We start from the raw sequence: 128,277 nt of genomic DNA, 5'->3' as shown, positions 1-128,277 counted from the left end.
GACGCGCGCTCCCGGGCCCGCCCTCCGACGACGCGCGCTCCCGGGCCCGCCCTCCGACGACGCCCATTGGCCGCTGGGGCCCCGGACGTTCCAGAATCTATCAGAGTGAAATGGAACGGGAGGCGGGGCCTGAATCGGGGGGCGGGGCCACAAGCAGGGGGCGTGGTTTAAAGCAGAGGGCGGGCTCGACCCGAAAAAACGGCGGGAGTGTGAGGAGCAAAACGAGGAAAGGAGAGGAAATGCGGGGGAGTGAGCGGCATCATGGGACTGTGAGGGGCAACGTGGGGGAGCGAGGGGCATCATGGGAGTCTGAGGAGCAACGTGGGGGAGCGAGGGGCATCATGGGAGTCTGAGGGGCAACGTGGGGGAGGAAGGGGCATCATGGGAGTGTGAGGGGCAATATGGCGGAGTGAGGGGCATCATGAGGAAAGGAGGGGAAATGTGGGAGCGAGGGACAACATGGGAGTGTGAGGGGCAATGGGGGGAGCAAGAGGAAACAGAATGAGGGTCATTGTGAGGGAATGAGGGGCAACGTGAGGAGGAATGGGAAGTGAGGGGCAACATGAGGGTAGGGGGGAAATGGATTGAGGGGCAATGTGGGAGTGTGACCAGTAATGGAGGAATGAAGGGCAATGTGAGGGGAGTGAGGGGCATCATGAGGCAAGGAGGGGAAATGTGGGAGTGTGAGGGACAACATGGGAGTGTGAGGGGCAACATGGCGGAGTGAGGGACATCATGAGGAAAGGAGAGGAAATGCAGGGGAGTGAGGGGCAATGGTGGGAGCAAGGGGCATCGGGAGTGTGAGGGGCAATGTGGGGGAGCAAGGGGCATCATCGGAGTGTGAGGGGCAATGTGGGGGAGTGAGAGGCATCATGAGGAAAGGAGGGGAAATGTGGGAGTTTGAGCGGCAATGTGGCGGAGTGAGGGGCAACATGAGGCAAGGAGGGGAAATGTGGGAGTGTGATGGGTAATGGGGGGAGTGAGGGGAAACAGAATGAGAGGCATTGTGAGGGAATGAGGGGCAACCTGAGGAGCAATGGGAAGTGAGGGGCAACATGAGGGAAGGGTGGAAACGGAATGAGGGGCAATGTGGGAGTGTGACCAGTAATGGGGGAGTGAAGGGCAATGTGAGGGGAGTGAGGGGCATCATGAGGAAAGGAGGAGAAATGTGGGAGTGTGAGGGGCAACATGGTGGAGTGAGGGACATCATGAGGAAAGTAGGGCAAATGTGGGAGTGTGAGGGGCAATGGGGGAGTGAGGGACAACATGGGAGTGTGAGGGTCAACATGGTGGAGTGAGGGGCATCATGAGGAAAGGAGGGGAAATGTGAGAGTGGGCCAACATGAGGAAAGGAGAGGAAATGCGGAGGAGTGAGGGGCATCATGGGAGTGTGAGGGGCAATGTGGGGGAGTGAGGGGCATCATGGGAGTTTGAGGGGCAACGTGGGAGTGTGAGGATCAACATGAGGAAAGGAGAGGAAATGCGTGGGTGTGAGGGGCAACGGGGGGAGCAAGGGGCATCATGAGAATGTGAGGGGCAACCTGTGGGAGCAAGGGGCATCATGGAAGTGTGAGGGGCAATGTGGGGGAGCAAGGGGCAATGTGGGGAGCAAGGGGAATCATGGGAGTGTGGGGAAACGTGGGGGAGTGAGGAATCATGGGAATTTGAGGGGCAATGTGGGGGAGTGAGGGGCATCATGAGGCAAGGAGGGGAAATGTGGGAGTGTGAGGGGCAACGTGGGGGTGTGAGGGGCATCATGAGGCAAGGAGGGGAAATGTGGGAGTGTGAGGGGTAATGGGGGAGCGAGGGGAAACAGAATGATGGGCATTGTGTGGGAATGAGGGGCAATGTGAGGAGCAATGGGAAGTGAGGGGCAACATGACAGAAGGGGGGAAACAGAACGAGGGGCAAAGTGGGAGTGTGACCAGTAATGGGGGAGTGAAGGGCAATGTAAGGGGAGGGGCATCATGAGGAAAGGAGGAGAAATGTGGGAGTGTGAGTGGCATCGGGGGGAGCGAGGGACAACATGGGAGTGAGGGGCATCATGAGGAAAGGAGGGGAAATGTGGGAGTGTGAGGGCCAACATGGGGGAGCGAGGGACATCATGGGAGTTTGAGGGGCAATGTGGGGGAGTGAGGGGCATCATGGGGATATGTGGGAATGTGAGGGGAAATGTGGGAGTGTGAGGGACAACATGGGAGTGTGAGGGGCAACATGGCGGAGTGAGGGACATCATGAGGAAAGAAGAGGAAATGCGGGGGAGTGAGGGGCATCATGGGAGTGTGAGGAGCAACATGAGGAAAGGAGAGGAAATGCAGGGGAGTGAGGGGCAATGGTGGGAGCAAGGGGCATCGGGAGTGTGAGGGGCAATGTGGGGGAGCAAGGGGCATCATCGGAGTGTGAGGGGCAATGTGGGGGAGTGAGAGGCATCATGAGGAAAGGAGGGGAAATGTGGGAGTTTGAGCGGCAATGTGGCGGAGTGAGGGGCAACATGAGGCAAGGAGGGGAAATGTGGGAGTGTGATGGGTAATGGGGGGAGTGAGGGGAAACAGAATGAGAGGCATTGTGAGGGAATGAGGGGCAACCTGAGGAGCAATGGGAAGTGAGGGGCAACATGAGGGAAGGGTGGAAACGGAATGAGGGGCAATGTGGGAGTGTGACCAGTAATGGGGGAGTGAAGGGCAATGTGAGGGGAGTGAGGGGCATCATGAGGAAAGGAGGAGAAATGTGGGAGTGTGAGGGGCAACATGGTGGAGTGAGGGACATCATGAGGAAAGTAGGGCAAATGTGGGAGTGTGAGGGGCAATGGGGGAGTGAGGGACAACATGGGAGTGTGAGGGTCAACATGGTGGAGTGAGGGGCATCATGAGGAAAGGAGGGGAAATGTGAGAGTGGGCCAACATGAGGAAAGGAGAGGAAATGCGGAGGAGTGAGGGGCATCATGGGAGTGTGAGGGGCAATGTGGGGGAGTGAGGGGCATCATGGGAGTTTGAGGGGCAACGTGGGAGTGTGAGGATCAACATGAGGAAAGGAGAGGAAATGCGTGGGTGTGAGGGGCAATGGGGGAGTGTGAGGGACAACATGGGAGTTTGAGGGGCAATGTGGAGGAGTGAGGGGCATGAGGCAAGGAAGAAAAATGTGGGAGTGTGGGGAAACATGGGATAATGGAGAGTTGGGGACAAAACAGTGAAACTGCAGTAATACGGGAGGATGAGACAAAATAGGGGAAAATTGAGGTGGAATGAAGGACTTGAGGGGAGAGAGAGCAAGAGCAGAGGTAGAATCGGGTAGGGGAGAGTGAGGGGCAATATTGAGGAGAGAATGGAGAGAGGGATAATACTGATGGACAACCATCTCTTTTTTTAAATATTCATATACAGGTTGTTGGCTATGTATCAGTCCATTCGTGACTGCACCTCTGTACACTGACTTGTCATTCTTACTAATCTGGCCCACCACGGTCGCGTCGTCAGCAAACTTGATGATTGGCTCGAGCTGTATTTAGCTGCTCGGTCATGCTGCTCAATAAATCTGAGGCCTCCTACAAACCTGAACAAGGTGAGTGTGTGTATCTTCTCCATTCCATGCAGCAATGCTCATGCAGAACATGCTTTTTTGCAATGATGACCTCCGCTTGGAGAAAACATCTGCAAGTGGTCTCGATCAAAGCAGAGCCCCAAATATGTTACAGCTTCTCAGAAGGATGCCCAGCCGTTGTACAAAAAAAAACTCCTGGCCAACAGAAAACTCCTGGAGATGGCAAGGGCAGAAATTCAAAAAAATAAGCATCCATACCCATGGTAGGCCTAAGCAGGCTACTTTGTTTAGTTTGTGCAGCAAGTTTCTTGGCTCTTCCTGTATTGCACAGTCAGTTTGTTTACATTTGTTATCTCTTTGTAGTTTTTTTAATTTGTTTGCAGGTTTACGCTGCGTAGAGTTTAATTTTTGCACTCCCAATAAGTGGTGTGGTAGTTCTGCCATAACTGCAGGAAAAAGGAATCACAGGGTTGTATGTGAATGTACTCTGACAATAAATGTGAAAGATCTGAACTTAATGTTCAGTGATGCCCCCTCATGTCTCCTTCTCCCAGACTTTTATGCTACTCTGCCCAAGCACAGAGAAAACACAGTTGACTGCTGGATAAGGCTGAACAAGGCAGCATTCCTGGCTCTTGAAGGCTTATGCAGACAAGGAAAACAGATGGAAAACATGAATAATGATGTGGCACTCACGTTTCTCAAGCACTGCCCGGATCCAGAGCTATCCTGCACATTAAAGTGTAAGCCAGTTGATCTAATGTCCAGCTGAGGATTGATGATTACCAGAGAGTGTTGAGGGCTAGCGGCAGAACCACTGGTGTCGCTCAGATAAAAAGCCATGTCACAACTGTCACCTCTGAGCAGTCCAATCTATCGTCATCAAGCCTGGCAGTGTCTGAGCAGTGCCACACTTTGTGTCCCTCACCTTCCTCTCTCCAAGGCCATCGTCTTACATGTCATCCTCCTTGCCCTTCTCATACGTCTATCCCAGTTCAAGGTGAAGCCCATCATGCTCCAAGCTATGCCCATGCATGAGCTGTGGCTCAAAATCTCCACAACAGTCAGAGGAGAGGCTTCTCAGTCACATAGTTGACATGTTTCAGGAGATGAAGAAGAAAATACAACAGAGCGATTCTTCTCATCCGATGTGAGGTGAGAGGTTCCAGCGTGCCTCTTGTGACGGGTGACCCAGAGAAGCCGTTTAAGGTCTTCAAAGACCCAAGCCACACCACCAGGTCTGAGGGATTGTATTTTGCCTGCCTTGGCCCCGATGGCCTTGCCAGCAGCCTCCTGACAGCCTCACCAGTTTCCGGCTGACAGCTCACTCGCTGGCTGCCTGGCCTCTGGCACCTCAGTGGACTGTTTCAGCCTCCAGCACCTCATCAGGCTGCCATTGTAACATTTCTGAACTGGCTTTGGAAGTAAAACTCCAGAAGGATCAGTGTGTAGAGCTGAGGCATTAACAGTAAATGGAAGTTGTCATAACGTTTACCATGCACTGTTAATGATGCAATACAATATCCGCAAATCTCGGCACATTGGTCCTTTGCGACCATTGATACCGTGACGTTTGTTGGTTTGACAGGGAGAGAGAGTTTATGAGCAGTGTCTGGGTGGATGAAGCTTTCAGTGCTTCCACTGTCGACCAGGCAGTTAGTTTGTTTCCCATTTATCTCAATCTCTATCATCGAGTGGGTGATTGGATGAGGGCTGCCCTAATCCAAGCCTACCCCATGTCCCATTCCCTAAATAAACTTCTGACAGGCTCCCATCACCAGAATGTGGGCTCCCAGTGATCAAGAGGAGGGAAAGAGTAAAGACAGATTGGTGTCTCACAACCTGTATCCACAACCTGTGTATGAGGTGATGGTGAGGGGCGCTTAAAATGGAAACTATGTCAGGTTGCAGTGGCACGGTTACTGTGTGGAGGTTTTATGTGCATTTTTAACGGGGGCTACCAATGTCAGTGGCAGCCCTAGGGTGCCACTTGACCAAGATACACCACTGATGAGGAGGACAGGAAGTACTCCACCTTTACCACTCCTGTGGACCTGTATGAGTACAGCTTTTGGCCGCAGGGCCTCTGCAACAGCCCTGGGAGTTTTATGCACATGAAGACCTACATTTTTGGGGACCAAAACTATTTGAGTCTGCTATGTTATTTGGAAGATTTGTTGGTGTTTACCCCTGACGAAGTGACAGCCTTGCTGCATCTGGAGACGGTGCTTGACAGGCTGTGGTGCCATAACTTGAAGTTGGCTTCTTCCTCAGGAGGTCTGCAAAGTTTCTCAATCACATAATAGATGAGAATAGTGTTTCAACTGACCCCAGTAAAGTGGAAAATATCACTAACGTGACAAGCACTGACCCCATGGAGCCTGATAGTGTGACCCCCATCCCAGAGACGGATAAGATCCTTTTTGGGGATGATAAATTACTATCAACCCTTCATCCCCAGATACTCTGCCATCGCCAAGCTTCTCATTGATCTATTGTAAGGAGTGAAAAGGAAAGGCAAACATCTTAAAAACTAAACTTTAAGGCCTCCGATTGGACACCAGAGCAGGTACAGGCCTTTGAAAACCTGGTCTTTATTGGTTTGCAGCATCGTCCTGGCTCATCCTGACTTCACCCAACCCTTCATGATTTCAACTGATGCATCCTTGGATGGCATAGGAACTGCCTTGTCTCAAATTCCAGAGGGTGACGAACGAGCCAGACCTATTGTTTTTGCCAGCAAGTCGTTATCTCTGTCACAAAGGAACTACGGGTTCACTGGTTTCAGTTTCTGGCTTTGAAATGGCCAGTCTGTGACAAGTTCAATCACTGGCTGAAAGACCACGAATTCACTGTCTGAACGGACAATAATCTTTTGACACCCATTCTAATGAAGCTAAAGCTAGACTGTTGTGTGCAACAGTAGGTAGCCAAGTTGGCGAGTTACAATTTTGAGGTAAAGTGTGTCCCAGGTCAACAGAACACTGCAGCTGATGCCATGAGCTGTATACCATTTGTCAAGGAGAATGCTGGCCATAGGCTGCTTGCTGAACCATAAGCAAGTCTTCTCACTGAAATCAAAGATATGTTGAGTACTTCAGTCCAAAATGTCTTTTGATCATCTAATGGTCACAAGGACCCTCTCCAGTGAGTAGTAATGGCCAATCTGCATGCAATTCACTTTACATTCATGCTCAGTTCGTTGCAGTAGAGAATGCGTCTGCAGTACTATTGTCACACATTGAGTGGGATGCTGATCCGAGGGCTCATGCTGTTGAGGTATTACAGTACCTACTTCAATTGATTCCATCTGACACATTACCTTACTTGCCTTTATCAAAAAGGACATCCTTGATTAGCAGTTGGAAGATAGAACTCTCACTTGTTACGAACCCAAAGGACCCCAAAACCCAGCAGCAATAGATATTCACCAGGACAAATGGCTAATAAACAAAAGTTGCTTTTAATTATCTTTAAACATGAAAATAGGATCAAACTTTAACTTATCACTGTTGACTTCACTAACCTAACTTAACCCCCTTCCAATTCTAAGCGCATGTGTATGTAATGTGAGTGTAAGTTCAGAAAAGTTCTTTGGTTCACAGTCCAATCTCACTTCTCATTCCTCCAAGTTCACTGGTTGCAGGCAATTCTTAGACTGTGCACAGTGAGGACAGTGAGGAAGATTACTGTAGATTAAAAGGTGATTTAGGAAGGCTGGAGGTGTGGGCTGAGAAATGGCTGACGGAATTTAATACAGATAAGTGTGAGGTGTTACATTTTGGAAAGGCAAATCTAAATAGGTCATATGCATTAAATGGTCGGCTATTGAGATGTGCAGAGCAACAAAGGGATTTAGGAGTGATGGTAAATAGTACCCTCAAGGCTGATACTCAGGTAGATGGTGTGGTGAAGAAGGCATTTGGAATGTTGGCCTTCATAAATCGGAGTATTAAATTCAAGAGTAGGAAGGATATGATGAAATTGTACAAGGCATTGGTGAGGCCAAATTTGGAGTTCTGTGTACAGTTTTGGTCACCAAATTATAGGAAAGATATAAACAAAATAGAGAGAGTGCAGAGAAGGTTCACGAGAATGTTGACAGGATTTCAAGGTTTGAGTTACAGGGAAAGGTTGTGCAGACTAGGGCTTTTTTCTCTGGAGCGTAGAAGATTGAGAGGGGACTTGATAGAGGTGTTTAAGATTTTAAAAGGGACAGACAGAGTAAATGTGGATAGGGTTTTTCAATTAAGAGTGGGGGAGATTCAAACTAGAGGACATGGTTTAAGATTGAAGAGGGAAAATTATAAAGGGAACATGAGGGGAAATTTCTTTACGCAAAGGGTGGTAGGGATGTGGAATGAGCTTCCAACAGACGTGGTTGCGGCGGGATCATTGGTTACATTTAAGGAAAGACTGGATAGTTACATGGAGAGGAGAGGACCGGAGGGGTATGGACCGGATGCTGGTCAGTGGGACTAGGAGGGTGGGGATTTGTTATGGCATGGACTAGTAGGGCCGAACTGGCCTGTTGACTAGATGGCTAAGCATGTGGCAAGGGTTCTCTGGGATCAGAATTTCTGTGGTTTCAGTTTCCCAGAAAGCATTCATAGTGACCAAGGAGCTAACTTTGAGAGTCAGCTCATAGGTGAGCCCCTGAGGGTCTCAGGTGTCAGGAAATCACACACAACCCCTTTCCATGCAATGGGAAATGGGAGTGTTGAATGATTCAATTGGACCTTGGCTGCATGGTCTGTGCAATGCCCCCTGAACAGAAAGCTGACTGGCTGGGACACTTTCAGACTCTGACATTCATGTATAACTGTTCCACCCATGAGACAATGGGCTATCCCCCTTTTTACCTCAAGTTTGGCTGGGTTCCCCACCTACCTGTTGATGTCCTCTTTCGGACTGTCCTTCATGACTCTGATGTGACAAGTTATGATATGTATGTGGCATGTCTCACTAATGATCTAAAAGAAGCAATGGTGATTGTCCAGGATAATACTGCAAAAGAGCAGAGCAGACATGCTCAGCTGTATAACAAGAAAGTTAAGGGATCCCAAATTGGAATTAGTGATGAAGTGATCTTGGCCAACAGTAAGGAAAGAGGTAAGAAGAAACTTGCTGATCGATGGTGCACATAAATACAGAGGCACCCGCATACAGGATCTGTGACCCAATATTTGGACAGGAGAGGGTAACACACAGGAACCTACTGATGCTGGCCAATTTCCTCCCTATGGGGGACACGTGAAATGTCTGACCTTACCTCATCGATGCTTGTTACAGAACCCTCAGCCTCAGGAACTGTTGACGTGGGAGAGACAGAAGAGATCTTGTTTGAGAGGGAGAGCGTGACTTCTTGAGTTACTAGTGAAAGCCTTGTTGCTGTATGTGGTGGTCCACCACCGGCCTACTGCAGGGGTCAACCTCTGTACCTGCAGGAGTGTACCACCACCGGCCTACTGCAGGGGTCAACCTCTGTACCTGCAGGAGTGTACCACCACCGGCCTACTGCAGGGGGCAACCTCTGTACCTGCAGGAGAGTAAAGGGGACAACACCTGGCCAGCTGTCAATCAGTCGGCCTGAAGGGATCAAGCCCCACCCGGTCGGGTGTCAATCACCCTCCGGGATATAAGCCTGCGCCTGCCTCCTGAGGCCTCACTCAGAGTTGCTGCAGCCACAGTTAGCCTGGCTCTGTGGAAGTCTTTGTGGATTCAAGCCTGTTGTACAGTCTTTACTTTGTGTGTGTCTGATTCTAACAGCGCACCCCACTGTAAGTGACGAAAACTCATCCGTGACAGTGGGAGGGGGACAGGGTCCCCCAACTAATATGGAGCCCAGAGGAGAACTATAGATTGGATTATTCAGGGGCAGATATTGCTGACATATCAAGTATGACCCTCTGACCCCCAAAACGCCTCAGTCTCACCTGGGAGTCAGATTTCAGATCAGTCTGTAACCTGTGATTTTAGTTCTGTGATGGCAGTGAATGTTCCAGCACATCGGAGACAGCCAAATCCACCGGTCAGGTCAAGACTTGGTCACCCCATCAAACCTGTGGACAGGCTCATACAAACCACGTTCAGGCAGGATGTTGTTCAGGACAAGCCCAATGTTGAGGCTGGTTGCAAATCTGGTTCAGCTTCTTGCTGTCTCAAACGTTAATCAGATAGCCTATGGGTTAAGAGTTTTGTGTTGGTAAAATGTGCCACTGCTTCAAGTTCTTCTCAGTCATAGGCCTACACTAGGCATGTGTTGGGGTCGTGTGGGTGTACAAGGCACCTCATTACCAGTTGCTGGGTTGAGGGATAAACACTGCCTTTGTACTACTTCATCCTTATGGGATACCTTTGGTGTTAGTTTTCTTGATACCTTTTGCAAATTGTCAGTTGTAGTTTTTTCTTTGTGCTTTCTGTGTATTGGAAGCTCTTATTTGAAAACGATTCAGTGGGTGTGGGTGTCACTGAGTTAAAAATGGGTTCAAATAACTTTTAATCTCAATTCTGTATTTGTGAATTTTATCTCAATGAAGTGTTTGCATTTAGTGTCACAAATAATGTTTCCAGTGGGAATAAGTTTTGCAGTGCACAACTCTTCTGCAGCTCCTAAGCTCCTCCCTTTATGTTCCTCACACTCCATGTTACTTGCTAACGGGAGCAAATAAATGCTGGAAAACAATTCTCTGAGTCATCGCTTTATTCTACACCCTATGCAAGCCATTACACGGGCACATGGATGGAAGAAAAATAGAGGGTTACAGGGTAGGGAGGGTTTCGTACTTTTTTTTAATAAAGGTAGAAAACACATTAAAGTATTAAGACGTTTACAGTAAAAGATCATGGTTTACTAATGTTCTGGGAATTCAAGAGTCTGATGGTTTAGGGGAAACAACTGTTGCTCAATCTGAATGTAAGGGCCTGAGTGCTGCAGTATCTCCTACCAGATGGCAGAAGGGAGAACAGTTTGCATGAGGGGTGTTGTAGATGTCCTTCATAGTAGGAAGAGAGCCCCCAGTGATAATTTCTGCTGACTTCACTATCCTCTGCAGGGTCTTGAAGTCCAAGGAGGCGCAGCTTCTGAACCAGGTGGTGATGCACTTGTACAGGAGGCTCTCAATGCATCCTCTGTAGAATGTAGTGAGGATGGAGGGTGGGGGAGGAACTTTCCTCAGGCTTCATGGGAAATAGAGGCTTTGCTGGGCTTTCTTGACTATGGAGCTGGTGTTAAGGGACCAGGTGTGATTCTCTGCCAAGTGCACTCCAAGGAACTTTATACTCTTGATTACCTCAACAGTGGAGCCGACAATGGTCAGCAGAGCATAGTTCCCCACCCCAGGCCCTCTGGAAGTCGACAATCATCTCTTTTGATTTTTTACCGTTCGGATACTGGTTGTTGCCTCTGCACCAGTCCATTAGCGGCTGCACCTCATCTCTGTACACTGACTCGTCATTCTTACTAATCAGGCCCACCACGGTCTTGTTGTCAGCAAACTTGATGATGTGGTTCAAGCTGGGTTTCACTGCACCATTGTGGGTCAACAGAGTGAACAGAAGTGGATGAAGCACCCAGCCCTGGGGGTGGTGGGGTGGGGGGGGAGGGTGCTGTGCTTATTGTGATGGTCATGGAGGTGCCTTTACTGGTCTGGACTGCCTGAGGTCTCCTCGACAGGAAGTCGAGTATCCAATTGCAGAGGGACGTGTTTAGACCCAGCAGGGTCAACATCCTTATCAGGTACCGTGGTATGATTGATTTGAATGCCGAACTGAAGTTAATAAACAGCATTTGAATATACGAGTCCTTGTTGGAGCATGTCCTGGATTCCATACTAACTAATCACTCCCTAAAATTCTGTACATCAGTATTCCCTCCCACCTAGACTAAGTTTTAGATGTCTACAAACCTGCTTGCAAAAGATGAGTTTATTGTCGTACATATTGGACAATGTAATACTCTTTGCCTGAAATTCTTAGAAGCTGCAGCCAAACAGGTATTTCTGAAGGAAAAAAAGAGTAAACAAATTAATTAAAAGAGCCAATAAGTGCATAAGATAGATAATAAATGTTCACAGTAATTCTTGTGCAAAATGAGATTTGCAGACATCAAGTGATTAACAAGGGGAGATTCAAGAGCTTGATGGCCATTGGGGAAAAAAACCTACTCCTGAACCCAGAGGTGCTGGTCTTCAGGCTTCTTCTGAGAGTAGCAGTGAGAAGAGGTTGCCACCAGGGTGATGGGGGTCATTTTTGATGTTGCCTGGCTTTTTGACACAGCGCTTCACATAGATGGCAGCAATGGATGGAAGGTTGGAGCCTTTGATGGACCTGGTTATGTGTGCTGCCTTGTACATTCCTGGATATTTGCATTGCTAAGCTAGGATGTGATGCCACCAGTCAGTATACTTCCCACAGTGCACCTGTACCAATTTGAAAGCATATCTGACGACATGCCAAATATTCTCAGACTCCGTGGAAAGTAGAGGTACTGGTGTACCTTCTTCACAGTTGACTCGATGTGCTGGCTCCAGGAGAGGTCTTCTGAAGGATAGACTCACAGGAACTTGGTTCTTATTTTAAAAAGGCTTTTACCGGGGACAGGGCCTAGCAGTCGGGAGAGGAGAGGACAGAAGACAGAAAAGAAAAGAGTTGGGGGCAGGTAGGAAAACTTTTTTTAAAAAGTCTCTTACCAGGGCCTGAGGGGAGGAGTCAGCGTTGGAGGCGGCCATTGGTCGGGAGGCCGTGCAGGTGAGCGTGTCGGGGTTAATTGGGTAAAAGGCAGATAAATAAGAGTTCCAGTGCGTGAGTGGCCCAGCGCGTGAGTGGCCCAGCGAAGGAGTGGGACTTCCAGGCTTTGGCTCATCAGGCTTCGGCGAAAGCAGGCGTAGAGAAAGACTTTCCTAGGTAAAGTGCATTGTGAGTACCCTACCATTAAAAGGCTGAGCCATGTCCATGAGGTTGGTGCTATGCTCAAGTTGCCAGATGTGGGAGCCATGGGTGACCTCCACCCTCCCAAAAGACCATATCTGTGCCAGGTGCAAGGAGGTGGAGTTCCTTAGGGGCCGAGTTGAGGTACTGGAGCTCCAACTAGATGACCTTAGGCTCACCAGAGAGTGTGAGGAGGTTGGTGACAAGACCATAAACATTTCCACAGGACATACCTGCAGGGGATGTAATGAGACACAAGCATTTAGGAAAAAAATTAAAGAAATGGAGATGGAGCTAGATGATCTGAGGCTAATCAGAGAGAGCGAGGAATTTATTGATTCAACACTCAGGGAAGTGCTTACCCCTGGATTGGGGGGGTCAGGAAAGTGGACTACTGTCAGGAGTGGGGCAAAAGTTGCTAGCTCTGTGGAGAGCACCCCAGTGGCTATAGATCTTAGCAATGAATATACAGTATTGGATGAAGTAGGGGAAGATAACCTGCCAGAGGTAGCGCCAAAGGAGACAGTGGTACGGAAGGAGAAGAAGGGGAACAAGGTGGTCATTGGGGACTCCATCGTTAGGGGAACGGACAGAAGATTCTGCGAACCTGACAAGTGTTCCCTATGGTGTGTTGCCTCCCAGGAGCCAGGGTACGTGACGTCTCGGATAGGGTTCAGAGTATCCTGGGGGGGGAAGGAGACCGACCAGAGGTCCTGATACTCGTGGGCACAAATGACGTAGATAGATTGAAGGAGGAGATCCTGAAGAGAGACTACCGTGAGCTCGGAAGGAGGGTGAGAAGCAGGACCTCCAGGATTGTACTCTCGGGGCTGCTTCCTGTACTGTGCGAGGGTGGGGGCAAGAATAATAAAATCAAGAGGTTAAACGTGTGGCTGAGGGAATGGTGCAGAGTGCAGGGATTCAGGTTCATTGACCATTGGGATCTCTTCTGGGGAAGACGGGACCTATACAGGAGGGATGGTTTACACCTGAATGCGAAGGGGGCCAATATACTGGCAGTTAGGTTTAATAAAGCTGTCGGAGCTGATTTAAACTAATTTGGCAAGGGGAAGGGAACAGGACTGATAGGGAAGTAGATAGGAGAGAGAATATAGGGGTGGTTCCGATAGACGGTGAAACAGTAAGGAATAAAGGAGCTAAAAGTGATAGGAGAATAAGAACGAATGCACCAAGAACCAAGGTGGAGGGAGAAAGGAGGTATGGCATCAAGGTATTGTGTATGAATGCAAGGAGTGTAAGGAATAAAATGGATGAGCTTGAGGCACAAATGGCGATGGGAGGTTATGACATTGTCGGAATAACGGAGACATGGCTGCGGGAAGGGCAGGATTGGGAAATAAATGTTCCAGGGTACACGTCCTTTAGAAAGGACAGAAAGTTAAGAAGAGGAGGTGGGGTAGCTCTGTTGGTAAGAAATGAGATTCAGGCGTTTGAAAGGAAGGACATTGAAACAGGTGAGGTAGAGTCTGTTTGGATTGAATTAAGAAATTGCAAGGGCAAGAGGAATATAATGGGGGTCATTTACAGGCCTCCGAAAAGTAGCTCAGATATCGGTAGTAGTATAAATCAGGAATTAAGAGTGGCATGTCAAAGTGGTAGCAATACGGTAGTTATGGGGGACTTCAACATGAAGGTGGACTGGGATAATCAGACGGGGGCAGGAACACAAGAGAGCGAGTTTATAGAATGTCTATGAGATACTTTCTTGGAACAGCTAGTGGAGGAACCTACCAGGGGGAAGTCGATTCTGGACTGGGTGCTGTGCAGCGACGCAGACTTAATAAGTGACCTTGATGTAGGGGAGCCATGAGGGAATAGTGACCATGGTATGGTTACTTTTAAGCTGCAATTAGAAAGGGAAATGGAAAGGAAGTCGGAAGCATCTGTACTTCAGTTAAATAAAGGGAATTTTGCAGCTATGAGGGAGGAGCTATCCAAAATAAAATGGGAAGATACACTAGCTGGGAGGACAACTGGGGAAAAATGGCAGGTTTTTATGGACATTTTTCACAGGATTCAGGACAAATTTATTCCAAAGTGGAGGAAAGGCTCTAGGAGATGCAAATGGCAGCCCTGGCTAACTAAGGAAATCAAGTGCATTATCAAGTCCAAAGGAAGTAATTATAAGATAGCGAAGCGGAGTGGGAAATTAGAGGATTGGGAAACCTTCAAAGAACATCAGAGGGTAACTAAGAAAGCCATAAGAGACGGGAAAATGAAGTACGAGAGGAAATTAGCAGATAATATTGCGGAGGATAGCAAAGGCTTTTTTAAGTATGTGAAGAGGAAGAAATTGGTTCGGTCTAAAATTGGCCCTTTGAAAATGGGCAAGGGTGAAATTATTACCGGAAACAAGGAGATGGCAGAGGAATTTAACAAATACTTTGCAACTGTCTTCACCAAGGAGGATATAGGTTATAGTCAGTTAGGGGGTAGTGGTCATGCGGTACCAAGAGACTTGGGGAACTTTACTGGGGAGGTAGGGGATCTAATGGATATCCGGATCCAGAAGCAGGAGGTTATGAGTAAATTGTTGGGACTGAGGGCTGATAAATCCCCAGGGCCTGATGGGCTGCATCCTAGGGTGCTTAAAGAGGTGGCTATGGAAATTGTGGAGGCACTGGTCGACATTTTCCAAAGTTCCATAGATTCCGGGGAGGTCCCTGAGGATTGGAGAGTGGCTGATGTGGTGCCGCTTTTTAAGAAAGGAAGGAGGGAGAAAATTGGAAATTATAGACCGGTTAGCCTGACATCAGTGGTGGGGAAGATATTGGAGTCCATCATAAAAGGAGAAATAGCAGAACACTTAGTCAGTAATAATAGTATAAGGGCTAGTCAGCATGGATTCCTTAAGGGTAAGTCATGCTTGACTAACCTTCTGGAATTTTTTGAGGATGTGACAAAGAGGGTGGACTCGGGAGAGCCAGTGGATGTGGTGTATTTGGACTTCCAGAAGGCCTTTGATAAGGTACCGCACGGGAGTCTAGTGGGCAAGATCAGGGAGCATGGTATTGGAGGTAAGGTGCTGACATGGATAGGAAATTGGTTAAGAGATAGGAAACAAAGGGTTGGAATAAATGGGTCTTTTTCAGAATGGCAGGATGTGACGAGTGGAGTGCCTCAGGGATCGGTGTTGGGTCCTCAGTTGTTTGTAATTTATGTTAATGATTTGGATGAGGGGATTATAAATAACATGAGCAAATTTGCAGATGACACTAAACTGGGTGGCGGTGTGGGGTGTGAGGAGGATGTAAGGAAAATGCAGAGGGACTTGGACAGGCTGGAGGAGTGGGCGGCTAAATGGAAGATGAATTTCAATGTGAACAAATGTGAGGTTATTCATTTTGGGGGAAGTAATAGGAAAGCTGAGTATTATTTAAATGGAGACAAGCTAGGGAGTGGGGAAGTGCAAATGGATCTGGGTGTACTTGTTCACCGGTCACTGAAGGCTAGCATGCAGGTTCAGAAAGCTGTGAAGAAGGCAAATGGAATGTTGGCTTTTATAAAGAGGGGATTGGAGTCTAGGAACAGAGACGCCCTTCTGCAGTTATACAGGGCCCTGGTGAGACCCCACCTGGAGTATTGCGTCCAGTTCTGGTCTCCAAACTTGAGGAAGGACATACTAGCTATAGAGGGTGTGCAGCACAGATTTACAAGGTTAGTTCCAGGGATTGCAGGGTTGTCATATGCAGCAAGGCTAGAAAAACTGGACTTGTATCCATTGGAGTTTAGAAGGATCAGGGGGGACATGATTGAGGTATACAAAATCATCAGGGGGATAGACAAGGTGAAGTCAGATTACTTGTTCCCAATGATGGGGGAGACAAGGACTAGAGGGCATAGTTTAAGAATACAGGGTAGGCCCTTTAGGACGGAGATGAGAAAGCATTTTTTTACCCAGAGAAGTGTGAATCTGTGGAATGCTCTGCCACAGAGGGTGGTAGAGGCGGATTCGCTGACTATGTTCAAAAGAGAGTTAGATAAGACTATTGTGGGTAACGGAGTTAAGGGTTATGGGGATAAGGCTGGAAAGGGGTACTGATGGTAATGATCAGCCATGATCTAAAATGGCGGTGCTGGCCCGACGGGCCAAATGGCCTACTCCAGCTCCTATTGTCTATTGTCACCTCCATCCCATCCATGCAGACAGGTGCGTCGTGCCTTGACTTCTCCTTTCTAAAACCAACAGCTCCTTGGTCTTGGGGATGTTGTGAGCAAGATTAAAAACACAAAGCAGGAGAAACTCAGCAGGTCAAACAGTGTCCTTTATATTGCAAAGATTAAAAAAATACATAACCAATGTTTCAGGCTTGAGCCCTTAATTAAGGTATGGAAAATGTCAGCAGGTGTCTGAACAAAAGAGTAAAGAGGTGAGACGTGATCACAAAGGCAGGAGGTAATATTGGAGAAGGGAGCAGGGGACAGCAGTGATCAAGTGGATGAGAGATGGCTAAGTGAATAGAGAGACAAGGGGGTAGAGAGCTGAGGGAAAGAAGACAGGGGGAAGGGAGAGCAAAATAGCAGAAACTGGAAAAGTGAATGTTAGTGCCATCCGGCTGGTGGGTGCCAGATGGAAAGTCAGGTGTTGTTCTCCAATTTATGGGTAATCTTGGTGGGATAGTACATGAGGCCAGGACAGATTTGTGAGTGTGACACAGAACTGAAACGGTTGGGCACCGGTAGGTCCCTGTCATTGGTGCGGAAGGAGCAAAGGTGCTGAATGAAGCAATCTCCCAGTCTGATCCCAATCAATTTGATGTAGAAAAGGCCACAAAAGGAACACCATATGCAGTAAATCACTTGTGTTGCTTCACTTGAAAGGCCTGTTTGGGGCCCTGGACCATGGTTTGGGAAGGGGTGTGGGTGCAAGTATAGCACTTTCTGTGGCTACAGGGGAAGCTGCCGGGTTGGTGGGGAGGGATGGGTGCACGAGGGAGTCACGGAGGGAGCAGACCCTACGAAAGGTAAAGAGGGGAGGATACATCTAGTAGTGGGATCCTGTGGTAAGTGTCATAAATTGTGGAGGATAATATTGTGGATATGGAGGCTGGTGGGGTGGTAGGTGAGGACAAGTGGAATCCTGTGTTTGTTGTATCTGGGGGCAGAGGGGGCCAGGGCAGATGAGCAGGAAATAGAGGAGATGCAGATGAGAGCTGAATTAATGGTGGTCAAGGGGAAGCCATGTTTGTGGAAGAATGCCGACATTTTAGAGGCTCTGGATTGAAAGACCTCATCTTGGGAACAGATGTGGCAGAGACAGAGAAATTGAGAGAAGGGAATTGAATCCTTGGAGAGAACAGGGTGTGTGGAGGTGTAGTCTAGATAGTTGTGGGAGTTAGTGGGTTTGTAATATATGTCAGGGGAAACCCTGTCTCCTGAGATGGAGACAGAGAGATGCAGGACAGGGAAAGTGTTGTTGGAGATGGACCAGGTGAGTTCGAGATCGGGGTAGAAGTTTGCTGCATTGTGAATGAAGTTGACAAGCTCATCGAGGATGCATGAGGCAGCCCTGATAGAATTGATATACCGGAGGAAGAATTTAGGGGTCTTGCTTGTGTTGTCTTGAAGCATGGATTGCTCTACAAATCCCACAAACAGGCAGGCATAGCTGGGACTCATACAGGTACCCATAGCTTCTCCTTTGTTTCTTAGATGAGCCTCTTTTACTATCCGAGCTAACCAATTAAAACCCGTGTCGGCACCTGACCTTGGAGTTTTCTTTGTTCTCGATTGCCTGGCTTGTGCAGGCGTGTGTGGACGCCTGAGTGTGGCCTCTGGTGAGGTCACCAGTGGTGACGGGCTTCACCCAAAATGCATAGGCATGAGGCTGCGACAAGTTCACCTCTCTGATTACTTTTAATTATACAGTTGAGCAGCCACCCCTCGCCCTGCGGTAGAGTTGAACCACGCAGAAATAGCCCTTCAGCCCATCACATCTATGCCCACCTTTTGCTATCTACATATCCCATTTGCCCGCAAAGGAACATGTTTTTCTCTGACTTGCCCATGTGTGTGTGTGTGTGTGTGTGTGAGTGTGAGTGTGTGTGTCTGAATGTGTGTGTATAGAGATATATACACACGCACTCACATGTTTGTCTGTGTGTGTATGTATGTGACCATACGTGCGCATGTGTATGTGAAATGAATAATGAGGGATTGTCAGACACTTAAGTACAATGCACAGATGCACCAAAGGACTTACTTATTGCAGCCAAGCATGTACAAACAATGCACCAACTACAATAGTCTGTGTAAATGCCTCATTTATGTTAGAACTGTACTTGATTCCACTACTTCTCTGGCAGTGTGTTCAAGATAGCAATCACTCTCTGTGTAAAAAAAATTTTTTTCCTCAAATTCCCATTAAGTCAAGTCAAGTTTATTATCATCTGATTGTACAAGTACAACACAACGAAACAGCGTACCATGCTCCTTGGTGCAAACCACGCAGACACGCAACCAGACATAACACACATACAGACAAACAATACAGATGCAGGACAAGTATTTTATCCATATAAACAAATATTGTTTTGAACAAATGAGAGTCTCACATAGTTAGTGTGAGCAGTTTCTTTGGTTGTTCAGCATCCTCACTGCCTGTGCGAAGAAGCTGTTTTTCAGCCTGGCTCTGATACTCCTGCGTCTCTTCCCAATGGGACCAACTAGAAGATTCTGTGTGCAGAATGGAAGGGGTCCGCAACGATTTTGCTCACCCTCTTCAGACAACAATCCGGTAGATCACATTGATGGAGGAGAGGACTTGAGAGGGTGTGAATAAATAACCTAACTTGAGGAGTTGACTGAAGTCGCATTTGGACCTTGATCAAGGTTCAAGGTTCCTTTATTGTCAAGTAATAATACAAAATATCATGTATTTAATATTTGTCCTGGGAAGAGGAAATTCAGTTTGATCTTCCAGAGGAATTATGGAAGAAGATCTTTGGATTGGTTAATGCCTCTTCAATATGTGCTCGTTATTCTTTGATTCAGTTTAAAGTGGTTCATTTGTCATAAGACAAATTGGCCTGTATATTTTCTAACATTAGTCCTATTTGTGATAGATGTAAATCAGAAGTGGTTTCTCTAATTCATATGTCTTGGTCATGCCCTATGTTGGAGATATATTTTTAAGACTTTATCAGCTATACTGGACATAAATTTGCAACCTAACCCATTGACTGAAAAATAACACACAAATGCTGGAGAAACTGAGCAGGTCAAACAGTTTCTCCAGCATTTGTGTGTGTTTTTCACTTAACCACGGTGTCAACAGAATCCTGTGTTTTACCCCTCACACATTGACTTTTTTTTTGGAATTATAGTTCCAGAAGTGGGACGAGTTCCCACTTCTACACATCGGGTTGTAGCCTTTTCTACATTGTTGGCTTGAAGAGCTATTTTATTTAAATGGAAAGATTCCAATCCACCCACTTTGACTCAATAGCTTTCTCAAATTATATCATGTTTAAGTTTAGAGAAAGTTATGAGTTGTATATTTATTACTTCTGTTAAATTTTATAAATTATTACCACATGATTTAGTAGAAATATTTTCCCTTCCGGACTATGTTTAATTTTATTTCTTTTCTCTTTGTTGGTGAAGATTAGACAATTAAATTTTATTAATAAATTCTCAGAATAGGCTGCCCAGTCTTTTTTCTTTTCTTATATTAGGTGAGGTTTTATATAATTTAAAAAATTCTTTAATTTTTGAAGATTTTGGTTTGAGGAGATGAGAACATATTTGTTAATTATGGTGTAGTGCAGTATTATATGATGTCAAAAAGTAATATTTTTCCCCTTTTAGATTCTGTTCTGCTATTCTCTTCATGTATTATTTACCTATAATATAATTAATAGAAAGATTGAAAAAGAAAGATATATGTCAACCTTTGCCTGCTCTAGAGATAAACCAAGATTTGTCAAGAGCATTGCTTGGGACTCTCAAAAATAAGAGAATATTAATTATGTTGATGCGAAGGGGAGAGTGGTGGGAGAGACCCCACTGATCCTCTCTGCCACTCTTATAGTCGTGTGGATCGACCTCCGATCCATTTCTCTGCAGCAACCATGCCACACTATGATGGAGCCTGCCAGGACACTCTCGACAGCACTCCGACAGAAGGTTAATATAATGGTGACCGGTAGCTTTGCCCAGTTCAGTCTTGGCAGGAAGTGCAGTCTCTGTTGCACTTTCGTGACAAGTGAGATGTTGAGAGTCTACAATAGGTCACTAGTTAAGTGAACTCCAAGGAACTTGATGCTCTCCACTCTCTCTACTACAGGGCGATAGTCATTGTGGCCTGTGATCGTCGCCCTCTTGGATACCAGGATGATGGTGGCTGTCTTGAACGATGGACTACTGCAATTAGGTCTTGAAGATGTCCATGAAGACCTTCATCAAATAGTTTGGTTAAAACACCTTCCTCTCACCTTCAACTTCCACCCTTTTTAAAAAAGATTTGGACTATCTAACCTCTCTATGCCTCTCTTAATATAGTATCCAGAATTCAAGCAACCGGCAGCTTCAAGCAACCAGCAAAAAAAAAAGGATGAAAATAAATTTTAAATAAATAGGAATAAAATAATAGGTAAAAAAAATGTTCAACATTGTAAAAATAAACATTCTCTGAAGTAACACATAAACATTTGGTGAAGATGGGAGCAAATATTCAGCCAGCTGAGTGCCCTGGTCATGTTTTGCTCGTAGCAGCCGTTTAAATAAAGTTGTGTGAAACAGCAATGGCGTCGCCGTTCACCACTGGGGTGACTCTTAAAGTGTCTTCTTATCCCTGCTTAGTAAGAATCATCCCAGTCATAGACTTAATCTGTCTACTTGGGGTGGCGTTACCTGCATATATGTGTGTGATAGTCGATACTGTATAAAAGTCACCCCTCCCCCCCATTTTTGGCCCCAACCACCTTCCTATATGAACTCCCGACACCCCAGCCGCCCACCCATCTGAGCTTCAGATGCCACGTCCGACCGCCCATTCAACTTCCAGATGCCTGGCCACCTGTCCACCCGAGCTCTCGACACCTCAGCCACCCTCCCATATGAGCTCCTGACACCCCAACTGCCCTCCTGACTCCCCGGCCACCTGCCCATCTGATCTCCCGACACCCCAGCCACCCTCTCAATGCCCCGGCCTCCCATACAAGCTCCCGACGCCCCACCCAACCAAGCTCCTGATGTCTTAAATATGGACTTACCACTCTGTTCCGGGCAAAATCCCAGTGTCTCCTCTGCCCTCTCTCCAGTATAGCCACCTCTGTCCTACCCTTGTTTCTTTCAAGGTATCTTCCCAATTGGCAGATTCCCTGTTGTATCATATAACCCGCTGACAGATTTACCTGGTGACTTATTTAATATCTAGCTTTAGACATCCAGGAGTAGGACCACAACTTGCTATCTGCCCCTTCCACCATGTTGTAAATAAAATTTAATTTTTTTTAAAAATATTGGACTCAAACTCAAGAACCTGACACCTGCATCCCAGCTTCCGCTCCTTCCAATGAAGTGGTAGTAGCTTACAACACGGTGACAAATAATGTCAAATGTTATCTGAACCACTGTGAGAATTTTCTCAATGAAATTGGTTAAGCCTTTGAATAGAATGCAGAGTGATGGGGAAACGGACAGTGTGAATAATGAGGTGAAAACACAGAAATATAGCCGGAACTCAGCAGGTCTCGCCGCGTCCCTAGGAGGTAAAGGCTGTTTGTTTCGGGCCTGAGCACTCCCTCAAAGTATGAGTGAAAAGCAGGCTGGTAGCTGAATTAAAAGGCTGGGGAAGAAAGAAAGGATGGAGGGAGGAGCACAGTCCAACAAGTAAAAGGTGTTCATTGAACATGGATAGGAGGCCAGGAGAGGAAAGGTGAGAACTGATCAGGGGAGGTCGTGACTTTGTGGAGAAAAGGAGACAAAGGAAAGGCGAGAGAGAGATAAGAGGACAGATGGGGGTGGGGGTGGGGGGTGGTGTGTCTAATGGAAACTGGAAAAGTTGATGTTAATGCCATTCAGTTGGAGAGTGCCCAGATGGAAGCCAGATGAGGTGTTGTTCCTCCAATTTGCGGGTAGTCTGAGTCTGGCAGTGCATGAAATTGAAAGTAGAAGAAGGTGTTCAACTTTTCCTAAATTGTTGGCAGCTGAAAGTCTCAGAGTTCCCAATGGTAAAGAAAAAGACATCCTTGGGGACCAAAACAGCAACAAAAATAGTGGCAGTATTGCCAAAAAACACAATATCTGCAAAATGAACATGTCTTTGGGATTGCTCATTGCAGGAGGCACTCTCTGGGACACAGTTTTAATATATCACCTGATAGTGTCAAGCTCCCTGGAAATGATAGAATCTCTCATCTCTCTCAGTTTTACAGTCATACCGTCTGTTCCAAAAAAATAAGCTCAAATAAAAACAAAATGTGTGAGTGTGTTCAAGATTATTTGTAATCCAAATGAGATGAGGAGGAATTTCTTGACCCAGAGGGTGGTGAATCTGTGGAATTCATTGCCACAGAGGGCAGTAGAGGCAGGTTCATTAAATCTATTTAAGAGGGAATTAGATCTATTTCTTCAGTATAAGGGTATTAAAGGTTACAGAGAGAAGGCGGGGACGGGTTACTGAACTTTAAGATCAGCAATGATCTCGTTGAATGGCAGAGCAGGCTCCAAGGGTCGAATGACCTACTCCTGCTCCTATCTTCTATGTTTCTATGTTTACCAGTGCAAACCAATGAAACAGTATTCTCCGGTCCACGGTGCAGAAAAGTGCAAACACACACACAGACAAACGATACATATAATGCCGGCCATTACATCCGATAAGGCACACACACAGGCACAGATACATGCGCACATGCACACACACACACACACACACACACACACACACACACACACACACACATTCTAATGACTGATCCATAAAAGCCGCTTAGAGGCTAGGCGGAGCTCTTTACTGTGACGCATTTTGATATTATCCACTACCAAATCAGGATAAGTTTTTTTAACGGTTTATTGATGAACACAAAGACTTGTAAAGATTTATTATAACATTGTCCAAATATTCCAGGTAGTAATGTTTATGTGGAAGCTACATGATGAACGATCTATAACAACGAATGTTTAATCCGTGGTAACGGTCAACAGAAAATATGCAAGCCTTACTCACCCTCCTTGTCTCTATACCGCTATATTGTTCAATGCGGGCTAATGAATTCCCCAAACCCACGCAACCACCCCCCCCCCCCATGCATGTGCCACCATCCCAAGACAATAGAGCATGTGTGGAAGCAACCTGGCACTGAAAGGGCAGCGGCAATGGCAATGGCTGCAGAAATGATGGCAGCAACTGGATATAGCAGCCTCCATACCGCGGGACATCGCCAATGCCCTCAGCCAACCCAACAACGGTAAGTAGTACACTTTTGGCTCCTACAATATTGGCCTATAATTATTATAATAAGGCATAATGTCTCAAATAATGATTACACAATTATAAATTACAATCATTCCAATATTATGTAGCTATTCTTTCTTCATTCTTCATAAGGCCAGAGGATACCAGCATATCGCCTTGAAAAAGGGTGATCTTTACCACCACTCTGGACCGGTAAAGTCTGTAGTCTGTGGGCAAGGGGCAAGGTTCAAAAAACAAAATAAAGACAGTTTGGACTTGTCAGAGTTCCTCCATCTCCGGTTTGATTTTGTTGCGTCTAAAGTCTTTCTGACAGTGTCTTTAACCACAAATGGTCTGTTTCTTCGATGAATACCAGTTTGCAGTTCTCAATACAACATAGCTGATCAGGGGTACACCACTCTAAAATTTCAAATAGCACTCCTCCGACTTTGTGAAAAGAGTCCACATTATTTGGAAGAACTTGAATAACAACAGCATCTATGGAAGATAAATAGTCTTAGAACCCTATTTTGAAGGGGGTTTATCTGATCCTCTTGATTTTAATGGACGAGTCTCTTTAACCTTCCCAGCAACAGGTTTGCTCATCTTTTTCCTTCTTTTCTGCATTTCGTCATAAATAAGGTAAGATTCAAAAGACATTGATTCTTTAAACTCGTCAAAAGCTGCGGCATTTGTAGAATCCTTATGCATAGAAGCAGGCTGACTCCACTTATGGCCCCTACAGATCCTTTGAACTGGAACTGCAGCCTTTTCAGCCACTCTGGCTTCTATTGCCCTTTCCTGCAGTTCCAGATACAGTTTTGTAACTTCCTAATCAGTCTCATTTTCCGACAGTTTATTTTGAAGCATTTTATTAGATTCTCTCTCTGCGTTCAATTCTTTCAATAGGAAAGTAATACTCTCATTAGCTTCTGTAAAGTTAGAAACCTGACCTGGAGCCTTGCTGCAGTAAACTCTGAATTTCTTCATCTTATTTCTTGCATTGCTGAAATGCAATATCTCTTTCTGTATCATCATTAGCTGGGCCTTCAAGGTACATTCTTGATTGTTTTCTGCATTCGGCTGTCGTGTGTTATCAACCAATGACTTGTTCTCTTTCAAAAGATGATTCTCTGCCTCCAACTGTATGCACCTTGATCAGGATGAATCCCTTTCCTCAATAACTGCATTCATTTTATTTAGCAATTATTCTTTTCTTCTGCTTTCTGACTTTGTGAATTCTATCGACAATTAAATTTCTGTTCTTGTCAACTGCTCTTTGGCTTTTTCTCTTGGACACTTTCATTAGATTAATTCCCCTTTTTCTGAAAATCATTTTCGATTCCAAGTAAAAAAGTTAAATTCTGTCTGGTCACTATTTTCATGATTATCCAACATTTCCAAGTCCCTTTTCAACATTTTGTTCTCTGAAGGCCGTTGCACTAGCTTTGCATACTCCTTTATTCCATTAGTGCAATTTTCTGTGTTCACCAGTTTTGCAGCATTATTTTCATTTATTTTCACATTGATCTGTTTTCTTTTCTTCAGAAGTGGCTTTTTATTTGCAGTCTTTTGCTGCAGTGTTGACTTTTCCTTAACACACACTCTGAACAGAGGCTCCCCAGAAGAATCTGAATGAATCTCAACATAAACAGGAAGAACATCTATTTTCAGCCTTTTATTTCCTTTTGTTCTCTCTGTTTCAGGTATGCATATTTTGTTCTGACAATAGCCACACCAGCAGTGCGAGTATAAGACAGCTTTAATAAGACAGCTATAAGACAGCAGGGTGTGAGGAAGTGTAGTCCAGGTAGGTATGGAAGTTATTGGGTTTGCAATATGTCAGTGGATGAAGTTGACAAGCTCATCATGGGTGCATGAGACAGCCCCTATGTAGTCATTGATATACCAGAAGAAGAGTTGAGGGGTCTTGCCTGTGTAGGCTTGGAGCATGGATTACTCCACAAAGCCCACAAACAGGCAGGCATAGCTGGGATCATACAGGTACCCATGGCTTCTCCTTTGATTTGGTGGAAGTGGGACGAGTTGAAGGAGAAGTTGTTTAAAGTGAGGACAAGTTCTGCCCAGGCAGAGGAGGGTGGTGGCATAGGGTGACTGGTCAGGTCCCTGGTCCAGAAAGAACTGATGTGCTTTAATACCTTCTGTATGGAGGATGGAAATATAAAGGATTAGACATCCATCATGAAGATGAGGTAGTCTAGTTTGGGGAATCTGAAGTCATTGAAGAGATGGAGGGTATGCGAGGTATCGTGGATGTAAGTGGGGAGGGATTAGACTGGGGAGAAAGGATAGAGTCAAGATAAGGTGAAACTAGTTCAGTGGGACAAGAGAAAGCAGAAACAATGGGTCTACACAATTGATTGGGTTTGTTTATCTTGGGTAGATGATAGAAATGAGCAGTGTGGGGATGGGAGACAATGAAGTTGGCAGCTGAGAGGTGGAGGTGACCAGAGGTGATGAGGTTGGCAATTGTGTTGCAGACAGTGGCTTGATGTGCCGTGGAGAGGTCAGTGCACCAAACCCTTATCTTTGAGTTTGATGGTGAGGTTGGGTTTGTTGCGGAGAGAGGGGAGGGCAGAGCATTTGGAGGAAGTAAGATTAGAATATGAGAGGAGAGTGGTGAAGTTGAGACTGTTGATGTCTTGGTGGCAGATGGAAATGAAAAGGTCCCGAGCAGGCAGCTGACCAGGACCAGGTGTCCAGGAGGAAGAAGAAGGCTTAAAGCAGCAGAAAGGGTCTTAGGTTGGAGGGTGGAGAGTCGCAGTCATGGAAGTGAGCCTGGAGGTGGAGGTGATGGAAGAAGAGTTCAGCATCATGGCATGTGTGGAACTCATTAAGGTGTGAACAGAGGGGGACAAAGGTAAGCCCTCTGGTGAGAACTGAGTGCTCTGTCTCGGAGGGGGGAGATGGGAGTGGATAGTAAGACCAAGAAGGGGTTAGCGTGCGAATCAGTGTTTTTTTTGTTCTTTTTAAAACTTTATTTATTTGAAGAATCATTAATAGTGAAACAAAATACATTCCATAAAGAAATTTTTATATATTTTTTAATTAAATAAATTGATAAATCAAGGACCACCCACTCGTAAGGAGAGCTAAAAATATATAAACAGAAACTAATAATATATAATAAATCAAAATATATCTAAATGCATATATTCCAAATATGGTAAACATTTATAACCATATAACCATATAACCACTTACAGCACAGAACAGGCCAGTTCGGCCCTACTAGTCCATGCCGTAGCAAATCCCCACCCTCCTAATCCCACTGACCAGCACCCGGTCCATACCCCTCTAGTCCCCTCCTATCCATGTAATGATCCAGTCTTTCCTTAAATGTAACCAATGATCCCGCCTCGACCACGTCTGCCGGAAGCTCATTCCACATCCCCACCACCCTCTGCATTAACACAAAAAGAATAATTGTCTTGTAGATTATATGTAAATATTTTCTTTCCATGTACTTGCTACACATTTTCAAGCTACAGACAATGCTAAGCGTACAAATGCAATTTGAAATTTATCCAACCCTAATCCTTTTAAAGGAATCACATAACCCATTTAAAAAAATAGATGGATCTAATGGTAACAAAATTATATAATTTTTCCAAAATTAACTTAATTTCATCCCAGAATGGTTGTACATGCACAAAAGACCAAACAGGATGTAAAAAAGTTCCAGTACATAAACCACATCTATAACAAGAATCCAAATTACTAAAACCATATTTTTTCAATTTCTCTGAGGTTAAATACAACTGATGTAGAAAGTTATAATTAACCATTCCAAACCGCACATTCGTCAATTTAGTAACACTACCATGACACGTATCTGCCCAATAATCTTCAGGAAAAACAAAAGCTAAATCATTTTCCCATTTAAGCTTAGACTTCTCCCATTCTGACATCCATATTGTCTTGTAATATTTGATGCATAACAGAGATATAACCCCTTTTTGGTATAGAAGAAATCAAAGAATCGAATTCCATCAATACAGGTAAAATCATCTCTCTACCGTACATATTTTTCATCAAAGATCGAAGTTGATAATAAACAAATAAAGAATTTTCAGCAAGATCAAAACATTCTTTCAATTAATTGAAAGAAAGAAACTGTCCTTCTACAAAACAATCCTGTAATGTTTTTATACCCTTAGAATCCCAACTCTTTAAATGACTATTAAACATTGAAAAAGAAATAAGCTGATTATTATATAATGGAGTTAAAATTGACAATTTACCTTTTGATCCTAAAATCTTATTTTTTTTAATCCATAGTTTTAATAGATGTTTTAATATCGGCATATTATATTCCCTCAACAAATTTACATTCCATCGAAATATAAATTGATGCACCTCGACTTTAGAAATACAAGCCATCTCAACTTTAGCCCAACTCATGGGCTGGTCCAAATCCATCAATCTACTAATACATTTCAACTGGGCTGCTTCATAATAATTTTGAAAATGAGGTAATTGAAGCCCACCTTACCTTTCCATAAAAATTCTCTCATAACTTTATTTAAATCCTGAAAGAAACTCTTTGAAAGAGAACATGGTATTGATTGAAATAAATATTGAATACGAGGAAAAATATTCATCTTAATACAATTAAGTCGACCAATTAAAGTAAATGGAAGATTTTTCCACTTAATTAAATCTGCTTTAATCTTTTTTAATAATGGAACATAATTTAACTTATATAAAGATTGATACTCAGTATTACAATTATTCCTAAATATTTAATTTTATCAAACCATTTCAGTTTTATAATACTTTTATACTCTGAATAATCTCCTTCTCCGACTGGTAAAATTTTACTCTTGTCCCAGTTAAGTTTGTATCCAGATAATGTTCCATATTGTAATAAACATTCCTGTAAATGTGGCAATGATTGATCTGGGTATGTTAAATATATCTAAACATCATCTGCAAACAAATTAATCTTACACTCTTCATCCATAACTCTCATCCCTCTTATCTGTTCATTCTGCCTTATTGTTTGAGCTAACAGTTCAATAGCTAATGCAAACAGAGCTGGTGACAATGGACAACCTTGTCGAGTTGAACGCGTTAATTTAAACGATGATGAAACTTGACCATTTGTCACCACCCTAGCAGTCAGGTTCATATATAAAGCTTTAACCTAACCAATAAAAAAAATGGCCAAATTTAAACTTCTCCAATACTTTAAATAAAAAAATCCCCTTCGACCCTATCATAGGCTTTTTTTGCATCAAGTGGTTGGGCTGCTGTCGATATGCATTGACCAAATTAATCAATTGAAGAATATTATCTGAAGCATTTCTATTTTTAATAAAACCTGTTTGATCAACATGTATCAATTTAGGTAAATATTTAGCAAGTCAGTTTGCTAACACTTTTGCTATTATTTTATAATCAACATTCAATAAAGAAATAGGTCTATACGAAGACAATTTCAACGGGTCTCTTATCTTTTTTCAGGATTACAGTAATTAAAGCACTTGAGCAACATTCTGGTATCTCATAATGTTCAGTCACTTGTTGTAATAGCTCCCCGAACACCAAAGATAAATCTTCATAAAAAGTTTTATAAAATTCCACGGAAAACCCATCATCGCCTGGTGACTTCCCATTGGGCATTTCCAACATAGCCGCCTTAATCTCTAATTCTGTAAACGGAGCTTCCAGATCAATAACATCCTCCTCTTTGGTAACGTTAACTTAGATAAATAAGAATCAATAGAACCACTATCCTGTTTCCCTTCAGAAGTATATAATTTTTTAATAAAATTAATAAAACTAGTCATTAATTTCCTGAGGTTTATAGGTAACTTTTGAATTATTTTTTACAGCCTTAATAATCCGTGAAACCTGTTCCTTCTTTAACTGCCATGCAAGTACCTTATGTGCCCTCTCACCCAACTCACAATAACGCTGCTTAGATCGATTAATTAAACATTCAAATTGATAAATCTGCAACATATTATAACGCAATTTCAATTTAGTCAAAGCCACTTTTTTTTATCTTTTGACATTTCCATCTGAAATTCCTTCTCCAATTCATCAATTTGATTTTCTAATTCAAAGATTTCTGCCATATACTGCTTCTTATCTTTAGTGGTATAACTAATAATCTGTCCTCTTAAATAAGCTTTTAACACATCCCATAACACAAAATGACTTTTTACTAAATTAACATTTTCAGACAAAAAAAGTAATCTGTTCTTTAACAAAAATAACAAATGTTTTTTTTCAACAACATTGTGTTAAATCTCCATCTATAAGATGAACGTACCACTTCTGAACTTACATAACAAAAAATAGTAAAGAATGATCTGATATAACCCTGCTTTTATATTCCTTGTAAATGTGCCGATACTAAAAAAATATATATTCGAGAAAATGAATCATGTCAAGACGAATAAAAAGAAAAACCCTTCTCTGTAGGATTAACCTTTCTCCAAATATCCACCAAATTTAAATCCTTCATCAAGGCCCCAATTTGTGTCGGCATCTTTGATTTCTTTATACTTTTTGGGGATCTGTCCAACAAAGGATCCAAGGCACAATTAAATCTCCCACAACTAAAACATTTTCATTAGCTTGATTTAATAACAAAAAAACATAAGAAATAAAACACTCATCATCCACGTTAGGTGCATACACATTTAGCAAAGTCCAAGATTCAGTAAAAATTTTGCATTTCACCTTTAAAATCCTTCCAGCATTCCCTTCCATAGTTTGCAACTCAAAAGGCAAATTCTTATGAATTAGAATTGTTACACCCCTTGCCTTAGAATTAAATGAAGGAAAAAAACACGTGTCCAACTCAATCTCTCTTCAACTTCAAATGTTCTTTTCCAGACAAATGTGTTTCTTGTAAAAAGGCAATATCAATGTTCATTTTCTTGATATAAGCCAAAACACGCTTTCGCTTAATTGGATTATTCAACCCCTGAACATTAAAAGTTGCAAATTTCAAATTAGACATCCTTATAAACTAACAATATAATCACTTACTACAAAATATCACGCCCCTTGTAATAAATGAAAACCACTCTCCCTCCCCTAAATATATTTTAAAAAAGAAAATATATTTAGAAACAATTTTAATTATCCCCCCTCCCCAAATAAAAACTCTACCCAAAGGTAGTAAGGTGTGGTAAGCCCCACTAGTGGCAGATGATTATCAAAGATATCAGTGCTATCCACGCCCCTCAGCCAGAAATACATCATTTACATTAATACAATTCAATACTGTAAATATATTCAACCCAATTACTCCATTCCCAATGATTGTTCCGGAGAGTGCGAATCAGTGTTGTGGAGGGTGTTGGGTGAGGTGGAAGGTTGGGGAGGTCAGAGGGTGGAGATGGAAGATGGGGAAGGATGGAGGGAGGAGGTGTAGGGTTGACAGAGGAAGGGAGTGGGAAGGTTGGGTAGGTCAGAGGGGGGAAGTGGGGGGGTGGGAGAGGTTAGAGGGGGCCTCAGATGAGTAGCTGTAGGTGGTGGTGCGGCCTGGCATCTGCTGCCTTTGTCCTACTCGGCACAAGTTTGGAAGGTGTTGGTTTAACTTCAGCAAGAAAATTGCAGGGATGTTGTAGATGAAGCCCTCACTGCACTGAATGTGTAGGGTGGCGGATGGAGAGCGATTTAAGCAGGCTGCCTTGCCAAATATCCTGTACTTAATTTCCAATTTGTTCACTGATCTCTCTTTCCCTAGCTCATTATCTTTCAAATCATCTCAGGTGGTGACCGTCTGAGGAAAAAGATTCTGGATAAATGAAGATGCTGCAGTGATAAACTTCAATTATTTGCAATGTCTGAAGGGTCAGATCAGAGAAAAATGACTTCAAGGAATTCACAAGGAAATTTCAATCATGCAGTTTTTTGATTGTGTGTATGTGACCAAACTATAATGCAGGATAAAATTGCTCTTGCATTGACAAAACAAGCTCATGCAAATATTCATGATTCTGTTTATTGCCTTGTATGCAATACTCAAACATCTTTCCTTTAAAAGGCACACAAGATGCTATTAACCCTGGTTCATGGTCAAGAAAGAGAAGCAAAAGAACATCCCTTCAGAGACATGAAGGGACAATAGACTCAGATGCCCCCTAGTCCTGCACCGCCCATAACCTCCGTAGCCGCAAGTCCTCCTGTCCATTCCAGAGGTGACCCCAAGCATCTCCTTGACATCTGGTTCCAACTCCCCAAAGGTTTTGGCCTTTTAGAGGAGCCGACAGTGTTTTTAAAATAAAATCCTGCAATCACATACCTGCTGGCTGCTGAAGTCTGGCTCATGGGATTTGAGAGGGTGCCGAGGGCAAGAAGGGGTCTGGAAGGGCCTCGGGCGCTGAAGGCTTCCTGATCGAATCAGGGATTTGGGCCTGAAGCTCAGGTGGCCGATGGATCGAACAAGAGACTGTACAGCTTCAGAGGCTGCAGGAGCGCTGGAGGCGAATCCACGGATACTTGACAACTCTGAAGGGCTCTTTCAGGAGCCATGCTCGCCATTGGCACCCTCACGAGGTAGTGACCAGGATGACGGAGATCCTCTCTGGTGTTTAGGGAGGCTTTCACGTGGATGGAATGTCTATGCTTGCAATGGACGTGGTTAGAATTTCCACTTTCTGTAGCCTTCCGCCACAACCTTCAGAAAGCGCGGCATTTACTCTTGATTCTTTCAGGATATCTTCCTAGTGTTGTTCCCATAGCTTTTTCCATCCTGGACTAGGGCCACAACATTTAAAACTTTGAAAAATATTGGATTTGAACTTGAGGAGCCGACACCTGGCTCCCATGTGCCAATCCTACCAACGAAGAGGTACCAGCTTACAACCCAGTCACAAATAATGTCCATGTAGTCTAGACCACTCTACCTGAGAATTTTGAACATTACTTGCCCACTCTTACTGCTGTTCAACTGTGGAAGTGTTGAAACAGCAGTATCAGGCCATCTAGCTGTTGAGTCCACGTTGACTCCCTGCATAAGCTATTAGTTTCCCTGATCCTTTCATGTTGCTCAAGTTTTGATTAATTCTGGAGACACAAAACACTGCAGAAGCAGGAATCTAGACTAAAGAACAATCTGCAGCAGGAACTCAGCAGGTCGAGTAGCGAGGGAGAGGCCTTCACCCACAATGTCAACCCTCCCTTTGCCTCCACACGTGCTGTTTGACCCGCTGAATCCTTCCAGTAGTTGGTTTTTGTTCCTGATTTATTCTGCTTCCACAAGCCTTCTGGATTGAAGTTCTGGGCCGCAGCAAGAGATGGATCAAGTGCTGTTAGATGAGACATAGATTTGAGCATAGTCTCCTCTTCATTGGAGTAACTGGACGGCTTTGTGGTGCATCTGCATTCAATCCACAGGTATGGCCAACAGCTTCCCACTGCCTCCCACTATAATTCCCCATCCCACTCCCACTCTGTACTCTCACAGTGGGGACCCAAACCAAACTTGTGGAACAGCATCTTGTCTTTCACATGCACACAAGTGGATAATAGTTCTACGGACCCACAATACCTATTTATTACTCTGGAAGGTTTAACGGCACCTACACTTCCTCAGGAGGTTGAGGATGGTCCCCATCTTGACAAGCTCAATTGAGAGTGTCCTGTCTCATTGTGTAGTATTGAAACTGTAAAGCATCAGACCAGAAGTCATTCCAGAGGATCATCAAAATGTCCGAGAAGATCATCGGAGTCTTTCTTTCCTTGACTGCCATAATTTACTGTTGGGATTGTTGCTTAAATAGGGCTCAAAGAATTATTGAAGACATTTTTTCTATCCAACAGATGGTATCTTTGACCATTTATGATTAGGAAGGAGGTACAAGAACATCAAAATCAGGACTGCCAGACTGGGAAATACCATCTTCCCTTTATATATATTTATTGTGTGTGACATCCCTTATGTATATCTGTGATAATCATAGAACCACAGAACATAAACAAGTCCCTTCATCCCTTCTAGTCTTGTCAAACCATTTTTTTGCATCAACCCACTGATCTGCACTATGGCCATAGCCCTTCATACCTCTCCCATCTACATACCTGTCCAAATGCTTTTTAAATGTCAAAATTAAGCCTGGCAGCCAATCTCACCTACCCTCAAGGGGAAGGGCCTATTCACATCTACTCTATCTATTCCCCTCATAATTTTATTTCTTTTCTTTGGCTTGGCTTCGCAGACGAAGATTTATGGAGGGGTAATGTCCACGTCAGCTGCAGGCTCGTTTGTGGCTGACAAGTCCGATGCGGGACAGGCAGACACGGTTGCAGCGGTTGCAGGGGAAAATTGGTGGGTTGGGGTTGGGTGTTGGGTTTTTCCTCCTTTGTCTTTTGTCAGTGAGGTGGGCTCTGCGGTCTTCTTCAAAGGAGGTTGCTGCCCACCGAACTGTGAGGCGCCAAGATGCACGGTTTGAGGCGAGATCAGCCCACTGGCGGTGGTCAATGTGGCAGGCACCAAGAGATTTCTTTAGGCAGTCCTTGTACCTCTTCTTTGGTGTTCCTCTGTCTTGGTGGCCAGTGGAGAGCTCGCCATATACCACGATCTTGGGAAGGTGATGGTCCTCCATTCTGGAGACGTGACCTACCCAGTGCAGTTGGATCTTCAGCAGCGTGGATTCGATGCTGTCAGCCTCTGCCATCTTGAGTACTTAATACCTCTATCAAATCCCCCCTCAACCTTCTACGCTCAAATGAGATTGGACACCTTCCAATATTTTACCTACTACTGACGTCAGGCTCACTGGCCTATAATTTCCAGGGTTACTTTTGGAACCCCTTTTAAATAATGGAACAATATGAGCTACCCCCCACCCCAATCTTCTGGCACCACACCTGGTGCCAAGGACATTTCAAATATTTCTGCCAGAGCTCCTTCAATTTCTACACTCACCTCCCTCAAGGTCTAAGGGAATATCTTATCAGGCTCATGGATTTATCCACCCTTATTTACTTTAAGACAGCAAGCACTTCCTCTTCCTTAATCTGTATAGGTTCCATGACCCCACTCCTTGTTTCCCTTACTGCCCATGACTCTGTGCCAATTTCCTAAGTGAATACTGATGGGCAAAAAAAACATTTAAGATCTCTCCTATCTCTTTTGGCTCCTATTTGATCTTCATGGGGACCAACTTTGTCCCTTATTATAATTTTCCTCTCAATATACCTGGAAAAGCCCTTAGGATTTTCCTTCACATTGTCTGCCAAAGCCACCTTGTGTCTTTTTTTTAACCTTTCTGATTTATTTCTTGAGGTTCTTCTTGCAGTTTTTGTACACCTCAAGTTCTTCATTTGCTCCATGTTGCCAATACCTGCTCTCTTTTTCTGAACCGAATCCCCAATATCCCTTGAAAACCAAGGTTCCCCATGCCTGCTAATCTTGCCTTTAATCTGTGTGTGTGTGTGTGTGTGTGTGTGTGTGTGTGTGTGTGTGTGTGTGTGTGTGTGTGTTAGAGAGAGAGAGAGAGAGAGAGAGAGAGAGAGCGCATGTGCACTGTGGTCCAGAGAAACACTCTTACATCTGGTTTGATGCATACGATCAGATGATAATAATCTTGACCTTGAACGGCTTCAAGTAATTTGAGTTCTATGTGTGATCAAAACACACAGGAGCTGAGCTGGTCTCCCAGAATCCATAGGAAGACAAGGTAGAGTTTTTGAGCCTAAGCCCTTCCACACAAGCATCTCAATGAATGGTTTGGGAAAGAAAGGGGGGAAATGGGAAGGGGAGGAGACCAGATCAACAAAAAAAAGGTGTTAATTGGATATGATGAGGAAAGTTGAGAATTGATATTGGTTCTGGGAAAGGGGACAGAGGGAAGAAAGAGAGAGGAAGACAGCTGGAGGAAATAAGAAAGAGGGAAGAGGAAGAAGATGGGGAATTGGAGAAGTCAGTGTTAATGCCATCCAGAAGGAGGGTGCCCAGACAGAGGCATTGTTCCTCCAATTTGTTGGCGTTCTCAGCCTGGCCATGCAGGAGATCATGGGCAAACATGTCAGCAAGGGAGTGGCGCTGCGAGACCGGCTGTGGTGCTCCAGCACTTCTGTGTTTTAACTACAATCAGAGCACCTGCAGACCTTTATGTTTCAGTCCAATGTGTAATGTTGATGTGGCTGGGTGGGTTCCATCCAAAACCTTTTCCTTCTCAGGGAAATTCCTGAATTTCTCACCCAGGCATTGCCCAGCTGGGCCTGCCAAGCAGCTCTTTCTCCTCCGCATTTCACTACCTTCACCCTCTTTCATCGATGTTCTTTTGTCTATATTCTCTCCATGTGACTGGTCCCATTCACTCATTGACCAGATTACCTCATTTACAGCTTATTCCCAAGGTCTTCATGAAACATTAATTCTGTTTCTCTTCTTTTTTTAAATTTAAATTCATTTATTTTTAATTTTAGACATACAGCTCGGTAACAAGCCCTTTCAGCCCACAAGCCCGTGCCGCCCAAATACACCCAATTGACCTCCAACCCTGGTACGTTTTGAAGGTTAGTAGGAAACCGGAGCACTCAGAAGAAACCCACACAGACACGAGGAGGACGTACACACTCCTTACAGAGAGTGTCAGATTCGATTCCGGGTCACCTGCTCTGAAACAGCATTATGCTAACTGCTACACCAACTGTGTTGCCCTTGCTAGGTTTTGACCTGCTGAGTTTTTCCAGCATTATTTTTTTCCTCATCTTAGGTTTCTAGCACTGAATTTTGATTCCCTCTGATGATGGATGCTGAAGATAAGATGGGCTGAAGGGCCTGTTTCTGTCCTGTTCAATTTCGCGATCCGGGTTTTTCCTCAGATCTTCCCTATGTCTTTTGCTCATCGCTTGTGAATCCTTTAGTCCTCGAACTATCAACCAATGGGTGAACTCTTCCTCTCTTTACCCAACCTGAACCAGACTTGATTCTGTATCTTTCTCTGATTCTTCTTCTATACCTCTCATAATTTTGGAAACCTCTATCAAATCTCTCCACATTCTCCAATGCTAAAGTCCTAAGCTCTTCAAGGCCCGGCCACATATTTGTAAATCATCTCTGTGCTCTTTCAATCTTATTGATATCACCAGCGGCTATATTTCGTGAGGTGTCTGAGGAGGTTTGGTATGTCACCAAAGACTCTCATAAACTCCTACATGTGCATCATGGAGGGCATTCTGGCTGGTTGCATCACTGCCTGGTACAGAGGTGCCAACTCTCAGGACAAGAATAAACTCCAGAGGATTGTTAACTGGGCCTGCAACATCACAGGCACCAGATTTCACTCCAGCGAGGACATCTACATGAGGCGGTGTCTTAAAAAAACAGCCTCTATCCTTAAAGACACCCACCCCCACCCAGGCCGTGCCCTCTTCACTCTGCTACCATCAGGGAAAATGGTACCAGAGCCTAAAAACGAGCCCTCAGCATCAGAAGGACATCAGATTCCTCAATCATCAATGAACCAAAGACACGGCCTTACTTTTCGTCCACCCTTATTGTTATTATTATTTTATTTTTATAGTAATGTCATAACTTTTTCTTATTAAAATAAATGTTTAATAATAGTTTTGGTTAAACTCTTTCCATAAGAAACATTAACAAATAAGAAATAAAATATTCAATAAATAATATTTCTCTCTAGCCTTTAAGCTCCTTTTAAATGTATTGTTTTTCACAACCCAACAAGTCAAAAAAATAACAACTTGCTTCAATGAAAATCCAATCTTTCAACTATGAACAGTCCAAAGTTAACCAAAGAAAATATGAATCCAAGCTTAGCTTGCACCACTGTGATTTACTCTGATGCACCTGGGTCTAAACCAGATACTTGGCATCTCTTCTTAGATGCAAGTTCATCAAACTCTGGTGTCAGACTCTGAGCTGAGGAAATCCTCAGGACTGAATGAAGGTGCTCGTCAATAAGACGACTCCTGTGTGGTGTTTTGTTTATCTTCATCAAAGAGAAGAGTTGTTCGCAGAGATACGTGCTGCCGAACATTGACAACATTTGAGCAGCTTGTGCACAGAGTTGGGGCAGTGTGTCGGGAAGGAACTGTGGGAACTGCACAGCACCGACAGAGTCATACTTTGACTTGAGTGTGTCATTACACTGGAGCTCAATCAGCTCCATTTCGAGGTTGGTTGGAGCGCTTGTCACGTCAACCGCAAACGGATTGCTGAGTAGTTCAAATCTGCATTTCTGGGCTTCAAAGTCAGCAAATCGTCAGAAAAACTCCGCACGAAGTACGCTTAGTTTTTCAGCAAACTGCACTGGGCAACACGGCAGGTGAGATCTGTTCTTTCATAATTTGGCAGCACAGAAAATGAGCCATGTTTCCCTGCAGCATCTGAGTCTCCCACAAGCACAACTTGATTCTAAAAGCCCTCACTGCACTGTACATGTCTGTAATGATGAGCCCTCGTCCCTGAAGCTGCAGGTTTAGCGCATCGAGATGGCTCACGATGTCACACAGGAATGCCAGCTCACATTGAAACTTTTTATCCCTGAGCTCTGTTGTATCTTTGCTCTCCATAAACAGACATATTTCTTCACGCAGCTCAAAGCATCTCTTCAGTACTTTTCCTCGGCTAAGCCATCGCACCTCTGTGTGATAGGGCACGTCTCTGTATTCTGACCCTAACTCCTCCAGAAAGGACTTGAACTGGCAGTGATTTAAACCTTTGGCTCTTATGAAGTTAACTACTCGAGTTACAGTGTTCATAATATGCTCCGTTTTCAAGGCTTTGCCACACAAGGCTTCCTCGTGGATTACGCAGTGGTAAATTGTATGCTCACCTGCATGATTCTCCCGCATCTTCTCCCGAATCCTGCCCACCAGTCCATTTTTCTGACCACGCATCGCGGGCACACCATCTGTCGTTAGTCCCACAAGTTTATCCCAAGGCAGCATCATTTCATTGAGACATTTGGACACCTCCTCGAAGATTTCTTTTCCTGTGATTGTGCCATGCATGGATTTTAATCCTAAAAGTTCCTCTGTAACGGAAAGTTTCGTGTCCACTCCACGGATGAATATTAATAGCTGGGCAGTATCTGATGTGTCGCTGCTCTCGTCTACAGCAAGTGAGTATGTTATAAAATCTTTCCCCTTCTCCTTTAGTTGATCTTGTAGATTAGTAGCAAGCTCACAAGCACGCACAGCCACGGTGTTTCTGCTCAGGCTCACATTTAAAAACGTTTGCTTTTTATCTGGGCAAATGACATCGCAAACTTTGAGCAGGCATTTTTTAACAAACTCTCCCTCCGTAAAGGGCCTGGCTGATTTGGCGATCTCTGCAGCCACAATAAAACTAGCCTTTACAGCAGGCTCACTTTGGGATTCTGCTTTGGTGAACATAGTTTGCTGTAAAACCAGACTTTTTTTCATCTCCTCCACCTGGAGCTTTTGCTTCTCGTTCAGATCCTTATACCTGTCCTGGTGTTTTGATTCATAGTGTCGTTTTATGTTATATTCTTTAACCGCAGACACACTGGCTCCACACACAAGACAAACAGGTTTGTCTTTTAAAATGATGAACATATAGTCAGCCTCCCACCTGTCTTGAAAGGTCCTGTTTTCTATCTTTCGTATGGCCATTTTTTGTAAGGGGTTTATTAGATGTGAGTTAGGCAACAGGATCTCGCAGATGTTAATGAAAATAAACAGAGGAGGTGGGGGGCACCAACGCATTTGCAAAGCATTCTGGGATTCAATTCAAATTCAATTCAAATAGCTTTATTGTCATTGTACAAAGTATACAACGAGATTCAAAGACAGCAGTTCAAGGTTACCAATGCAGCAACTCAACCACAGACAGCACCACGGAAGTTAAATAAACAAAAAAAAAACGCCGCAGTTGGGAATACCGTGAGAGCGGTGGAACTCGTCCGCGACCTCCACCCCAGCGGAAAGTTCGATGCCCAGCAGCACCCGCCCACAGATGAAGCTCAAGGAGACGCGGAGGTGACCCACCACGTCCAGCCACATGGAGCTAGGCGGCGGGTCCATTGGAGCTAGGCGGCGGGTCCGTTGGAGCTCGGCGGCGGGTCCTTTGGAGCTAGGCGGCTGGTCCGTTGGAGCTAGCCGGCGGGTCCGTTGGAGCTAGGCGGTGGGTCCGTTGGAGCTAGCCGGCGGGTCCGTTGGAGCTAGGCAGCGGGTCCATTGGAGCTAGCCGGCGGGTCAGTTGGAGCTAGGCGGTGGGTCCGTTGTATCGGCGCCGCTGTGAATATTTAATTAACTTTCCCGTTAACTATATCAGTGTACTGCTGTGCCTGCTGTGGAAGTGCTAAAAACTACTATGGTGGTGTTTGCTGCTGTGCATGCGCTATACTGGCGCGGCGGCCAGCGGGCCAACTCTAATATATATTTAATATGATCTTGCGGACCAAATATAATTATATCGTGGGCCAAATTTGGCCCGCGGGCCAGAGTTTGACATGTGTGCTCTATGAGGCTGCCACAAAACACTGAATTTCATGGCTTGTTCATGACAATAAATCCTGATTCTGATTCTGATCTTTCCTGTAGGTCGGTGACCAAAACAGCACTCAATGTTCCAAATTTGGCCTCACTGACGTTTGGACAACTTCACCATCACATCCCAACTCCTGTAGTCAATACTTTAATTTATGGCCAACGTGCCAAAGCTCTCTTTACGACAGTCCGGAACTAAATCCAACCTGTGAAACATACATATCTGAAAACTTCTGATAGGTAACAAAGTCCAACATCATTCAAAGTTGTTCTATTGTTCTGAGAATCCCTGAACTTCAGAGACATTTAAAACCTTCCAAAAGAATAAAATCACCTGAAAATATAAAGTTTCAATATTTGCAATCATCACAGGAAATATGTGTCATACTTTAAAAATGGAGCAAAGAAATACTCTGCAGGAAGAACTCACTGGGTTGACTAGCATCTGTGGAGGCTCCCCAGATTTAATTGAGGGATACAGCATGGTAACAGGCCCTTCTGGCAAACGAGCCCACGATGCCCAAATACATCCATGTGACTAATTAACCTACAACCCCTGTACGTCTTTGGAACGTGGAGGAAACCAGAACAACCAGAGGAAACCCATGCAGTCACAGGGAGAACTCCTTGCAGGCTGGATTTGAACCTGGATCGCTAACCGCTGCCCTAACCTGTTGAATGATGAAGTAAGTTTTTCCAGAAGTTTAGCTTTTTTCACTCCCTTTCACAGCACCTGATTCTCTTGTGTCTCCAGTTTATAATATGTAATTTGCCCATGCACTGCGTTGTGCTGCTGACCAGCTCCGCCCCCATCTGCTCACATATAACCCTGGTTTCCTGCCTAAACCCAGAACCCTTCTGAAGATTACTGTGAGACCCTACCCATAGTTATAAGTTAATAAAAGCATTTGTTCTCCCTCCAGTCGTGAGAGCTTTTATTCACTGCTACAATTTTATTAGTTTATTCCCTCAACGATGGAAGTGCTACTCAAGCCAGGTATGCTATAAATAGACCCTCTGTCCCCCGACGAGGCTGAGGAGGTCACAAACTGCCAAGACTGCTTCCAGGCCTACCTGAAAGCAACCAGAAATGTCTTCCACACCGGTGAACTCAAGAGGTCCGTGCTCATTTCAAGGGTAGGAATGAAAGGGCATCCAGTCATGAGGGACTGCACTGCAAATGACGCTGCCATCAAGGCATTGAAGGATTGGTACCTGAAATCGCAGAATAAGGTTCTAGTGAGGCACCGACTTGCTCTGCATCACCAGTGGCCAGGAGAGGCCATCGATGACTACCTGCTGGATCTGTGGACACTTGCCAAGAAGTGCAGGTATGAAGCGGCTACGGGCTGCGTTCATGAGGAAGAACAAATCTGGGAAACTCTAGTTGCGAAGGTCCGCTTGAGGTACACGAAGCAGCAACTGCTTGAGTCGGGTAAGAAGGACCTGGCTAGTCACGTCGAGCTAGCCAAATCGTTGGAACAGGCCAAGCTCGAGAATGACGATCTTGAAGCCAGCGAACTCGCTCACCCAGGTGAACACTTTCAAGGACTGGCTGCTCCTGGTACCCCTGCCCTAATGGCTACTGCCTCCCACACCAGGGAGTGATTTTTCTGCGGGCGAGAGCCAGCATTCCCCCATCTCATTTCCTGCCTAAAGACTCAGTGTGTCCCAGCTGTGGCAAGAAAGGACATTGGGCGAGGATTTGCTGTGTGAGGGGAAGCCCGGGGAAGTCTGCAGCCTGCACCGCTCCTGGATCTGATTTCAGCCCCAAGCCATCTGCCCCAAATTCACCCGAGCCCACTTGCTGCACTACCTGCGGCACTGGCAGTGAGGAAACAGCGCAAAAAGGCTCGGCGGCCATCTTGCTGCGATCCGAATTCAAACTCGGCACCATCACCATCATCGGAGGAGGAAGGAGGGTGGCCATTTTGCCACGCCACAAGGTCGACACCATTTTATCCATGGGGGCCATTCAAATGGAGTCTCCGGGACCCTAGCCTCGATGGTCCAAGACCAGGACAGACCTCACCAGCTCAGCAACTCCATAGTGACTGTGTAGGTAAACGGACATTCCACTAAATGCCTGATCAACACGGGCTCTACCAAAAGCTTCATAGACTCATGGACCATACAAGAATACAACCTGAAGATGTATCTGTTACGAGCCCAGAGGACCCCAAAACCCAGCAGCAATAGATATTCATCAAGACAAATGGTTACTTAAACAAAAATTGCTTTTAATTATCTTTAAACATGAAAACTCTAACTTATTACTATTAACTTACTTAACCTAACTTAACCTCTTTCAAATTCGAAACGCACATGTATATAATGTGTATAAGTTCAGAAAAGTTCTTTGATTCACAGTCCAATCTCACTCCTCATTCCTCCAAGTTCACTGATTGCAGGCAATTCTTAGACTGTGCACAGAATTTAACATTTATGAATTTCACCAGGCTTTGGTGTTTGAAAGGTAAATGGTTACCCTTCAGAAAGGTTCTTGTCAGTTTTCAGAGAGAGATTTGTTGTTCACTGGACACAAACTGATCCCTTCTAATCAGCTGCGTCAGTGTCTTGCTGAAGAAACTTGCCCCATCAGGGTTTTCCAGATGATAACCTCTTTCTTTTAGGTCACCACAGAGTTCCATTTTGTTTCTCTTATTTAAAGTGAGACATTAGGCAGCCAGTCCTCTCCTCTTGTATGAACCACAAGGGCTTTGACCAGGCTGAACTAAGGAGTCACAACCCGTCTTCAAAATGGGGTTTTTCCACAAGCTTGCCAGCTTCTCCTGTTCCAGTCCCAGCTGCTGCTGCTAAACTATAGAACTGAATTCTCTCTCTCTCAGAGAAAAGCCTGTTTTATTCTCTCTGCTTGCAAAACCACATGACCCTCTTAGAACGCCAATCTCCACTCAGACAGAGTGCGGCTCCGAACCTAATCCTCCGAGTTCTTTCATCTGCTGTTTTTCAAAACAATCCATTAGTGAAGTCCCTTGGGCCCTCTTCAAAGTTTTTGCACAGCTCTCGGAGCTGAACAGTCTGGTTTGAGCAGAACTCCAGTGTTTTAAATGAGATCTGTTTTGAAGTGTTTGTATGTGGCCTACACTAAAAAAAACCTTCCACGCTTTATCTCCCAAAATCATATCTATATACAATATAAAATACAACATGTGCTGTCACACTTTCCCCCAACAAAGCAATTTTAACTCGAGTTAAAATTCAGTTATAACTAAACTAAATTGATATATAACATGCTATAACAATGTAACCCAATGTTGAAAGTATATATTTCTATACATAATCAATTTTAACATCTTGAAAAATAATCTGCTATCACATTATTTGCACCTCTGATCTGATTAATTTTCAGATTATATTCTTACAATATTAAACTCCAATCCTTTTTCTAGTTAGGCATATTGCGTTCACTTGTGGTTAATCTTCGTGAAGTGTATGCTACTGGTTGCTAAACTTTTTTTGTGATTTGGGGTAGTACCACTCCTAGTCCCACTGGTGAAGCATCCAAGGCTAGGGTAACTTCTTTACTAGGGATTTGGTGGATCAGCATCTTATTTGTTGACTTTAGTATTTCCTTTAGTTGATCAACTGTGTTTTTAGTTTCTGTGTTCCGATATCATATTTGATCTTTTTTGAGTAAATAGGTTCAGCGGGCTGCATAGTGTAGACATATTAGGGATATGTTTTCGGTAGGACTGTAATTCCGATTTGTTGGTTGTTGGTTGGGTATGGGACTTTGTGAATGGCTTCTGTTCCTGCTGGATTCATTCGCACCCGCTCGTTGTTGATTGTAAACCCAAGGTATGTTACTGAGTGGCGCATGAAGACACATTTTGTGATCGTATGTTGTAGTCTGGTTAAAACCTTTTCAAAGGTTTGTAATATTCACTGTCGTTTCGGCCCGTAATGATGATGTCATCTAGGTAACATCCAACGGAGAATCCATGTAGTAATTTGTCCATTTTTAGCTTGGAAAATCGCTGGTGTTGCTAAAATTCCGTAAGGTGCAGGTGTAAAGGTGAATATTCCCAGATGGGTATCGATTGTCACATATTCCCTTGATTTTTTTTTGTCCAATTCTATCTGTTGATAGGCTTGTGACAAATCTAGTTTTGTGAATTTTTGCTCTCTGTTTAGTTCTTGGAGCAATTCTTCTGCCTTGAGCATGGGGATTTCGGGTATTTTGAGTAATGGATTGATGGTGATTTTGTAATTGCCCCAAATCCGAATTTCACCATTTGCTTTTCATACAGGTACGATGGGCTCTGCCCAATCATTACATTGTATTTGTTCTAATAGGCCTTCATGTTTTGATCTGTTTAATTCAGCCTCAATTTTTCCTTTCATAGCAAATGGGACTGTTCTGGCTTTGAAGAATTTTGGTTCTGTATTGTTTAGCTTCAATATCCCCAATTCTTGTTGGAAAACCCCTGCGTGGTTGTTGAGGATTTGGTTGAGTTCTGGCTAGGAGGCGTCCGTGTGGTTTACATTTAGTATTGAACTGATTTCCAGCCAGTCTAGGGGAATGTGTTGTAGCCATTTCTTCTGAAGAGAGCTGGTCCCTGGGAATCTACGATATAGAGAGAGAGAGTATTTTTGGTTGCTGTTCTTTGTACTTGGACCGTCCATTTTCCAAACACTTTGATTCTGTCTCCTGTAACAGATCTTAGAGTTATTTCAGTTGTTTTTACCGGGAGGCGATGTAACGAGCCTTTCTTTACATGTAACGGCATTAGGGACACCTCCGCCCCTGTGTCTAACTCCATCTTCAGGGGGTGTCTGTTTATTTTTAGCTGTATAAAGATTGCTGTGTTTCCTCCATTTATTCTTTGGATGTGTAATTTCTCAGGAGTTTAAATTTCAGGAGCTTGAAGGTCAGCCGTTGGGCTTTTATCACCATTCTTGCAAGGTTGGCTCTCTTTCTCTCTCTCTCTCTCTGCAGTTGTTTTGACTTTAGCTGCCTGTTTATTTGCAGGCCACCTGTACTTTAGAAGTGGACATTTAGCTTTGATATGCCCTTTTGTTTTGCAATGGTTGCATTTAGAATTTTTGAAGAAACAGTTTTCTGGTCGGTGGTTGTATTTCCCACAACAGAAGCATTGTTGATGGGAAGACCTCCCGACGAGTCGGTCTGGTTGACCCACATCCAAATTTTTATCTGCCATTTCAGAGCTGAAGGCAGGTCTGTATGCAATCAGTAATGCAATGTCTTGATCCATTCCTAATAATTTTTGCCTTGCTTGGTGATTTGCCAGCCCCATCACTAATCTGTCTCTCAGTGCTTGATTTAGAAACTGCTCAAAATGACAGTGCTCTGCCAGTTTGCACAATGATGCCAGGTATTCACTTACTGTTTCTCTTGGTCCTTGTCTCCTTTCATAGAATCCTTGCCTTTCTGCCGTAACTGGTGGTTTGGGGCTTAAATGGTTCCTTAGAGCTGTGCATAATTTACTGAATGTCTTCGTCGCTGGATCCTCTGGGGACAGCAAGGCCTTAAGGAGGATGAATGTTTTGTTGCCCATTATACTGAGGAAGAAGGGTATGTTTGCGGTGTACAGGACCTTCCACAATATTGGGGACTATGCAGTAGTGGTTAAACTACTTCATTAAATTCCATGAACTCTCCCTTTGCCTTCTTGGTGCACTTTCACCTTGATCTTTTGGCGGAAATTTGTTTGGGTTGTCAGGTAGTCATTTTCTTCCTTTCTTCTATTGTTTTCTTTTTCACAGTTGATGCATGGAGTATGAGTAGGGTTCGTTTCATTCCTCGTCACCACTGTTGTGTAGGCACTCACATAATTAAGACTCTGAGTCGTGATGCTTTCTCATCCTTTACTTCCATTAGACTAACCTGGTTACTGACACATAGGGTTATATATATGGAAGGGTGACATCATGATGTGGGCTTCATGATGTCCAGCAGAAGGCTGGACAATTTTCTGTTTGATTCTTCATTTTATTCAAAAACACCAGATGATTGTGGTCAGTAAATATCACAATTTGTTCATGAGAGGTACCAAGATATACATCAAAATTCTTCAGAGCAAATATTGTAGACAACGGTTCCTTTTCAATAATGGAATAGTTCCTTTGATGAACGTTGAATTTTTTTGAAAAGTTAGTAACAGGATGATCAATTTCATTATGTTTTTGTAATAAAACTGCACCTGCTGCCCCCTCACTGACATCTACTGCTAAAGAAAATGGTCTGTTAAAAATCAGGAGATTTTAACACAGGGCAATGGTATAGCATCTCCTTTAAATTTTCCAAAGCTGTCTGACAAACTTTAGTCCACACAAATTTCTCCCCTTTCTTCAAAAGATTGGTTAAAGGAAGAGCAACCTCAGCAAAACTTTTGCAAAATTTCCTATAATATCCTGCAATTCCTAAAAACTTCTCACTGCTTTCTTGCCATTGGGAATAGGAAACTCAGAAATTGCATTCAACTTAGCTTGAATAGGTGCAACTTTGCCATGACCAATTACATGACCTAAGTATGCTACTGTTACATTTACAAATTCACTTTTTGCTAAATTAACAGTTAAGTTTGCTGTGGATAATCTTGCAAACAATTTGTCTAGTTCTCTTAGATGTTCTGCCCATATGTCACTTTTTGTGACCAAGTCACCAATATAAGCATCTCATCCTTTGGAATGTTGCAGGGGCATTTTTCATGCCAAAAGGTTACAAATTATAAACCGGATGGAGTTACAGTCAAAAATATTCTTTCCTCTCTCAGTTAGAGACATACACCAGTAACCCTTCAACAAATCCAACTTACTAAGAAATTTAGCTTTCCCAATTTCATAAATACAGTCATCTATTCTTGGAATAGGATAAGCATCTGTTTTAGTTACTGAATTAACCTTCCTGTAATCTGTACAGAGCCTAACAGTTCCATCTGGTCCCAGAACACAATGAGAACTCCAATCTGAGTTCGGAGGTCAAATAATATCATTTTTCAACATATATTTCACTTCCTAATCCATGATTTTCCTTTTCTGAATGTTTATTCTGTATGAGTGTTGTTTAAAGGGATTTGCTTCTCCCACATCCACATCATGATAAATCACTGATGTCCTTTTTGGCACATCAGGAAACAAATTTGTATATTTGTAAATTAATTCTTTCAACTGCATCTGTTCTTTCGACTTAAGATGGCCTAACGTTTCCTCCAAATTTTCCAAAATTGCTGAGTTAGACAGGTGCACAGGAACCATAGTTTCTGTTTCATAGTTTCTGTTTCCATAATCTTATGATCCATAACCTCCTCAACCCTGTCAACAACTAACACCTCTGATACAGATTGTTCTCCACTAACCTTATCCTCTAAATAAGGCTTCATTAACAATTCACCCTTCAAGTCATATCCACAAGCCATTTCTTTAATCTTTTGTTCACTTACTGCTTTGTCCCTTAAGTCAATAAGATCTGTTGCTGAATTAACTCTTCCCTTGACAAAGAAAAATCCTTACTCTCGCGATAAACATGCTCTTTCAATACTATTTCAGAAACACTAGGCAAGTCTCCATCAACTGGACCTTCCTCAGCTCTCATCATTTTCTTAAACAAAGACCTTGTTACAGCACATGCAGGATATACCTCACAATCCTCCTCAACATTATCCTTACTAGGCCGATTTGTTAACCCCAAAACTGACCCAACTTTATCCTCTGCCAAATCATTCCCTAATAAAAATGAGACACCCTGCATGGGTAACTTCGAAATTACTCCTGCTACCACAGGCCCTTTAACTAATTCTATGTTGTGAAGAGATATTGACTCTACCTCACCTCCATCACATTTATTCAAAGTTGTCTCCCCCGTGTCAGTCTTCTGATCAAGAGTTAAAACATTTTCTAACAACAGTGACTGAGCAGCCTCAGTATCTCTAAGAATTGTAAATGGAACCTGTGATTCTCCCTCCTTTACTGAAACCAAGCTCTCTGACATAAAAGGTTTGAAACATTCAGGACACCCTTACCAGGTTTGGAACATCTGCTCTCCTTAAATTCAACTGTTTGAATACATGCTTCTCGTAAAACCTTTTCTCATTTCTTTTTCAACACTAAACGATTTGCTTTAATGTGACCAGGTTTCTTACAAAAGTGTCATACAAGTCCAGAAGTTCTGTCCTTTCCCACCTTACCTACATCTTTTCTCTTCGCAAACTCACCAGACTTAATTTCAGACCTACTAGTCTGCTCCACACTAACCTACTGAACAGGCTAATTAATCTGCTCCACATTAACTCTCTGAAAATGTTCACTCTTCTGAAATTTATTTCTGTGAATCAGGGCAAATTCATCCACTAATCCGGCCATTTGCAGTCATGTCCCCACGTCTCTCTCATCCAGGTATAATTTTATCTCATCTTTTAATTTCCTCAATTAATATCAATTCTCTCAATCTGTCAAAATCATTCTTTATCCCTTTTGAGGTGCACTAATGGTCAAAAGATACATATTTTCCCAGAGCAAAATCCATATAAGATTAATTCCATGTTTTCACCAAACTCCAAAATTTTTGTCTATATGATTCTGGAACCAACTCATAAGATTTCAATACCGCTTGTTTAACAGTATCATAATTTGCCACTTGCTCTGCAGTCAAACTAGAGTATGCAATTTGTGCTTTTCCTTTCGATCCACTTTGGAGCATAAGAGTCCATTTTTCTTTCGGCCATCTTTTGGCCAACTCTCCAGCAACCTTTTCAAAATGCTGAAAATATATATCTATATCTCTCTCGTCGAAAGGAGGAACTACTAGCCAAAAACCTCTCCCCAGGAGTTACAGCCTCAATTCTCTTACTTCCCTCCATCTCAATTTTTAACTTCTCTAATTGAAACCTTCTGTCCCTTTCAAATTCCTCCCGGCATTGTTCAGCTACCTCTAACCAGGGCACTTACCGGGGCCTGGACAAACGGTCAGGAGAGGAGGTGGCAGAGGAAAGAAGAGACCAGAAGGTGAGAAGAAGTATTTACTAAGGGCACTTACCAGGAGCAGGTTAAATAATTAATCAATTGGGTACTTGGTCAATAGACCAATAAATAGGCGGGGAGGGACAAGGAGTAGCCAGTGAGTGAGTGGTGCAGCGAAGGAGTGGGACTTCCAGGCTTTGGCTCGTCAGTCTTCAGCGAAAGCTGGTGAGGAGAAAACACCTACGTCGAGCAGGACTGAGGAGAACTGCTGCAGAAACCAAGGTGAGAAGAGAAAGTAAGACTTGTGTTAATCAACAAGCTACTGGAGTCAACTAGGATGAGGACTGTCGATTGCTCCAGCTGTGGGATGTGGGAAATCTGGGATTGTGTACTTGTCCCAGATAACCACACCTGCAGGAAGTACATCCAGCTCCAGCTCCTCACAGACCGAGTTTGGCAACTGGAGCTAGAGCTGGATGAACTGTGGGTTATTCAGGAGGCTGAGGAGGTCATCAAGAGAAATTACAGGGAGGTCATCACCCCAAATAGATAGGATGCAGCGACATGGGTGATTGTCAGGAGGGGTAAAAGGAAGGGACCAGTGATGCAGAGCACCCCTGTGGACATTCCCACTAGCAATATGTATGTCATTTTCGATACTGCTTGTGGGGACGATCTACCAGGGACGAAACGAGGCGGTCAAGTGTATGACACAGAGAATGGCACCTCGGCTCAGAAGGGAAGGGCTAAGAGGAGATCATTTGTGATAGGGGACTCGTTGGTTAGGAGGACAGACAGGAAGTTTGCTGGAATGCATTGTGACTCACTGTTGGTGTGTGGCCTCCCAGCTGACAAGCTCAGGGATGTCTCAGATCGTCTTCCCAGCATTCTGAAAGGGGAAGGGGAGCAGCTGAATGTCATGGTCCACGTGGGGACCACTGACATAGGTAGAGGTAGAGAAGAGGTCCTAAAGAGGGAATATAGGGAGTTAGGTAGAAAGTTAAAAGATAGGACCTCGAGGGGTGGTAATCTCCGGATTACTGGTTGTGCCATGTGCTAGACGGGGTACAAATAGGAAGATATGGCTGATGAATGCACAGCTAGGGAGTTGGTGCAGGGGCCAGGGCTTCAGATTCCGAAATCATTGGGATCGCTTCTGAGGAAGATCAGATCTCTATAAGAAGGATGGGCTGCATCTAAACTGGAAGGGGACCAATATCCTGGCAGGAGGGTTTGCTAGAGCTGTTGGGGAGGGTTTAAACTAGTTTGGCAGGGGAAGGGAATTCAAAATGAGAGTGCAGAGAATAGGACAGTAGGGAGACAGGAAATTACATCAGGGAGAGAAATAAATAGTGAAGAGTTACTCAATAACAATAGAAAGAAAAGGCAAGTGAGCAGGAGGAAGAGCTCTACAAAAAGAACACAGAACATACAAATTCAGTCTCTGGTTTAAGGGCACTATATTTAAATGCACATAGCATTAGAAACAAAATGTATGACCTGGTTGCTCAGATTCAACTGAAAAATTATGACATTGTGGCCATTACTGAAACGTGGCTCAATGAGGGGTATAATTAGGAGCTCAATATCCACAGTTACACAGTCTATAGGAAAGATAGGCAGGTGGGTAGAGGAGGAGGGGGGGGGCACTGATGATCAGTAATGATATTAAATCAATAGAAAGAAGGGACATAGGGTCAAAAGAGATAGAATTATTATGGGTTGAATTAAGAAATGTCAAGATAAAAAGACCATATTAGCAGTTATATAAAGGCCCCCAAACAGTAGCCAGGAAGTAGATAATGACCTACAACAGGAAATACAGAGGGCATGTCACAAGGATAATATCAAAATAATTATGGGGGATCTTAACATGGCAAGGGATTGGGAAAGACAGGAAAGTTCTGGAAGCCAGGAGAGAGAGTTTGTAGGAAACCTAAGAGATAGCTTTTTTGAACAGCTTGTTGAGAAGCCCATCAGGGGATCTGCAGTTCTGGATTGGGCCATGTGCAATGAACCCAAGGTCGTTAGGGAGTTAAAGGTCATAGAATCTCTTGGAAGGAGTGATCATAAGATGGTTAAATTTAATATAAAATTTGAGAAGGAAAAAAATTATCGGGTGTATCAATTTTTTCAATGGAATAAAGGAAATTACAGTGGTATGAGAAAGGAACTGCCTCAAGTAAACTGGGAAAGCAAACTAACTGGAGGATCAGAGCAGGACTGGAAGATATTTTTGCAAGTAATAAAAGGCCTGCAGGATAGATATATTCCAAGGAACAAGAAATTTGTCCAAGGAAAGATGGTACCATTGTGGCTAACAAAAGAGGTGAAGGCTAAGATGAAAGCGAAGATGAGGGCATACAAGGAAGCTAAAGTTAGTGGGAAATCAGGGTTCTGGGATTCCTTTCAACAATTACAGAGAGACAAAGAAAGTCATTTGGAATGAAAAGATGAGCGATGAAAGGAGATTAGCAATCAATATTAAAAACGATACTGAGTTTTTTTTCAAATATATAAGGAATAAAACAGACACATGTTGACATAGGACTGATAGAAAATGATGCTGGGGAAATTGTAAGGGGTTATAAAGAGATGGCAGAGGAACTTAATCAATATTTTGCATCTGTCTTCACCGTGGAAGATATTAGTAATATCCCGGACAGTCAGAAGTTTCAGGGAGTAGAGTTAGATTCAGTTAAGGTTACTAGAGAAATTGTGCTATGCAAACTAAACGGATTAAAGATTGATAAATCTCCCGGACCAGAGGAGGTGCATCCATAGGTTTTTGAAAGAGGTGGCTTTAGAGATTGTAGATCCATTGGCGATGATCTTCCAGAAATCGATAGTCTCTGGAGACATTCCAGAGGATTGGAAGGTCTCAAATGTAGTTCCACTGTTTAAGAAAGGTGGGAGACAGAAAAAAGGAAACTATAGGCCGATTAGTCTGATGTCGGTGGTTGGGAAGATATTAGAGTTGATCCTCAAGAATGAGTTGATGAAATACCTAGAGATGCATGACAGGAAGGTCCAAGTCAGCATGGTTTTTTAAAGGGTAGATCCTGTCTGAAATCTCAAGTAGGATAGACAAAGGAGAGGCTATGGATGTTATCTATTTAGATTTTCAAAAGGCTTTCGATAAGGTGCCGAATATTAGGCTGCTAAATAAGATGAGGGTCCATGGAATTACAGCAAAGTTATTAAAGTGGATAGAAAAGTGGCTGATAGGCAGGAAGCAAAGGGTTGAAATTAAAGGTTCCCGTTCTGGATGGCTGCCTGTAACTAGTGGTGGTCCGCAGGGGTCAATATTGGGGCCGCTGCTGTTGCAGAAGGATAGAGACAGATTAGGAGACTGGGTAAAATTATGGCAGATGAGATTTAACATAGAGAAGTGTAAAGTTGTACATTTTGGCAGTGGAAATAAACAGGCAGAATACTATTTGGATGTGGTGAAAATTCAGACCTTGGATGTGCAAAGGGACCTGGGTGTCCTTGTACAAGGAAACCTAAAAGTTAATGACCAGGTGATATTGGTAGTGAAGAAAGCGAATGCTATGTTGGCCTTCATTTCAAGAGGAATAATGTATGAGATTAAAGAGGTGTTGATGAGGCTCTATGGGGCACTGGTGAGACCTCATTTGGAGTAACTGTGTGCAGTTTTGGGCCCCCTATCTTTGGAAGGATGTGATGTTGTTGAAGAGGGTGCAGAGATTTATTTGGTTGATTCCTGGAATGCAAGGATTTGGTAGCTCTTGGGTAGTATTCATTGGAGTATCGGAGAATGAGAAGAGATCTCATAGAGGCTTTTTGTATTTTGAAAGGTTTAGATAGGGTCGATGTGGGTAAGATGTTTCCCTTAGTGGGTGAATCGAAGACAAGGGGTCATAGTCTGAAAATTGGAGGCTATCCATATAAAACAGAGATTAGGAAGAACTTCTTTAGCCAGAGGGTCGTGGATCTGTGGAACTCACTGCCGCATACAGCAGTGGAAATCAAATCACTGGATGTATTTAAACAAGAAACAGACAAGTATCTCATTAATGAGGACATCGAGGGATATTGGGGGAAAGGCCGGAAATTGGAACTAATGTAGAGTAGCTTAGTGTAGATTTGCAGAACAGACCCGATGGGCCTAGTGGCCTGGTTCTGTTCCTTTGCCTTGTGATCTTGTGAACTCCGTTTCCTCCGTTTTTCAGCTTTTTCCTTTATTTTTCAGCTTCCTCTGCCTCATTTTGTTGTTTCTGGAACTCAAAGTTCTGTTTCTCTCTTTCTTCTTCCACCCTCAATTTCTCCAACTCCAATTGCAATTCAGGAGATCATTGCTCTGGAAAATCTTAAGTCTTTCTTAACAAATTTTCCCTCACCTATGTAATATTTCACTATAATCCTCTGTATATGTATTTTCCTCATCCAATGTTTGACTTCAGTTAGTTTAAATGCCTGAGAAATAATCATCGGTTCCCCTTTCCTCTTGCTCTGCAGCTCTGCAGGTGATGGTTGTGACAAAAATGTTTGGAAAACCCACTTAACTAATAAATCACAAAAACTCCAAAAGTTTAAGATCCCAAAACTCCAAATTTCAATCTGAAAGGATATGTCCCCAAAATGTTATGAGCCCAGAGGACCCCAAAACCCAGCAGCAACAGAAATTCACCAAAACAAATGGTTACTTAAACAAAAGTTGCTTTTAATTATCTTTAAACATGAAAACAGGATCAAACTTTAACTTAGCACTATTAACTTAGTTAACCTAACTTAATCTCCTTCTAATTCTAAGCGCATGTGTATGAAATGTGTATGTAAGTTTAGAAAAGTTCTTTGGTTCACAGTCCAATCTCACTTCTCATTCCTCCAAGTTCACTGGTTGCAGGCAAATCTTAGACTGTGCACAGTTTTTAAACATTTATGAAGTTCACTAGGCTTTGGTGTTTGAAAGGTAAATGGTTACCACTCAGGAAGGTTCTTGTCAGTTTTCAGAGAGAGATTTGTTGATCACTGGACACAAACTGATCCCTTCTAATCAGCTGCGTCAGTGTCTTGCTGAAGAAACTTGTCCCATCAGGGTTTTCCAGATAATAACCTCTTTATTTTAGGTCATGACAGAGTTCCATTTTGTTTCACTTATTGCAAGTGAAATATTAGGTAGCCAGTCCTCTCCTATTGTATAGACCACAAGTGTTTGGACCAGGCTGAACTAAGCACTCACAACCTGTCTTCCACATGGGGTTTTTCCTCAAGCTTGCCAGTTTGTCCTGTTCCAGTTCCAGCTGCTGACTGTAAAACTGTAGAACTGAATTCTTTCTCTCTCTCTCTTTCTCTCTGAAAAAAGCCTGTTTTACTCTCTCTGCTTGCAAAACCACATGACCCTCTTAGAACAGCAACCTCCACTCAGACAGATTGCAGCTCCGAACCTAATCCTCCGATTTCTTTCATCTGTTGCTTTTCAAAATAACAGTTTATTAGTGAAGTCCCTTTGGCAGCCTTCAAAGTTTTTGCAAAGGCTCTCAGAGCCATCCTGTCTGGCTTGAGCAGAGCTCCAGTATTTTAAATGAGATCTGTTTTGAAGTGTTTGTATATGACACAGCGAGCTAGGACGGAAGCTAAGGAACAGGACCACCAGGGTGGTGATCTCTGGATTGCTACCAGTGCCAAGTGCAACTGAGGGCAAAAATGGAAGGTTAAGACAAATGAATGTGTGGCTGAGGGGCTGGTGTAAAAGACAGGGTTTTGGCTTCTTGGACCATTGGGATCTCTTTTGGGGAAGGCATGACCTTTACAAGAAGGATGGGTTACACCTAAACCCAAAAGGGGTCAATATATTGGCAGCTAGGTTTGGTACAGCCATCGGGTGCGGTTTAAACTAATTTGGCAGGGGGGTGGGAACCTGTATGAAAGGGCAAAAGACAGGGAAGATAAAATAGGAAAAGTTAGGTTAGGCAGCGAAAATAAAAAATCAGAAAGAGCAAGGAGGGTGAAAAAAGCAAATCTGAAGACTTTATATCTTAATGCCAGAAGCATTCGGAACAAGGTAGATGAATTGGCTGTGGAAATTGAGCCAAACATATGATTTGATTGGGATTACAGAAACATGGCTGCAAGGTGGGCAACCCTGGGAACTTAACATCCCGGGGTATACAATATTTAGGAGGGATCGGCAAGAAAGAAAAGGGGGTGGGGTAGTATTGATGGTGAGATAAGGGACCGACATGATTGATAGGAAGGATATTAGCTCGGAAGATGCAGAATCTATTTGGGTAGAACTGAGGAATAGCAAGGGGCGGAAAACATTAGTGGGGGTGGTATATAGACCTCCAAATAATAATGTCAAGGTGAGGGAAGGCATAAAAAGAGAAATTAGAGAAGCGTCCAATAAGGGAACAGCTGTTATCATGGGAGACTTTAATTTGCATATAGATTGGACTAGTCAAATTAGTAAAAATACAGAGGAGGAGGAATTCCTTGAATGTTTACGCGACGGTTATCTTGACCAATATGTCGAGGAACCAACTCGGGAGCAGGCCATTTTAGATTGGGTATTATGCAATGATAAGGGGCTAATCAACAATCTTGTTGTACGAGGCCCTTTGGGTAGGAGCGATCACAATATGATCGAATTCTCACTCGACATGGAGAGTGATGAAATTAAAACCGAGACTAAGGTCCTGAATTTAAATAAAGGGAATTATGATGGTATGAGACGGGAGTTGAGTAAGATTGATTGGGTGGTGTTTATGGGGAGGGTTGATGGTGGATAGACAATGCAAAGCATTCAAAGATCTAATGGAGAAATTGCAGAAATCATTTATACCGGTTTGGCATAAAAATAAATCAAAAAAGGTGACTCAACCGTGGATAACAAGGGAAATTAGAGACAGCATCAGGTCCAAAGAGAGAGCTTATCAATTGGCCAAAAAAAGTACCGCAACCGAAGACTGGGAGCAATTCAAGATGCACCAAAGGAGGACAAAGGGATTAATCAAGAGAGCAAAAATAAATTACGAAAGTAAGCTTGCGGCAAATATAAAAACCGACTGCAAAAGCTTTTATAAATATGTCAAGAGGAAAAGATTGGTGAAATCCAGAGTAGGTCCCTTGCAGTCAGAATCAGGGGAATATATAATGGGGAATAAGGAAATGGCAGACCAATTAAATTCTTACTTTAGTTCTGTTTTCACAAGAGAGGATACAAATAACCTCCCAAGGATGTTGGGAAACATAGAGACTAATGCAAGGGAGGAACTGAAAGAAATCAGTATCTCTAAGGACATGGTCTTGGGGAAATTGATGGGATTGAAGGCAGATAAATCCCAAGGGACTGATAATCTACATCCTAGGGTACTTAAGGAAGTGGACATTCAGATAGCAGATGCTTTAAGAATTATTTTCCAGAACTCGATAGACTCAGGATTAGTACCCATGGATTGGAGGGTAGCTAATGTTACCCCACTATTTAAAAAGGGGGGTAGAGAAAAAGCGGGGAATTATAGGCCAGTGAGCCTTACATCAGTAGTGGGCAAAATGATGGAATCCATTATTAAGGATGTAATAGCGGAGAGTCAACATGGATTTACAAAAGGTAAATCGTGATTGACAAATCTATTGGAATTCTTTGAGATGGTGACAGGTAAAATAGATGGGGGAGAGCCAGTGGATGTGGACTTCCAAAAGGCCTTCGATAAAGTCCCACATAAATGAATGGCATGCAAAATCAAGGCTCATGGGATTGGGGGCAAGGTATTGATGTGGATTGAGAACTGGCTGGCAGATAGAAGACAGAGAGTTGGGATAAATGGCTCATTTTCTGAGTGGCAGGCGGTGACCAGTGGGGTGCCACAGGGATCTGTATTGGGACCCCAGATGTTCACAATTTACATTAATGATCTAGATGAGGGGATTGGATGTAATATCTCCAAATTTGCAGATGACACTAAGCTAGGAGGGGTTGTGTGCACTGAAGAGGGGGTCAGGAAGCTCCAGTGTGATTTGGATAAATTGGGGGACTGGGCAGATACATGGCAAATGTGAGATTATCCATTTGGGTAATACAAACCGGAGGGCAGATTACTATTTGAATGGCAATAGATTGGGAGATGGGGAAGTGCAGAGAGACCTAGGGTTTCTTGTGCACCAGTCACTGAAGGCAAGCATGCAGGTACAGCAAGCAGTTAAAAAGGAAAATGGTATGTTGGCCTTCATATCAAGAGGGTTTGAGTATAGGAATAAAGATACCTTACTGCAGCTGTACAGAGCCTTGGTGAGACCCCACCTGGAGTATTGTGTGCAGTTTTGGTCCCCTTATCTAAGGAAGGATGGTTCTTGCAATGGAGGGAGTGCAGAGGCAATTCACCAGGCTGATACCTGGAATGGCAGGAATGACTTATGAGGAAAGATTGTGCAAATTGGGATTGTACTCACTGGAGTTTAGAAGACTGAGAGGGGATCTCATAGAGACATTTAAATTCTGGCAGGACTGGACAGAATGGATGCGGAAGGGATGTTTCCAATGGTGGGAGAGTCCAGAACCCGGGGGCCATGGTTCGAAAATAATAGGCAAACCATTTAGGACCGAGATGAGGAGGAATTTCTTTACCCAGAGGGTGGTGAATCTGTGGAATTCATTGCCACAGAGGGCAGTAGAGGCAGGTTCATTAAATATATTTAAGAGGGAATTAGATATATTTCTTCAGTATAAGGGTATTAAAGGTTACAGAGAGAAGGCGGGGACGGGGTACTGAACTTTAAGATCAGCCATGATCTCATTGAATGGTGGAGCAGACTCGAAGGGCCGAATGACCTACTCCTGCTCCTATCTTCTTTGTTTCTATGTTTCTATGACCCACACTAAAAAAACCTGCTACACTTTATCTCCCAAAATCATATCTATATTTATATATATATATATATATATATATTCTGTCACATATCCTTCCAATTACCTCATATTCCTTGCATCCTATTCGCATTCTACACGTAATCAACAACCTTGTATAGTATATCTGTCATTTGAAGGGGGGAATTATGTAAATTTTGCTTGTATGTACATGATGAATTGTGTGCTCTGGTGTTGTTGGGTCTGGACTTCCTGTGTCACCTTAAAAGCGTGACCTTGGAGTATTCCAGTCCCCTCCCCCCTCCAAAACAGTTCAGAATGGAGGGCCCCTAAAGTCACATTCAGCCTCTTCCCACTGAATATCAACCCCCTCCACCTCTCTCCCCGAATTTGTCCTCGTACTGCAAACTATTGCTACCAAGAGTCGGAAGTACAGCACAGCAGATCGAGATTTTGTAAAGTCTGAGACACAACTTCTGCTCAATAAAGATAGTATTGAACCTAGCACCAGCCTGTAGAGAGTGCATGTGGTAGTGGTAAAAGGGGAAAACAAGTCCAGACTGTAGCCAAACTATTAATCTGTACACACTCCTAGATGCATGCTCCCTCCATCAAATTTCATACATGGTGAATGATATTGGGCAGTATCAGGTCTATTCGACCATTAACCTGAAAGCTGCCTATCAACAGCTGCCAAACCATTCTGAGGACCATCCATATAGGGTATTTGAGGGTAACGGTCATCTCTATCAATTATGGGGGATCCCTTTCGGCATAACTTATGGGGTTTCTATCTTCCAGAGACAGATAGACAGAATGGTGGGTGAGTATGGGTTTAAGGCTACCTTCCCCTACCTCGATAATGTGGGCACATCTTGGAAGACCATGATGCCATCCTCCATTGTTTTCTCCAAACAGCAAAAGCCCTGAACCTCTCTTATAACTTTGACAAGTGTGTGTTCAAGACTAAACATCTGGCTACCCTTGGCTACATGGTGGAGAATGACATAATTGGCCCCGATCCCAAAAGGATGTTCCCCCTGTTGGGGGTTCCCATCCCCAGGACAACAAAGGCTTTGAGAAGATTCCTGGGGTTTTTCTCATATTATGCCCAGTGGATCCCTCAATACGCTGATGAGGTTTGCCCTCTCCTAAAAGCCACTAATTTCCCCCTCTCGGCTCAAGCCCATATGGCTTTTAACTACCTCCAAAATCGCATTGCAAAAGCTCCTATGCACACGATGGATGAGAATGTACCTTTCCAAGTGGAAAGCGATGCTTCGGAAGTAGCCACGGCCGTTACCCTCAACCAAGCAAGCAGGCTGGTTGCATTTTTTATCTCAGACATTACAAGGCCATGAGCTCCATAACCCATCAGTAGAAAAGGAGTCTCAAGCCAATGTAGAAGCTGTGAGACACTGAAGACACTGCCTGGCTGGTAGAAGATTTACGATCCTCACTGACCAGAGCTCGGTCACATTCATGTTTAATAATGTCAAGAGGGGAAAATTCGAGCTCTCCACCTACAATTATGACATTACCTATCGGCCAGGAGCTCTTAATGACCCCCCAGATACCTTATCCAGAGGAAGCTATACCTCTGCACACACCGGCCAACTGCGGTCTCTGCATAATGAGCTCTGCCAGCCAGGGGTCACCCACACGGCTCATTTTATCAAGACGTGCAATCTGCCCTACTCCATGGAAGATGTCAGGGAAATGACCAGCTCTTGCCAGGTCTGTGCGGAGTGCAAGCCACCCTTCTACTGCCCTGCAAAACCGCACATGATCAAGTCATCCAGGCCCTTGAAATGGCTCCATGTCGATTTTAAAGGACCTCTCCCTTCCACGAGTGGGAACACTTTCTTCCTCTCTGTCACTGACGAGTACTCCCACTTCCCGTTCGCCATTCCATGTCCCAGACACTTCCACTTTGTCAGTTATAAAGGCCCGAGATTGCATTTTCGCCCTGTTCAGGTATCCTGGCTATATTCATAGCGATCGGGGCTCATCCTTTATGAGTGACGAGCTGCGTCAGTACTTGCTGGTGAGGGGCATCGCATCCAGCAGGTCTACTAGCTACAACCCCCGGGGGAATGAGCAGGTTGAAAAGAAGAACGCCATGGTCTAGAAGTCTGTCAAACACGCTCTGAAGTCAAAAGGCCTTCCAGACTCACGCTGGCAGGAAGTCCTGCCTCTGGCACTCCATTCCATCTGATCGCTATTATGTATCCCGACCAACACTACTCCTCACGAGCTGCTATACAATTTTGAAAGAAGGTTGGCATCAGGAGTTACTCTCCCAACCTGGCTCACCACTCCTAGTCCAGTCCTTCTCAGGAAGCACATGAGGAGAAGCAAGACCGACCCCCTGGTGGAAAGGGTAAAACTGCTCCACGCCAATCCCATGTACGCCTACATGGAGTACCTGGATGGCAGAGAGAACGCCGTCTCCATCAGGGACCTGGCACCCACCGGAACAGAGGGTCCGTTGCCTCAGGGGCCCTGTGAGTCACTGAGCTCATTCTCGCCACCCCCAGTCAGGGCCTCAGGGGATTGGTGAGCTGGAGACCCAGGCCACCTCTCCTCCCTCACAAGGGGACCAGGAGACCCAAGGAGTCCAAGGCCGCCTGGTGCTAAGATGCTTCACTAGGATCTCCAGACCCATGGACCACTTAAATGTGTAAATTTGTAAATAATGGTATATTTTTCAACCATTCTTTTCTGAGCCCACATTCTCTGTCTTCACAGACCCTAAATTCTACAAGAAGGAAGTGAATGCAGTGAACTGGGATTCACTGGTAGTGTGTTGTGTGATGGCTGGCCCTACCTTCAGGCTCTGCTCCCATCTGCTCACATATGACCCTGATTTCCCACCTAAACCCAGAACACTTCCAAAGACTACCGTGAAATCCTACCCTTCGTTATAAGCTAATAAAAGTGTTTGTCCTCCCTCCAGTCGTGAGAGCTTTTATAAATCCTCTTCCCCAGACTCTCTTACTCCCCCTACAAACGAATAAACTCATAGAAACATCATAAATCTACAGCTCAATGCAGGCCCTTTGGCCAACAAAGTTGTCCCAAAATATGTCCCACAGATCATTATTTTTTAAATTTTATTTGCAACTGATTCTGGCCATTGAAATGCCTGCTGCCAATTACACCCAATTGACCTGCAACCCCTTATGTTCTGGAGACCAGAGCACCCAAGGAAATCCCACGCAGGTCACGGAGACAACATGCAAACTCCTGACAGACAACGCCGGGTTCGATCCTGGGTCGCTGGCGCTGTAATAGCGTCGCACCAAACCACCACGCTAACCGCGAGGCCCTACTCCAGATCTGAGCTGGGATTGGATCTTTGCAGGCTTCTTCCTCAAATTCAGCAAAACGTGGCTGGAACATCCTCAGTGCGTTCTGGCGTTCCTTCGAAATGTCCTGAACATCAGGTGGGAAAGATTTGATGAAGATGGGAAGGCAGAAGGAAAGATCCTCCAAAACGTTGCAAGGTTTGATTGGCTTGAATTACAAGGAGAGGTTGGAGAGCCCAGGACTTTGTTCCCTTGAGCCAAGGGGGCTAAGGATGGGAATGTGAGGGGGTGGTGGTGGGGGGGAAAGTTTATGAAGTAATGAGGAGTATTGATAAGGTAAATAGTCAAAAGCATTTTCAATGGGTAAGGTAATCAAAATATCGATGGCATAGATTTAAGCTGAAAGGAGAAAAATTTAAAAAGGGTCCTGAGGACAAAGAGGGTGGGGGTTATGTGGAACAAGCTGCCAAAGGTGGGGAAAAATATAACATTAAAAAGACTGGTGCACACATAGAATCTGCAGATACTGGGGTCAAGTGCAATACTCAAATGTGCTGGCTCACAGATCTTGCTCTGGGTTTAAGTTGATGTACGGACAGGGTTTGAATGCAGCCAAATGCGATGCGCTTGATCACCCTGGAGAAGTTGGGGCGATAGGCCAATGTCCATGCTATAGAATTCTGTTTACAGTGAATACAGACATGTGGTGCAACGTGCCTGGTATGGGTGGCACCAGTACCTCTGATGAGAAAGCCCTGCAAAAGGTAGTGGACACAGCCCAGTATGCAACAGGCAAATCTCTCCCCACCATCAAGAAAATCTGCACAGAGCACTGCCATTAGAGAGTGGCAACAACCATCAAGGATCCACACCACACAGGACGTGCTCTGTTCTCGCTGCCGCCATCAGGAAAGAGGTGTCGGTGCCACCAGACTTGCACCACCAGGTTCAGGAACAGCTCTACCCCTCCTCCACCAGACTCCTCAATGACAAACTCAATCAGGGACTCATTTAAGGACCCTGACTTATTACTGAATATTTATTTTCTACATTGCAGTTTGTTTGCACTTTTTTCTTTGTTTACATTTCTCTCTTTTGTGTACATATATTTTGTTAAGTACAGTTATTTGTTTACACTACCAATAAGTATAAATTCTACGTGTCCTGCAGGAAAAAGAATCTATGTGATATCTTGACAACAAACCTGAACTTTGGACTTTGAACTAATTTTATATTGGATTGATATTTTCTTAGTGAATTGGTCTACCTCTAGATGGCAGAGTATTATCACTAGACCATGTGGGATCCTTGTTACAGCTTCATCTTTGGACTACATTCTCCTTTTATGTTGAGTGGAATCACAGCGTGGCTACACTCTGCCACTGAGGGGGCTAGATCCTCTGACTCTTGCCATGCTGAGATAGGAAAGCGATTAGGACTGATGAAGGGGGCTGTGGCAGGAGGTCAACTTCTGTGAGATCCACGTGGAGCAGGTCTTTGGGTGGATATTAAGACTACAGAGGAGGTCAGGGCAGTGACAGCCACCACTCCTGCTGGTCTCAGAGGAGGGCGTGATCTGCAGATTTGGGCTCCATCTTGAGCTTGGAATCTCAAGGCCTTCCACCGGGTCAGGGGGCACTGATATGATCAGGGCCTGGAGTCAGGGAGAGCAATGGAGCCTTTGCACCATTAACGTGATTGGGAACAGGGGTTGGGGAGAGCTATAGAGTCGACCTCCCACCAGGCTGGAGCACTGACAAGGAGTTGAGGAGAGCGATGGAGAGTTGACCCATCCCACCAGGCCGTAGGCATGGATATGATCGGGACCAGGGGTCGGGTCAGTTGGTGAAGAGTTAACCCCATCCCTCCAGACCAGGAATGCCAATGGCTTTGAGGAATCAGGACTATAGGATGCGATGAGAAACAGGAAACTGCATACACGGCTTGAATGCCATGTACAGGAATTGCAGACGACATCGAACCTGTCGGACAAAACTGTTCTTGAACTTTGAGGACTGTACTTCAGGCTTCTGTACCTTCTGTCTGAAGGTAACAGTAAGAAGAGGTGATGAAGATCCTTTATGATGTTGTCTGCCATTTGAGGCAGCACCTCATTTTGATGTCTACATTGACGTCACTGGATTATTTCCAAGAGTGGGGATTGTATTGAAAAGAAAGCTTTTCACTGCATCATTTGACAATAAATCAAAATCAAATACAGCCCATTGCTGTCTTATAGAAACATAGAAAACCTACTACACAATACAGCTCTTTCAGTCCAGAAAGTTGTGCTGAACATGTCACTACCTAAGAAATTACTAGGCTTACCCATAGCCCTCCATTTTTCTAAGCTCCAGATAGCTATGCTGCAGTCTTTTAAAAGACTATCATTTCCGTCTCCACCTCCGTTGCCGGCAGCCCATTCCATGCATCCACCATCCTCTGCTTAAAAATGTACCCCTGACATCTCCTCTGTACCTTCTCCCCAGCACCTTAAACCTGTGTCCTCTTGAGGCCACCATTTCAGCTCTGGAAAAAGCCTCTGACTATATACTTCTCATCATCCTGTCCACCTCTATCTGGTCACCTCTCACCCTCCGTCGTTTCAAGGCCAAGTTCACTCAACCTGTTTTCATAAGGCACACTTCCTAAACCAGACAACATCCTTGTAAATCTTTTCTGCATCCTTTCTATGGTTTCCTCATCCTTCTGGAAGCAAGGCAACTAGAGCTAAGGACAGTACCCCAAGAGGGGTCTGAACAGGGTACTATATAGCTGCATCTTCTACCTTCTCTTCTTAGATAGTGAGGTGCTAAAGCAGTGGTTCTCATCCTTTTTCTTTCCACTCACATCCCACTTTAAGTAATCCCGATGCCATCGGTGATTTGTGATAAGGAAGGGATCGCTTAAGGTGGGATGTGAGTGGGAAGGAAAGGTTACAAATCACTGCTCTAGACCCAATTGTTTCTGAAATATCTTGCTTGAGAAAAATTGTCATTGGCCCATTTCCTTTGGAGTTCTTAAACCGTGCACATAACGAGTCAATAAGGTACGAATAAAACAGTTTTCAAACTTTTTTTCCACCCACATACCACCTTAAGCAATCCCTTACTAATCACAGAGCACCGATGGCATAGGGATTACTTAAAGTGAGTGGAAAGAAAAAGGTTGAGAAGCACTGGTCTGGGGGAAAGGTTGAAGAAACTTGGGTTGCTTTCTCTGGAATGTCAGAGGCTGACGGGAAACCTGATTTCCAAAACGGGAGTGTTGTTAGGATTATCAGAAACAGAATTATTTTTCCCAGGGTTAAAATATCAAGCACTGTAGCGTGTGAATTTTAGGTGAGAGGTATGGGGGAGGGAGGTGGTTCAAAGGAGATGCACAGGAAGAACATTTTGACACAGTGGATGGTTGGTGCCTGTTATGGGCTGCCAGCGGGAATAATGGGACCAGGTATGATAGTCACATTAAAGAATTTTAGAGATAGACATTTAAATATGCAAGGAATATAGGGAAATGGATAATATACAGCCATGTTTGAGGTAGACACCGTCATCCAAAGCTATGTTCCATATTCTGTGCTCTGTCTCAATCTGGACAAGTTCTGTGATAAATCACTTCGATAGAATCCTTCATTATCAATCCTCTTGCTTGCATTGCCTTAGCATTCAAGTTCAAATTCAGATTTATTGTCAGAGAACAACAGCCCTGAGATGCTTTTTCCTGCGGGTAAGGCCATATTTCTATTTATTGGGAGAGTAAATTGTACTCAAGAAATAAAATCGTATATAAAAGGAGGGACATTGGGAAATAAAGAAAGGAATGCAAGCAAGCTGACTGTACGAATGCCCAGGGAACTCCACAAACTGCCAAACAAATATGCAGCTACTCCCAAACATTGATTCCTTGGTTCCTGTCTCCAAGATCACGAGAGACAACCAGCACCATTTTTCTGGGTCAAGAGGAGCACATCTGTACGACGTGAGGTGAGGGAAGTTCAGAAGAGACGTCAGGTGTAAGACGTACACAGAGAGAAGTAGGTGTGTGAAATGCATTGTCAGGGGTGGTGGTGGAGGCTGGTACAATGAGGGTATTTAAAAGACTCTGAGGCAGACACATGGATGAAAGAAAATAGAGGGTCATAGGGTAGGGATGGAATAATTATTTGAGTAGGTTTAGAGACATTGCCACTCATCGTGAGCTGAAGATCCCGCACTGCGCTGTAGTGTTCTATGTATTCTCAAAGCAAAAGCTTGAGCATTCTTCTATCCTGGCGTAATTGTAATCCTCTGACCATTTCTGTGCCACTCTTCAATCCCCATCGCTGATTGTATATTCCCCCAACCTTATAAATGCTTGCTTGTTGGCAAGAAGCCACAGGATTGAATGGAAAGAGCCGGGGGGGGGGGGGGGGGAGAAGGGGTGAGAGGGGGATCTCGTCCTATGCCAACTTGAAAAGTCAATAGTCATTCTTCCAGTTGGCTTCCCAACAGCTTGGCACGATGGTGTGCGCAGAACATGATTCACGTGAGCATGATTTTTATTCCACTGTTTTATTGGTTTGTGTTTCTGGCACCCTTTCCAAGTCAAGACAAGTTTATTATCATCTGATTGTACAAGGTCAACCCATTGAAAAAGTGTTCTCTGGTCCTCAGTGCAAAGCAAGCAGACGTACAACTAGACATAACACACATACAGACATATAATACATATGCATGACAAGTATTTTATCTACACAAATAAATAAATACATATTGTTTTCTACAAATGAGAGTCTCAGCTGGTTACTGTGAGCAGATCCTTTGGTCGTTCATCATTCTCACTGCCCGTAGGAAGAAGCTGTTCCTCAGCCTGGCGGTGTTGGCTCTGATCCTCCTGTATCTCTTCCCCGATGGGAGCAGCTGAAAGATGCCGTGTGTGGGGTGGTAGGGGGTCTTCTGTGATTTTGCACACCCTCATCAATCCCGGTGGATCACGTTGATGGGGGGGGGGGGGGAGACTCCTGTGATCCTCTCTGCCACTTTATGGTCCTATGGATTGACCATCGATCATTTTTCTCTGCAGCAACCGTACCCCACTGTGATGCAGCTGGCCAGGACGTTGTCAATAGAACTCCCGTAGAAGATTGTTATGATGGTGACCCATTTCTGTCATCTCAGGAAGTGCAGTCGCTGTTGAGTTCACTAGTTAAGTGAACTCCAAGGAACTTGGTGATCTCCACTCTTCCCACTACCCAGCTATTGATGTGTCGTGAAGACCAAGTACCGGTGTGTCATTTGCAAACTTGATGTGGCATTGCAGTTGTGGGTCAGAAGCGTGAACAAGAGTGGGCTGAGCACACAGTCCTGACGTGTGCCCCCAGCATGATGGTGCTTGATGTTCTGCTACCAACCCCGACAGACTGTGGTCTTCCAGGATCCAATTACAGAGAAGGGTGTTGAGTCCCAGCATCTCCACCAGCCTCTGGAGAATGATCGTATTAAACACTGAGCTGAAACAGCCTGGCATATAAGGTGTCATTCTCCAAGTAGGCTAGGATGGAGTGAAGCGACAAGGCTATAGCTTCATCTTTGGAATGAATTTAATTGGATCCAGCATCCCTGGGAGGTGTCTGTTCATGTGTTCCATCACCAGATGCTCAAAGTATTTCATAATGTTGGAGGTCAGTGCCACAGGGCAGCAGTCATTTAGGCCTATTATTGTCACCCTTTTGGATACCGGGATGATGGTAGCAGCCTTGAACTCTACAGGAATGATGAACTCCTGTAGTGAGGTGTTGAAGATGTCCTTGAAGACCTTCGTCAATTGGTCTGCACAGATCTTAAGTACCAGGCCAGGTATCTTGTCTGGTCTTGTCACCTTGTATGGGTTCAACTTGGGTAGGGTTATTTTCCTCTCTGCTGTAGCTATGCAGGGGCCTATTCTTCAGGGAGATATGGACTTTCTTTGGCATCATCCTATTCTTCTCATCAAACCATGCATGGAAGGTGTTCAGTCTGTCTGGAAGGGAGTCATTCGCGAGGTTGACGTGATCCGTTGTAGTATTGATCCCTTGCCACGGGTGCCTCCTTTTCACTTTACCTCCTCCCTTCCTCTCCATCTCTCCCGTACACATCGCCCCTCCTCACCTTCACTGACTCCTCCCCCACTCATCTTTTCCCTCCTTCCCTCTCTTACTTCAATCTTTCCATTTCCCTCACCTCCTCCCACTCCTCCCCCCCCCCATTCTAATTCTCTCTCACTCTCTCTTTCTTTCTCCATTCTGTTCATAAGAAGGTGGCTTCTGTTTAGCCTAGTGCTCACTGAGATAGTCTCCTACCGTGGAACTTCATGTCAGTTTTCATTATGAGAATGTTTTCTTTAATAGAACCTTGCAGAAGTTTATAATGGAATAGATAAGTCATCTGCCGCACCATGAGCATTACATCACCACCAAAGAGAGAAGACAATATTCTCATGATTATCATAACCTCAATGTTCTTCTTCCAACGACTCAGTCCTGCCTTGCATTCACTGGAGTTACTCAGCAATGAGAAATGATTTACAAAATAGACAAATAAAGAAAAGTAGCTTTTAGTAATATGATCCCTTCTATCTTGGATGGGATGTACAAAGTGAACATACTGCACAAGTTGAGTGGACTAATGGCTGAATGAGGGTCAGTCCTTTGGTCCAATCTACAAGGTAAGAATAACATCTGATTCACCGATGTCCTCTGGGGAGAGAATCTCCCATCCTCTCTCAAATTAGTTTGTATGTGATTCCAGAATTCAAATTTATTTTTAGATTTAGAAATACAGCACGATAACAGGCCGCCAGTCCATGCTGCCCAATTTACACCCCATTAACCATTCTTTTGAATGGTGGGAGGAAACCGGAGCCCCCGGAGAAAACCCAGGCAGATACTGGGAGAACAACCAAACTCCTTACAGACAGCGCAGGACTTGAACCCCAGTCTGGACCCATTCGCTGGTTCTGTAAAAGAATTGCGCTATTCGTTACACCAACCATGCCACGCTAAAGGTGTCTGCGAAAGCAGATCCAAACAATGGCTGGGCAAGGAATGTGCTCTGACTAAGTGACATCCACAGCCTACAAAGAGCTGGCTTTATAAAAAGGCTCTCAAGCTTCTGAAATGTGATCAATAATGTAATAATGGAAAGTGACCATCCATTTACAAACAGTAAGGTTCCACTCTACTGACAATCTAAAGTCTGTGGTTTCCATTTCTTACAAATCCAATGTCATAAAAACATCACGCTGGAGAAACTCAGCAGGCCAAGCAGCGCACTTCATATAGCAAAGTTAAAGATACATATACAGTGCTTCAGGCCTGAGGCCTTCATAAAGGTATGAGCAATGTAGGCAGGTGCCTGATTAAAATGGTTGAGGAGGGGCATGGGGAAGAGCACAGGTCAACAGGCAGGAAGTAATAGGTGGATAAGGGAGGGAGGGCACACTAACAAACAAGGGAAGGGGGGATGGCTCTGGGAATGGAGAGGGAACCGGGTGGGGAGCTGGAGGAAAAAAAAGACAGGGGGATGAGGATGAGAGGGAGAACAGGGAGTGGTCCAGCAGAAACCAAAGAAGTCAATGTTCATGCCGTCCAGTTGGAGAGGGCCCAGACAGAAAATCAAATGTCCCTCCAATTTATGGGTCGCTTTGGCAGGATTAGGCATGAGGCCCTGGACAGTTATTGAAATGGTTGGCCGCTGGGCGATCCCTGTCATTGATGCAGACAGAGAAAAGGTGCTCAGCGAAGCAATTCGAAATGCTGAGTTTGTCCAGCATTGTGTTTTTTACTTCAATCACAGCGTATGCAGACTTTTGTCTTTTACAGCAGCCAATGTACCCTTAGGTTCACCGTCTCAGTATCCATGCCATCTACTGCTCAAACTTGGTTTGAAGAAGTTGGCTCTCTATCCCATGTTGTTAATTTAACCCTCAAGCCTGTGATGTTCCCTTTTATTGTAATAAAGAAACTTGGGTTCATTTATTCATTAGCTAAAGGAATCACACAGATAAGACTTTATGAAGGCATCCATCTTTAATCCCCAAAGCTGCAACAAACTAGTATCCAACTCTCTCTAGTGGTCAGGAGGATCACTAGGACTACATCCCTGTTCCTTGAGATGTTTAATCTAACAACATGACACACTAATACAGTATTCATTTCAATTTAAAGTTCAACACAAATGTCAACAAATGAACTTTTAAATGTGCAGTTTTTTGTCTTTTAGAGATTCCGTGCATCTTGGCGCCTCACAGTTCGGCGGGCAGCAACCTCCTTTGAAGAAGACCGCAGAGCCCACCTCACTGACAAAAGACAAAGGAGGAGAAACCCAACACCCAACCCCGACCCACCAATTTTCCCCTGCAACCGCTGTAACCGTGCCTGCCTGTCCCGCGTCGGACTTGTGAGTCACCAACGAGCCTGCAGCAGACGTGGACATTACCCCTCCGTAAATCTTCGTCCGCGAAGCCAAGCCAAAGGGAAGAGAGATTCAGTCTGTTAGGTGCTTTGATAACATGTGGATCTTCTTAACACAGGTGCTTGTGTCAACTCTGCTGGTCCATGAGTGTCTATCACTGGTGGCATTACCTCTGTTTCTATGCAGGCTGAATCTTCTGCATTTGTCTGTTCCTGCAGTGTCTCTTGCATTTTCAACAGGCTCTTTCGATTCCTTCTCAGTATATGACCGTCCTCTGTTCTGATAGTGTAAGATTTTGGATTGACTTCCTCTAGAACAGTGAACTTTTTGTCTGAAGTGTTGGAATCGCTGAGTCTCACTGTGTCATGTTCTGCCAGTGGCCTTAAGCTTCTTGCTGGCTTGTCATAATTTGCATTTTGTCTCCTTTGCAGACACTATTGATTCCGTTCGATGTCTTTTACATCTCTGTTCTTCTTTGGGTCTGCAGAGTTGGGAAGTGTGGTGTGTAGTCTACATCCCATCAAAAGCTCAGTGGGTGACATGCCATATTCAAGTGACGAAACTCTGTAACTCGAGTTAGGTACGGATCTGAGCCACTGTCTAGTGCTTTCCTGAGCAGCTGGTTAACTATGTGGACTGCTTTCTCTGCTTTACCGTTTGACAGTTGAAGCAATGGACTTGAAGTCACATGTCGAAAATCATACCCTTCTGCCAAGTTCTGGAATTCTCTACAGCTATAACATGGTCCATTGTCACCATAGACAATTGGAGGAATTCAATGTTTTGCAAAGATCAATTTCACATATGTGATCACTCAATGAGCAGACATTTTAGGAAGCAGTGAAATCTCTGGATAGTTTGATAGATAATCAATAACCAGCAAGTAATTCTTTCCATCCACGTGGAACAGAACAACTTTCTGCCATGGCTCCGATGGTAAGTCAGTTATTATCATGGGTTCCTTTGACTGCTTTGCATGATGTTTCAAACAGGTCTCAGCTTGAAACCATCCTGTTAATGTCAGCATTTATCCTTGGCCAATAAACAGCAGTTCTGGCCCTCATCTTGCATTTTTCTATCCCAAGGTGCCCCTCATGCACACTTTTCAGCACCTCTTGTTGCAGTGATTAAGGAATGACCATTTGGCTCTGTCTGAGCCTATTGACAACACTCAGCTCTGCTCTGATGTTGTAGTGTGGCTGACATCCACCTCAAGGCCATCCTTCGTTCAGATTCTTGAATACCTCTGTAGAACTGTGTCCTTTTCTGTTTCAGCTGTGATCTGTTTAGATTTCATATCAGATACAGGAAAAGATTCAGTGATCAGGTTCACGTGGAGATTCACATGTGTCTCTGTGGACCTCTCATTGTCTGCTTCATTCTGCGTTGTTGCCCTGGATAACGCACACCCTCTTGACTAAGCTTAAGTTTTCTCATACTTTGTCACCCACCAGTGATTCATGTCCATCTGTGATGACTGTGAACCTGAGGTGGTGCTCTTTATCCTTAACTTTCACCTTGAGTTTACATGTATCTTTCATGTCAATGCTCTGTCCCTTGCAGGCTTTGAGCTGTACAGGATTTGCATGGATGTAGGGCTTTATCTTCATTGCCCTGATGTTGCGCTCACAGATCAAATTGTCCTTTGCCCCTGTGTCCAGCTTGAAAGGAATATTTGCTCCATTCCACTTATCCTGCTCAACTCTGTTCATGCTTGGCCATTCAGTGGTTTATAATCTTCCTACACTATCATGCTAACAAAAAGTGTATTACTGCGTGCAGTTTCTTCTATAGTGTGTACGGTGTGTATGCTTTCACTTCCATTTTGTTTCCTTTTGGAACAACATTGCTTTGCATAGTGACTTTGCCCTTTGCAATTATTACAGACTTTTCCATAGGCTGGGCATTGTTTTGGAACGTGCTTAGTGCCATATTGTTTGCACTTGAATGTCTCTCCATTGTTTTGTTGTTTCCTATATCTTGTTTGGTTTTTTTGTTGATATGTGTGGACAAAGACTGGCTGTGACTATTGCCTTTGTTTTCACTGGCTTTTTCACTCTGACTTAACTTTTTCACATACTGCTGAGCTAATTCACTGGTGTGGCATATCTTCATAGCTCCAGCTAAGACAAGTTCCGTGTCTTGCAGCAACCTCTCTTTCACTTTCTCATCAATAATGTCAAGCACAATTTGATCATGAATCATTGAATCTTGCAGCGATCCAAAATTGCATGTTCTTGCTTTTAATTTCAAGTCTGTTAAAAACATATCAAAGTTCTCTCCCTGCAGCTGCACATGTAAGAGAAACACTACCTCTCGAAGATTTCATTTAGTTTTGGTTGTTTTGTGGAGGCAGTGTTGTGAAGGACAAGGTGCAAAACTGACCATAAATAGTAATTTAGTAAATCTCAGATGTAAAAGATGAATAACTCATGCAAAACAAAGATAAAAAATGAGGTAATGTCTGTGGTTCATTGTCCTTACAGAAATTTGATGGTAGAGAGAAAGAAGCGGTTTTGGTAACATTCAGTGTGTGTCTTCAGGCTCTTATACCTCCTTCCTGATTGTGGCAGTGAAAAAAGGGTGTCCTTGGGTGGTGAGGGTCCTTGATGATAGAAGCCTCTTTAAACATGTCCTCTGCTTTGTATCTCACCTACCCTCAGTGGATAAAGCCTGTCTACATTTACTCTGTGTGTCCATCTCATCATTTTAAATCTATCTATCTATCCAAAGTCCCCTCATTTTTCTACAATCCAGGGAATAAAGTCCTAACCTGTCTAACTCTTCCCTGTAACTGAGTCCATGAAGACCAGGCAGCATCCTGCTAAATCTTCTCTGCACTATTTTTAACGTATTGATATATTTTTCCTTTAGTTAGGTGTCCAAAACTGCATACAATACTCATAAATTTGGCCTCACCAATGTCTGAAACAACTTTACCATAAAATCCCAACTCCTATACTCAATCTTGACTTAGGCCCGGTCGAGTAATGTCTGATCACAATCTGAGGTCTGAGGTCATCACATAAGTGATTAATAAAAAAATTGAAATTTATGCCATAAATTTATGTTGTACAATAAGTTGAGGGGTCTAGGAGAGAGTCTGTGGCCAGGGAGTTGGAGCTCTTGTGTTCGGGTGGCCAAGGCAAGCATCCACAGTTGTGCAGTTGGGGCATCAGGACATTCAGTGGGTGGGTGGCCGGGGCGAGGATCCACAGCCTTGGCATCGAGAGCTTGGATGGGTGGGTGGCAAGGAGCTAAGAGTGAGACTGTGGCCAGTATGTTGGGATATCGAGGATCCATGGTTGGAGCAATGGGATCTCAGATGGGTGGGCAGTTTGAGTGTCGGGAGCTCTGGTGAGTATACTTCACCTATAATAATTGACTCACACCCAAATCGATTTGTGTCCCCACTTCCAGAACATAATCCGGATGCAAGTGGAGATATGGCTGTACTTTGATTTGCGAAGGTCAATATGCCAAAAGCTTAGCTTGGATATAACTTGCACCCATCACTTTTTGTGAACCTGGGTGAGCAGGTAGGTACAGAAGTCCCCACACTGACTGCCTTCCACTAGTACAAGCATCATTCCAGAAGGTTTTTCAGTCTTGTCACACATCACTTGGAGGGTTGATGTGAATATCTTATTGTGAAAAAGCAATCAGAACACAGCCATTCAAGCAGGCAAATAAGGTACACCGGCCTTGGATTGAACATATGGTTCCAGGACAGAGAAGTTCAAACTTTTGTTCGGTGAATCTTTACTTCTGAATTGATCATTCTGTCCAAAATCTTCACACCCTAAAGAGCTCACCTTTGCTCAAATGAAGTATCTCCATTTCAAATGCCAGATTATTTTCAGAAATAATGAACAGCTCAGTTCAATCATAAATTATTTGCTTCTTCTTTAACCGATGACAAGATGCATAAATGCCAAACATAAATGAGCAATTCCTTTCCTTACCTGATGCAGCATATCGCATTCCGTTCTTGACAGAACCTCAAGGACACACAGGGTTTCTTCTCCAACGTTTTAGATTCAGTCATGCCCATACAAACTGTTCCTGGGCTGCATCTTCAGCCGTCAGTAAATCCTGTAAGAAACGTGTTTCTTTCAAGAGTGATCTCGACATCCTTGGAGTCCATTAATGCACGGTGGGTTTTTTTACAGTCAGGCAAGGCTGTGAGGATCAACCTTCACTCTGTCCACTGTAATGGCGGGGATCTCCCAGGGGAAACTCATTTCAGTTCCCCACCCCATTTCCATGCTGACGTACCAGTCCATGGTCTCATGAGCTGCCCAACCGAGACCACTCGCAAATTCCGTCTAGGCACTCTCCAAATTGATGGCATGAAACCAACCTCCAGATTCTATTAGGACCTGCCCCCCCATCTTTCTCACTCCTTTTCTACAGCTTTCCAACTCTCTCTCTCTCTCTCTCTCTCTCTCTCTCTCTGCCTATCCCTCTGTCTCCTTTCCCCCAGCTACTCCCTCAATCAATTCTTAGCTTTTCTCTCCTGCCCTTCTATCCTTGGACTGTGCCCCTTCCCCCACCCCTTCTTACCTCCTCTCAATGCCTTTTTTATTCAGGTGCCTGCCTGCTTTTCTTCATACCTTCATGAAAGACTTAGGCCCGAAGCCTAAGTGTGTGTGTGTGTGTGTGTGTGTGTGTGTGTGTGTGTGTGTGTGTGTGTGTGTGTGTGTGTGTGTGTGTGCGTGCGTGCATGTGTCTGCATGCGCGTGTGTGTGCGTGCATGCATTTGTGTTCATGCTTGTTTGCGTGTGTGTGTGCGTACATGCGTGGGTTCAACTAAATGAAATCAACATTCCTCAAGACACATCTATTTCTTACCATACAACAGATTGAATCATAAATTAGACTGTGGAGATGGTACAGGGGCCATTGATTCTAGACATAATCATTTGGGGTGAGCTGATTCCTGATCAGTCATGGGGAATTGAATAGAATTAAATTGTTTGTTACTGTACTGTTTACCATGATACAATGCAAAATCTTATGTGCGTGACATTCATGCGAATCAACTCATACATCCATCCAGTAATGCAGCGCAAAAGTGTCAAAATAGTGCGACAGAAGTCATGCAGTGATTTAAAAGCATACAAGTGCCTCAGTGAAGTCGGATCATGATATCAAGAGATTATCCTTATAGTGTGAGAGATCCATCCAAGCATCTGATAGCAGCGGGTAAGAAGCTGACCTTAAATCTGGCAGCAAGTGTATCTTCTGTCAGATAGGTGGGGTGGGGGAGGGGAAACGGGTGGGAGAGAGTGGAATAGCACGTAAAATGCAATTTTCATCTCATATCGGTACATGTGACAGTCCAAGTTGGCCAGCATGGACAAGTTGGGCCAAAGGGCCTGCTTCCATGCAGTACACCTGTATGACTAATGGTCAGGGGCAGATCAGTGGTTTGAAAAAGTTGTAACCAGCAAGGGACATCAATTGGAGCATTGTGAACAGTTTTGGTCTCCTCACTTAAGACATTGGAGAGGGTTCAGAGGAGGTTCACAAGGATGATTCCAGGAATGAAAGAGTTATCATATGAGGCGTGTTTCACAGCTCTTGGCCTGGACTCGGAATATAGGAGAATGAGGTGGGATCTCATTGAAATATTTCAAACGTTGAAAGGCATGGACAGAGTAGATGTAGAAAGGTTGTTTCCCATGGCGGGAGAGTCTAGAACAAGAGGGTACACCTTCAGGATTTAACAGAGATGTGGAGGGATTTTATTTAGCTAGAAGGTGGTATTTGTTGTCACAAGCAGTTGTGGAGACAAAGTCATTAGGTGTATTTATGGCAGAGATTGATAGGTTCTTGATTAGCCAGGGAGTCGAAGGCTATGGGAGGAAGCCGGACATTGGGACTGAGTTGGAAAATGGATCAGCTCATGATTAAATGGTGGGGAAGTCTTGATGGGCTGAATAGCCTATTTCTGCTCCTTTGTCATGGTCATGGGGTGGAGGGAACACGCCACCAGAAAATGTGTAAAGAAGAAAAAGATGTACGAGAGAGTTCCAGCCAATAATCTGTAACTGAATGGTTGCAGCTTCTTCAAATAAATGGAAAAAGAGTAGCAAAGGTAGCAACATTGGTCCCATGGAGGATGACACTGAAGAAGTAATCATGGGAAACAGAGATTTAGAGGATTATTTTGGATCAGTATTAATCAACGATTGGAACTGATGCAATCATTCTCAATGTTTGTTCCCTCCACCAATGACCATTTGTATCTCACCTACCCTCAGTGGATAAAGCCTGTCTACATTTACTCTGTCTGTCCATCTCATCATTTTAAATCCATCTATCCAAAGTCCCCTCATTCTTCTACAATCCAACCCCTGTTAAACACCACTAGTAACTGATTGCCAACCTTTTTTCCCACTCTCTGTTTCCGGCCGATCAGCCCATGCTATACCCATGCTAGTATTTTTCCTGTTATTCCATGGGCTGTCATCCTGTTAAGCAGCCTCATGTGTGGCACCTTGTCAAAGGTCTTTTGAAAGTCCAAATATACCACATACACTGCACCTCCTTTGTCTAAAACACACACAGAAATGTTGGAGGAACATGTGTTGTGTGTATCATTTACAAAGCGTATTGCTGTTTTTAATCTGGGCTACACCAACAGCTCCTCCCAAACCCACCATCATTATCACCAAGGAGGATGAAGGCGACAGCTCCAACCTCAGAAGCCTCTCAGAAGTCACGCCCCACCTTGACTTGGTATTATGTTGTCAGTTATTCATCATCACTGAGTCTAAATTCTGGAACTCGCCCCACACCAGTGCTGTGGGAACAAATAGAACCTTAGAACACTACAACACAGAAAACAATGGCCCTTCTAGTCTGAGCTGAACTCTTATTCTGCCAAGTCCCAGTGACCTGCACCCTGTCCACATCCCTCCATGTACCTGTCCAAATTCTTCTTAGATGCTAAAATTGAGCCCACATTCACTACTTCAGTTGGCAGCTCGTTCCACACTCCCACCACTCTCTCTGTGAAAAAAAATCCCCTTTATGAACCCCCAAAACTTCTTCCCTTTCACCCTTAATCCATATCTTCTGGTTTTGTATCTCACCTACAAACTACCTTCAGTGAAAAAACTTGCATTTACTCTATCTATACCCCTCATAATTTTGTATGCCTCTGTTAAATCTCCCCTTATTCTTCTACGCTCCAGGGAATAAAGCCCTAACCTATTTAACCTTTCCCTGTAACTCAGTTCCTCAAGTCCCAGAAACATCCAAGTAAATCTCTGCACTCTTTCTATCTTATTGATATCTTTCCTGTAATTAGGTGACCAAAGCACCAAAATACTCCAAATGAGATCAAATGTGCAGTGATGGAACCATAAAACACTACAGCACTGAAAACAGGGCCCTTCTAGTCCATGCCAAACCTTTATTCAGCCAATCCCAATGACCTGCACCCTTTCCATGTCCCTCCACACCCCTCGCATCCATGTACCTGTTCAATTTTTTTCTTAAATTTTCCTCCACCTTTAGAGATTACCAACATCTGCAGCCCTTTTGCTTTGCAAACTTTTCTTTCAATTCATTTGACAATTTGTGTACAAATCTAATGCAGTGTGGTTAAGGAAGCTCACTAACTCTTCCCAAGGATAAATGAGGAAGGAAAATAAATGCTGGTCCCAAAGTATAATTGAGATTCAAGATCCTTTATTGTAGAATTTACATCAGAGCACATTACAGCCCTTCAGAGCACAATGTTGTGCAGTCCTATGAAAACCTGCCCCACAACAATCTAATACCCAGAAGTGCTGGAGAGCACATTCCATTTTAAGTAATCCCTATGCCATTGGGGCTCTGTGATTAGGAAGGGATTGCTTAATGTGGGATGTGTGTGGGGGGGGGGGGAGGTGAGGGAAGGTGAAGTTGAGAATCACTGCTCCAGACCCAATTGTTACTCAAATATTTTACATGAGAAAAATGGTCATTGGCCCATTTCCTTTGGAGTTATGAAACCGTGCACATAACGAGTCAATTAGAGACGAGTGTAATGGAGGATTTAGACCATGCTTTTTCTTATGCAGGATGAGTATCAGTAACCTACTTTGAGAATAATGTATGACATAATCTAAAATTCCACCATGGAGCCAAAAGATGCAGTTGTCTTTTGTTGGTCGCAAACTGTCAGGAGACCTTGAAGATAAGTAAACCATTTATTCAAAGTGATAAGCTATGAGTAAACAATTTTTGGGTAATCTAAGCCATGTCCCCACTGCTGAAGTTTCAGACTCTCTGAGGGGTGGAAATGTCTCTCAGCAAGAAGAACTTCTAGTCCGGTCGGGGGAGGTGGAGAAGCTGCTACCGGTGCCCGACAACCTACTACAAATGTGCGGCCGTTGCCTCGCTTCGGCAGTTGGGACCAGTCCAGGCGTTGATAAGTATAATTGGGAAGGGCTTGCATATTGTAGTTTGAAATCAGCTTTTGAATTTGTAATAATTATTTGTATAAACTGAACTGCTCTCAGTGTGTGTCTCTGTTTTCTTTCAGTAGCTCAAACACTGTGACCAATCTAAAACGAAAAAAGTGAGAGGTACAAGTTTACAGAACAATTGGCGTAGTCGGCAGGATTGGTCTCGAGATGTTTCACCGAAAGAAAGAGGTGAGTCCTGAGCATTTCTTGATTCCGGGATGGATTTCCAAAGGCGATGGGTTTGGGATGTTGGCCAATACCCTGTCTTTGTTGGGACCACCCATTAGTTGGGATGAGAGGTTAGATCCATCAAATGTGCCTCTGGGAGAGCGGGTTGCCACTCTCCTTCGAGAAAGTAAATTTCCTGATAAAAAGGGGACGCTGATGGACGGTTTTTGGCTGCTGACCACAGCCTTACACCACGCCATTCAGCATGAAGCAGAATTAGTTCAGCGAGAAGTAGAATCCCAGCACAAGGGAGACCAACTAGAGGAGGAGATAGAAGCCATGTGACAACGCTGTGCCATGATGAACGAGATTGTTCGCATCAGTCAGGACCGAGCCAAAGAATGGGAGGATAAGCATATCCAAACAATCTGCCATAATATTAAACTCCGGCAGCAGCTCTGTGCAGATAAGGAAAGGCAAGGGGTAGAACCCGATCCACATCGTATTCATGCCATGATAAGGAATGGCAACGATCCTGATGTAATTGATGATTGGGACGGACGGGAATATCTGGTATGATGACAATGGTAATAATGCAGATACCCCTCGGCATGTGTCTGACGTACTCCCCTCTCCACCCGCTGTTCACGCCCGCCCTGTAAGACAACGGACTTTCCAAACAGACGGAGACGGAAAGGGGTATGATGTAATTGAAGAGATTGAAGGGATAGATGCCCCGGTCTCCCAAATAGTCCCAGGGGAAGGTACCCGAACCCCTGATTATGCTCTATGGCCCCCCCTCTACGGGGTGTCCTTGGCCTCCTCCCGTCCTTGGCCAAAGTGGGAACAGGGGTCGGGAGCAGTCAACGATTCATGGCTACTCTATAAAAGAGCTAGCCACCATTGGAGATCGATTTAGGCAAAAGACGGGAGAAACTCTGGTGGCCTGGCTCCTGCGTGTTTGGGAACAAGGAGGGAGTAATGTATATTTAACCCCTGAGGAATTGTTGGGATTAGGAACATTGACTACTGATATCCGGGTCACTGCTGAGCTGCAGGGTAGAAGGAGAAGGGTGGATTACTTACTTACAATTCTAGGGGATGCCCTGCTACGAGTATACCCGTCCCCAGTAGATTGGGATTTACATTTACAGAACAATTGGGGCACCCCAGAGGAGGGTATAGCAGTAATTCGTCAACAGGTCTTGGCCTCTGCCTTGTATGCAGGGAGTTTGAGGCTGTGGGTACATGGGGGGAGCCTGACGAAGAGATATTCACGGCCGAAATGCAATCCCGACTGTTTTGTTCTGCCCAACCCACTGTACGGGGACTGGTTCTGTCCGTAACTAGTCCACTAATTGGACACCCTGTGTCTGAGGAGGTGCACGCCTTATCTGGGCTTAGAGAATTAGAACTGGGAGGTAAAATTCACTCACGTACAGCCCAGGTTAAATCAGACAAGCAGGATGAAAGGAGAGGGGCTACTGCTAATAACGGACCGACAAGAAAGGACCTTTTTCTAACCTTGTTAAAGTTAGGCGTACCTAAAAGTGATATTGATGGGAAACCTACTGCGGTCCTTTATGCCCTTTATAAGAGGAAGGCAGGGGAACCTCATCCCCAGCTGCTGTCCTCCTGGCCAAGCTGTGCCTTCTGCTCCCACTGCCACTCCTATCGAGCCAGCTTCTCCTGCTCTAGTTATCCGTGATGAGATATAACAAATGGTTTAAAAGGCTCTTATGGATAATAGTCGCATGTGGGCCTGGAAGCCCCCGAACCCTATTAAGGCATGAGGATGCGGGCGGGATTTCCGTGTCTATTCCATTGAGATACGGCGGATACACGGGGACCTGCGGTCCTACATACCATTAACAATTCATTGGGGTGGGAGTAATGACCCTCAATATTTGGCCTTGGTCGATACCGGTGTGGAGTCCTCAGTGATTCCTGGTAACCCCGACCTCTGGACTGGACCGACATTTCGAATAGAGGGGATGGGAGGAGTGATCACCCTGGCAAAGGAAATAAAAATCTGCGCCATGGTGTGTGATGGCCCTTCCCCTGTCTGGTTACATGCCCTGGTGGCTGCCACTGACGAGTGTATCCTGGGTATTAATATGTTGGCTGGTACGGCCCTTAATACTAGCCAAGGGGGATTTGCATTTGGAATTCGGACTAATACAAAAAGACTAGTGGTGGGTCGGGCTAAGTGGGATCCTGTGATGGTGCATCCCCCCCTGAAATCAGTATGCATTCCACAATATCACCTCCCTGGGGGGCAGGAAGAGATTACTGTCACCATCGATGCTTTGCAAGAAGAAGGGGTAGTGAGGTCTGCAACGTCGCCCTTTAATAGCCCTGTTTGGCCGGTCCAGAAGCTGAATGGCTCCTGGAGAATGACAGTTGATTATCGTTTTTTGAACAAACATGTCCCACCACTTACTTCAGCAGTTCCGGACATTGCTACCCTTATTGAAAACATTGCTACTGGGAACTCGGGAACATGGCATGCTGTCATTGATCTCGCTAATGCCCTCTTCAGTATTCTTATAACTGAGGTCTCACAGGATCAGTTCGCCTTTACCTGGAAGGGGCGTCAGTATACCTTCACCCGCCTCCCTCAGGGTTATGTACACTCTCCCACCATTTGCCACAGCCTAATTTCCCGTGATTTGGAGACGGTGCCAGTATCGCCTTCTCTCTCGATTCACCATTATATTGATGATGTGATGATCCAAGGGACCACGGAAGAGATGGTACAGGAAGGTATGGAGACTGTCCAAGATACCCTGATGCAAAGAGGGTGGGCCATTAACCCCGCCAAGGTGCAGGACCCACCCCAGACAGTTATTTTCCTTTGAATTCAGTGGCATGCTGGAGAACAGGTGGTTCCCGATAAAGATCACAATAAGATCGCAGTCTTGGACACTCCTACTAGTAAAAAGGAGACCCAGCATTTCCTGGGGTTATTGGGATACTGGTGACGCCATATTCCACACTTGGCATTGCTTTTACGTCCTCTATATAAGGTTACCCGAAAGAAAACAGACTTTGTATGGGGTGACGATCAGGAAAGGGCGTTCCAGTCCGCCAAGCAGGCTATTCTTCAGGCCCTGCCCATTTCTCCCCGCATCCCAAATACCCCCTACGAACTACAGGTCTCCATTACTGATCATGTGGCCTCCTGGAGCGTCTGGCAGAAAGAAGAGGGCCACCGAGTCCCACTGGGATTCTGGACACAAACCATGCCCGAGGCTGACACTCATTATTCTGCTTTTGAACAAAAGTTACTGGCCTGTTACTGGGCCCTGCTGGAGACTGAAAGAATGACAGGTGATGCAGATGTTCAGCTGCGACCTGAACTTCCAATAATGAACTGGGTCCTGGCTAATGACACTAATCTAAAGATCGGGCGGGCTCATATTGTTAGATGGAAGTGGTATATTCAGAGTCGTGCAACCAGAGGGCCTGAAGGGGTGGGCCGCATACACGAACAGGTGGCTGATCTTCCGTCTCATCATGAGAACGTTGAACCCACCTTGCCCTCTCCCTTACTCCCTTCATCAGTTCAGTGGGGCAAACCATATGATTCGCTCACTCCAGCAGAACAAGAGGATGTCTGGTTTACTGATGGTGGAAGCCGGTGGGTGCAAGGAAAGCAAAAGTGGAAGGCGGTGGCTTATCATCCCAGGTCAGGAACTCACTTATTGGAGGAGAGGGATGGTGGCTCCAGTCAGTATGCTGAGTTGAAGGCGGTCACTTTACCACTAGAGTCCCATGATCACCCTCTTCACCTGTTTACTGATTCTGGGGCTGTGGCTAATGGACGAGTGGTATGGATGTCTGATTGGCAAAAGAACAACTGGCTGATACATGACCGCCCAGTATGAGGCAAACAGTTGTGGCAGCTGTTGTGGGATGCTTCCCATCATCGTGAGATAACTGTATATCACATTGACGCCCATACCAATGCGACAATGAACATGGCACAACATAATGCAATAGCAGATCAGCTTGCCACTAACAGCCACGCCGATACCATCCCCCTGGCTCAATGGGCACATGATCAGAGTGGCCATTTGGGGGAGAAGGGATCAGCTATTTGGGCCAATACACAAGCCTTACCCGTCCATCAGGACGATGTCTGCATGGTCGAGCGTACATGCCCAGCATGCCAGTTTGTGTAGACCTGCATCATTCCTCCTGGTCCGCATGGCCGAATAAGATGGGGAGCTCGCTCAGCTGCGGTCTGGAAAATTGATTACATAGGCCCCATGCCAGACTGTACGGGTAAATGTTACGTCCTAGTAAAGGTTGACACCTTTTCGGGCCTGGTTTTTGCTTTACCCACCAAGACGGCTGACCAAGCTAGCACTATCCAAGGACTAAACCATTTAATTTCTCGTTATGATGTACCAGAGGAAATTCAGTCTGATAATGGCTCGCACTTCTCCAGGAAGGCAATCTGTGATTGGGCAACTGACAACAGTATCTTATGGATCCACCATATTCCTTATTACCCGCAGGCTGCCGGGTTAGTTGAATGAATGAATGGCTTATTGAAGGAACAAATTCGTTTATTAACACCACTAGGGACCCTGAAGGGGTGCTGCAGCAGGCAGTCGACAATTTGAATCAGCGCCCTTTAAAGGGAGGTACACCTTTCCACCGACTTCTTCACACTTCTGAACTACAGCCTATTCCAGAGAAAAAACAGTCATTGCCCCCCATTCCCGAGCTAGAAAATACCAGACAAAAGGGATGGGTGGCACCATCAGGTAGTGGCCCTCCTGTAAAAGGGGAAATAGTGACACCTGCTCAGGGTAACACTCGGTGGGTAGCTATTGAGGGACAGGATGGTTTAGTTTCTTTAAATACTGAACGCTTACGGCATCGTGAGTGACATATGTCAGGCTTCTTTGTTCCAGGTCCTCCGTCTTGCGCTCCTGCTGATCTGGCTTAACAGCTGCTTTGATGCCAGCAATTGGATTTGTAATGTCGAGGACGTTCCGAGGGAGTTGCCCGTGGGGGACACGGCCCGATGCATTACACCAAGGAAGTCCTCGGTCACCCGCCTCAAGTGCAGCTTATATTAATATGTTATTGCCGGTTTCGGTTCCTATATTTTGTTTGTGGATGGACCAACAGATGGAGTCGCCCCATACTTCTGTGATGATCATTTTTGTACCCGCTTTGTATCTTGTAATAACTCTGCACCTCCTGTCGCTAAGTGGTGGGAGGATTCTGGTTCTGTGGAGGGTTGGTGGCCTACTTCACCATCAAACATTCCTTCAGATTTGTCCAACAATTCCTTTCTCAATATTTCCTATATGTACGCTCACCGATTGAATGTTTCTGATTGTTGGATTTGTACCGTAGGCCCTTTGCATACCGGTGCAGGCATTCCCATGATCCCCATTCCTTTCACCCGAAAGGAGGTTGCTGCCTGGAAATATTTTGATCCCTCCAAAGGCAGGGTTCACATTGATGTTAATAAGCCTGTGCCTGAGGAGGCCCAGCTCTTTAGTCTACGTGACATTTTGGGTATTTTTCAAGGATGGCATATTCCTACGCCCCCTTATAATATGACACCCCCTATTTTATTGTTTCTCAACATGTGAAGGGCTCTGTCTGCTTTTGTAAGTTCCCCGACAGGCCTGCCGATGCACTGGGATACAGTGATTGTCCGGCATATTCCCTTTTTATTTCCAAGCACCCTATGAATGGGACCTATTGCGTTTGTGGGTCTCGTGCCTTGGTGTGGTTACCCCTTACGTGGGGTGGTTGCTGCTATTTGGCATATGCCGTCCCCTACCTGCATCATATTTCCCGTTTACAGGATCATCCCTTGCTTATGCGTATGTCCCCTGTCCTTCGGCATAGTCGTACCCTCTCAGGTGCCGAGATTTTCTTTGGCATCTTGATCCCAGGTTATGGCATTATTTGCATTTCCCAAGAGGTTCACAAATTATATCATCTAATGAGCTCTATTGCCAATGAGACATCCTTCGCTCTTTTGTCTGTCAGTCAGGGCCTTAATTGCCTTAATCACAAACTCTCTGCTGTCAGGACAGTAGCTTTACAGAATCGTATGGCCCTGTATTTTCTTTTAGCAAAACAGGGTGGCATGTGTGCCGTTATCGGTTCTGAATGTTGCACGTATGTTCCCGATGTATCCATTAATATATCTGATATTCGGCATGTTTCAAAATCTGTTCGTGAGCTTTAGCGTCTGGGTATTGTGGCCCTCAAGGATAGTTTGAGCCTTGTTTGGAATCCTTTTTCATGGTTAACTGGTACATTTGGGGGATTGGGCCACACTATTCTCCATTGATTGCTCCATTATTGCTTAGTTTTGTGATTCTTGTAGTTTTGTTTTCTATTTTTCACTCCTTCTGTACTCGAATGCTTGTTAGGTCTCATAAGTGACAGATTGCGACCAAGGGGTGGAATGTAATAGAGGATTTAGACCAGCTTATGCAAGCAAATAGCACCTTTGGAAGACTACACAAAAGAGTCTGGAAAAACAACCACCTGAAGAAACACACAAAGATCAGCGTGTACAGAGCCGTTGTCATACCCACGCTCCTGTTCAGCTCCGAATCATGGGTCCTCTACCGGCATCACCTACGGCTCCTAGAACGCTTCCATCAGCGCTGTCTCCGCTCCATCCTCAACATACATTGGAGTGACTTCATCACCAACATCGAAGTACTCGAGCTGGCAGACTCCGCAAGCATTGAATCCATGCTGCTGAAGACCAAACTGTGCTGGGTGGATCACGTCTCCAGAATGGAGGACCATCGCCTTCCCAAGATCGTGTTATATGGTGAGCTCTCCACTGGCCACTGAGACAGAGGTGCACCAAAGAAGAGGTACAAGGACTGCTTAAAGAAATCTCTTGGTGCCTGCCACATTGACCACCACCAGTGGGCTGATATCGCCTCCAACCGTGCATCTTGGCGCCTCACAGTTCTGCGGGCAGCAACCTCCTTTGAAGAAGACCGCAGAGCCCACCTCACTGACAAAAGACAAAGGAGGAAAAACCCCAACCAACCAATTTTCCCTTGCAACCGCTGCAACTATGCCTGCCTGTCCCGCATCGAACTTGTCAGTCACCAACGAGCCTGCAGCAAACGTGGACATACCCCTCTATAAATCTTTGTCCGCGAAGCCAAGGCAAAGAAAAGAAAGAATGCAAGAATGTATACACGTGAATCAGCAGACATAATATAATTTACACCATGTCTTTTGTTGGTCGCAGACTGTCAGGCAAGACCTTGAAGATAAGTAAACCATTTATTCAAAGTGATAAGCTATGTGTCAACAATTTTAAGCCATGGTCCCGCTGCTGAAGTTTCAGACTCTGAGGGGTGGAAACATCTCTCAGCAAGAAGAACTTGTAGAGTCCAACCAACGTCCAGGTCGGGGGAGGTGGAGAAGCTGCTACTGGCGCCCCAACAACCTACTACAAGTGTGTGCTTGTGATATTACAGATTCTATCACCAATGTGTATCTGTACATATGTACAGATGGTCATGTAGGATGACTGTGATTGGCTAAGAGTGTAGCCACACCTACTGGCAGGTCTTAAAGGATTGCTCCTAGCCAGACCAGGTCATTCTGGACTGGTCGACCTACTTGTGATATGCTCCAGTCTTTTAGTTAATAAAAGCCTTGGTTTGGATCAACAAGTCTTTGGTTCTTTCGACGCACATTACAGCAGTCTTTGCCTCGCTTCGCCAGTTGGGACCAGTCCAGGCATTGATAAGTATAATTGGGTAGGGCTTGCATATTATAGTTCGAAATCAGCTTAAGATTTTGTAATAAAGATTTGTATAAACTGAACTGCTCTCGGCGTGTGTCTCTGTTTTCTCTCAGTAGCTCAAACACTGTGACCAATCTAAAATGAACAAAGTGAGAGAATCACTGCTCCAGACCCAATTGTTACTGAAATATTTTGCTTGAGAAAAATTATCACTGGCCCATTTCCTTTGGAGTTATGAAACCGTGCACATAACGAGTCCATGAGAGATGAGTAAAACGGTGGTTTTCAAACTTTTTCTTTCCACCAACATACCACCTAAAGCAATCCCTTACTAATCACAGAGCATTGATGGCATAGGGAATACTTAAAATGGTATGTGAGTGGAAAGAAAAAGGTTGAGAACCACTGATCTAATCCTTCCCTACCCCTCACACATCATACCTATTTTTTCTTCCATCCATGTGCCGATCTTTGTGTTTTTTGAATGCCCCCATTGTACCAGCCTCCATCGCCACTTCCAGAAATGTATTCCAGACACCCACCACTCTCTGTGATAATAAAAATATCTCTGATGTCTCCCCTGATCTTTCTTCCACTCACCATGAACTGATGTCCTCTAGCATTTCCTATTGTCGTCCCATAAAAAAGATGCCGCAAAGACTCACAAGTCCCCTAGCCTGGATCCGCCCTCCCCCCCACCAATATGAAGCATAGAAACAGGCCCTTCAGCCCTTCTAGATTGTGCCAAACTATTTTTCTGCCAATTTCCAGTGACCTGCACACGGATCATATCCTTCCATTCGCCTCCCATCGATGTAACTGTTCACGAGAACGAGAGGCAAGAGAGAGTCCCTTCAGAGACACCTTATCTGATGATAGGCCCAAGCCCTAAATGCTGATCACCCTTTACTTCCCAGGGTTGCTGCGTGACCTGCTGAGTTCCTCCAGCACGTTTGCGTATTGCCCTCCAGAGCCACCGGGTGTCCATGGATTTTCCTCCGGTGCTCCTGCAACCTCTGCAGCTGCACAGCCTCCCATCCGTTCCAGAGGTGAGTCCGAGCCCCTGGTTCCGAACTTCTGATACGATCAGGAAGCTGCTTACACCCTGGGCTCTTCTCACCATCAGCACCCTCGTGATTCAAAGGCAGAACTTAAAACAATCTCTGTTACCGGAACGAAAAAAAGGAATAGGCCCACAACTTGAGCTAAAGGCTGACGCGTTCCCTAGCCATTGACTTTCAACACTGTGATTCCCTCCAAACTGATCGCCAAACTTCTCCAGCTTGGTATCAGCTCATCCTTCTGCAATTGGACCTTGGACTTTATGACTAACAGACCCCAATCTGTTAAATTAGATAATCTCTTCCATTCTCACCTTGAACACTGTCGTGGCCCAGGGCTATGTGCTGAGCCCTCTCCTGTATTCCCTTTTCACCTATGACTGCATTCCGGAATATGGTTCTAATTCCATCATTAAGTTCGCAGAAGACCCCCACAGTGGTTGGCCTGATCAGAGGGGATGATGAGACAGCCTTTAGGGATGAGGCCCAGCACCTAGTCACATGGTGTGCTGACAACAACTTGGCACTTAACACTCAGAATACCAAGGAGATCATTGTGAACTTCAGGCATACTGGAACCCACACTCATGTCCCTATTTACATCAATGGAGATGTAATGGATGGTGTATCAAGCTTCAAATTCCTTGGTGTCCACATTTCCAATGATCTCACCTGGTCCCTGAACTCCTCCGTCCTGATCAAAAAGGCGCAACAGCGACTTTATTTACTGCAGAGCATGAATAAAGTTCACCTCTGTCCCAGGATATTGAGGGATTTTTACCGTTGTACCATTGAGAGCTTACTCGCCTTCGGCATCTCAGCGTGGTACAATTTTACAATCTCCCGTATCAGACTAAAAAGCACTTCAGCGGGTGGTGAAAACCGCCCAGCGGATTATCGGAACATCTATCAGGGACGCTGTCTGGGCAAGGCGCAGAGCATCATCAAGGATGCATCTCTCCCTAACTCTTCTCCCTTTCAATAGGTGCTACAGGAGCCTTCGCTCTCGAACCAGCAGGCTGAAGAGCTTTTTTCCCCTAAGGCTGTGAACCTGCTGAACCTTAAATCACAGCACTGAGTGGGACTGCACTCACATTGTACTGTCAGTAACTTTTAGAGTTAGATTTCTCATGTTTTGTCAATAATGTTAAGTGTTAATCTGGAACCTAATCGTTTAGCGGCTTTGTCGGGAGTGTAAGATGATATTAACGAGCTATTTTATTCATCTGATCGTCAAGTCATATGGTTTGAAACTCATATGGCATGAAGAGCGACCCTACAGAGATGGAAAGATCCTGTTCCACTCATTAGTGCTCAGTGGTCAGTTAATGTCTTGTCTTAATTTAGAAAATATCAGGTGCACACTAATTTTCATAAAATTTGTAGTCCTTTAATGGACTATTTTCGTGTTCATTAAATCTGCTTGTCCCGATAATTGGATGTATTTATTTATATTCATGGTTTTTCGTTCAGTTAGTGATGTTTTATAGATTCAACAGAACTATACGACCTTGAATTTATTGTCTTAACATCTCAAGTTTTTTCAGTAGGGGTTCAGAGTTCTTTCCTTTGGTTTTAGTTTTCTTTTTTGTCATCCCAACAACATTGCATGGGGATGGGGTATATCGATATTGTTTTACTTTAGAGAATATACTTGTATTCTTCATATTTGGTGACCTTGTGTTCTCGATACAACTTGTGCTTGTTCTCTAAAACTCAGTAAAAAAGAAGGTTGAAAGAGACCTCCAGTTTCCATTAAACCCCTCCCCCTGAGTCTCTCTCTTTCTGTACCTATCTGTCACCTCATTGCAGGAAGTGCGTTGAAGCGTTAGCGAGGGTGCGGGGTTTTGCCAGGATGTTGCCTGGATTGGAGAACGTCTTTTGGAGCAAAGTTGACAGAGCTCGGACTCATCTCTTGGGAGCGACGAAGGATGAGAGGTGAATCAATGGAGGTGTATAGGATTATTTAAAGGGCTAGATAGGGTGGGTAGTCAACACATTTTTCTGGAGAAAACGTTAGTAAATGCAAGAGGAGATTGATTGGTAACCTTGTGTTCTCTATACAATGTTTGCTTGTTCTATAAACTCAATAAAAAGATTGAAAGAGTACTTTTATAATTGTTTGCTTGGTAAATGTGATTGTTTTGATTTGCACGTAGTTATTTTTATGTAGCACTATTTTTTTAACTTCTGGTTGGATGCCAATTGTATTGGGCTTTGTATTAAACGGAACAATGACAATAGAGTTGAATCTAATCCAGTCTTGATCTGATGCCTATCCTAAGGTCTTACATGAAGTGCCTGCAACCATACGGCATGGAAACAAACCCTTCGGCCCCACTCATCCATGCTGGCCAAGTTACCTATTCTTCTATTTTCCGGCATTTACCAAGAAACTTTCCCATCCATGCAATCTCCCAAAATTCTCTGGGATACCTGTTGCCAGTTTTCTCAAGACAGCTGGACATGTGCACAGCTGAGTGGGAGGAAGGTGCTGAAGGAGCTGTGGAGACAATAAACTCAGATAAGTGCAGACTAGAAGGGCCGAAGAACCTGTTTCTATGCGGAAGTGATCAACGGTTCTTATTGGTGGGGGTGCCAGGCTTTACAGCAAACAGAAGTGCTGGAGAAATTCAATATGTCGCGCAGCGTCTATTGGAAGCCAATGGATATAACCAACATTTCAGGCTGAAGCGCATCAAGGTATATTTGATGCTGCTCCTCCCTCCCCACTATTTGGGGCTGCAAACAGTGCTTCCAAGTGCTGCAACTCGTTTGCTCTCTCCGCTGAAATAACAGGGACTTCCCCGTGGCCAACTATTTTCAGTCCTTACACCATTCCCACACCATCATTTTGGTCCACAGTCTCATGCTCTGCCAAACCGGGTCTATCTGCAAATTGGAGGAACAATGCCTAATATTCTGCTTGGGCACTTTCCAACCAGCCAACATTAATGACGATTTCTCCAGTTTCTGTTAAACCCCTACCCCGAGTCTCTCTTTTTTCATTATCCCTCCTGTCCTCCATCTCTCCACTCTTTCCCTCCATTCAGAGACCTCCCCTATCAGCTTTTTTCTCCTGCCCTCCCACCCATCTCTCCCTTTGACCTCTGACCTGTAGGCCTTTGCCCCTTCCATCCGTCCTCTATGTTTTTTACCTAGACTTCGCGTGATCCTGCCCTTCACAAGGGTCTCCCGACATCCCGACCAAAACTGCAAATCTGTTTCTGACCACGAGTTTAAATAGCGTACCAACAGGAAAGAAGCAGGACATCATATTCATAGCCCCTGGGTCATGCAATGCCTGCAGTTCAGTTTAGACTGCAGGAATACTGGGAAAAAGACTAGGGGTCTAGGAGGTAAAACATCAGAACCAGAATGGCACTCTCATTCCCGTTCCGAGACTTTTATGCAGACTTCATTCCGGGAAAGTGGAAATAAGTTCCTGGAATGCAGCGGCGGTGTCAAAAAAACATTCTACTCCCCTTGCCTTTTCATTCAGGTACCTATCTGCATTTTGCTCTGACCTTGATGGAGGTCTCAAGCCCAAAACATTGGTTATAATCCTTTGCTGTGTGACATGCTGGGCTTCTCTAGCATGTTGTGCATTGCATGACAATCGCAGCGCCTGCAGACCTCCCTGTTAAGTCAAGTTTATTATCATCTGATTGCACAAGTACAACCCAACAAAGCAGCATTCTCTGGTCCTCGGTGCAAAGCACGCACCACACAACCAGACAACACACACATAGACACCAACGATAAATAAAAAATATTGTTTTGTACAAATGAGTCTCGGAGGGTGAGTGTGAGCAGTTCCTTTTGACATTCAGCATTCTCACTGCCCGTGGGAAGAAGCTGCTCCTCAGCTGGGTGGTGCTGGCTCTGATCCTCCTGGATCTCTTTACCTGACGGGAGCGGCTGAACGATGCTGTGTGAGGGGTGGAAGGGGTCCTCAATGCTTTTGCACGCCCTCTTCAGACATCACACACTGGGATTAGAGTAAGATCAGTGTAAAAAGTGGGAATTTGGTGGCCAGCACGGGCTCAGTGGGCCAAAGAGACTGCTGCACAGCTCGATGATACAGTGACATTGAGCGGTGGTGGGGGGGCTTGCGTTGGGGGCTGGTTGGTGGTGTTTATCTATGGAACTATTCAGACCTTAATATATTCAGTGTGTGCTGATCACAGCAAGACAACACCACAAATAATTATTCTGTGCCCTTTTACTTGCTTTTGCACTAATTATGTTTGTTTCATGGCAGAGCATGAATTTTTTTTTGTTCACCGAGGGTGTTTTGCATCTTTAAATGTCACAGAGCTTGACAATTAATCGGCAGGCAGAGAGACAGACATGCAATTAATGTGGAAAAATGCGTGTCAAGTGCTCGTCACCATGGAGAGCTTTAATGTGGCGGTAAAAGATGGAAATGCTCATGGTCCGGCGGGTGACCTTTCACCTCAGGCCTCCAACCTGTCAGCTTGGGTTGCCCGACGTCCTAGCCAATCCATGCCTTCCTGAACACATCGGCCAGGACGTCCGCCAAGGCATGTTATCTCCACTTAGCAACAGTCAATAAGCAGCTACGGCATGCCTGATAGAGGTGAAGAGATTTTTAAATTTACTCTTTGCACAGTAACAGGCCCTTCAGTCCATGAGCCTGTACCACTCAATTACACCCAATGGACCCACCATCCTCGAACATTTTGCAGGTTGGGGGGGGAAACAGTAGGCCCCGGAGGAAACCCACACAAACGTGGGGAGAACGTACAAACTCCTTAAGACAGCGCAGGATTTGAACCCCGGTCTCAGTCGCTGGCTCCCTTGCAGTGTAGTGCTAACTGCTAATCATACTGCCCATGGTTGCAGAGGAGATTCACCGGGATGTTGGAGAAGCGAGAGACCTGCAGATGCTGGAATTTAGAGCAAAAGTTTTCTCCCACAGATGCTGCTCGACCCTTCCGGTTCCTTCGGTAGATCACCAGGATTTGCCTGGGATAGAGCACTTTATTTACAAGGAGAGGCTGCAAAGGCCACGTCTGTTTTTCATCAAACCAGAGCAAGATGAGATAGGGTAGACTGCAGGAGATGTTTCCCCATGTCAGAACAGTAGAGGACACGGATTTAGGGGAAGAGGTAAAAAGTGGTGTATGCTTGGAATTCACAGGAGAAACAGAGTCAATAACAGCATTTAAAAAGTGTCCAGATATGCACTTAAATTGAAGTTGTTACGAGCCCAGAGGACCCCAAAGCCCAGCAGCAACAGATATTCACAAAGGCAAATAGTTAATTAAACAAAAGTTGCTTTTAATTATCTTTAAACATGAACACAGGATCAAACTTTAACTTATTACTATTAACCTAACTTAACCTCCTTCTAATTCAAAGTGCATGTGTTTGTAATTATTGTCCAGTAAGTTTGACTTCAGTGGTGGGGAAAGTTATGGAGGGTATTCTTCGAGATAGTATATAGGCATATCTGGATAGGCAGGGATTGATTAGGGGGACCCAGCATGGGTTTGTAAAAGGAAAGTCATGTTTGACGAACCTTGTTGAGTTTTTTGAGGAAGTTACAGAAAGGTGGGTGAAGGTGGAGCGGTAGATGTGATTTTAGTAAGGTATTTGATAAGGTTCCGCATGGAAGGTTAATGAGGAAGGTTCAGTCACTAGGAATTAGTAGTGAGATTGTGACATGGGTTCAGAGGTAGCTGGGAGATAGACAGCAGAGAGTCATGGTGGACAACTGTATGTCAGGTTGGAAGCCTGTGACTAGCGGGGTGCCTCAGGGATCGGTGCTAGGTCCCTTGTTGTTTATCATTTATATTAATGATTTAGAGGAGGGTGTAGTTAACTGGGTAAGAAAATATGCGGATGATATGAAAATGGGGTGAGTGGTGGATAGTGAGGTAGATTTTCTTGGATTACAGAAGGATTTGATTTGTTTGGAAGAGTGGGCTGAAAGATGGCAGATGGAATTCAATGTAGACAAGTGTGAGGTGTTGCATTTTGGTAACAATAACCAGAATAGGACATATACAGTTAAGGGGAGGGCATTGAGGCACGCAGAGGAGCAAATGGACCTGGGGGTTATGGTACAGAGTTCACTGAAGGTGGATTCCCATGTAGACAGGGTGGTTAAGAAGGCATATGGTATGCTGGCCTTCATAAATCATAGCATAGAGTATAGGAGCTGGGAGGTGATGCTGCAGCTGTTTAAGGCATTGGTGAGGCCAGGTTTGGAGTACTGTGCTCAGTTCTGGTCTCCAAATTATAGAAAGAATATAGATAAGGTGGAGAGGGTGCAGAGAAGATTTAGAAGGATGTTGCTTGGCTCACAGCATCTGGATTACTGGGAGAGATTAAGGAGACTGGGACTTTATTCATTGGAACGTAGACGGCTGAGAGGGGAATTGATAGAGGTATTTAAAATTATGAAAGGAATAGATAGACTAGATCTAAACAGACTTTTTCCCCTGAGGGCAGGGAATGTTGGAACAAGAGGGCATGTTAAGGGTAAGGGAGAAATATTAGAGGTTGCTTTTTCACTCAGCAAGTAGTGGAAGAATGGAATCATCTTCCAGAAGAGATAGTTGCGGCAGGGTCCCTTCTGTCATTTAAAAAAAGGTTGGATGTGTACATGGAGGTGAGGGGATTAGAGTGTTATGGGCGGAGAGCGGAAGGGTTGAGCTAGTGGAGTTGTTCAAGTGAACCAGTGTGGACTCGAAGGGCCGACATGTCCTGTTTCCAGCTGTAAATGGTTATATGGTTAATATGTGTCTATAAGTTCAAACAAAAGTTCTTTGATTCACAATCCAACCAAACTTCTCATTCCTCCAAGTTCACTGGTTGCAGGCAATTTTTATACTGTGCACAGAATTGAACATTTATAAAGTTTACCAGGCTTTGGTGCTTGAAAGGTAAATGGTTACCACTCAGGAAAGTTCTTATTGGTTTTCTAAGAGAGATTTGTTGTTCTATGGACACAAACTGATTTATTTTAATCAACCACTTCAGTGTCTTACCGAAGAAACTTGCCCCATCAGGGTTCTCCAGATGATAACCTCTTTCTTTCAGGTCACCACAGAGTTCCTTTTTGTTTCCCTTATTTCAAGTGAAACATTAGGCAGCCAGTCCTCTCCTCTTGTAAGGACCACAAGGGCTTTGACCAAACTGAACTAAGCACTCACAACCTGTCTTCAAAATGGTTTTTTTCCACAAGTTTGCCAGCTTGTCCTGTTCCAGTACCAGCTGCTGCAGCTGAACTGAATTCTCTCTCTCTCCCACTCAGAGAGAAAAGCCTGTTTGACTCTCTCTGCTTGAAAAACCACATGACCCCCTTAGCACAGCAAGTGGCCTACGGCTCTGGACCTAATCCTCTGAGTTCTTTCACCTGTTGCTTGTCCAAACAACAATCCATTAATGAAGTACCTTGGGCACTCTTCAAAGTTTTTGCAAAAGTGCTCAGAGCCGGCCTGTCTGGCTTTAGCAGAGCTCCAGTATTTTGAATGAGGTCTGTTCTTAAATGTTTGTATGTGACCTACACTAAAAAAAAAACTGCCTCAGTTTATCTCCCAAAATCATATCTATATACAATATAAAGCACAACATAATCTGTCAAAATGTAAAACCACAGAAATGCAGAGGAACTCAGCTTTCATAGGAGGTTAAGATATATAACTGGCATTTTGGAGCCTGAATCCTTCTTCAAGGTATGAGTGAAAAACAGGCAGGCACCTGAATGAAAAGGCTGGGGAGTGAAGGGGGGAATGAGGAAGGTAAAAAGCAGCGACCAACAAACAAAAGGAGATAATTGGATATTGATTGGACAAGGGGGAAAATGAAAAGAGAGAGTCAAAGTTAGGCGAAAGGAGAAACGGAGATAGAAGGGGAGGGCTTTATGGGAACTGCAGAAGTTGATGTCAATGCCATCCGGTTGGAGTGTGCCTGGATGGAATATGAGGTGTTGTTCCTCCAATTTACAGGTACAGAGAGTCCCTGGGTTACAAACATCCAATTTACGGACCACTCGTACTGAGGAACAAATTGTACCCCCGATTCCCGCATGTGCATAATGTTACCTCACAAAAGTCTGTTCCAGTACGCAAGTCAGTGATGGAACAAGAGTAAGTTAACTTTTAATCAAGATCTTTTTTTACCATCTAAACTGTTTCAAGAACTAATTTTTTTTTACAGTACCTAGATAAACATTTGACTAAATAACACTAAATAAGAACTGTCTATACCTGTTCCAACTTATTTACAAATTTGACGGAAAGGCAGACGTAGGAACTGATCTCGATTGTAACCCGGGGATTCCCTGTAGTCACATTCTGGCAGTGCATGTGACCATGGACAGAATTGCCCAGGTAGACAAGGGTGCTTGCTAGGGGAGGGGGGGGGGCAAGGTTAGTGTAGCAGTTAGCGCGCCAGCTACTGGGGTTCGAATCCAGCGATGTCTGTAGGAGTCTATACATTCTACCCATGCTTGCGTGGGTTTCCTCCACTTACTCCGGTTTTCTCCCACCCTTCAAAATCGTACGGGGGTTGTTGGTCAATCAGATGTAATTTGGCAGCACAAGGCCCATGGGCCTCAAGGGCCTGTTACCGGGCTGTATATCTAAATTTAAATTTTAATCTTGGTAAGTGGCACTAATGCAGAATGGTCACCACCGTCACCATGAGTGCAGTGAGCCAAATGGCCTGGTTCTTTGTTGAACGACTTCATAAGTCTAATGACCTTTAATGTGGCAAAAGATTGAAGGTAATTCACATGATTGGATACTTCCAGAATTCAATTAGCTGGCATATTTAAATTTAAGGAATTGAATAAATCTTCATCAAAACACTTGAAATATTGGATGATTGTAAAAATTTACCTGATGGAGTACAGGGTTAGGGTCAAGAATCTTAACAATGTGAAAGAAAAGAGGGGCCTTGGGGTCCAAATCCATACATCTCTCAAGATTGCCACACAGGTTGATAGGATAGTTAAGAAGGCTTATGGTATGCTGGCTGCCATTAGTCGGAGGATTGAGTCCAAGAGTCATGAGGTGATGTTTCAGCTGTATAAAACTCTCGTTAGACCACACTTGGAATGTTGTGTTTATTTCCTATCATCTCATTACAGGAATGAAGTGAAAGCTTCATGAAGAGTAGCAGAGGAGATTTATCAGGATGTTGCCTGGACTGGAGAACGTGTCTTAGGAGACAAAGTTAACAAACGTAGGGCTTTTCTCTTTGGTGAAGAAGGATGAAAGGTCTACAAGATTGAGAAAAGCAGAGACAGGGTAGACAGGCAGCACCTTTTACCCAGGATGAGAGTAGAAAATGCCAGAGGACATCTATATAAGATGAAGGGAGGAAATTTTGGGGGAGATGTCAAGGGTAAGATTTTGACTCGGAAAGTAGTGGGTGCCTAAAATGCATTGCCAGCGGTGGTGGTGCAGACTGATACAATGGGCACTTTTAAAAGACTCTTAGACAGGAACATAGACGTAAGAAAAATAGAGGGTTATTATGACGTAAGGAATGTTTAGATCAGTGGTTATCAACCTTTTTCTTTCCACTCACATACCATTTTAAGTAATCCCTATTCCATCAGTGCTCTGTGATCAGTCAGGGATTGCTTAAGGTGGTATGTGGGTTGAAAGAAGTTTGAAAACCACTGTTTTAATCATCCCTAATTGACTCGTTATGTGCATGGTTTCATAACTCCAAAGGAAATGGGCCAAGGACAATTTTTGTCAAGCAAAATATTTCAGTAACAATTGGGTCCAGAGCAATGATTCTCATCCTTCCCTTCCCACTCACATCCCACCTCAAGCAATCCCTTTCTGATCACAGAGCACTGATGGCCTGGGGATTACTTAAAGTGGTATGTGAGTGGAAAGAAAAAGGTTGAGAAGCACTGGTTTAAATTGTTGAGCACATTTATACAGATTGGCACAACATGGTGGGCTGAAGGGCCTGTCCTCTTTTGTTCTATGTTCTATGATTGACCAATCTCCTACAACAAAAGGTCTATTGGAACCATTATACGACCCAGCCAATCTATGACTCCAGACTCACCAATAAGTTTCACTCTTAACTGCCCTTGAAGTGGTCACCAGAAACACTTGCCCAGGGCTATCAGGATGCATGGCAATTTATAGAATGGAAAAGCTAAGAGGGAAGTAGGCTAAATATAGGCAAATGGGAAGAGATCAGGTTGACTCCATGGTTGGCATGGACAAGTTGGACTGAAAGACTTGAAACAGAATCATTATTTGCAGATAATACAGCAGTAGTTGGACTCATCGGCAACAATGATGAGCTGGCCTTACAGAGAGGCAGCTTGGTGGCTCATCAAATGGTGTGAAAACAATAACCTGAGTCTCAACGTGAACAGGGCAAAGGAAATGATTGTGGACTTCAGGAGGACCATTCTCCATTGTGGAGAGTGTGGAGAGCATAAAGGATTAAAAGGACGACCTATCTTGGACCTACAGCAGGAGGTCAGGAAGGTGCAGGAGCGCCTACACTTCCTCAGGAGGTTGAGGAGGGCAAGGCTACTGGCCCCCATCTTGCAAGAGCACAACTGAGAGTGTCCTGCCTGGCTACATCAGTGCATGGTATGCTAGCTGAAAAGACTAGAAGATAACTGAAGTCTCCCTTTCTTCCACTGACGAGATGGACCGGGTGTGTTATTTAAATAGGCCTCAAAGAACTATTGACGACCCTTTCCATCCCGCACAGAGTATCTTCGACCCACTACCATCAGGTAGGAGGTACAGGTGCATCAGAATCAGGACGGCTAGGGTGGGAAATGGCTTCGACCCGCAGGCGATGAGATTGATAGTCGATATCCTGTAACCGAGTAAATCGTCCCAAAATGTTTTCTGTATATTTATTTTAAATGGTATGTTTATACATATATGAGATTATTAGGTGCTGTGCAATCATCTGTATATGTGTGCACTGTGGTCCAGAGAAACGCTATTTCATGGGCTTGTGACTATACAGTCAGATGATAATGAGCTTGAACTTGAATTTGACCTCATTGTACTAACGTTAACTATGAGTACCTAGCAATGCCACCAACATTCAATTTCTTGCCTTTTTATTCATTCATTGTTCAGGATCTGGGTGTCACCGACAAAGCATTCATTACTCACCCGCATTGCCTTTCAACTGGATGTCTTGCCAGCCTGTTGCAGAAGGCAGTAAGGCAGTAAGAGTCAACTAATTTAGTGGATCTGGATTCAGGCTAAACTGACTAAGGTTGAATTCCCCCGAATTCAAGGATATGAGAGAAACTGATTGATTTGAACAACAATCCAGTAATTTTAGGCCACTCTGCTTTTCTTGCTCCTCTCACTGTAAGTAAGGGGTGCCAGGCGACACTAATGGCAGGGGGAAGGCAACTTTGTGCAACATTTACATGTTCTGTGCTACTGCATGCCAGGAAAGGAATCTTGAATCTTAGTTCTATATTTTTTAAAAATAGAGATTTTACACCTGTCATGGTGGGAGTGACCACAGATCTTTGGATACCAGATCCTAGTAACTTCACTTATACTCTAACATGCACTAAGTACACTAGCATGGCAACATAATGTTTTAGCCTGAGGTCAAAGAGTCAGAGGAATCACGATGTACCAAATGATCAAAAGACAATCCATGGATAAGAAAGGTTCTGAGGGATAGGGACGTAATGAAGGCAAATGGGACGACATGGTAAACACGCATGTTGGGCTGAAGGGACTGTTTCTGTACTCTAAAACTATGTGTTTGACCAATCTTGATGAATTTTTTGAAGAGGTGACTAGGAATGTTGATGAGGGTAGAGCAGTGGATGTTGTCTATATGTAAGGCCTTCGATAAGGTTCTGCATGGGAGGTTAGTTAGGAAGGCTAAGTCCTTGGGTATTAATTTGGAGATAGTCAAATGGATTCAACAATGGCTGAAAGGAAGGTGCCAGAGAGTAGTAGTAGATAATTGTTTGTCAGGATGGAGGCCGGTGACAAGCGGTGTACCTCAGGGTTCAGTATTGGGACTGTTGCTCTTTGTCATATATATCAATGATCTGGAGTATGGGGCGGTAAATTGGATTAGTAAATATGCAGATGATAATAAAATAGGGGTAATTGTGGATGATGAAGAGGGTTTTCAAAGATTGCAGAGGGATTTAAACTGCTTAGAGGAGTGGGCAGAAAGATGGCAGATGGAGTTTAATGCTGATAAGTGTGAGGTGCTTCATTTTGGAAAGAATAATCAAAGCAGGACATATGTGGTAAATGGGAGGGCGTTGAAGAAAGCAGTGGAGCAGAAAGATCTAGGAATAACGATGCATAGTTCCCTGAAGGTAGGAGCGCATGTGGATAGGGTGGTGAAGAAGGCCTTTAGTATGCTTGCCTATATAAATCAGGGCATAGAATATAGGAGTTGGGAATTAATGGTGAAACTGTATTGGTGAGGCCAAATTTAGACTACCGTGTGCAGTTCTGGTCACCGATTTATAGGAAGGATATTAACAAGATAGAGAAAGTGCAGAGAAGATTTACAAAAATGTTGCCTGGGTTTCAGGATCTGGAATACAAGGAGAGACTGAGCAAATTAGGTCTTTATTCCTTGGAACGTAGAAGGCTGAGAGGGGATTTGATAGAGGTGTTTAAGATAATGAGAGGGATAGATAGAGATGATGTGTAGGAGTTGAGTGTAGGAGAGAGGGATACAAGAGGTCATGGGTTGAGAGTTGACGGACAAAGGTTTAGGAGTAACATGAGGGGAACTTCTTTACTCAGAGAGTGGTTACTGTGTGGAATGGACTTCCGGGAAAGATGGTGGAGGCAGGGTCAATTTTGTCATTTAAGAAAGAATTGGATGAGTATATGGATGGGAGGGGGATGGAGGGATAAGGGCAGAGTGCTGGTAAGTGGGATTAGAGGAGGGTCCTTGGATCAGTGCGGACTAGAAGGGCCAAATTGGCCTGTTTCCGTGCTGTAATTGTTATATGGTTATATGGTCTCCAAATAGTCTCCTGCAGGAGGATTGTCAAAGCCAAGCCAAAGTGGAAACAATGGTGCATGACCTTTGAATTCAAAGTTCAGATTTATCGTCAGAGATCATCACGTACAACCCTGAGATTCTATTTCCTGCGGGCCAGGCAGAATTTCGACTTGTCGGTAGCGCAAAAAAAACTGTACTCAAGAAAAGATATGTATACAAAAGAGAGCAGTGTAACCAAAGAAAGAAATGAAAACAAACTGCAATACAGAAAATAAATATTCAGTGATAAATAATGTTCAAATAAGAGTCCTTAAATGAGTCCCTGACTGAGTTTGTTGTTGAGGAGTCTGATCCTGGAGCTGCAAGTCTTGTGGGGCATTTTTAAGTTCTTGGGAGTCACAATTTCGGAGGATCTTTCCTGGACCCAACACATCACTGGCTTCATGAAGAAAGCACGTCAGTTCCTCTACTTCAGGAGTTTGCAGAAGTTAGATATAACAGTGGAAACCCAGGCAAATTTCCACAGAGATGTGATGGAAGTGTGCTGACTGGCTGCATCATGGTCTGGTTATGAGAAAACCAATTCTCATGAGCATAAACCCCTTGGAAAGGTAGTGGACATCACAGGTAAAATCCTCCCCACTCTCGAGAGCATCTACAGGGAGCGCTGCCGTCGGAGAGTAGCAACAAGCATCAGGGATCCACACCACCCGGCACACGCTCTGTTCTCGCTGCTGCCATCAGGAAAGCGCTCCAGGTGCCACCAGACTCGCACCACCAGGTTCAGGAACAGCTGCTCCCCCTCCACCATCAGACTCCTCAACCACAAACTCAATCAGGGACTCATTTAAGGGCTCTCACTTTATTGATTTTTTAAATTCTCTCTGTATTGTATAGGCAGTTTGTTTACATTTGTTTTCTGTTTACAGTCCTTTATTTGTTTACATTCTCACTGTGCAGTTTATTTTTTGCTCGACCAATTCATGGTAATTCTGCCGCGCCTGAGGACAAAGGAATCTCAGGGTTCTACGTGATGTCATGTATGCACTCTGTCAAGAAATCTGAAATCTGACCTCTTTCCTGATAACAGCAGAGATCACGATTCATGATCAAGTGATTATTTTAACTATTCATTTCCTGGCCATCAGTGGCAAGGCCAGCAGAATGCCTTTTCCTAATCGAGCCATAAAATGGTACAGCACACAAATAGGCCCTTCAGCCCACCATATTCTATCCACACTATCCCATTTACTTGCCTTAAATCCAGACTCCAGTCACCTTCCATTTAAAAGGTCCGCTCTAAATGTCCAATTACAACCTTTTCCCTCTTGTCCTCGGAGAGCCCCTCATGAGTAGAAGACTTTTATAACCCAACTTTTAGATTCATCAGGCTTTTCTGTTCCATAGGAAACAAAACCAGCCTGGTCAGTCTTGTAATGTTCCAATTCTGATAACATCTTGGTGAAATTACTGTCTTGGGTAAACTTATACCTCTCATTTTGTTCATTTAGATTGGTCACAGTGTTTGAGCTACCGAAAGAAAATAGACACACACACCGAGAGCAGTTCAGTTTATACAAATGTTTATTACTAATTCAAAAGCTGATTTCACACTACAATATGCAACCCCTTCCCAACTATACTTATCAATGCTTGGACTGGTCCCAACTGCCGAAGCGAGGCAACGACTGCACACTTGTAGTAGGTTGTCAGGGCGCTGGTAGCAGCTTCTCCACCTCCCCCGATCGGGACGTTGCTCGGACTCTGGCTGTTCTTCCTTCTTGACAAGGGGTGTTCCCACCCCTCGGAGAGTCTAAACTTCAGCAGCAGGACCACAGGCTTATATACCCCAAAAACAATTAATCATGCACCCACTCCCTCTAACATTTGTCAGTCAAAATCAAAGCTGAGCATACTATTCTACAATTTAGAAGATTAATTATTATGGAACCAGGATGTTATAACTTCCTGGTTTATCTCGTAGATACAAAGACTTATTAAAACTTCTCGAGCAAGACAGGTTGTGACCAATTCGTCAATATCAGAGTGTCGCATTTGACAACTGCTTTCCCTGGGCCTCACAGTGGAATTCCATTTCAAAGTGTATCTTCAGATAAGTCCCCATGGCTGAGTTTAATTACATCTGCTAGTTCTGAAAGTAAGGTGACCTGCGTGTGGACCCAGTGTCGTCAGTTCCACATAAGCAAAAAGCATCTGGGTACATGGTTTTAATCCTCCATTACAATTACTCTGCATTCTCTGCATTGCAATCAGATCATCTGACCACAAGAAGGTCAGAGTGAAGCCACATAGAACTTAGACCATTGCAGAACATGCCGTTCAAGTTATCAGAGTGCATACGTGATACCACATGCAGCCTTCCTGTGGGCCAGGCAGAATCGGTAGCATAAACTGTACTCAAGATAAAGATGCTTATACAGAGGGAGATGTGCAAACAAAGAAAGTAAAGTAAATAAACTGACTGTGCAAATATAGGAAAAAATATCCAGCAATTCGGGCAGCGCGGCTGGCATAGCAGTTAGTGCAACACCGTTACAGCACCAGCGATCTCCAACCTTGATTCACTTTAAATTCATTGAAGCTTTTCTTGAACACGAAAAATCGATGTTTCCGTTGATGGGACAGTCTCAAGTGAAAGGGACCGTTACAAGATTTAAGACAGCATAGTGGTTCGTGCCCCACTATTACAGCTCCAGTGCCTCGGGTTTGAATCCACCACTGTAGCTAAGGAGTTTGTATGTTCGCCCCGTGCATGCCTGGGTTTCCTCCATTCCAAAGCAAGATTTACTGGGTTAGAAGGTTAATTGGTCACATGGCTGGTGAGGGCCTGTGGGCCGGAATGGTCTGTTACTGTGCTAAATCTTTCAATGATAAAAAAAATAAGGCTATCATTTAAAACTGAGCTCCTCATAGAGAATATTGAATTTTGGAATTCTTGAGCGCTGGAGGTACTTTAAGAGGAAATAGACACATTCTTGAAAGACTGGGGATTGGGAGCAACGGAAAACAGGTATAGAAGACGAAGTGATGCCTGGGGCAGATCAAAACTAGAGGCAGGATGTCTCTCCCTGCTTCTGCTTCTAATATTATATGTTCCTCTTGTTGGGCACTGCCAGTTGCCCCAATAATTACAAAGACAAAGTCTGAGGGGAACGATGGGCTTTATTGTACATCAGACTTGAGCTGGCCCGAATCCAAGCTAGGGAAGTGCAGGGAAGGGAGAGGGGATTCGATCTTTATGGCCTAGGCCACAGGGGAGGAGTCCAGGGGAGAGTGTCATCAGGGGGCGGGCTAGCCCGTGCCTTTACTGGCCAATGAGTACGTACAATCCATACCATTACACCTCTATTCTGCACTTCCTGCTCTTAATGAGCTAATACATATTAAAATAGACAAATGTGTTGGAGAAACTCATTTGGCGTGACGGTTATTGCAACGCCTTTACAGCACCAGCAATCAGGACTGGGGTATGAATCCCGTGTGTAATCCGGTCTCCCACCATCCCAAATGTACTGGGGCTTGTCGGTTAATTGAGCCAAAATGGCCCGTTTCCGGACTGTATATCTAAATTCAAATTTTAAAAACTCAGCGGGTCACACAGCATCCGCAGGAAGTAAAGGGTAACCAATGCTTCGGGCCTGGGCCCAGCCCTCAGGGTGTCACGTGACCTGCTGAGATCCTGCAGCATTTTTAGTGTATTGCAGCCATTCTTATCGGGGTCCTACAGCAGCGCACTTAAGTAAAAACCTTCTTTCCTTTTCACCTCACGCAATATAAATGGTTTTTTTAATGCTTGTTCATGTAGTCACAAGGAGAGAAGTATGGAAGAAACCAGAACTTGACTGAAAGGGGCCATAAACTTTGAGCAGAGTCCTCGCGGGGAACCATAGCTGAAATAAAGGGCTGAGAATAGCTGATGTACTGCATTAGACCCACAGCATCTGCAGATTTTCTTGTTTACCCTCATACACATTATAATTGTTTCAACGGCTTATGAACAGCAGGATTTTTCCAATGAGGTTAGGCGAGACGAGCTCATGGGTTAAGAGTGAAAGGGGAAGTGTTTGAAGGGGTGAGGAACTAGCTGCCAGCTGAAGTGGTGAATGTCGGCTCAGTTTTGACATGTAACAAATATTTGGATAGATACATGAATGAGAAAGTGTCGCGGTCAGTATACAGGTGATGAATCTCCAATGCAGGAGGAGGCGAGTGAGAGTGTCAGGATCACCCGTGTGGCAGTGAGCCAATAAGATCAGAGGAGTTTAGCTGGGTGGTGTTTGGGAAGTTGACGAATGAAATGACGTGTCTAGTGAATAATAAAAAGAAAGTCGACTTCACGGTGTGCTGAAAGAAACGCGTGAGTGTATTCATTATTTGTAAGCTGTGGAAAATCAGTACCGTTATAAGAGGTGACCCCGTGTGTGCCTAATTTAAAACAGACAGTGATGAGGATAAACCCCTCACAGGAGCAGTTGACGAGGACAAACTAAAGATTCCCCACTTTTTATTAATAATGCACCAGCGAGGTTCATGATCCTCGAAGCGCGCTTCTCTGCCCTCAATGTGATGAATTGGGCTTTGGGCACACAGCGGAATTCCTTTCATCGACCAAGTTGGAATCGTGGTGGTCAAGGGCGTGATGGAGACGACGGACGGTGTATTTCTCGGAGGCATCAGAGGTTTGGTGCTGCCGCCTGGTCCCGTCAGCCACCTTGTGACTCCTACCAATGCCAGCTGGGAAAGGACCAGGCCCAGCAGTTCAGGCAACTGCTGCCCATGGGCACATCAGCTGTCGTCTTTTTCCTCAAAGAGAATCTCTCAGGTGTTCAATTTCAGTGGTCCCGGCAACCACAGAGGAATGCAGACACCCCAGTATGTCATGTGTTCTTTCAGCCATGAATGATTCACCACACTATACCGATGTACTCATGTGCTCCTCCAGTATGATGCAGTTCACCAACCACTTCAGCCTGTTTACTTACGATGGTCCTTTTCAGGCTTACAACACCATCCCAACTCTTTTGTAATTGACAGGAAATGGAAAAGCTGACATGGTTTCCATTGACAGGTCTTCTTTAAATTTTATTTTTCATTTGCATCAATACATCTACAGTATTTATTCATAGCATAAGAATAATAAAAATTACAATGCAAAAAGAATACATTTTTTTCACATTTTTTTCTCCCCCTCCCCAAAAAAAGGCAAAATAAAAAGAAAAGCCTTTCTAACAAACATAACTTTTAACTGATTAATTGCAATTTACATAATAATCTTAAACCATGAACTAACTAGGGCTTTGTCCTATTGACCTGCACCCAGACCATAGCCCTGCAAACCATGTGTAACAGCACTGATTTACCACAGCTTACAAACAAATAAAGAATACACTCACCCATTTCTTCCAGCACACCATGAAGTTGACTTTCTTTTTATTATTCACCAGACACAACATTACATTCATCGACTCCCCAAACACCACCCAGCTAAACTCCTCAGACCCTCTCATTGACTCGCTGCCACACAGGTGATCCTGACACTCTCACTCACCTCCTCCTGCATCCGAGATCCATCCGACGCTTAACACAGTCATGCATGCGCACTATTACCCCTGCACATTGCGTCACTTATGTCATCAGCGGTGACTGGCACCACTCCCAATGAAATTAAGAACGTGACCGCGACAGCTCCCTGCCCCCTACCCCTGACTGAGCCTCCACATTGAGGGCAGAGAAACGAGCTTTGAGGATCATGAACCTCACTGGTTGGATGAGGAAATGGCAGACACTTTAGGTAAAGTTGTAGCAATAAAATCCATGTAGGGTTTTCAAATTTTGTCAATTTTTTCTGGTAGATTTTGTAAATTGTACATTATTTTCTCTAGTGTATACAATTTAATAATTCCGTTCACCATCTATTCATACCCACACTATCATCTGATTTCCACATTACAGCTATACATTTAACCCTACAACATCATCTGGTTTCCATGTTACAGCTATACATTCAACCCCATAACATCATCTGATTTCCACGTTACAGCTATACATTTTTGCTACACTTAAAAACTTCTGATAAATATCTAACCTCAATTGAAAAATATCTCCCAGTAGAAATATTCTGGGATCCTTCAAAATCTGTGTCTTCAAAACTCGTCCCAAGAAAATACTTATATCTTTCCAAAAAGTATCTACCTTTTCACATTGCCAGACTGCATGCAGGAAAGATCCTACTTCTTTATTGCATCTAAAACATTGATCAGAGCAATTTGAATTAATTCCATGTAATTTATATCGAGAATAATATAATTGATATAAAAAATTAAATTGTACCATTTGATATCTCACATTAATTGTATTGGTTACACTTTCATAACATAATTTTGACCATGCTTCTTCCTAAATCTAAATATTTATATCTTTTTTTCCCATCTCAGTTTAGATTTAAACAAATCCTTTTTCTGGATAGTCTCTTGGAATTTTATGTACATATAAATTGTTCAATAAGCATATTGAATCATTTAATAAATGTATCTTATTAAATATTCAAATGGACTCTGTTTTCATAATTTAAACTTCCTCCCTAACTTTCTTTTTTAACTATGATATAAGTTGATAATAGGAGAAAATCGTATTATTTGATATATTATATTTATCCTTCAGTTGGGAAAAAGTTTAAAAAAAAACAACAGATCCCCAAAAAACAATCCCTTATCCATTTTATTCTACAATTATACCAAATATCAAAATAGGGATTATTAACCATAAAAGGAATTAAATGATTTTGATTTAATATCATTTTAGCCAACTGATAATTCTTCATTCCTCTTTCTACATGTTCTCCATTCCATATCTGAAGCATATGTCTCAGAATTAGCATCGATAGGTTGAAGCCAGCATATATCAACGGTCCACGTTCAGCATCGGAGCCCAGCGTCAGACGACCAGCAACACCCTTGCCAGTTAATCCATGCAATGCCTGTCTTACCGATCACATGAAGTCGGGTCAAACTGTCAGCCCTCCAGATAATTACGTCGTGGGGTAGTTCCAATCCATTGCCTCCTTGCCTGGCTCGGAGGCTGAGTCAGGGGGAGGGGGCAGGGAGCTGTCGCGGTCACGTTCTTACTTTCATTGGGATTGGTGCCAGTCGCCGCTGATGACATAAGTGACGCAACATGCAGGGGTAATAGCGCGCATGCACGAGTGTGTTAAGTGTCGGATGGATCTCGGACGCAGGAGGAGGTGAGTGAGAGTGTTAGGATCACCTGTGTGGCAGTGAGTCAATGAGAAGGTCCGAGGAGTTTAGCTGGGTGGTGTTTGGGGAGTCGATGAATGCAATATTGTGTCTGGTGAATAATAAAAAGAAAGTCAACTTCATGGTGTGCCGAAAGAAATGGGTGAGTGTATTCTTTATTTGTTTGTAAGCTGTGGTAAATCAATGCTGTTACATAAGATTTGCAGGGCTATGGTCTGGGTGTAAGGCCAATTAATAGTTTAGCACAGACTAGATGGGACAAAGGGCCTGGTTCAGTCCTGTTGTGTTCTATGGTTCCATTCCTCAATAATATTAATGATTAAAACAATATAGTTTATCATCAATATTTCCATAGTCTATTATAGTTTATGCATTTCATTATTTACCCTTTATACCTAATGGGTTTTTTTCCTGTTGCGTTCTAGATCAGTGATTCTCAACCTTTCTCTTTCCACTCATGTACCACTTTAAATAATACCAATGGCATCAGTGCTCTGTGATTAGTATGGGATGGCTTAAAGTGGTACGTGAGTGGGAAGAAAAAGGTTGAGAACCACTGTAGAAGAAGAGATGAGAGCTGTTATAAACTGGAAAATCTAAGGCAAAGCTAATCATCAAGGCTTCAGTAGTGCAAGCATGATAACTTGTCTCTCCTCCTGTGGAGTATTCAAAGGAGAGCCAAACGCCACCTTCATTTCAAGGAATGGTTACATTGAGAATGGACGGCACGGGGTTGGTGTAGTGGTTAGTGCCACACCTTTACAGCGCCAGCAATGGGGACTTGGGTTCGGATCCTGCACTGTCTGTAAGGAGTTTGTACGTTTTCCCTGTGTCTGTGTGAGTTTTCTCCGGGGGCTCCGGTTTCCTCCCACTATTCAAAGCATACTGGCAGTTGTCGGTTGTGGGTGTAACTTGGGCAGTCTGACTCATGGGCTAAAATGACCTCCATTACTGTGCTGTATGTTTAAATTTTAAAAATAAATGCCTCACCAACTGTTAAAAACCTTGCCCCAAGCAAACCTTTTGCTCAATATGTCCCAAATGGTTCTTCAAGCTAATAATAGTTCAACAAACACAATTTTGTTTCCCAAACAAACAAAAGGAAGGTGCTTAATACACAGACGTGCTGGAGAAACTCAGCAGGTCCTGCAGGCGCCATAGGAGGCAAGATAACCAACATTTCAGGCCTGGATAAAAACGCAGGAGGTGGGGGGGAGGAAGAAGGGGCATGGGGAGGAGTACAGACCAAGAGGCCAGAGGTGTGCGGAGAAGTGGGCAGCAGAGAAAAGCTCAGAATTTATCAGAGGAGGAAGGTGGCTCTGTGAATGCAGAGCAGGTGGAAAGGAGACAGAGGGATAGGGAGCAAGAGGGGTTTAACCAAAACCAGAGAAGTCGATGTTAATGCCATTTGGTTGGAGGGTGTCCAGACGGAATATGAGGTGTTGGTTCCTCCAGTTTGCAAGTGGCCTTCATTGGGCAGTGCATGAGACCATGGACAGACACATTGGCTCAGAGATACAGCGGGGAACTGAAATCATATCTCTCCCTCCCATGGGCTCTGTAGGACCTCCTGAGTTTCTCCACCCCCTTTGTGTGTTAACTACAATCAAAGCATCTGCAGATTTTCTTGTTTCACTCCCAAGGGATGGTGTCTTCACTAAAGATTTTTTTTTTGTTCTTAGCTTAATTTCAAGCCCTCCAGGAACTTAATGGTTTTGTTAAGAAGAGGGTGAGAATCAGGATTAGACACTTCTGTTTCAATCTTGTTAACTATTTGTTCTCTGTGCCGGCAGTGCGGCGGTGGTGAGTACCTCCAACCCAGGGCCAATGGTTAGTTGTGCAACTCCAGCAATCGGGTGCAGCCCAGACCCTCTGGCACTGTCAGTGTGGAGTTTGCACGTTCTCTCTGTGACCACGTGAGTTTCTTCCAGGTGCTCCGGTTCCGTTCCATGTCTCAGATGTGAGCAAGTGGCCGGGTTAATGGCCCACCAAAAATTGGTGCTGTCTAGGAGCTGATGGGACTGAGGGATTAACAAAATGGGTGGGGTGGGATCAGTGCAATTTGGTGCATGATTGACTCAGTGGGCTGAAGAGTCTTGTTTCTGTCCTGTATTTCTCTCAATAGCTACCGAAAATATAGAACACGGACTGTTCTCGCTGCTGCCATCAGGAAAGAGGTGTAGGTGCCACAAGACTCGCACCCCCAGGTTCAGGAAGAGTTGCTACTCGTCCACCATCAGACTCCTCATTGACTAACTCAATCAGGGACTCTTACTTTGCATGTTATTTGTAACTGATTATTTATTTGCTGAATTGCACAGCTTGTTTGCACTTTCTTCTTGTTTCTATTTCTCTCTTTTCTTGAGCACAGTTTTTTTTTGCACTGCCGATAAGTAGAAATTCTGCCTGCCCTGCAAGAAGAAAGCATCTCAGGGATGTATGTGATGTCACAGAATACAAAACATTACAGCACAGTACAGGCCCTTCGGCTCTCGATGTTGCGCCAACCTATATATTCCTATCAAAAAAATACTAAATCCTTCCTACCTGGTAACCCTCTATTTTTCTTCCATCCATGTGACTATTAAAGAGTCTCTTAAATTCCCCCTATCGTTCCAGCCTCCTCCACCACCCCCGCCAAGGCATTCCAGGCACCTACATCTCTCTGAGTTTATATTTTTAAAAAACTTACCTCTGATGTCTTCCCTAAACTTTCCTCCCATCACTTTGTACAGATGTCTTCTGGTGTTTGCTTCTTCCACCTTGAGGAAACAGACACCCTATTCATGCCTCTCATAATCTTGTAGACCTCAATCAAGTCTCCTTTCACTCTTCATCGTTCCAAAGAGAAAAGTCCCAGCTCTGCTAGCCTTGCCTCATAAGACTTATTTTCCAAATCCAGGCAACATCCTGGTAAATCTAAAAAGTAAAAACACAAAACTGGAGAAACTCAGCAGGTCAAACAGTGTCCTTTATATAGCAAAGGCAAAAATACATAACCAACATTTCGGGCTTGAGACCTTCATCAAGATATGAGAAACTTCCACATCCTTCTTATAGTGAAATGACCAGAACTGAAAACAATGCTCAAAGTGTGGTCTCAACAGAGATTTGTGGTGTCATATATGTAATCTAACAATAAGTCTGAACTTTGAACTTTAGAACATCCATGCCTTGGAGCCAAGAATGTTGGCAGGAGAAGTGATAGAGGTGTGCAAGATCTTGACAGGTGTTGAGGGGCAAATGGCTCAAGGATCAGGCACCTAAATTTGAAACTTTGTTTTTAAAGAGACTGAAAAGATTCAATAATTTGGAGATTCAAGGATAATGTGGAGAAACTGCTTTTTACTCAGGGAGAAATTATGCCTGCTGTGCCAGAGGGAAGCAAGACAACTAGCACTTTAAAAAGAAAAGGTAAACAAGGAGTTGGCAGGAGTTGGAGAACTGAAGCAGAACACAGAGGTGCCGAGGGAACTCAGCAAGTCAGGCAACGCCCATGGAAAGCATTAGACAGTGGAGGTTTCAAGCCTGACCCCTACATCAGAATGTCAATGGGTGGGTGGGGGTGGGGGGGGGGGGTTGTGGTGTGGGGTTCAAACATCCAAATAAGAAGGTGAGGTGGGGGAAAAGCACAGACTGACAGGTGATAGGTGAATTCTGGTGGGAGGAAGATGGAGAAATCAAAGATGAGGTGATGGGGAGGCAGACGAGTGCTGAGATACTTTCTGTCTGATGGGAGAAAGGAAGTGAAGGGGGTGGAAGCTGGAAGCAGGGAGCTGTAGGTGATGGGCAGGGAAAAAAGAGGAGAGAACAGGAGTGCAAGAGATGAGGGAAAGTGAAGAAGAAAAAATAAAGGGGGGGGTGTTTAATTTGAAATTGGAGTTTCATATTGAAGCCTTCTGGGTGGAGACTGTCAAGAGGGAATATAAGGTTCTGTTCCCTCAGTTTACATGTGGCTCCATGAAGCCATGCACTGAAATGTCAGTGTGGAAATGAGATGTGGAATTGAAGAGTCTGGTCACTGGGAGGTCCCTGATGTTGTAGAGGATGGAGCAAAGGGGCTCAACGTAGCGATCTTCCAGTCTGCGTCAAGTCTCCCTGATGTAGAGGAGGTTACGGTGAGTGCACCTTCAAAGGAGAAGAAAGAGAATAGTCTGCAGAAACCAGCAAGATCCAATGTCGACCATTTGTTTCTTCCCAAAGACATTGCTCAACCCACTGAGTTCCTCTAGCAGATTGTTGTTTTGTTCCAGATTTGGCGTCTCCATCATAACCCTACAAGACCACTGAAAGATCTCTCATTAGGAATTTTAAAAATGCCTTTGCACTTAGGCTTTTGGCATAAACATCATTAACAACTTGTCTGCTCTGACCACATTGACCAATACATCACACCAGCACCTCCATGTCCTTTAAAGCTGAAACAAATTCAACAGCTCCCCAGTATCTCATATATATTTTTATAGGTGCATCATATGCATCTATAACGTCATGGCTATCCCTTAGAGTCAAGGATGATGGCCTTCATTCCAACAGAGCAAAGACGGCTGTGTGTGTATTAGTTTAATGTGTACTTGATGTTGCACTCCAAGTGTGGTCTCAAGTGCACACCTGACATTTCACAATCAACCAACTAATTATAATGGCATGGAAACCACGATGATTGGAGCTGATGGATTTGTTGCAGCCTTCATCTGTCTTCAGAGTAACTTTGTCCGCCTCTTCCACTGCTGAGAACTTGGTTGGATTGATCTTTGTCAGGGACCTTACCCTTGGCCTTTGCGCCAGGGGTGGCCCTACTAGTGATCTCAGGACCACACAAGCTTCTCCAACACGACAAGGTGACCATCCATGGAGAAGATGCATCTATACGCCCAAGTGCATCACAGCTTGGTTCAGAAACTGCTCTGCCCAAGAGAGCAAGTTGCAGAGAAATCAGGTCACATACGCGAATCAGCCACATCTTCATCGACCCTGTCTACACTTCATGCTGCCTTGTGAAAGAGCCAAACAAATTAAAATCCCCATCTCACCCAAGTCACACTGCCTTCTACCACCTTCTGTTGGGCAGTAAACAGGAGTTTCAAAACACCACCACCAAGTTCAAGGATAGTTTCTTCCCCACTATTATCATACAATAGAAGGAACCTCTCATTTGTAGAATGAAGATATCTTTGCTCTGGTTTAATCCTAAACCTAACCCCCTCTCTGTCATCTGTAATGTTAGTCTGTTAACTGAGGGGCCTGCAAAATGGCCAACTACTTCCCTTTTCCCCAGGTGACACTCTTCTCAGGTGAGTGGTGGAAAGTTTAGGAGTTATGTAAAACTGAGAGTAAAGGGGTGGCTGGAATGCATTGCCAAAGACGATGGATGCCGGCTCAACAGGGACATTTAAAGACAGATTATCACATGAATGCAAGAAAGATAAAGGTTAAGGGGTGTGAGGAAGGGATGGGTTAGGATGATTGTGCAGCAGGTTTATATAGGTTGGCACAACATTGTACTGAACTGTTAAAGGTAAAGGTACCATTATTGTCATTCAATAGTACATTTTGAATGTAAGATACATGAAATTCTTTAGCCTTTCTCTTACATAAGGCAGACAGAGTTTCCACTTTGTCCAGTGCCCCTCATAGGAACCTATAGCCTCCAGTGTTCCTGGGTAGTCTCCCCTCCAAGTACTGACCAGTCCTGTGCATGCTTAGCTTCCCAGGTCAGACAATCCCAGGCATATTCAAACAATTAAGTTCTTTGTTCTCCTCAACTTTTCTCAAGGTCCAAGGTATTTTGTGACAAATGAACCGAAACATCATTTGTCGTGGAACATTTTGTCACTCAAGGCATTATTTAGTGTCGATGCGCTCATTAATTTTGAAAATCTATTGCCATTGAAAGTTCTGGCCCTGTTACACAACAGCAGGGAAAAGTTCTAATTCAATGCCATTGAAATCAAATGCAAGCCAAGGTTACGTTCCTTGGCAATAGAATGATATAAGGATATATCACAATTACAACCCATTTGAAAGAGCTCCCATTCTTTACTTGAAAAATGTTTTCCTTGAAGTATTTCTTCAAATCTGTTATAAAAGGAACTGTTGAATCAGATTGGGGTATTAATTCACTGAAGATCAGAAGGTTTTCTGTGAAAAATAACTTCATGTCGCTCTGGATAACTTATTTTAAATTTGTGGGTCAGTCCTCACCTCCCATCTGAAACAATTGCTATTTATTTACATGTTAAAATTGCTCATAGTTTTGAACATCAGCAATATAGGACCTGGAATGTATAAAAAGATTTTTTTGAATCTTTTCTGTACCCATTCTGACTTAATAACTATATAACCATATAACCATTTATGGCACGGAAAGGCCATGTTGGCCCTTTGAGTCCGCACCGGTTCACTAGAACAACTCCACTAGCTCAACCCTCCCGCTGTCCGCCCATAACCCTCCAACCCCCTCACGTCCATGTACACATCCAACCTTCTCTTAAATGACAGAAGGGACCCTGACGCAACTATCTCATTCGGAAGTTCATTCCATTCTGCCACCATTCGCTGAGTGAAATAGTATCCTCTAATACTTCTAAAGTGTTGCCCCCTTACCCTTAACTCATGGCCTCTTGTTCCAACCTCCCCTGCCCTCAGGGGAAAAAAGTCTGTTTATGTCTAGTCTATCTATTCCATTCATAATTTAAAATTCATCTATCAAGTCCCCTCTCAGTCGTCCAATGAATAAAGTCCCAGTCTCCTTAATCTCTCCCTGTAATCCAGATGCTGTAAGCCAGGCAACAGCCTTGTAAACCTTCTCTGCACCCTCTCCACCTTATCTATATCCTTTCTATAATTTGGAGACCAGAACTGAGCACAGTACCCCAAACCTGGCCTCACCAATGCCTTAAACATCTGCAGCATCACCTCCCAGCTCCTATTATCTACACTACGATTTATGAAGGCCAGCATACCATATGCCTTCTTAACCACCCTGTCTACATGGCAATTCTCCTTCAGTGAACTCTGTACCATAACCCCCAGGTCCCTTTGCTCCTCTGTGAGCTTCAATGCCCTCCAATTAATTGTATATGTCCTATTCAGGTTATTTTTACTGAAATGCAACATCTCACACTTGTCTACATTGAATTCCATCTGCCATCTTTCACCCCACTCTTCCAAACAAATCAAATCCTTCCGAAATCCAAGAAAATCTACCTCACTATCCACCACTCCTCCTATTTTCCTAAAATCCACATAATTGCTTACCCAGTTAACCACACCCTCCTCTAAATCATTAATATAAATGATAAACAACAAGGGACCCAGCACCGATCCCTGAGGCACCCCGCTAGTCACAGGCTTCCAACCTGACATACAGTTGTCCACCATGACTCTCTGCTGTCTATCTCCCAGCCACCTCTGAACCCATGTCACAATCTCTCTACTAATTCCTAGTGACTGAACCGTCCTTATTAACCTTCCATGTGGAACCTTATCAAAATCCAAATAGATCACATCCACCGTTTTATCTTCATCCACCTTTTCTGTAACTTCCTCAAAAAACTCAACAAGGTTTGTCAAACATGACTTTCCTTTTACAAACCCATGCTGGGTCCCCCTAATCAATCCCTGCCTATCCAGATATGCGTATATACTATCTCGAAGAATGCCCTCCATAACTTTCCCCACCACTGAAGTCAAATTTACTGGCCGATAATTACTTGGCCTACACCTACTGCCTTTTTTAAACAATGGAACTACATTTGCAACCCTCCAATCCTGTGGTACCACCCCCTCCTCCACTGATCTTTGAAAAATCACTGTCAGTGCCCCCGCTATTTGTTCCCTGACCTCCCTTAAAGTCCTGGGAAAAATCCCATCAGGACCAGGAGACTTATCCACATTAATTGACCCTAGAAGCTCCAAAACCCTCGCTTTACTAATCCCTATCCTTTCCATAACTAAGCCCTTTGCCTCTCTTATCACGTATAGCCCAATGTCCCTTTCCCTCGTGAATATGGACGAGAAAAAATTGTTCAATATTTCTCCCATCTCATACGGTTCCTGACATAGTTCGCCGGTACCATCATCCAGTGGACCTATTCTATCCTTAACCCTCCTTTTACTGTTCACATATCTGTAAAAACCCTTTGGATTCACCTTCGCCTTATTGGCTATAGACTCCTCATACCTTCTTTTTGCCTTTCTAATTTCCCTCTTAAAGTTCTTCCTGCAATCTAAGTAATGATCATACATCTCCTCAATCCCTTGTTTTTTTAATATTTAGTATAGGCTTCTCTCTTGTCCCAAACCAACTGCTTAATTTCACCAGAAAACCATGGCTCCCTCGAACCTTTAGTCTTCCCTTTTGGCCTTACTGAAACATAAAGATCCTGTACTCTCAAAATCTCACCCCAAAATGCCCTCCAAATTTCCTCTACATCCTTTCTGGCAAAAAGATCAGCTCACACAATTCTCTGCAAATCCCTACTCATTTCTCCAAATCTGGCCTTCCCCCACTCGAAGACCTTCAACCTCGGACCCAACCTATCCCTTTCCATCATTAAGCTAAAGCTAATGGACCCATGATCACTGGATCTGAAGTTCCCTCCATCACCTGCCCCATTTCATTCCCAAACAACAGATCTAACACCGCTCCCCCTCTAGTTGGCGTCTCAACATATTGCTGCAAAAAGCAATCCTGAACACAATGCATGAATACTAAACCATCCTGTCCTTTTACTGACTGCGTTTCCCAATCTATGTTTGGAAAATCGAAATCCCCAACCAACACCACCCTATTTCTCCTGCACATTTGCTCTTCTAGTTCCCTTTCCCCATTTGGAACCCAATAATACACCCCCATAATAGTAACCTCACCCTTCTTATTTTTCAGCTTTACCCACACTGCCTCCCTCGATGAGCCCTCCAGTCTACCTTGCCTCAGCACTGCTGTAATATCCTCCCTGACAAGAAATGCCACACCTCCACCTCTTAATCCACCAACTCTATCACATCTAAAGCAGCGAAATCCTGGATCATTCAACTGCCAGTCACAACCTTCCTTCAACCACGTCTCGCTAATGGCCGCAACATAATAATACCACATGTCAATCCACACCTTTAGCTCATCCAGCTTCCTTATACGCTCCCAGTGGTCCAAGAATTTGAAACCCTGTCTGTTACTCCGCCCCTTTAGCCACGCATTTAACCTCCACCTAATTCTATTTCAGCCCTCACTGTCACATGGCACAGGAAGCAATCCAGAGATTACCCCCTTAATGGTCCTCCTTTTAAGCTCCATACCCAACTCCCTATACTCATTCTGCAGGACCACTTCCTCCTTCCTTCCAACATCATTGGTACCAACATGTACCACAACCTCAGGCTCCTCACCCTTTTAGGATGTTCTGAACACGCATAGTCACATCCCGGACCCTGGCAGCAGGGAGGCAAACCACCATCTGGTTTTCCTTATCGTGTCCACAAAAGCCTCTGTCTGTCCTCCTAACCATTGAATCCCCTATGACTATCACCCTTTTCCTTTTATCCCTTCCTTTCTGGGTCACAGAGGTTGACACCATACCTCTGTCCACCATAGTCTGACTATCCCCCTCCTCAGTACTCAAGTACCAATTTCTGAGGATTTCAGACTTGGGTGCTTTCACATGAACCTGACCCCTCCATTTCCTCCTCCTAATGGTAACACACTGCCCCTCCTCCCATGGCCCCTGTGCAACCACCTGCCTGTAGCTCTTGTCTACGATAGCCTCATTCTCCCTAACCAGAGTGAGGTCACCGAGCTGCAGCTCAAGTTCCCTGACCCGGTCCTTCAGGCCACACTCCTTGACCATGATGGCCTCACTCTCCCTAACCAGAGAGAGGTCATCAAGCTGCAGCTCAAGTTCCCTGACCCGGTCCCTTAGACACTGCAGCTCAGTACATTTTATGCACACGTGGACGTCCGGAAGACGTGAAGACTCCATGACTCCCACATGTGACACTGAGAGCAGAAAACTGCCCTGACACTCATCCTGCCTCCTTCTCTTCACACCTTATTAAATTAACTGTGTATGTCTTACCTTTAGTCCAGCACGCTTGTCCTCAGTCTCTGCTCGCCGAAGCCTCTCGAGCCAAAATCTCAAGGACCCACTCCTTCACTGTGCCACTCACTCACTGGGCTACTCCTTTGGCTTACCCTCCTTTTATTGCGCCTCACTAATTAACTAATTAATCCAACTGCCTCTCGTAGCTCCTCCTCCTCTCTGTGATTGCCTGAGCACTGAATCGCCACCTCCTCCAACTCCTTGACCGAATCTGTAGGCCAAAAGTCCGGTAAACAAAGTTTTTATACCCTTACCTTTCAACGGCCTCTTGTAGCTCCTCCTTCTCTCTTGTGATGTATTTCCTCAAGTCAAGTCATCATCTTTATTTATGCTCACACAGTAAAGACAAAATAGCATTCCTCCAGGACCACGGAGCATACTTATATAAATATGTTAGAATAGAAGTTAAGCACATTGAAATACTAAAATATTAAGATGTAAGAATTCAACGTCCACAGTTCACTATCCGCATATGTTCTGGGAATTCAGACTTGATGGCTTGGGGGGAAAAAAACTGTTGCCCAATCTGGACCTGCTGCGGTACCTCCTACTAGATGGTAGAAGGGAAAACGGTTTACATGAGGGGTGTGTGGAGTCCTTCACAATGTTTATTGCCTTTTTCCTGCATTGAGTGTGGTCGATGTCCTTCATGGTAGGAAGAGAGCCCCCAGTGATCTTTCCCGCTGAATTCACTATCCTCTGCCGGTCTTGCGATCCGAGGTGCTACAGCTTCTGAACCAGGCGGGAGTTGCACAGGATGCTCTCTGTAGAATATAGTGAGGATGGAGGGTGGGGGATGAACTTTCCTCAGCCTTCGCGGGAAGTAGAGGTGCTGCTGGGCTTTCTTGGCTGTGGAGCTGGTGTTAAGGGACCAGGTGAGATTCTCTACCAAGTGCACTCCAAGGAACTTAATACCTTTTTTTATATTTGATTTAAAAGTTTTAAAACCACATCTACAATTATTAAAAAAATAAATTTAAAAAACAATGCAAGTGCGGTATGTGTGTGTGTGTGTGTGTGTGTGTGTGTGTGTGTGTGTGTATGTGTGTGTGTGTGTGTGTGTGTGTGTGTATCTCCCTACCTCCCTTCCCTTTCTGCCTCTCTCCCCACCTCCCCCCAAAGACCCATCAACCCTTAACATAAAAGAGAAAAAGAAGAAGCAAAAAAGAATGTCAAAAACATAAATATAACCTCAATTCAAATAGCAATAGAGCTAAGAGTTACCACTGGAGCAAACTGTGAGAGCTCTTCAAACTTTCAATTTTGTAAGTATGGGCTCCATAGTTTCAAAAATAAATGATATTTATTATGTAGATTATGTTTTTTTTTCAAGGGGAATACAAGAATGTAACTCAGCATGCCATCTTTGCATTCCTAAATCTATATCTGATTTCTAAGTAATAGCTATACATTTTCTAGAAATAGTGAAAGCTAATCCATAAGAATTAAAGTTGATACACAGTTAATCTTAATGTAAAACTAATCATTTTAACATTACCCAATAAAAATAACGTCGGATCAAGCGGGAGTTTTATCTTTAATATTTTTACCAAAAATACTTTTACCTCTATCCAAAAAGGTTTTAATCTGGGACACTGCCAAGTAGAGTTAAAAAATGAATCTACTTCTTGACCACATCTAAAACATGAATCTGAGCTAAGAACAAAAAATGAACTTTAGTGAAGACACCTTCCCTTGGGAGTGAAACAAGAAAATCTGCAGATACTTTAATTGTTGTTAATACACAATGGGGCTGGAGAAACTCAGCAGGTCCTATAGAGTCCATGGGAGGGAGAGACATGATTTCAGATCTCCACTTCATCTCTGAGCCAACGTGTCTGTCCATGGTCACATGCACTGCCCAACGAAGGCCACTTGCAAACTGGAGGACCCAATACCTTATATTATATTCTGTCATGACACCCTCCAACCAAATGGATTACTTTTTATTAATTTTTGGGGAATTAAAGATATTTCATTAAAAAAATTATATAGAATCAATCTATATGTAACTTTAATAATTTTCATCATTGCCCGAAGTCCTGAGTTCCCCACTCCTGATGGAAGCTTGAGGTCCCTGCTCCTGCCCGGTTGCCCAAGGCAACTTCTTTGATGCAGATGGCGCCACACCCGATGTTGAGAATGGAGTCACCATCTACAATGCTGAGGACTTGGACCCAGCTCTGTTTGGCATTTTCCCGGCCATCCAATCGTCTTCATCTATCTCTCTAAATCAAACTCCCATATTCATCTTGATTTATGAATACCTAACTTAGGAGCTTTTTGAATAATTTCCACATTTATTAAATGTCTTTATTAGTTCAAACTTCTATTTACCTGTACTTTATTGAGAAATTTTAAAATGTAAGCAAAATCCCAAGTGTTGGACCTTCTGCGTCTAAACTTGTGGTCTCCAAAGTGGTCAATATTGACCCCTGGAGGTTGATGGAACTATCCAAGGAGGAGGTCGATAAATACTGATGATGTGGCGGGGGGTCAATTAAACTTTTAAGGCAAAAAGAATTGTGGAGCCCAAGTTCCCCACTCCTGCTGGGAGCCTGAGGTCCCCATTCCTGCCAGAAGTCCTGAGTTCCCCACTCCTGATGGAAGCTTGAGGTCCCTGCTCCTGCCCGGGAGCCCAAGGCAACTTCTTTGATGCAGATGGCGCCACACCCGATGTTGAGAATGGAGTCACCATCTGCGATGCTGAGGACTTGGACCCAGCTCTGTTTGGCATTTTCCCGGCCAGAAGCAAAGGTAATTACTACTGTTATTGTAATCTGTGACAGATTATATTATATTTTATATTGTATATAGATATGTTTTAAAGGAGAGAATTTAGTTCTACAGTTCAGCAGCAGCAGTTGGGACTGGAACAGGACAAGCTGGCGAGCTTGTGGAAAAAAAAAACATTTTGAAGCTGGGTTCTGAGTTCTTAGTTCAGTCTGGTCAAAGCCCTTGTGGTCCATGCAAGAGGAGAGGACTGGCTGTATAAAGTTTCACTTGAAATAAGGGAAACAAAAAGGAACTCTGTGGTGAACTGAAAGAAAGAGATTATCATCTGATGGGGCAAGTTTCTTCGGCAAGACACTGAAGTGGCTGATCAGAAGGAATCAGTTGTGGGTGTCCAACGAGCAACAAATCTTTCTCTGAAAACTGACAAGAACATTCATGAGCTGTAACCATTTACCTTTCAAGCACCAAAGCCTGGTTAAAATTCATAAATATTAAATTCTGTGCACAATATAAGAATTGTTTGATACAGGTATACAATCCTTTATCTGGAACCCTTGGGGGACAGTGTGTTTCAAATTTCGGATTTTTCCAGATTTCAAAAAGCCAGATTTAAGCCCACTCAAAATGTGTTGCTGTATCCACCTCCACCCCCTTACAGTTGCGCTGCCATCTCCCCTCCCTCGTCTGCCCGACTCGTGCTGCCTGTCTTCCCCCCCCCCCCTCGCCAGCCCGACTTGCGCTGCCTGTTTCTCACCCGCTCGACTTGCGCTGCTGGTCTCTTGCCCAACTGACTCATGCTGCCGGTCTCTCCCCTTGCCCACCCGATTCAAGCTGCCATCTCTCTCCCCACTTGCCAGTTTTTGGAGCTTTCCGGATTTTAGATGTTCGGATAAAAGGTTGTATACCTGTACCAGGACTGAGAAGTGAGATTGGACTGTGAATTAAAGAACTTTCTTTTGCACTTATATGCACATTACATACATGTGTGCTTAGAATTAGAAGGGGGTTAAATTAGGTTAAGTTGATAATAATAAGTTAAAGTTTGATTCTGTTTTCATGTTTAAATTTAATTAAAAGCAACTTTTGTTTATGTAACTGTGACAGAGTATTTAGAGGTATTTTGGGAAGGATTATTAGAGCAGGATGCATACAAACATTTTAAAACACAGAATATTTGCAGGACTTTTGCAGAGTGCTTTTTGCAAAAAGAGCAACAAAGTTGTAGCATACAACATGCCTGGGAAAGCATGTGATTTTTTCCAGGCAGAGACAGAACAGTTTTGCACTCAGAGAGGGAGGATGTGAAACAAAGAGAAAGGAGACAGAAATCAGTTCCTGAAGGACAAAGCTGGCAAACCTTTGGAAGAAGGCCTGGTCAAAGGAGAAGACTGGCTGTGTGAAAGTTGACCTGAAAGAAGGAGGATCATCTGGAGCACCCTGAAGGGGGCAGGTTTCATCAGCAAGACTGATTAAACAGGGATCAGGTGCGGATGTCCTGGAACAAAAAGGAATCTCTCTCTGAAGACCAACAATAACCCTCTTGAGTGGTAACCATGTTAAGCAACAAAGACTGGTGAACTTTGTTAATGATAACTTCTGTGCACAGTACAAGAATTGCCTGCAACCAGTGAGATTGGACTGTGATCCAAAGAACTATAGCTTATATACTCATTACACACATCTGTGCTTAGTATTAGAGGGGTGAATAAGAAGGTTAAGTAGGTTAAGTAATAAGTTAAAGTTTAATTCTGTTTTCTTGTTCAAATATAATTAAAAACTACTTTTGTTTAAGTAACCCTGTGTTGTGGTGCATATCTATTGCTGCTGGATTTTGGGGTCCTCTGGACTCCGTAACATAACTATTTGTCTTGGTGATCGAGTAGAACAGTGGTTCTCAACCTTTTTCTTTCCACTCACATCCCACTTTAAGTAATCCCTATGCCATCGGTGTTCTGTGATTAGTAAGGGATTGCTTAAGGTGCAAGTGAGTGGGAAGGGAAGGTTGAGAATCATTGCTCTAGACTCAATTGTTATTGAAATATTTGGCTTGACCACACCCAAGATTGGTTTAGGGATTACTACCTTTTGGTAGTTTTTTGGGTTTTTTTTTAATTTTATCTTTTTTTTTCATTTTCATTTTATTTAGTTTTTAATTTGTGGTTTCTTTTTCTCCTATTGGAGGGCCTATTTATGTTGTTTTGAGTTTTTATATATAGATATTATTAGTTTTTAGTAATATTAGTAGATATGTCAAAGTTGAGGTTTGCTACTTTTAATGTTCGAAGTTTAAATACATCAATTTTTGTTTAGATGGAATGTAAATTTGTTACAGCAACATAATGTGCCTATACTAAAACATTTAATGAAGTTATGGACAAAGAAAAAGAAAATTATTGGTTTTAGTGGTGAATTGTTGGCTTTGACTCCGTTCTATAATAATCAACTTATTTCTTTCTCAATACATAATCAAAGTTTATTATATTGGAGATTCAAAAGTGTGGAAAATTTGGGAGATTGTTTTAAAGAAGGTAAATTTTTATCTTTTGATCAGACGAGGGACAGTTATGGTATTAATAAGAATTTTTTTTTCTTTATTATAAAATTCGATCTTTGGTAAAACATGTGTTTGATAGAGATATGATTTTACCTGAAATGACTAAATTTGAGACTTTTCTTATGAAGGTACCAGAGAAGGGTTATATTTTAGTTATGTATCAAATATTACAGGATATAAATTTCAACTTGCTTTTGTATATTTAGCATTATCTGTAGTGAAAAAATGTATTGCTAGTACGTGGAAAGATACGAATGATTGATATTAATAGATGGCAAAATGAGATGAAATAATTGTTTAATAATGGAAAAAATTACATATGTTTTGCGTGATAACTATAGTTTTTTTATTAATAAGTGGTTGTTATATTCAGAATATTTACATTTTGATTTATGTTGATCAGATCTTAATATGTATGTTTAATTTTTCTTTATTTTTTTCTCTTTTTATGGCTCTCCTTAGGAGAGTTGGCTGAAGGGGGAGAGGGGGGGGTTCTGTTTTTTTTCTCTTTTTCTTTTTTCCTTTCTTTTTTCTTTTATATATATAAAATATATCATTCATGTTTAGTTTATTGTTATGTATGTTACTTATTATCTATATTTTGAATGAATAAATAAAGTTTTTTAAAAAAAGAATTATTTGGCTTGAGAAAAATTGTCATTGGTCCATTTCCCTTGGAGTTCTGAAACCCTGCACATAACGAGTCAATTAGGGACGATTAAAGCAGTGGCTTTCAAAACTTTTTCTTCCCACGCACATCCCTTACTAATCACAGAGCACCTATGGCAAAGAGAATACTTAAAGTTGTATGTGAGTGGAAAGAGAAAGGTTGACGACCACTGGAGTATAGGATTGAAGTAAGAGGTGGAGAGACAGGTAGAGGGGGGAAACATTGGGGAAGGGGGGGACAAAATGTGGGAGTAGATAAAGAGGAGACAGAAACAGTGGAATCAGGTGGGGTGAGGAGGATGTTGGGCAGGAAGAGAAATGTTCAGTGGGTTCAAAGAGCAAGGAGTCTGGACACAGGCTGAAAATAGGAAGGATGTTTATTAAAAACCACATAAGGGGATCACAGAGTATAATTAGTCACATCGGACTTAACATTACTGTTTTAACCATATCTAATTGACTCGTTATGTGCACAGTTTCATAACTCCAAAAGAAATGGGGCAATGACAATTTTTCTCAAGCAAATAATTTCAGTGACAATTGGGACTAGAGAAGTGATTCTCAACCTTCCCTTCCCACTCACATCCCACCTTAAGCAAACCCTTACTTATCACAGAGCACCGATGACATAGGGATTCATTTAAAGTGGAATGTGAGTGGAGAGAAAAAGGTTGACAGCCACTGGTTTAGAAGCTGGAGGCAAATCCACAGACACTCTGTGACTCTAAAGGGACTCTCTTTTGCTTCTCTCTCGCTTATTGTTAGGGCACCAGGCTCAGGGCTGAAACGTTAGTAATATATCTTTACCTCCTTTGGCGTCTGTGAGATCAGCTGAGTTCCTCCAGCATTTTCTGTGTTATGATTTTTTTCCCCCTGGACGATAGGATGATAGGAGGGTGAAGGGGCACCTTAAATTTTAATTTAAAAAAATATTTAGACCTACAGCACGGAAACAGGCCCACAAGCCCATTCCTCCAAATTATATCCAATTAAACTACACCCCTTGTATGTTTCCAACATTGGGAGGAAACTGGAGCCGCTGGGGAAAACCCACACAGACAAGGGAGAACATACAAGCTCCTTACAGACAGTGTGGGATTTGAATCCCGGTCCTGATCTCTAGCATTGTAAAGGTGTTATGCTGCCATTAGAGAGGTTTATAAAACCATAAAGGGCATAGGTATGGTAAATATTTGAACCTTTTTCCCCAGAGTAGGGGAATCCAAAACTAGGGGATTTTGATTTAAGGTGAGAGGGTAAAAATTTAAAAAGGACCTGAAGACTACCTTTTTCACAAAGAGAGTGATGGGTACATGGAACAAACTGCCAGTGGAAATGGTGGAAACGGAGACACCACAGTTATTGGCAGAATCACGGACGGCAATGAGGAAGCATACAGGAGGGAGTTAGATCAGCTTATTGAACGGTATCACCCGAACAACCTTGCGCTCAACTTCAGGAGGAAGTCAGGGGAACATGACCCAGTCCTCATCCTCATTGAGGGCTCAGTAATGGAGACGGTCAAGAATTTCAAATTCCTACGTGTCAAAATCTCTAAGAATCTGTCCTGGAACCTCCATGTTGATGCCATCACAAAGAAGGCTCGCCAGCGGCTACACTTTGTGAGGTTTCTGAGGAGGTTTGGTACGGCACCAAAGACTCTCGTAAACCTCTACAGGTGCACCATGGAGGGCATTCTGGCTGGTTGCATCACTCCCTGGTATGGAGGTGCCAATTTTCAGGACAAAAATAAACTCCAGAGGATTGTTAACTCAATGTGCAACATCTTAGACACCAGACTTCACTCCATCGAGGACATCTACATGAGGCAGTGTCTTAAAAGAGCAGCCTCTATCCTCAAAGACCTCCACCACCCAGGCCACGCCCTCCTCACTCTGCTACCATCAGGAAAAAGGTCCAGAAGCCTAAAGACGAGCACTCAACAACACAAGGACAGCTTCTTTCCTGCTGCCGTCAGATTCCTGACTGATCAATGAACCAAAGGCACTGCCTCACATTTTGTGCTCTGTTATATTTGTTATAATTTTGTTTATTGTAATACTGTACGATGGTTATAATATGAATGTTTACCCGGTGACGCTGCCACAAAATACCGAATTTCATGATTTGTTCATGACGCTAAATTCTGATTCTGAATTGTCTGAAGAGGGTGCCCAGAATCATCGAGGACCCCTTCCACCCTGCATGCAGCATCACTCTGCAGTTCCGTCAGGGAAGAAATACAGGAGTATCCAGGGTTATCCAGGGTGTCAAAGGTTATGGGGAGAAGGCCGGGCAGTAGGAGAATGGGTCAGCTCATGATTCAATGGCAGGGCAGGCTCGATGGGCTGAAAATTCTGCTCCTATGTCTTATGGAAATGTGAATGTACCTCTTCAGATCAATAACTCAGAGCTGGAGGCTAGTTTAGAATGTTAAAAGCCATCTGCTGGAGGAACTCAATGGATTGAGCTGCTTCAGTGGGAGAAAATGAATGGTCAATATTTGGGCCAGAGCCCCTTGATGAAAGGTCGTCTCCCACAGATGCTGCTCAACGCACTGAATTCATCCAGCAGATTTGTTCAGCATCTCCAGTCTTTTGTGTGTCTCTCTTAGGACCAGAGTCATTTGCGGAAAAGACAGGCAGAGAGATCAGTGCACGTGCATGGATACATATGAGGATGGGATTGTGAGGCAGGAATAGAGACCGAGAGAGGTATAATTAATCAGAATGGATATAATAGAGCCAGCGCCACCAGGCTGAGGAACAGCTTCTTCCCACGGGCAGTGAGAATACTGAACAACCAAAATCACTGCTCACACTGACCCTCCGAGATTCTCATTTCTTCAAAACAATATTTATTTATCCATTTGTATGGATGAAATACTTGTCCTGCATCTGTGGGACAACGAGCATCAATAAATCCTGACTGTGATTCTGATTTTGTGTTTTTTGTCTCGATGTGAGTTACGTCTGGTTGTGGGTCTGTGTGTTTAGCACCGAGAACCGGAGACTGCTGTTTGTCAGGTTGTACTTGTACTCGACTTGACAATTTGTTATGTCCATAGGACATCTCAACAGGTGACTGAAGAGGAAAGATTTAGAGGAATACGGGGCGAACACAGTCAAATGGGGCTATTTGGTCAGCAAGGACATGTTGGGCCAAATGGCCTGTTTCCGTGCTTTAGATCTCCCTTGACTCTATGTGTTACAACAAGAATTTCTTCATGTTGAAAGCATATTTTTCCAATCTTGTTAATAATGACATGTCACAGCATCATAATTTCATGCTTTCTGCATGTCATCGAGACAGTCCGGTTAGTGGAGCTGTTACAGTGCCAGAGACCTGGGTTCGAATCCTGCGCTCTCTGTAAGGAGTTTCTATGTTCTCCCCGTGTCCGTGTGGGCTTTCCCCAGGTGTTCCGGAGTCCATCCTGCAAAACATACAGGATTGGTAGGTTAATTTGGGTGTAAATGGGTGGCACGGATTTAAGTGGTTGGAAATGGCTTCTACCGTGCTGCAAATAAAATAAATTTTTTAATATAATTACAATGCTGTGTGGCATTGATAGTTGTGTTCGGAGCTGTATTTAAATAGGAAGAGAGATTCTTTCAGAATTATTCCTCACTGCATTCCCCCACCCACCCACCCCCCCCCCCCCACTCTTAAGCCCTCAACACAATTCCCCTCCCACCCCCAACCTTCACCAACTCACTAATTCCAATCACAATAAATTGAAATGTATTTTGGGCCGCATTCATCTCATGTGTGACTCTCTAAAGTGTGGCTCCTGGTTGCCATGGGTACAGCCAGGGGCTCCAGATGAAATACTTCACATCCATCGCCTCTTCTAATCGTTTTCTGTCTTATTTGCACCGCTCTCTACCAGACACTGTAAACAAGGCACCAGGTTCCTTTCATCTCCCTTTGACCTGGCTTTGTCTGACTGACGGATCAGAGCAATGGAAGTCATAGCTTTGTGGAGAAGGACAGCTGGCAGGGGGCAGAGAAAGAGATAGGTTTGATGCATATGAAAGACAGGGCATTATTATTTATTCATTCACAGCACTTGGATCCTACGGGTGGTGCTACATTTATTGCTCGACACTAATTGCCCATGATCGGAGTAACTTGCACTTAAATCGCCATGTATTGTAATATGCTAGTGAGACTGTGCTTGGTGGTAATGTGCTCAGTTGATGGAGCATTCCAGCACAGTACAGGCCCATCAGCCCATGACATCGTGCTAACCTATGTAAACCTACTCACCAGTCTAAACTTTCCCGATCTCACGCCCATAATCCTCTCGATCCAGAGGATGCTGTGTGACCTGTTGAGTTTCTCCAGCACTTCTATGTATTAAGGATGTACAAGGCACTGGTAAGATCTCACTTGGAGTATTGTGAGCAGTTTTGGGCTGAAGTTGGAAAAGGTTCAGAGGAGGTTCACAAGCATGACTCCATGAATTAAAGGGTTATTGCATGAGAATATTTGACAGCTCTCAGCCTGTATTTGTTGGAATTTAGAAGAATGATTTGGGGGGGGGGGGGGGGGTGGAATCTCATTGAAACATTTCAAATATTGAAAGAAATGGACAGAGTAAATGTAGAAAGGTTGTT

General features: G+C 44.0%; 1 long non-coding RNA gene across 2 annotated transcripts; it reads right to left on the bottom strand.

Annotated features, from left to right (window-relative positions):
- Positions 1 to 9,407: 9,407 nt before the first annotated feature.
- On the bottom strand, positions 9,408 to 76,630 carry LOC138756046 (uncharacterized). Of its 2 annotated transcripts, XR_011352696.1 has the most exons (5): positions 76,545 to 76,630; positions 73,842 to 73,971; positions 28,404 to 28,452; positions 11,445 to 11,537; positions 9,408 to 9,718 (listed from the first exon to the last, which is right to left on the bottom strand). It is a non-coding gene; the product is annotated as an uncharacterized lncRNA (long non-coding RNA). The 2 variants fall into 2 exon arrangements; XR_011352697.1 differs by lacking the exon at positions 28,404 to 28,452.
- Between the last annotated feature and the right edge of the window lie 51,647 nt (positions 76,631 to 128,277).

Source organism: Narcine bancroftii, chromosome 3, assembly GCF_036971445.1.
Source record: "Narcine bancroftii isolate sNarBan1 chromosome 3, sNarBan1.hap1, whole genome shotgun sequence".
In the NCBI taxonomy this organism is placed as follows: domain Eukaryota; kingdom Metazoa; phylum Chordata; class Chondrichthyes; order Torpediniformes; family Narcinidae; genus Narcine; species Narcine bancroftii.
The sequence above is the reverse complement of the archived record's forward strand: the minus strand, read 5'-3'. Positions and strand labels throughout refer to the sequence as shown.